The sequence below is a fragment of the Adiantum capillus-veneris genome, chromosome 30, assembly GCF_014529385.1.
Source record: "Adiantum capillus-veneris isolate H3 chromosome 30, ASM1452938v2, whole genome shotgun sequence".
NCBI classification, from domain to species: domain Eukaryota; kingdom Viridiplantae; phylum Streptophyta; class Polypodiopsida; order Polypodiales; family Pteridaceae; genus Adiantum; species Adiantum capillus-veneris.
This window is the reverse complement of record NC_140960.1, coordinates 62338055-62482233: the sequence shown is the minus strand read 5'-3', so window position 1 is coordinate 62482233 and position 144179 is coordinate 62338055. Positions and strand designations below refer to the sequence as shown.

Genomic DNA, 144179 nt, shown 5'->3' with positions numbered 1-144179 from the left:
TGGGAGCATCCTCCACGGCGTACACGTCCAGAGTAGCCAAGATGTGTTCCCATCCAAAAGGCTCTAACTCTTCTTCAGGAAATGGTTCTGGGATATAGTCCTTATCCTCCATAACCTGCTCTAGGATACATTCCTCACGTTTCAAGCTACCACATTGTGAAGCTCCACACATCCACAGTTCTTTAGGCTTACCTAACCAAGCTAGAAGTTCTGATCCTGCTACTGTGGCAGAATCAAACTCCTCAACCGGTGTTCTCGTCACATCCCTATAGCTATGGTCCCTCAAGTTTATCTTTGTTATGGTTTCCATATGTCTCAGGTATATATGGTCATAACCCCAATCTTGGACCATTTTCAATTGTCGCATGAATGGTCTTCCCAGAATGATGTCATAGTTGTTCTTCTTGCCAAAGTCAACAACAGCAAAAGTGTGTTCATATTCAATGCCACAAGAAGTAACAAGTACTTTTTCTAGCAGTCCTATGGGCTTTTTCTTGTGTCCGTCTGCAAGTTGCAGGGTCATTCGTGTGGATATCAAGGCAGGTTTTCCCCATTTTTTCCAAACCTCTGTGGTTGCAATGGCCACACCAGCTCCACTGTCAAGGATTGCTATGGTTTTTACACCATTGAATTCCATAGGAAGGGTGGTGTTTCCATCTTCTCCCTCGTAATACTCGCCTACCTTGTTTAATGGCACTGGCCTAGTATTTAGTTGAGGCATTTCAAGCTCTTTGATGCCTTCCTCGATTTGAGTCATTGGGGTTTTTACACCAAATTTCTCTAGACATTTACCCACATTAGCCCACATATTTGGTCTTATTCTTAGCAACTCGGCTAACATTATTGTACAGGTGACTGGGGTGGATAGAATATCTACCAGCCCCTTTGAATCGATGGCCTTGTTGGGAGACAGTCTCTTTGATGGGACTGCGGCCACATCTGACTTGGTCTCGTACTCTCCCATATAGGATGGTAGTGTTCTTAGCGAATGGGGTTGACTATCCATAGATTGTACAGATCCTTTGTCTCCCCAATACGATCGCACGTCTAGATTCATTTGAGATCCAGTCTCAAATTCCTCTATTGGTGGTAGAAACACTCCTCGTTCATCACCAGTCTTGTCTACTCGTCTTCTTATGTCATCGGCTTCATTGGTCTCTCTGACTTGTTTCTACAATACGTCAAAACCATCTATCTCTTTACAATCCTCAGGTATAGCTTGGTAAAATCCCTCGGAAGAGTTATCCGTGGTATTCAGTATTATCCTTGGTTCTAATGCTGGGTCTTTGAGGTTTGGTCTGTGCTCATGACTAGAATTTGGCTCTTTTAGTTCCTGGTTTGGTGGGATTACTTGTGTAGGCATGACACGGATCACATCCTCAGGTTTTGCAACTGGTGGTTCTAGTAAAGATTGGGCTGTTTGAATCATTTTCCTGCACATTTCCAACCTTTGCTTTTCTAATTCCGCATAGGGATATGTCATCCACCTCTGTTCTTGGGTTTGGTTGTTTTTGAGCCTCGCATCATAGGCTTTCAAGAGGGCATCTAATGTCTCATTAACCTTCTCTACCAACATCGATCCTCCTGAACTAGCACTTCTCGGTTTCTCATCTGTGGATGGTTCTTCTAGAGGTTTAACCATCTGTGTAAGAGAAGGTGCATCCTTTTCCTCATGTTGTTTTATCTTCTCCTCAGCTTCGGTAAGCTTCTCAACTAGGGATTTTTGCTCTCGTTCCCTACGTGCTTTCATCCTAGTCTTTCTAGCTTTCCAACTATTTCGTTTGCTCTTGGTTTTCTCACTAGGTGCGTCTGTCTTTGGTCCATCGTTTGTCTTTGGACTCGTGTCACTTTCCATGTTCTTTGTCTCTGGATTTTCATTGGCTTTCTTTTGAGCTTGCGCTCTCGTAACCACTTGAACTGGTACGACATTTTCATTTTCTGAGCTACTAGGTAGCTGAACAATCCCTGATACATTTGTCGTGATTTTCCTGAGTTGGTTTGGTTTTTTTGGGCAATTGTTAACCCTCACGGCACACGGACACCCCATCACCTACGATGGACGCGTATTATGTATTTGGTAGAGTCAGGTACCGGGCTTGTCGGACCAATAGGGAAAGGTAGAGTGATCGCCGATGAGAGGCGCACTTTAACTTGGACATTCAAGGGATTAGTTGGTTAAGCATGGGCGCCCAAGTGTGAATGGGGTGAGCTCCTATAAAAGCCAACTAAACCTAATTTTTACTCATTCTCTCATTTGTGCAATTGAAGAGTGCTCTTGCTCCATCTCCATCTTCTTCTTCTTCACCTCCTTGTGTGTGTGTGTGTGAGAGAGAGAGAGAGAGAGGGAGAGTGTGTGTGCGATCGAGCATTACGAAGGCACGACGGCGGCGAAGCGGTTGAGCGCGGCACGACTGCAGCTTCTTCTTCATCGCGGCGAGGAATCCACCACGAAGGCGAGCGTAGAGCGGTGAGTGACACACCCTTTGTTTTCTTGAGCTTGCTAGTTTAGGCTTGTTGTGTGCTTGGAGCCGTCTGTGGCTCGCACACGGTGTATTGGCAAGTCCCTTGCTTCGACAGTGCGGCAAGGAGCGCACATTTTTGGCGCCGTTGCCGGGGATATGCCCTACACTAAGCTCGGTTAGCACTTTACGCTTCCTTGTGGTGCAATTTCTATCATAGGAAAGGCAGGGAAGGAGTGTGTGGAAGATTTCTGTTTTTTGCGTTTTCTGCAATTGCTGTCAAGTTTCAATTTCTGCTATTGTCTGCGTTTTTTCAATTTCTGCAATTTCTGCATTTTCAAGTTCGGCGTTTTCAATTTCTGCAATTTTCTGCATTTCTATCAATTTGCTGCAATTTCTGCGTTTTTTTCTGCAATTTCTGCAATTTCTGCGTTGTTTCTGCATTTTCTGCAATTTCTGCATTTTCTGCGTTTTTCTGCATTTTTTTGAAAAAAAAAAGTTTTTTGAGAAAAAAAAATAATTTTGAAAAAAAAATAAATTTTAAAAGGAAAAAAAATCGGAAATTAAAAACGCGAGCAAGTGGACGGCGATATTTTTCGAAAATAAAAAACGTGACTCTTAAAACGGACGGGTTGGATAAAAAACGTGACTCTTAAAACGGACGGGTTGGTTTGTATAAAATATAGATCGGGATCGGGATCATTTTCCCAAGCCCAAGCCCAAGCCCAAGCCCAGGCCCAGGCCTCAGTCCTCAGTTTTATGATATATACTAGACTCACTCTTATATATATACCCTACTCCCTCAAGAGAGAATGAGAGCATGTGGGACAAGTCCTCCACTCTCCTCCTTTCTCTTCCCACTTGCACCCTTAGACTTTCTAGTTTGGGCCTAGTTCCCTACTGGAAATTGACAGTTTTAGGGATTCCGAGGGCATAGAGTGACCAAACGGAGGGCTGTAAAGCACGGCACGACCCTCTGACCGATACGCTCGTTTTGAGCTATCACACAGCCCATTCCACGACACGCTCTAAAAAATCTAGCAAAAAAACAAACAAAAAACACACTAAAAACTAGTCACAAGGCCTCCTAGAGCAGCTTTTTGACACCTTAGGGTATCAAAAGCACATGCACTTACGCTCTGGGCGGGTGCTAGAACACGAGCATATTGAGAGTGCCTCTGTTCATACGGACACCCATTACCCATCCACGATAAGCTCTAGACCCTCAGCGGGGACACAAGGTAGCACCACCCAAGACCCTAAAATAGCCGCTAGTGATTCCTCCTCCGACTCAGAAATCATGGAAGCATACCCTACCCAAAACACTGAGAGAGAAGGCCATGCACCTCCCGAAGCTCCACAGCCTAGTACTAGTATGTTTAGCCGTTTCATGGAAACATTAGGTAGAGCTACTCGCTCGGAACCTGATGCAGATGAAGCACGCGAAGGGGGTGGGGAAGTGGAATCTCCTTTCACATCGCACGTGGACCCCACACCCCCAAAGAGTGTCCATGTGGATATCCTACCAACTTCTTACCAAGAAGGCCCTGTTGAGCTGCCTCCTTCAGAAGTTCCCTCTAGAGTACCGTTGGTGACAAGTAAAACCACGGGGAGCAACATTGCTTCTACCTCACAAGAAACCATTAACACGTCGACTCTAGAAGGATTGTTCATTAATGATCATTGGACATACGACCTCCACACTGAGGTGTTGACGGATCTACATTCTGGCCACGCCTACCATGTAGGATGGATAGAGATTGTACAATCCACCTCTAGTGCCACGAGCATCGAAGATCAACAGAAAATGATCTGTAATGTTATCCATGGCATTATTCAATCAGAAAGGCAAAACCGAGGGGTAAATATACTCTCAACTGGCCCCATGAGATTTCTGGATACGAGCAAGGCTCAACAGCCTACTCTATCACAAATGGAGACTCCTCTAATGAGTCCCATGGACCCATCTTACGTCATTTCACCTGGGGTCTCTATGCAATCTGAGCCTCCGAGCGAAAACTTTAGCTTCCCTAACTTGGCTCAACCCTCTATTAAGGAAAACCCAGTGCTCACTCCAGGGATAAGCCTGACAGAGAATGTACCGATGACATCTACGGTTAGCGCAGTGCCACTACCTAGTGTCGTAGTACCTAATATGGGGCCTCGACCATATGTGCCTCTAGCCCCTTATGCACACATGGCCCCCACACCTCCAATTGTACCACTTGCTTATGCTCCTCGAGTGCCGCTCCCTAGCTCTTATCCGAGTGGACCTATGCCCGGTTATGTTCCATATCCTGCATCATCCACACATATGCCAAGACCGGTACCCGTTCCTCTCCCACATATGATTCCAAGAGTACCTCCACCGGCCCTGCCTCCTCACATAGGTGACTTGGCAGCGTTTGCTCAAACCATAGGTCGATCTATCGCGGAAAATATGCGTCATGCATCTGATAGAGAGCCTAGAAGTAAGGCAGTACAAATTGCCAAACTCACGCAAAAATTCAATGGGGACGAAGATGCTAGAAAACACATTGAAGTGTTTGAACAAGTATGTGATTCCTTAGGGGAACGCAACGAACTACATAAGTGCAATGCCTTAAGCTTGACATTAAGTGGGAAGGCTGGAGATTGGTATAGGACCCTAAGGGTGGACGAGAAAACAATCTACCCTACCCTTCGAAGGTTGTTTCTAAAGGAGTACATACGAGAAGGTGTGCTTTGGGGTGTAGCATCTCAGCTACAGAAGGCCGAACGTAAGGAAGGAGAGTCAGTAAGGGACTTCATTAGTCGTCTAAAGCACTTAAACTCTCGCTGCCCTGTAAATGAGCGCTTCAACAATAACCAACTGCTTGATCGATTCATTCGAGGGTTGAGGAATGAAGGAATCTATAATGGACTAGTGATTAGAGGTATCACAACCTGGGAAGATGTCACTGCCAATGCAATCCAATTAGAGGACAACTTGATGATAGCAGGCATGAGGGTGTCTACTGACACGAGATCCACTAGCTCACAAGCCATTGAGTATGAACCCATGACTGCAAAGCCCATTGCCAATGAGCCAAAGGTATTTGAGACATTCTTGACAGACCTCACCAAGGCAATCCAAGAGTCTCTTAAGGATAATCGACCCCCTCATAATAGTCACATGTATCCAAGAAGGGAGCAACAATGGTGTTCCATTTGCTTAGGTCCACATAGCACTAGTGAGTGCCCTACGTTTAGAGTAAAATTTAATGGAACTTGCAACGCATGTGGTAGGTATGGTCACCAAGCTAAGGATTGTTTAATGATCAAACGTATGATGGCAAATAGACCACCTGTAGCCTGGACGGATGCGCCTCGAGCTCCTGTATTGATGCCTACTCCACCTGTTGAGCAACTACCGCAACACATGGTCCCTAGATCTCAAAATGTTGTACAAGCTACACCGTTACCACCTCCTGTGCTAGGACCGCAGCCCCCGCATCCAAGAGTCGCCCCTATGAACCAAGTGGGTTGCGAGCCATCTAATGCTTATGCAGATGGGTGTGAGGAGGAAATAGACACTAGTATTGCCTACGGACTTGATACATTGGAAGAGTGTCCTATATACTACATGGAAGATTGTTGGGGGCAAGTCAAGCCGGTTTATCAAGCTGCTGCCCTCGCATCCAGAGGTCAAAATATCAACACCCAGGCTAGGAGGCCACCTCTTCAATGCTACGAGTGTGGTGGACCACATCGAGTAGCGGAGTGCCCTATTAGGCTGCAAAAGAATGCTGCACAGATGCAAGTGAATCAAGGGAGCACGTCTGCAATGCCAATACTCACATGTAATCGTTGTGGCATAGATCACTTGATTGCCCAATACCCCTATAACCCAAATGCGCCTAAAATCACACCCCTGAATTTGGTCGAAATTGCTAGTGTGACATCGCCAATACCACCCGTCGCACCCGCTTATGCGATTACACGGTCCATGCTTCAAGGGCCAGGACATATCCTCGAAGAGAGAGATACCGCGTCAGTTATCCAAGCAAAGAAAAAGAAGACACGAAGGAAGAAGTCGCAGAATACGGAAAATTCAAAGCCAAGTTCCAAAACAAACATAGGAACAGGAGATGACCCCGTGTATATGAATGACCTCGAGGATGATTCAGATTCAGTCGAGACAATGGAGACTAGAACCAATACCACAAAGGGAAAGACCGACAAAGAAAACCGTAACATGGAACCAAATGAAAACCGAATAAGAGAAAATCATAAAGAGCCTCTGAAAACACCACAAGTTTTTCCAAATCCAATCCAAGACCCCCAAGATAAACCGCAGGGGCAAAAAGGGAAGAATCGTAAAAAGAAGATTGGGACGTACCCAAACCCTGTAGACGAGATTAAGCAGGTGAAACATCTAAGAGGTTTAGTGGAGGAGACTCAAAGGAAACTAGAACCAGAACCCATGCATATCAAAATTCATGACACAGTGTTTCCCACGCAAGTTCATCCACCCCACATGAACCATAGACCGTTAGCCATATCTAGTATCATCCAAGAAGGGAGTGAGGACAGGACATCAGAAAGTGAGCATACACCCTTCTTGTTGGAAAGGATGTTTAACGAAGGAATACCTGATCCCATTGAGGAATCTGAGATTCCATCCTCACCAGTTCCTAGTCAAGGACCTACACCCTGCAAAACGCCAATGAATGTTGCCAAACTAGTGGACTTCATGTCTTCTGAGGTCCGAACCACGATCATAGCAAAGCTGTATGGAGATCCTGAGTTATTCCTTGCACTTCGAGCATTCCTTAACGGAGAGCTACGAACGGGATTACCGCAGTTTGCGCAACCAAATAGGCCTGACTCGATTATGATTGATGAGGAAAATCATGTGCAATCACTTGACTTAGATGGACACGAGTCTGTGATCGAGGTACCCATTAACGAATTAGGGCAGTATTTTGAAGGCGACGAGTCTAATGCGACCCTACCCATCACTACCAAGGGATTAACTATAAAGGGAATTCTTGATGGTGGTGCGGGAGTTAGCATCGTTACAAAAGATTGTTGGGAATCCATGGGAAAACCCCGCCTCAGTGTTACTAACATTGTGGTAAAGATGGCAAATGGTACCATAGCCAAACCTATGGGGATGCTCAAGGATCTTAAGATCAAAGTTCTAGGACACAAGGTACGACATACGTTCATTGTAATGGATTTCTCTAAACACCTTATGTCATATGAAATGATTTTAGGACGACCATTCATGAGGGAAGCACAAATGGTTCACGATTGGTCTAAAAATCATGTCTATTTGCAATTCCAAGACTCTGTCCTTAGAGTGGATTTGGTGACTGGTAAGGTACACCCCTTAGGGAGTAAAACCATTATTGATCATCGCTCTGACACCACAGTTCACTCGGCCCCACTACAATATTGTTACACTTGTAAGAAGGATACAGACATTGGCCAAGATTCTCCTTACATGGATGTGTTACCGGGTATGACGGAATCAGACAATGTGGATTGGGTACACCTAGCATCAACCATAGACACTTGGGGAAACAGGGGGACGACCTGGGTAACACCTGAGGGGGATGAAATGCCTATACCCTTAAATATGCTACAAGCAATGCATATCGCTTCTGACAAGACTCATCCTAATGTAACGAAGAAAACATACAAGTGGGTCCCTAAAGCTTCTTTAGTGACCATAGCTAGTGCAAAAAAACAGAAGCCTTGTAAGAAACGTACCACTCGCTCCAAGAAAAGTAAGAAAATGTTGCGATGGATCCCTAAACGACTATTGGAAGCCCAAGGATACTATGAAGGAAATGATCAAATCTGGGTGCCAAAACGTAGATTGTACTCTTACCTATCACCTGACCCAAGTGAGCCCAATCCCGTATCTCCAAAACGAATCAATGATCGTGGAAAGAAAAAAATCACAGAATGCTACACACCCGCTCCCGAGTTAGTTTGGGTACCAAAGAAAGAACGATTTGTTCCACCTAGCTCAGGAAGGGGGGAGTCCCATGAAGCTTTTAGCTCCTCATGTAATACATCCATAGAGGTAAAAGCTTCTACACAGTCTCCATCTATAGTAGTGGACCTCCATGAAGCTACAAAAGAATCCACACCTCCCAGTGTTCAAGAATCACCTGATGAACCACTTCAAGTTCAATCCTGGGAGAGTACCTTACCACCCTTGCAACTTGACGAGGCACCTAGGGTAATAGAAAACTACTGGCAAAAATCCTCACCTATTACCAACTGGAACAATTGGTTTCAAAGGGTGACAAGCTCATTTCAAACGGTATGATCTACCCAAGGAAGGGGGGAGTGTTTGTGGACATCCATCATTCACTTGTTTCCCTCTCAACCTTTTCCCTGACCTCTCAATTCCGATCTTAGGGAATGTATATATATAGCCTTATACTCACAAAAAAATAAATAAAAATAAAGAGCAAGAGCAATTAGCAAACGAGTATGCACATTAAAAGTCAAAACATTGACTTAGACCTACACATGTCACATCTGGTACAGTGAAACAGAAACCTATGCCATAAAACACCTTTGATCCTCATCACTTGAGTGATGGAGGGTAGGTAAGATTAGTACGATAGGAGTGTTTTTGTTTTAGAGTTGAGTGATTAGCAAAGTTCTCTTTTCCCACTGATGTGCCTCCTGGAGGTATTCCTTTTGTTTCCTAGTGTGTACAGGAACGTGTTGCTATTGATAGGATTTGGACCTTCATGGAACCTTCAAATCAAGCGCGACCATCAACACAAACAAGTGTTTCTTGTCCATTAGCATTGCCCTTATCTTTTGTGCATCCATGTTTGTCTGCTTTGATTGTGATTGGTAGCATACTATTCAGCGCATTGGCTTAGTATCCAACATTTAATTCAATGCAATCTTTTGTCATAATCACTTGTTTAGGGGTAAAAATCAAGCAGTCCGACTAAGCTAGTTTGACCAAGCTAGGTATTAGAAATCTTCTCTTAATACCATGGGGAATGCCTTCCTAATAATCAATGGTTACTTAGGTTCTTAATCCGATTTAGGCAGCATTGTATGAAATGTACTAGGGCTTTCTAGTGGGCTTAACCCTATTGACCTTTAGCTTAAGTATTATAAAGGGAGTTTACTAATGTGATGAGCCTGGGGAATGTAACAGTGTTATATGACCTCCCAAAGTTACAAAATTAAAATGATGAAAATGAACAAGCAAAAATCAAAGTGCCACAATGTAAAATTTTAAGCTGGAAGAGAAATCTCAGCTTGATTTGGTACTTCACTCACATGTATTGCCTATGGTACTAGAGCCCTAGAGGTTCCCAGTGTGGGCTCTTTTCCTTGAAAAGCAAAAAACCCAAGGCATACAAAATAAGCACACACATCATAATTGAATCACTGTGAAAAGACCTTGGGGGGTCAAAGAAAAAGTAATCAGTCAGGCGATGATTTCATGAGAAATTCCTTTTATGGTAGCTTAACTACAAAGTTTTCTAGATATAGCCTCTAGTCAGCCCTCGAACATGAATACTTGGCTCTCGCGATTAAACAACTTAATTGACCACAGAAAGTTAAGAAGCTTACCCATGGTATTAATACTTGATCTCTAGTGCCTTTCGACCGTCAAATTAGCGACCCCAGACTTGTTTAATTTTCTACCTTTACATCTGTTTATGCATTTGATTACATTGCAATTTAATGTTCATTGCTAACAAATTGTTTGAAATTCTTTTACCAATCAATTTTTCTATCTAAAACTGCATATGCTTTTTAAGAGAATGCAATTACTGTGCCAATGTTGTTTGATTTTGCAGTGACTGAAGAAGGCTAAGGACATTCATCTCAAATGCTCTTCCACCTCGATGAACCAGCTTCAACTCAATAGCTTCCGAGGACGGAATCTACATCAGGAAGGGGGGCATGTTAACCCTCACGGCACACGGACACCCCATCACCTACGATGGACGCGTATTATGTATTTGGTAGAGTCAGGTACCGGGCTTGTCGGACCAATAGGGAAAGGTAGAGTGATCGCCGATGAGAGGCGCACTTTAACTTGGACATTCAAGGGATTAGTTGGTTAAGCATGGGCGCCCAAGTGTGAATGGGGTGAGCTCCTATAAAAGCCAACTAAACCTAATTTTTACTCATTCTCTCATTTGTGCAATTGAAGAGTGCTCTTGCTCCATCTCCATCTTCTTCTTCTTCACCTCCTTGTGTGTGTGTGTGTGTGTGAGAGAGAGAGAGAGAGGGAGAGTGTGTGTGCGATCGAGCATTACGAAGGCACGACGGCGGCGAAGTGGTTGAGCGCGGCACGACTGTAGCTTCTTCTTCATCGCGGCGAGGAATCCACCACGAAGGCGAGCGTAGAGCGGTGAGTGACACACCCTTTGTTTTCTTGAGCTTGCTAGTTTAGGCTTGTTGTGTGCTTGGAGCCGTCTGTGGCTCGCACACGGTGTATTGGCAAGTCCCTTGCTTCAACAGTGCGGCAAGGAGCGCACACCAATCGGGGATCAAGTGAGTGATGCCACACTCAAGACAATAGGCATTTACTTCAGTGATCTCCGTATGAGGACATTGTTTGACCAAGTGGTTGTCACGACTTTTGTGACAATCTGTCTCTAGTTGAGGAGATTCTTTCAGCATTTCCTCTTACCTATAAGCAAGCTTTGACCTAGATAAGCCGCTATTTGAAATGAATCGCAATGTCCTTTCATCCATTTCATACCTTCTTTCTTTCGACTGAAACCCAGGAGGTGGAGGTTGTACCGGCTTCACTACTCCATGTGTTTCTCTCACATTTTGTTGCTCCGAAGGGTAGTACTCACTTTGGTTGCTATACCACATTGTAGCTAGTACTGGCGTTGGTTTATTTGATGCTTCCATCATTGGCATGTATCTCATGTCTACCGTCATTCTAGCACTTGGAAGCGGAGGTTGTTGTCCTAAGACAAGTTGTGGCCTTAAAACTCCTACCAGTCTTGGCGCAATCCCCGTAATGTATCTAGGTGGAGTAGGTGCTTCTGGAACAGGTTGTACATACCTCTCCCTAGCATTTTCCATGCTATAATAGCACTCGCCCCCCGTATGGTTCGTCCATTTTCTCTCAATTTCACACCACTTCGGCTCTCCCGAATCAGACCTTACAAGAGGAATCAACATCTTGACCAAGTCGTCGATAAGCTTTTCTTGATCAATAGGTGCCGTTGGCTTGGCAATGGACTCACTTATCTGTGAAACACTGTGCTGAGAGGATGTGTCATCTCCTTGACTCTTTAAGTCCTTTTCTTTGTATGCCTCACAGTTATCCACTAGATAAAGAGCTTCTTTGATCAACTCGTTTAGCGTCATCCTCCTTATCATATGCAGATCCTATTGAAGGCCCGCATGTCTCATTCCCTGGATAAAGATCAGCATCAATCGTGCTTGCGTAGGTAATTCCGCTCTCGGACAGAGCTTAACATATCTCTTGAGCCGAAATGATGCTTTGCGTACTGGTTCATCCTCTTTCTGTTTGAATCTATGGATTTGTGAGACCGTGTTGTGAGCAACGTCTTTTGGCGAGAATTCTTCAATAAACTCCTCAAACAGCTCATCTAGGGTCTCAAAATCCCATTTTTCCACCGAATCGAACCATGTAGCTGCATCATCTTCTAGAGTCAATCCAAATCCCGCAAACTGTGTCGCAAAATCTGAAACTCCCTCTGCTCTAATCACTCTTCTAAAAGCCGCTACGTGATCTCTAGGATCTTTATCTCCGGAGTATTTTCTGTTTACCCATTTCTGGACTTGGGATGGTCTGACTCGTCGATTGTCTACAAGTCTAACCAGAGATTCTCCCAATCCTTCTCTCATTATCGCTCTTCAAGGGAATCCTGGTGGCTCTCTTCTTGGAATTCCTATAGGAATTCTCGTGTTTGGTGGAGTCATTTGTGGTCCTTCATTGACCAAATATCCACCTCTTTCTAGTACAGTCTGTGGATTTGTGCTTTCTACAACTCTGTATTCTCGTCCATACTTGTCGACAACTATAGATCTCCATTGACAGTCGACTCCATATGTGTAGACATATAAGAGCTTGTAATCCGTTATCTCTTCTAGGTATGGATCTGAGCACCTATAAAGATTGACCTCATTGTCGTCAATGTATCTATATAGTCCTTCACTCTCATGAACAATCATCCAAACTCTCTCAACAAGATGGGTCTTTATCAATTGCAAGTTTGGAAGATCCATTGTGGGAGGATATTCCTCTATCGTCGGGATCTCCAAGCTTGTGTAAGCTGCGTTTGAATCTAGGGTAGACATGATTTCTGGGCTTAAGAGCTTTTGCTTGGTTCAAGTAGACTTAGTCCACTGTGTTCAAGTGCTTTGGTTAGGGAAAAGTCGAAACTATGTCCAAAACCGCAACCGTTTCGTCACAATTCTCGCAAATTGTCGCTTTTAGACACCCCTAACTTGAGGATGAATTTTGAGGCCTTAAACGATGTTTTTTTCAAAGTTGAACTAAATAGTTGCTATGACATACATTTAGTTCAAGTTTTGCTCTAAGATTTGTAGAGCCGCTCTCAGGCTACGTTTTGATATAAAAACTTTTCCGATCCGATACCGTTTGTGAAAGTTATGGCCAAAATAGTGAAATGCAGTTTAGATTTGTCAAAATGAGTCCAAATTCAATTTTGAAAAAAGATTTGGGATCTCTGTGACATTGTGAACACTTCTGTATGGTCAAAAGTACAGTTGGACCCTAAAACTGGCCTAGAGACATCCTACGCATAGGATGTCTATATGCTCAGAATTTAACAAAATTTGGTCCAGAGACTCCCCTTGAGTCTAGCAACACAATGGTATGCTCAGATTTTCATTTGGATTTAAAAATTGCCTTGAGACATCCTACGCGTAGGATGTCTTTTTGCTCAGAATGACTTGAAATTTTCACCCCAGCTTCTCCTTGATGTGCTGATTACAGTGGTGTGCTCATAGGTTGGTTTGGAGTCCTAAATCAAGCTTGAGACATCCTACGCGTAGGATGTCTTTTTGCTCTGTTTCAGCTCAAACTTGCACTGTAGCTTCCCCTTGATGTGTTAAACTCACAGCTATTTTTACTTTTTGATTCTGACACCTATAGGTTGGTCAAATGATCAAGAACTTGTTCCAAAATCCTGATGTCTGTTCTGATGAATTCCCAAGTCAACTCAACTCCAAATTAGACCAAAATTGACTAGGAGGCTTGCCTAAGGCTATATGACAGCATGGTATGGTCAAAGTAGAATTTTGGTCTCAAAATCATGCAGGAGACATACTACGCGTAGGATGTCTTTTTGCTCAGAATGAACCCAAATTTGAACTACAGACTCTCCTTAAGGTGTTGATCACTCTGGTATGCTCAAAATTAAGTTTAGAGTGCAAAATCACACATATGACATCCTGTGCTTTTTGGCCTATTTGACCCCAGACTTGACCCAAAGCTTCCCCTTGATGTTAGCAACCTAGTGGTATGCTCAGATTTGAATTTGGATGTCAAAAGACCCCAAAACTAGCTATCCTTGCTTTTTCAGTCAAAAGTGCTAGAGTCTGTTCAATCTTCCTTTCACTAACCCAAATGAGATGAAATTTATCACATGCACTCAATACAACATTTAGATCATGCTCCTGCAGCCATCCTATGGTTTTGGTCTTGGAATAATGCCTTGGCACAATTTGGGTAGCATGTCTGGCAATTTCAGTCTATCTGGCCTTATCCTGTCAAGATATGGTCAAGTTCCCCTTTCCAGGTGAAAATAGGGTAAAACCTACCTTCTGAACACACTGGTCAACTCAGAATTTCAAAAAAATGCCCAGATCACCCTGTAGACATCCTACGCGTAGGATGTTTACTGCTAATTTTTTCAGACTGAAGTGTCCTTGATGCTTCCTTATGCTCACAGCAAGTGCAAGTATGCTTCACAATTGCAGAAACATGCAACAGTCACTCAATTTAAGCCCTTTTCTGAAATTTTACGTTTTCTGACTCCGCCTTTTGGCTTTTGGTCAACAAAAATAGGGAAAAACACTCAAGTCAATATAATACTAGGGTAAAACCTACCCTCTGAACACACTAGTGCAGTCAAAATTTTCAAATTTGGTCTCCAGAACCCCCTTGAGACATCCTACGCGTAGGATGTCTATGTTTACAGAATTACAGGTTTTCTTCACAGAACCCTTGCATATGCTCTTTTATATACACAGCATCAGTCAGTCATACAAAAATATCCACAATAGCTTGTTTAATGCATTTTTACCCTCAAAAGCACACTTTTCCATGATTTCAAATGCAATCAAGCACTTTAGCAAATAATTCAGTGATGAATAGCTCTAGATCAGAATCGGATCACTTACCTAAAGCTACTCCTACAAATCATATGGGGTTTTGCATCTATGAGTAGAAAAACGCTTCACTGTCACACACGGACTAGTAAACGCTTTTATCACCTCACAAATCACTCAACCACCAACAACTACTCTAATCCACAGATCCTAACTAAACATATCTAGTCGCAGACCCTCGGCAAGACACACGCTTCCTGGCTATCCACTTGATCACGGAATATCCTCTTCCGGATCCACTTAAGAAAAATGCTTTCTTTAGCCGAAACTAAATCAAGCAACCATCACACAAGTGTTAGTAGGAAACCTACTTAGGTCCTTGTGTCCCCGGCAGCGGCGCCAATGTTGGACGGGAAGCAACTCACACACCCATGAAGTGCATGCAAACACTACCTAGATCAACATAATGTCAATCGAGGACACAGATGACACGATGGGCACACAGAGGAAATCTCTTAAGCTTGTCAGGCTGAGACCATCCTACACATACAACACTCAGGAAGGCCAACTAAACCACAATCCAGATCCTCACTGCTCTCAACTACACCACCTAGCCACATACACACATGCGGAAGGTAACTCAACTAATCATGCCAGATTCATACGAAACTTAAGGAACACCATCCCCTCACTAGGATACACCTGTCCCTAAGCTTCTACACTCAAAACCCTCACTCTAAACCCGTCTGCGGAAAACGCGTAGGATGACAGAGCCGAATTTTGAAAGTGCCCGAAACTGAAATTTATGAGTACCTATGCATAGCTTATGTCGCCACGATTCTATAGACTACTAGCACACAGAAAACAGACATCGTTTGATACACTTACGGCCACAAATAGCTCGTAGATGCGTCGACGTGTGCGCTTCGTCTCGCGTGGAATGCTTGGCGTTGTCGCGTAGCTCTCCTCGAGCCTACCGCAATGCTGCAGTCGGATCTCCAATGTGTTGAGCGAGCGGGGCGTAGCGAGAGGATGAAGCTCACACTCACTCTCTTTCTCTCTCACACACAGTAGACGGCAGCGCTCAAGTTTGATTATGATCAAAGTCTTCTTTACAAAATGACCTAGGTACCTTATATACTAAGGCTACCTTAGGTTTAACCAAAAATGGGGTTGAAAGGGTCAAATGGCTTTGTATTTACAATCTGGAAGTGCAATTGCACCCCGGCTTCTGAAACTAGAATAACTACTCATTACAAATGACATTTATAGCCATAATCCGTAGCATTTCATAACTCGCAAAAGATACGACTTTGGTACGAAACTTGAGTTATGTTGTGTTGTTGACCTAGCGGTCAACAATGATTTTGTTGTTGATTTTTTCCCAAAATCTACAACGGAAAAAGTGTGTTGGTAGTCAATTCCACAAGAGTTGACTGTCGTATTTTCCAATAGACCCATTGGTTTTTCAATATGTTTCTCTGCCAGTTGTAATTTCATTCGTGTTTGTCTTATTGTTGTTTTTTCGTAGGCTTCCCATATAGTTTTTGTTGCTATGGCAATGCATGCTCCACTATCCAAAATAGCCATGGTTGTTACATAATTGTACTATACTAGAAGGGTCGTGTTTCCTTTGTTCCCCTCGCAATAATCCCCAACTTTGTTCATGGGCATGGATTTGACAAGTTTCGCCCGCATCTCCTCGTTTTGCAATTCCTCTAGGTTTTCTTGGGCTACCCCCTTCAAGCCCATATTTCCCATGATGACTTGCAAATATTTCCATCGATATGGTCGTACCTTGAGCAGCTTACCCAATGTGATTGTGCATTGGATCGCAGTTGACATAATTGACTACAAATTCACCACGTCCAAAGTCTACTTTGATCTATTCAATTTTGTCATTTTACATACCAATTATTTTTCTTCACCTTCGCCTAGGTATGAAGGCAGTGTTCGAGATTTTGACAAGCCTGACTGCTTGATTCCCCAATCTCCATACAAGGATTGTTCATCTAGTTCCATGAGTGGTTGATCTAGCCACACTTCTTTGATAGGAGCTGATTTCAAGGTTGGGCTCCCATCCTTCACTTCCCTAACTCATTCCTAGAGGTCGTTTGGCCAGTCTTTGTTAACTAAAGGAATTCCATCTAGTCCCTTCTCTCTATCTAGAACTATTAGTTCAGGCACTCCAGTGTCTGCTAGAGATTTTTTCAACTCCTCATCATTTTGCCTTGTCTTTATTTATCTAGTTTCAATTTATGTTGATTTTCTTATGATCTCCAACTGAGGTTTTTGTTTCTCTAGCATAGATTGTGTGATTTGCACCAAATTCTTTTGTAAGCTTCAAGTTTAGCAGCTTCTATGGAGATCGGGGATCCGTGAGTGCAAGAGAGAAAGGAGAGAAAGGGGGAAGGGGATGAAGCAGACACATCAGAGTTTGGGTTAGTGGAGTAGGAAGTGAGAGTTGTAGTCAACTCTCACTTTCTCTCCCTATATTCATTAGAGAGAAAATATTGTTAGGGGTGGTTCTCATGGCCACCTAGCCTACACCCCAACAACCTCCACTTGAAGCTTAGGATGGCCAATAGTGGCATCAATATAGTTAGTATATACAATGTCAATGCAACATCACCTAGGCTTCATCCTACACCCATAAGCTCTATGCAGTGTGTAAACCATTCTAAGGCTAGGCTCTTCGTGAAAGCATCTGCAAGGTTGTCGTCAGTGTGAACCTTGACAAGCTCAAAGCATTTGCCAGCCAATACATCTCATATGACATGGTATCTACCCTCTATGTGTTTTGACTTTGAGTGAAACACCGGATACTTTGCCAAATCAGTGGCACTCTGACTATCACAATGTAGTACTAGAACCTTGTGAATGCCCAAATCTCCCACTAGACAAGCTAATCGTATGGCTTCCTTCTTGGCGTCAAATGTAGCAACATACTCTGCCTCAGTGGTAGAAGAAGATGTGCAGTCTTGGAGACACGATCTCCAAGAGATAGCTGCTCCAACAAACATGAACACATAGCCAGATGTGAATCTTCTATTATCCACACAACCTGCATAATCTGCATCCGTGTAACCATAATAGATGCATTGTTGTTCCCAAAGCGTAAACACTTGTTAGTTGTACCCTTCAGGTGTTTGAGGATTTTCTTCATTGCTTCCCAATGCTTCTTGCCAGGGTTTGACATGTACCTATCAACCACTCCCACCGCATGTGCAATGTTTGGTCTTGTGGCTACCATAGCGTACATCATACTGCCAACTACTAAAGAATATGGAACTTTCACCATTTCCTCTTTCTCAATATCTATTTTGGGAGAATCTTCCTTGCTAAGTTTTAAGTATGCTTACATTGGGTAACTCAATGACTTCCTCCCTTGCATACTAAAATGTTGCAAGACCTTATGGATGTACTTTTCTTAAGACAATTCAAGAATTCCATGTTGCCTATACACACACACACACGCATCACATTGAAAGGAAAAATTTATTTGGTAAAAGGGGGTAATATAATTTCCCAGATCACTGAGCATTTTACCTGTATATCTATTATCATATGTATAGAGACTCATGGAAAAGGTTGGCATCATAAACATGTGGGTGTGTGGAAGATATGTGGAATGAAGTGATAGTAAAAACACAGTACAAAGTGTTATACACAAAGCCTTTTTAGAATTTGAAGGGCAGCAATGTCATGTGAGTACTCATGTAATATTTCCTTTTGTTTGTGCTTTTTATGTAAATCAAACCTATATTGGGTCCTTTTCTATCATTGCTCTTATTATTTGATTTGTCGGTGTAGACTTCTATAGAGTAGAATTTTTAAAGGAATGGGACTTTTTGACACCTTTTATGGCCAAGTTTGACTTGGGTTTTTTCTTTCTTAAAACTAAACCACATGTGTTAAACATAGATGAACACCTAAGTATAGCATCTTTGTGGTTTTGTATTATTCTTAACATATGCTCTACTATTTATTATTTCAAATATAATAATTAAAAATTGACAATGCTTTTCAAAGCCCGGATTTGTATAAATTTCCTTTATCTAAGGACCTTATTCATTTGAAATCTGTTAAATTAGCCGAGCCACCACCAAAGATTGTAGATTTGAGCAATAGAACTAATACTAGATTTGATTAAAATTAGCAAGGACGTGGCAACATATTCTTAGTATCTCTTGAATCAATTAGTTTTAATCCTTTCTCTTTTTATAGCAAGGTGTGTAGGGTACATAACTATCATTGGACTTGACAGGTAGAGGGCTTCCTTGGGTCATAAGTCTCCAAGTGCTAGCAAAAGTTAGCTAAGAGTCTGGCAACGCATTGAGAATAGTCAACACAAGTGAATTGTCAGAAATAACTTCACCTGCAGAAATGAGTTGCTCACTGAGATCCTTCATACCACCAAGAAAAGTGTCCATGTCATCTTCCTCTTGCATAATCTTTAACTTCAACTCTTTACACGACATGCAATTTTAGTATCATTGTTGATATATGGTGGATATACCAATGAGGCATTCATGGTTGCACCATAGCCTATAGATAATTAGGAGTAGATTAGAAAGTGAGCCCAATACACAGTATAGAATGAAAATAATTTTCTTGATTGATTAGAATTGGAGAGTGTTTACAAGCTTTGGATATTATTCATTTATAGACTCAATGTGAAGAAATGCAATCAATTATTGGATGGACATGCACCACAAGTGGGGAAATGGAAAGGGTCATGTGAGCTACCACAAGTGGCATGTGGCCATCAAGTGTGTAGCATGTGTTTACGGAATGAGTAGAATGTGTGAGTCTTTGTAGGTTACATAGGAAAAATGTGACTATGAACTTATATGGTGCATGCTTGGCTTTTAGGGAGTATTCTCGCCAGGAGTGTAAGCTAGGGCTCACCCCAATAGATGCCCTTGTAAGCTGAAGCTTACATGATAAGGCATGGATTATGATCAAGGAGTCTAGCATGGGCCACATTGAGTAACTACATGGGCTCATAAAAATCAAGTCTAATGCAAGAAATAGTGTAGGTCTTACCTCCAGACTATATGGTTTGGGGTAGTGTCTAAACACTTACAATGCAGGTCATCATCTTTTTTAAAACTTTGATAGGCCCTCATATTCGATGCATTATTATCCTTGCTATGGGAATATGGAGGATTCTAATTGTGGTGCACAAGTGGCTACACATGGTTTGATCCATGTTAGGTGCATAATTATTATAGAAGCACATTTTGTATATGTGCATCATGGTTTTGGTGCTTCGGCCATGCTTACTAATAGATATTGGCAGTGTCTATAACCCCTTACAATCTTGAGATTAAGTATGACATGCATAGCATAAACGGTTTCACTTCTTTGTGGGAGCTTTGCTGACTCAAAGTTTGCATATATTACAATTCTACCCAAAAGCTTGAATGAGTGAATGCCTTGAATTCTCATGCTTGAATGCTTTGAAATGCTCTTGCTTGAATTCCTTGAAGATGACTTGTTAGCTTCCTTTGTTGCTTTAGGTGTTGGGCCTTAGTGCCTAAAATAGCATCAATGAAAGTTAGCCTTGGGAGCTACAATCGAGCCTTTTTGGTTTGGGTGCCAAAACAGTACCAACAATCAAGCTTGCCCACCTAAAGAATGGTGAGGAGCCAAAGGGGGAAAATACTTTGATAGTCAAAATTTGCAAGGCCAAGGAAGCACGGGAACCCAAATTTTCAAGTGACACATGGAGCAAAACAGAGGCCACACACATACACACAATTAAAACTCAAGAGCACATACACACATTGTATCAAAGCATTTGATAAGAAAAAAAACACGGTTTGATCTTAGTGTAAATGAAACAATCAAGGGGCCAATGGAAAATCTTCAAAAATGGCTACATGCACACATGTATTATAATTCTCAACTAGTGCTCTCAAGCAAGCTGGTTTGGCTCGAAGCTTGCTTGGCTCGGAGAAAGCGGGAAGAGTAAGCTATGAAGCATGCACAATCGATCAAGAAAATCTAATAAAGCAAAAAAAACTAATACTCGTTTACCAATTTTCTATAATCATTTGGCTGGGGAAGTGGACATGTAGACATACTCAAGTTCAAGGAAAGAGATAATTAGGCTTAAGCTTTATTATCCTAATTCTAAAGAGTTATGAATCGATTTAGTGCTTAAAGAAAGAGCACTAAATCTAGCATAGGGATCTTAATTGATGCAATTAAGAAATGCTAATTAAGCATTAGCTCTGATACCAAGCTATGGTGGATATACCAACGAGGCATTCATGGTTGCACCATAGCCAATAGATAATTATGAGTAGATTAGAAAGTGAGCCCAATACACAATATAGAATGATAATAACTTACTTGCTTGATTGATTAGAATTGGAGAGAGTTTACAAGCTTTGGATATTGGTCATTTATAGGCTCAATGTGGAGAAATACGATTAACTCTTGGATGGATATGCACCACAAGTGGAAATGGCAAGGGTCATGTGAGCTACCACAAGTGGCATGAGGCCATCAAGTGTGTCGCATGTGTTTAGGGAATGAGTCGCATGTGTGAGACTTTGTAAGTTCCATAGAAAAGCTGTGACCATGCACTTAAATGGTGCATGCTTGGCTTTTAAGGAGTGTTCTCACCATGAGTGTAAGCTAAGGCTTATCACAACAATCATTGCAACTTGCATAAAGACCACCCAGAGTATCCCAAGCCTATTTTGTTGATTTTGCTAAGAAAATGTGAGGATTAATAGTGCACTTCATAGATAATGCAATCAATGCATGAGCCTATGCATCTCTAACATCTCAATAAAATTACGCAACTATAGGCAAAACAACTATAGCAGTAACCGACCTGCTATAACCTACAACATTTTCAATAGAGCATGTATCCATAGAGGCGGACATACATCAATGACATGCATAACATTCTTCATGCCCTTTGAGACAAGAACTTGTGTCATCATGTAAGCCCACATTGGGGAGTTATCCCCATCCTGTTTGTCCTTAGCAGCAAACATTTTGAAAACATCTGTGTTGTTATTAGCCATGGGAAGTGACCGAATGTGAAAACTACTCTGAAAGAGGAAAAACAAAGTAGGACTAGCATGTGCTATGTAGCACAATCTAAAAAGGGTTGTAAGGGACCTATTTATAGAAAATTACACTGATAGAAATTTTGTACTAGCTATGGCAAGTGACCCAATGTGAAAATTGCTCCGAAAGAGGGAAAAAAAAGTAGGACTAGCATGTGCTATGTAGCACAATCTGAAGAGGACTATAAGGGACCTATTTTGTAGAAAATTACACCGATAAAATTTATGTACAAAAGGACAAAATTGCTTGCACAAATCTACTTTGTAGTGGAAACGGAGGCTGAAATGAGCGTGAATCAAAATTTTGAGCGCACCAAGCTCAATGAGCTATCTTAAATTATTACTTGACATGCTGACTCTCACAAAAGCTCATCCAATTCAAAGAAAGTGAGCAGGGGGTGTTGGCAATGCTAGCGACTAAAATCGAGAGGATGTAACCTGCTCTGAAACCAATTATTGGAATTCAAGTTGCAGGGGATGCACACACAACTTGGAGAAGATAAAGAAGCTTGAGAGACACAACAGAGAGTGTATTTCTTAGTGTGAAAATGGAAAGATAAGTTAACCCTAGAGTGATGGGTGTATATACACCGCATGGGGGAAAAGCCTCATAGGGAGGGAAAACCTCCTAGTGAGGCAAAAGTGCCCCAATGGTCCTAAGTGTGTTCATGCACATCACTACCATATATATGGTAACAATGAAGACATCATCTCCTATTTTTGGAGATGGTATTTGAATGATGTAGAGAAAAGAGCACATGTCAAAATCAATTTAAGTCAGTATTCATGGTTTGGAAGGGACAACTATTAAGGCATATCATGTGCATAAATGACATTGAGATGGTTGAAGATAAGATCTAAAGCGTATAGCAGGCCACAACACCAATGAATGTATCTGAACTGAGTTCATTTCTGGGGTACATTAACTTATATTAAAGGTTTATTCATATGTTTAAAATGAAGGCCATTTCATTATATGAATTAACCCAGAAAGGAGTTATGTTTATCTGGACTCCTAAATGTGAAGCCAATTTCCAATCCACGAAGGAAGCCATCAGCATGAAATCGATTCTTTCCCATCCAAAATGGGATATTATTTTTCATGTTTATGTAGATGCTTCTTGGCAATGGGAGCTATTTTGGTTCAACCCGATCGAAAAATTGGTTGTCTAGTGTACTGCACTAGTCACAAGTTTAGTAAGGTAGAGTAAGGTCATTCATACAATGCTTGCTCTCTAAAATCGTCAAATTCTCTTTTTGCACAAGATTTGTCAATGAGAGCTTTCATGGCTCTCCATTTAACATTTTTTGCTCATCGTAGAAAGCTACCAACTTGTCAACCATGTCATACCCAAAGTGTTTGTATGAAATCCTGGAAGGAAAACAACATGGTGACAAAGCTTTAAATCTTTCAAGAAGACCTGTGTTGAAACTGCTCAATGCTCATGCAAATTGCGACTCAAAAACTCTAAAAATTGCTTTTTGGAAAGCTATTGCATTATCCATATCCTTTTTAGATTATAACCTTTTGATCTCAACAAATCTATACATGTTGCTTTGCATCATTTCACATAGTGCTACACACTATCCGTTGTGCGGTTCACAATTTAGAATTATTGGATATAATGACAATCAAGAATGCAAGCATTCACATCCACGGTAGGCACTTCTACAAACTGTGCAATGATATACGCATTTTTTATTCAACAAGACCAACCACAAACGTTACATCAAAAAATGCACTTTGAAATATCTTTGACAAAGTGGTTAGCTATTGCAAAACGTCAACCACAAAGTGCAAACTATACATAAATTGAAATTTGCTAACCTTCTCAAAGAGAGACAAGTTATTCTCTTTTAAAAAGGTTAGCAATGGCTCAAGAGACTCATACACTTTATGAACACATAATGAAATTCTCAACCATCGGACCTTATGAACACAATTCATCTTTTGTAAGGTTGCACATCCAAACTCGGACTCTACCTCTGCCATTTTAGCACTTTTAGTAGAACTCTTACTAAAAGTTGTTGCAATTTCATTTACAACTTGATCAATAATTGTGCATATTCATACTCTAACTCAATGAATTCAGCACTTTTGGTATAACTCTTACTAAAAGGCTCTTCCATTTCGTTTACAATCTGATGAATAAATTGTGCATATTCACTCACTTTCACAACATCAAATAGACATAGACTAGTGGAATGAGCAATGCAATGAATGGGAGGTCATGAATGGATTCTCTCATTTAAAACAAGATGTGAATCCATTATGCCAACCAACTATGGTTGAGGCACCATCACTGCTATACATGCCATTTTGGATAGATCTAACTGCATTTGTGACAAAAAGAAACTTGCACATTCATGTAAATGGTGAGAACTTCCTTCCTCGATCTCTAACAAACGTACACAAAAAATGCATACATAATCATATGTTGATCCAAACATACATTACTTGAGTCATCAAGTATGATGTTGTAGAAATTTTGAAGCCTTAACATGTTGCAAGATTTTTCATAGCAAATCGTCAGTAATATACCCCACAAAAGAGATACATGCTTTATCATTTTGATAAAGGTCTCTCACTAAATGAGGACACTTGCCAAGTCTTCTTTCAAACAATTTTCTAGTGCTTATTACCATTGCAATGTCTTGACGCCGTTGGATCTCATAATTGGACTTCAACTTGTTCTTTCCAAACATGTAGCATGCAATTTGGTACCTTCATGCTATGTTAATGCACTATGTTTTATATTGATGGACCCATTCTTTCCAAACTCACTTCGTGAATTTGTCACATGCTCACAATACTTACAAAAAATTCTAGCACTTATTGACTCAAACTCTACCCATTCAAAAGCATTGCTACTTCTAGCCCATGCAAGCCTACATGGCGCCTTTTGAGATTCAAAATCTCTTTCGTAAACATTAGGTGTAGTCTTTGAAGGGATGCGTGAATGTGATGCGTGTACAGAGGGGGAGAGAGAGAGAGAGAGAGAGAGAGAGAGAGAGAGAGAGAGTTGGAAAATTCCAACAGCATTCTTAGTTTAATCCTATCTCCCATGTAAACAAGTGTAATCTCAAGTACTATCAATTTCTTCCACAATCTGCATCTATACCCAAATGTGATGTGAAGCAGAGAATGTAATTTTGATGAGATTATAACAAATCTTGCTTTTATACCATAAAACCTCAAGCCATGGTATAGAAGGCAACCTTGTAATGTTTTTGGGACTATTATTATAAAGAAGGAGATAAGGTTTTGTAATGTACATTGTGTGTTCTCTCTTCCACTGTGTATTTGAATCGCTCACACCACACCTCACGATTGTTGCATCAAATGCAGGCATGTGCTGGAGTTGCTGACGACTAAGCCCAAAGGATGCAACCTGCTCTAATACCAATTTTTGGAATTAAGGTTGCAAGAAAACACACATAGCTTGGAGAAGATGAAGGAAGCTCAAGGCACACAACAAAGAGTGTATTACTAGTGTGCAATGGAAAGATAAGATCGCTCTAGAGTGATGGGCTTATATACAATGCATGGGGAGAAAACGTCCTAGAGAGGGAAAAATGCCCCGGTGGTCCTAAGTGTGTTCAGACACATCACTACCACATGTATATGGTAACAAGCCTTTGCCTTCACATGCAAGAGAAAATCATGATTTTCTCTCAAAGATGCCGGTTTAAAGTTTTTTGAGAATTTTGATGATGGTTGTGCCTTCAGACACTATTTTTCACACGCTTAAGCCCAGAAACTTTCCTTTCCTTGGATGCACTATCATTCTTCCAGCTTTCCCTACCCTTGGCAGCAGGATCTCGTTAGTGATATGCAAGTCCAGTGAGATGCAGAGATTACTTGTCAGTCTTGCTTACTTATTCTACTCCTAAAACAATAGAAACAAACCAAAAACGGATTCAAAGTGCCTAATATACACTCCCTAAATGATTTTCCCGTTTTCTTGCATTTTTCTCGCCTAGTGCAAGCTTTATCACTCTACCCACTGAAAAGCCTTGCACTAAGCTCCATCCATATCTAAAACACTGATTCTAACTTGTCTAACACTTTTGTAGCAAGAAACTCACCACATTCAACTACAAAACAAAGACCATGTAAATCATGGTCTCCTTTTCTAACCGATCTGACCTAAGAGTTTACCTAAGGCCTCTCTGTGGGACCGATTGTGTTCACTCTAGTCTAGGTACCCATTCCCCGGCAATGGTGCCAATGTCTGGGGGTCCACACATGTCAACACCTATCACATCTCTGAAAGAGAAGAAACCAAGATGAAATGTCAATCCTGGGAAGCAAGTGACTTGGCTAGGGCATGGAGGCACGTCAAGAGGTTCCCAGGGTCTTGTCTGAACACAACACATTACTCAATCCACCAAAATCTTTGATCCTCTTCTCTGGTTCTCTCACCTAACTGCATCCAGATCCTTGAACAAATCATCTCCAACTGACTCCAAACTTCATAGGCAACATACTAGGACTATGTGGAACAAGACTAGGTTATCAGACTTGCAATACGACTCATGAAAAAATCGCAACTTTCTTCTGACAACCTCATGTAGGCTAGCATTTCAAAATTTAGGTATGCCTACAAGGTTCTCCTAAGTACCGGGAATCACATGCAATTGACGGATTCTCAATGCAACAATCAGATAGAGAGAAAAGTCCCATGGAAGGTCGTAGACGATGCTGGTTGGTTTTAGCATGACGCTCGCAATGTAGTTATTTGCACAGAGAGCTTGACGAGACAAACACAATGGTGCGATTTCTGTGAGCTTTGGCAAGCATCAGTAGGTCGACATATATTTTTGATTCGGGATCATTTTGACCTCCATTTTCACTACAAGTAGTACTGCATAGGCTATTTTGTCATTTTGTGCAATTTTTGTGTGAGTGTCGTTTTTTGCATAATAGGTCCCGTACAGTCTTCTACGATTTGTGTTGTATAGCACGTGTTGTTCCCACTCTGTTTCTCCTCTTTTTGGGTAGTTTTCACATCAAGTGCATGCATTCACCATGGTCGACAACAACACATATGTGTTCAAGATGTTTGTTGTTGAGGATAGATTGGATGGGGACAATTACCCTATGTGGGCTTACATGATGCAACATGTCCTTGTGTCAAAGGGTGTTTGGAACATTGTGCAGGCATTGATGTACGTCCTTGTTCTGAGGATGTAGGCAATGTTGAGGATGTTGCAGATTTTGGTGGCAGGATTGTTGTTGCCAGAGCTGTTTTGCCTACGGCTCAGCAAGCTCATTGGAATGTAAAATATGCGCAAGCTCATGCATTGATTGTGTTGTCTATGAAGCGCACTATTAATCCCCACATTTGTTTAGTGAAATCTGCAAAACAGGCTTGGGATATTCTGGCTGGTCTTTATGCAAGTCGCAATGAGACAAAATTTGCATTGTTGCGTAAAGAGCTGGAGTCGAAGATTATGCATGAGGAAGATGACATGGACACTTTCCTTGCTGGTGTCAAGGATATCAACGAGCAACTTATTTTTGCACGGGAAGTCATTTCAGAGAGTTCCCTTATGCAAACTGTTCTTGATGCTTTGCCAGATTCTTACCAGACTTTTGCTAGTACTTGGAGACTCGTGACCCAAGGAAATCCAAAAGTTGTCAAATTTGTTGCATTATGAACATTGTTGTTGCAAGAGTCACTTTCCAGAAAAAACAGGACTAGACACAGTGCAATTGAATAGGCCTTTATTGATGCTCGAAGAAAAGGTAGTGACAACAATGTGGCCACTTCTCATGTTTCTTCTGCGAGAGGTAAATCACCTATTCCTAAAGCTTCTAATGGCAACAATTCGTCTAGGAATTCTAGTGATAAGGGCAGAAAGAAGATGCATTGCCATTATTGTAAAGCTAATGATCACTTGATCAAGCAGTGTCCTAACTTGAAGGCCAAAGAGACTAAGAAGAAATAGGTTGGTTCCACTACAAATGCAGCTATTGTTGAGTCTTCTGTGTAAGGAGAATGTGATGTTGATGTTGATGCAGAATGGGATTTTAGTGCAGAGTGCACTTATGATCCTATTGTCCATGATGCATGATTGTCAGTTGTTGTAGATGCTCATGTGTGGTACTTTGACAATGGTGCTACAAAGCACATTACCTCTCATCATGACTTGTTTACCTCTCTCAAGGTTGTCCCTCATGGGAATTCTGTCACTTGTGCCAACAATGCCTCTTATCCTATTATGGGAGTTGGAAAGATTGTGCTAACTATTGCAAATGGCAGTTCTTTCACACTTGTTGATGCACTTTATGTGCCTGGGATCAAGAAGAATCTTTTGTCTAAATATGCACTTGCTAGACTTGGTCTTGTTGTGAAATTTGTCGATGACAGATGTACAGTTCATGATCTCATTTTTGGTGATGAGATTGTTGCATCAGGCATTTAATGTCGTGGGTTGTATAAGCTCACTTTGTATGACAAGGTTGAGCAATTTTCTACAAATGCAGTTGTGGATTCTAAGGCTATTTTAGATGCAAAACTTTGGCATGCATATTTTGGGCATTTGAATTTTGTCAGTTTGCTATGTTTTTTAAAATTTGATTTGTTTCTGCTTCTTTGCCACCTCTTGAAGCACCTATCAAACATGTTTGTGAAGGTTGTATTTTGGGTAAGATGCAGCGTTCAAAGTTTCCAAAGGATGGTTCAGTTAGGGCCACATGCAGGTTGCAGCTTGTTCATAGTGATGTTTATGGGCCCATGCAAACTCCGTCCTTGGGCAATTACCTTTGTTTCATGACTTTCATTGATGATTACTCCAGGCATGCATGGGTATATCCACTTAAAGAAAAGTCCGAAGTATTTTTGTGCTTTAAACAATTTGTGACTATGGCTGAATATGTCTCAAAATGTACTATGGGCACCCTCCATTCAGATCGAGGGGGGGAGTATATGTCTCATGAATTTAATGCATTTCTAGCTAGTCATGGGATAAAATACCAATGTATAGTGCCTTATACGCCTCAACAAAATGATGTTGCTGAGAGGAAAAACGGGTCACTTACAAAAATGGCACGATGCATGGTCAAAAGTCAAGCTTTGCCGCATTCGTTTTGGCTTGAGGTCATCATGTGTCCCACTTATGTACTTAATAGTTGTCCTATGAAAGCTTTGCAGTCTATAGCTCCATATGAAGCATGGCATGATAGAAAACCTTCTATTGAGCACATGCGTGTTTTTGGCTATTTGGGACTTGCTTTGGCGCCACAAACACATTGCAAAAAATTGGATGATAAGGCTGTCAAATGTATTTTTGTCGGTTATAGTGCTGAAAGCAAAGGTTACAGGTTGTATCATCCGCAACGTATCTTGGTCTCAAGGGATGTTGTGTTTGTGGAAGATTTTGTTCAGCCCTCGCTGTCATGGACTAGAGACAATAATGTAAGCTCACAAGACATTTATGACACTTTGTTGCCTCTTTTCAGTGGCAGAAGTTCGAATATACATTTTAATGAGGAAAATGTATAGCCTATGGGGTTTTTTGAAAATGTTACAGATCAACCTATTATTGATGCAGATGTACATGATGTACTTGATGATGAAAGGGTTGAGAATGAGCAGGCTAGAGGTATGCCTAAATTGTTGGCTTTGCGTGAGAGTAAATTGGATACACCTTTGTTAGTCAAACTCGTTCAGGTTCTTGCCATGCATCTCATGCATTAGATTGTTATGCTTTGGTTGTGTCTAGCTTATGTGATGTTGAGAAACCTTTGTCTTTTGATGAAGCACATAATTCAAAAATTGGATGACTAACATGCAATCTGAATATGATGCACTTATAGAAAATGATACATGGACTTTATGTGACTTGCCTCCTGGCAAAAAGGCCATTGGTATGAAGTGGATTTACAAGATGAAACACAAGCCGGATGGTGAGATTGATCGCTATAAGGCTCAACTTGTTGCAAAGGGTTATGCATAGCAAACATGCATAGATTATGAAGAGACCTTTGCTCCCACTTGTCGTATGACTATTGTGTGTTTTCTATGTGCATTGGCAACTCATTTTGGTTGGGATGTACATCAGTCAAACATTGTTACTGCTTTCTTGAATGGTGACATATTTGAGGAAGTTTATGTAACGCAACCTCACGGTTTTGTCAAAAAAGGACAAGAGGATAAAGCATGCAAATGTAAGAAAGCTTTGTGTGGGTTGAAGCAATCTCCTCGTGCTTGGTATGAGAAATTTGATACTCATTTGGTCAAACGAGGCTTTCGTAATAGTCCAACAAAAAGCACATTGTATGCAAAGCATGAGGGTGATGTATTTCTCATTGTTGTTCTCTATGTGGATGATTTGCTTGTCAATAGACCAAATGAGAGACATATTGCTGAATTTAAGTTTGATTTGAATGCTACTTTCAAGATGAAATATTTGGAACTATTGCATCTTTAGTTGGGTATACAGTTTAAGCAATGTGATGGTGGTATTGCCTTGTGTCATAAAAATTACATAGAGACATTGTTATGTAAGTTTGGGCTTGAGGAGTGCAAACCTTTTGCCACTCCCATGGAAACATGTTTGAAATTGAGTCTTCATGATGCTAGTGATCCTCCCGATGTCACTCTTTACCAAACTGTTGTTGGCTGCCTCATTTATGTATGCAAAATGAGGCCGCATATTCAATTTATAGTCTCATAGGTCAGCAAATTTATACATAGCCTAGGGTCTAAGCATTGGCAGGTTGTCAACTGGATTTTTTGCTACTTCAATGGAACTTTACATCTTGGCTTGTTTGTATGCCAAGGGGAGATCATTGCCGCCAGACTTACATGCTTCTTCGGACTCAGATTGGGCTGGTTGTTCTGACATGCGAGTGTCCACAAGTGGTTTTTGTTTCATGCTGGGCAGTTCATGTATCGCATGGTTGAGCAAGAAGCAACCTACTATGGCTACTTCTAGTTGTGATGCTAAGTACAGGGCAGTCTTCACAACTATGGTTGAGTGTGTATGTCTCACATGCCTTATGTGAAGGAATGAATCGAAGGCGTGTGTGTGTGCAGCGAAGATGGAGAGAGAAGAGAGGGAGAGAGAGAGAGAGAGAGCACGACACAGGGATGTGGGGTGGAGCTCTCAAATCTCACTGTATGAGCACATTGTGAGAATGAGTAAGAGCTCCTTATTCTTTGTATGTATAAAGAATAAAGAGATAAATGTGGGCGACTGAACACGGGCAAAGCACAGTGAGGCACACCCTCTTTACCTAACATTCTCCCACTAAAGGTTGTGTGTCGATAAGTGGCAAGAAAACTAGCCTACAACTAGTATATACAAGAGGTGAGAGAAGACGGCTCTCAACCTATGCCCACTGGCTCACTCCAAACACATGAGTGCATCTATTAACCGCTCTAGTGGAGATGCAACAAGCATACCACTAGGGCTAGTGCCACGATGACATTCCTGATGCAGGTATTGAGTGACTACATGCATGGCTCCACAATGCACAATGCATGTGTCAGTCATCGCACAACTGACAACTCCCACTACAAATGCACCAAGTGCATAAGCAAGATCAGGTCTCAAGACCAAAAGGTCAGACATGAGAGACCCGACAGCCGACGAAACATGCACTATGTGTGCCAACCTGAAGGGGATCGGGGAGCACCACAGACGGAGGGTGAGAGAGAGAGAGAGAAGGAGACACACGACACGATGTGGGTGGGGAGACTCAAAGAGTGAGCAGCCCCCTATACACTTATGCTATGTATAAGGTATACAAGTCAGTGGGCGCCCAGACTCTGGGCGACCGGGCAAGGCACAGACGCCTATACCCCAACAACCTCCCACTTAAAGGCGATTGTGCCTTTAAGCAAGGGAACCTAGTCTAAAGACTACAAAAGGTGAGAGAAAACCGCTCTCAACCGATGCCCACTGGCTAGCTGTGATCGTGTGCATCCGGCTGTCCTGCTCCCGTGTAAGTCCATACACCACTAGACGTACCGCACACGTACTGCAAGTATGTACGCAATACCTGCATATCTCCCTCGTGCACTATGCCATCATCAGTCAACAAACGACTGACAACCCCAACTGCAAATGCTCCCACTGCAGCTGCGATATCCGGTCTCAAGATCAACATCTCATACATGAGACCACCGAATGCCGATGCAATGCTAGCGGGCCCTGCTAGCTCTACGGAGCATGCATCAACATATATATCCCTGGCAATAGGCATCTCTGACTGACAAGGCGTGTCAGCCACATGCATCTCTTGGCTGTCCACAAAAGACGCATCAACCTGTCGTGCAACCTCAGAGCAAACCAGCTGCTCTAGGTGTCTGCTGGAAGACATATCCTGCACAACTATATCCCCATGCTCACTGTCGAGCATAGAAAGGAATGACTGCATAATCGCTGACATCTCAGCCTCCTCTGCAATCATCCACTTCAAACATGACCACTCAATCTGCTGTGACTCACTAGAGCTCTCAGGCTCTAACTCCGTATGCATAGACTCTTGCACAACGTCCTCCTGTCGTGACTCACTAGAGCAAGACTGCTCTACCTGTCTATCCTGCATAGAAGTATCTCGCACAACTGACTCTCTGCTTTGCTCAGTCACTAGCAAAGCATGCATGTCTGACTCTATCACCTCTCTGTGTGACTGCTCAAGTTGTGCCCTAACTGTGTGCACAACGAGCTCACTACTCTGCATTCCATGCAAAGCACCCTGCAACCCATGAGCAAAAGAGACTCGCCTGCTCTCTCGCTCTCTACCTGGCTGCATGATCACAGAGACAGCACCGTCTCTCCCGTGATCCACATGCAATGGGTAACCTGTACCACTCCTCGCACCTCTCGCAATCACTAGCGAACCCAAATGCATCACAAAATCTCGCTCTCGTAGCAAAATCTGACATCCACTATCCCGTAACTGTCTGACTGAGATCAAATCCCGTCTCAGATCTGGCACATAACGCACATGACGCAGGGTAAATCTCATACCACTGGGCAAGGACAAACATACGTCTCTTGTACCCTCGATGGCATACACAGCACCATCAGCCATGTGCACACAACCAAGTCTCCCACTAGAAAACGTGCTAAACCACTCACTGTGCGACGTGACATGGAAAGTAGCATCTGAATCTAGTAACCAATGTGAAGACAATGTGCAATGTGATATGCAATCCGTAGACATAAGATCGTCTGAAGACAAGCTAGATGTAAATGTGACATCGCCATCACAAGCACACTCAGTAACCACCGTACTGACTCACTAGCATCTGTCATGCCCAAATTTGCATCACGCATCTGTCGCCTCCGTTGTCTCAAACGCCTGAAACATCGACGCCGAATGTGCCCTCTATGTCCACAATGCCAACATGTCAAGTCTCTATGCCGTCGAGATTTGCGTGTGGGATCAATCTCTCCCATGGACATAGAAGTGGGACTAGACTTCCTTGTAGACATGGATGTCGCGTACATAGCATGTAAACTCTGCCATAAAGCATGAGTTGTAGTCTCCCTCGAGACCTGCCAGTAAACAGACTCAACCAGATGCAAACAAATCGTAGACATTGCTAACTCATCAAGATCCTGCCAATCATCATCACGCATAGACTCGGGCTTCGCCGATAAACCACGCAAGGGTTTATCCTGCCCCAAATCCGCCAATGCAACAAGCATATGCTCCTTCCAAGCAACAAAATCTGCACCATCAAACTGTGTCAGACCATAATGTTGGAAGTCAAATGAAAAATCAGCCATAATGCTCTCAAAAGAGCAACCAACAATGAGTAGCAAATGTCAACCAAATCATCCCTAAACTGGCTCGAATCGCATCAACAAAAGTCTGCAAATATGGCTCAAAACCTGATGCAAAGTTGCACCAATAACCGTGCAAAACCTTGCACAAAATCACAAGTCAATATGACTTAATCGCGCATAAATATCCGACAAAATTTTGGCAGAGTCTCCTTTGTAACTGGAGCAAAATCTCAACAGTAAACCTCAAAGAGACAATAATATATGCCACAATGGCCAATCCGGGAATAAACTCGACCGGAATCACCTCACAAAGTCATACATATGAGCATACCCGCTCTTGCCGGAGTACCACTCAACGGCACCTCAAATGACATACATGTGAGTGATGATTGCTGCCAAAATACCTTTCAATCGATGACCAAATGTCTGCCAGATAACTATAACAACATTTCGCAAAACCTTGCAAGATTTGTCGCTATGCACAATGCGAAATACGGCACACAAGGGCATACACAAGTGACTCCAAACTCCAACCAAATGATGACTGAAAATCACCTGTCAAAGTGGGAGTAAACTCAACCACTAAACTGTCAAAGAGCAACCTACGGATACGTAGAAGCTATGGCGAGAACCTGGATAAAATCCAACAGAGTTTCTTCTATAAATTGAGACAAATCTCAAATAATCTTAGCCATAAACAAATACACAAATCCATATATGGCATACATAAACCGCCAAGACCATGGCAACATAGCTCACTCTCGCATGAGTGGCTCTCTGGACAAATGCATATCCAAAAACCTGTGTACACCTATGAATTTGCTGGTTGCTGCTGTAATTCAAAGCATAATTTCAACAAATAGACATCACCATCGCGTCCGGAGCGTGCCAAAACCCTGGCCTAGACTCCTGGATCATGTAGATCTGACTCTGTATGACGGAGCTACGCAAAAAACTGCGTTTTAGAGCCCGAAAATGGCAAAAACGAGTTGCACACAGTCTTGAACCTGCTCCTGCTCCACTCTGTGTGATGCAATGTCCTCTCAATGCAAGCTCCAACACAAGAGCTCTGCCACAACAGCATCCAAGCACTCGAATGTCAAGCTCTCCTTCGCCGAGCACTTCTCTAACGAGCTCCACTGAGCTCAAAAGCTCCTCTCACCAAGGAAGCCGCAACCGCCTCCTCGACCAAGCTTGACCACACCAAGCTCCTAAGCTCCAAAGACAATGCTCCTCAAGCTAAAATCGCTCTCCGTGAAACTCCACGATCGAACTCCACCGTCGAGAGCGAGCGAGCTATCGCGCGAGCTATCGTCTCGAAGCTCTCAAAGCCGTCGTGCTCTTTGCGGTCACCATAGCTCTGATACCAATTGAAGGGGATCGGGGAGCACCATAGACGGAGAGTGAGAGAGAGAGAAGGAGACACACGACACGATGTGGGTGGGGATACTCAAAGAGTGAGCAGCCCCCTATACACTTATGCTATGTATAAGGTATACAAGTCAGTGGGCGCCCAGACTCTGGGCGGCCGGGCAAGGCACAGACGCCTATACCCCAACACAACCTATCCCTGTCAACAATCTCGGTGCCATATGCATCCTCATCAGGAACCACCTGACTATGCGTCACCATGTCGGCACCGTCTAGCAAAGGAATATCTGTTGAGAATGACTGCAAAACCAAAAAATTAGCACCACTGCAATCACACATAGCTGTATAAAGGACACTCCCTCAAACATATCAAACACATCATAGAACAATGCATTGGTCTCTAGATCTCTAGATCAATTGATGTCACCTCAACTCATGATTGACCGAGCTGTGCATCCCAGAGATACCACTGTCTGCATGAATGTCACCACAAGACAAATGGGCAACCTGCTCTCCATGCAGCACATCCGCAAAAGATACATGCCTTGTCTCTCGCTCCAAACATGGCTGCAAATACACAGAGACTACACTGCCTCGTGTGTCAGAAATATGCAAAGGGTATACCAGACCACTCCTAGCACCTCTGGCTATCACCAGTGATCCCCTATGCATCTAAAATGACCACTCTCCAAGCAGTACACAATGTCGATGCATTGAAATGAGACTCTGGCTGGTACATAACGTACATCTCCTAGTGTAAGCAATGCATCGCTAGGTAAAGACATGCATACATCTGTAGTACCCTCTATGTCATATGTTGAACCATCAACAAACTGCACATAGCCAAGTCTCCCACTAGAGAAAGAGCAAAACAAATCACGACGTGGCGTCACATGAAAAACTACATGCTCGTCTAGTAGAAAACGCGTAGACAATGTGCTATCCCAAGACACAAAGTAGTCTGAAGGCAAGCTAGACTCAAAAGTGACATGCCTGTCACATGCATACTCTCTAGCATCTGTCCTCATAGTAGCACCATGCATCTGCCTCATACGCCCATCGTGGCCACAGTGCCAACATGTTAGTCGCAATCATGAGCGAGAACCGCCTCTAACATGAAGTATTTCCATATCCATGCCAAAACTATGGCAAACAATGCTCGAGATCACAAGACTCTCCCACCCAAGAGCAAACCACTATCTCAAGCAAAGAAGGTGAGCAAACGGTCAAGCTCACTAGCCTCTGCCAATAGGCATACATATATGGCAAAATTTTGACAGAGTCTCCTCTATAACTGGAGAAAAAGCTCAATAGTAAATTGCAATGGAGACAACAACAAATGCCCAAATGACCAATCTGGGAACGCACTCGTCCGAAATCACCTCACAAAGTCATACACAGAGCCAAACCGCTCTAGCCAGAGTATCACTCAACGGCGCCATAAATGACATACATATGTGAGTGAAAACCTGCAGCCAAAAACCGTAGCATACACAACCTATGTAAAAGTGGGAGTCAAAACTCAACCACTATCAAGAGTAACAAGAACTGTACTTGTAGAGTAACACAAGCTCGTGTATGGCTAAAAAATATGGCTGCAAAACAATCCTAAATTCAGCTCTCAAATAGCTGAAGAAACATGTCAATTGTGCCGCAAATTAGCTTACAATTGAGCTATACATAGGCAACTGCAAAGAGGGAACGATGGCTGAAAATTTCAGCTCACAAATGACCCTCAAACATGCATGTAAACCTGTCAATGTGAGAGCTAATTTTGATCACAAACTATGGCGAGTAAACTCCAGCCACTATCCACAGAAGTATACATAAAGCAAAAGCTCAAGACACCTGTTGTGTCATAAGTGGTATGCAAAAGATGTCCTCAACTGCAAATGGCAACACCTATGGGAGTACTAGACTCAACCTGTATTAGCTGGGAGTCAAAACTAGAAACTCCAAATGGTCGAGCACTCACAGCTCAAGACCAAAAATGCAGATCAAAACACGCTCGCAATGCACCACCCAAAATGGAAAATTCTGCACGCAAATCCTGAGTGCTACAAGCAATCGCAATCTCAATCGCACTAATGATGCGCATAAAACTGATGGGAAAATGTTGCCAAAGTTTTGTCAGCAAAACAACTACAAAACTAGTAACCAAAGTGATTGCACGCTCAAAACCATGAGCAACCAAAGCGCATCAAACCGCACTCCAAATGCATACACCAATCTCCACACTTTGCATACATCATTGCAAACACCTGCAAATATAGTACACAAATACCTACTCTACTTGTGATTGCCAAAAAATATGCTCAAGACATACACTACCAAGCTCAAACTGCAATCACATGAGTCTCCTGAGCATCTGACCACACAAATCATACATTGTATTCTCCCACCTGTGAGCAAACTTGCAGCCAATACCACTATCACATCCGAGAGCAAATCAAGTGTGGAACGAGATACAATAAACAGTTGCTGATGTAGAAATTTCACAAGTCAAAACCAGTCCAAACGAACATACACCATTGCGTCCGAAGCGTGCCAAAACCCCAAGTTACACCCTAATCTTGCATAAATCGCATTCCGTATGCAAAAGTTACGCAAAAAGCATTGTTTTGGAGCCGAAAAAATGACTTGCAGAAATGAAAATCTGCATTCTTCCTGCAAGTATGGCTGCAAAAAATCATACACACTTGTAATACACCCTCCTCTCAAGCTTGGGAATGTCCCTCAAGCTTCCATGAGTATAGATCTAGTGGCTGCTCACCGATCTCAAGCTTCCACAAAAAACGAGCTCACCATAGCCGAAAGGTCACTTCTCTGTAGCACTCCATCTGTCGCGAAGCCAAAGCTCTAATACCAATTGTGAAGGAATGGATCGAAGGCGTGCATGTGTGCAGCAAAGATGGAGAGAGAAGAGAGGGGGAGAGAGAGACCATGACACAAGGATGTGGGGTGGAGCTCCCAAATCTCACTATATGAGCACACTGTGAGAATGAGTGAGAGCTCCTTATTCTTTGTATGTATAAAGAATAAGGAGATAAATGTGGGCGTTCGGACACTAGCTGGCGGACACGAGCAAAGCACTGTGAGGCATATCGCCTTTACCTAACACCTTATGGCTGATTTGGGTGTTGGACAAGACACTGCCAACACTATCTACACTGACAGTCAGAGCGCATTGGCGGTTGCAAGGAACCCAGTTTTTCATGCTCTCACAAAGAACATTGAGGTGCATTACCGCCATGTCACGGAGAGGCTCTCAATAGGAGAGATCATCTTGGCTTATGTACCAACATAGAACAACCTTGCATATCTTTTCACAAAGGCATTGTCTCGTGAGAAGTTCGAAGCTTTCTGCAAAGCTCTGGGCTTACTCCCCTTTCTGGACTGATCATGTCCTCAGGGTATGGCACTTCCCTTTATTCTATGTGCCAGCTCTCATTCACCGCAGCACTCCCAGGGGGGATTTGTTACCATATACATGTGGTGTGTGTGAACACACTTAGGACCATCGGGGCATTTTTTCCCTCACTAGGAGGTTTTTTCCCGCGTGCATTGTTTATACGCCCATCACTCTAGGAGTGTCTTATCTTTCCATTGCACACTAGTAATACACTCTCTGTTGTGTGCCTTGAGCTTCCTTCATCTTCTCCAAGTTGTGTGTGTTTTCCTGCAACCCTAATTCCAACAAGGCCAGAAAAGTGCATGATACCTCATCTGTATCTTTGACTAATGTGTTTAAGCTATTGTGTGTAGTTTGGTACAAACTGAAGATCAAAAGGTGAGTCTAGAGCCAAAACTTGGTCTTTTTGCCGTAAAAGTGTTAAAATAGGGTTTGGGACCAATTCAAATGCCCAATTGTGCTGAAAATTGACACTCTTGAAAAAGGGTAGAACACTTGAGACTAGTTGAAATTTGACAAAAAATGGCCAAAAGCAAGAGTTAGTGCTAAAGTCGTGATTTTTGGGGGAGAATCTGCAGAGGAACACCTTTCCTAATCATTCTTCTTCTTTATGCGCGCATGTAGTGTCCTCCTTGGCAGCTCTCAAAATAACGCTACAACTCCATACATGGTAGTTGCGAAACAACTCATTATCATCTTGATGCCTATAGGAGCACCTCTCCATAGGTACACAACATGAGCTAAACTCGGGGGGGGATGGGGGGGTTTTACCTACCTTCCTCTCATATTCACCCGATGCTCCCTAGCTCATGGCTTGGTTAGCACTCAGCTTGACCATGCCTCGTATTCATTCAGTGGTGGCTGCATGATATTGCACAGTGCATCAACGTTATGATCGGCCAAGGGGGAATCACAAAGTTTGGAGTTAAAAACTCTAGAGTTGACCTTCAAAATGATTACTCATCGTTGCTTCTTGTGACTTGTCACATTCCGAATTAAATTGCATGTCAAAAACTTCAAAAATTGCTAGCATTGAGCATCCAAATTTCTCCAAAATGAGATTTTTTAACAAAGGTTTAGGCTACACCCTAAAAGTCTTAAAAGTTACTTTGTTACCTGCACCTCTAAATGGAGACTCCTACCTATAGGTTAACATTACCTGCCCCTTGAAGAACTAACTTCGAAAATAAGGGCATGCTTATAAAACAGCCTTTTAGATAAAGCTTTTAGACCTTTTGAACTTGGACATAAAGGTTCCTTGCATTTTTGGGCCGGTTGTGTCCAAGGGCATTTTCTTTCGGGAACAAGTTTTGGAAAATTATAGCTGGTTATTTTGGGGATAAGGGAGACGTGTCGGCTAATTTTTTTGGAAAACTTTCTATTTTAAAAATTAGAAAGTTTTTCTCGCTTTCAATTTCAATTTGCTCTCCATTGAGCACTGTCTTTGATTCTTCACAAGAAAATAATCCATGATGTGGCTGCCCTATTTTACATGTGACCTAGGTTTTTTTAGAACAATGATTAGTATGATTGAGGCTCGGTTCAGACAAGTCACATGAAGAGTGCAGGGAAGGGGTGTGCAGAGCTTGTTGCATTCAATCATTGGAAGTGGAGAAGCTTCGACAATGATGGAGATGATGAAGTAGATGCTCAAGAATTACACGTTCGGCAACCAAATCCTCTTGATTTTACATCCTCCATGTACTTCTCTTTTGATATGGAAACTTACAATGTAATGGTTTTGGCTCTATAAGACACGATGCCTACAACCCTTGAGGATTTGGAAGATTGCAAAAGAAGCAATGTGCATGATCTCAAGAAGTGGAGACGAGTCAAAGACCTGCTTTGCTTGGTGGTAGAGGGTGAGAAATTAGGTCTTTGCTTGAAACATGAACCCAAGTTAAAGATTGCTTGTATGAGGATTGGGAGGGCCTGGTATTAGCTGCTCATTGCAAGGATGGAAGGGGAGGTCATAAACGCCTTGAAGCTACAATGGTGTATTGATTTGCAACACTTTGGAATACCATGGTCTTATATCAAGGCACTCGTTGCATCATGTGAATGCCAATGTGTCAAGAAAAGGGTCGAATCTTCTTCCCATCAAGGGTTGGATCTCAATAGAGTACCATTGCTTGAAATTTTCACAAACAGAAATGATGTGGACAAGGTTTTAGCAGATATGATGGTAAAGTACAAGGTTAGGTTAAGATTGGCACGCTCTTCAAAGAAGCGCGCATCTTCAAAAGTCAAGGTGGACTACATATGTCATCGTGGAGGCTTTAGTATGCAAAAGGGAAAGATGAAGAGGTTGCGTACAACAAGAAGGTGTGGGTGTCCATTCAAAGTGCAAGTTGAGCTACATGAAGGATTAGAGAATACCCACCTCTGCTAGGTTTAAGACTATCCCCGAGGACTAGGTTGGTTGAAATTATGGTGTGATTAAGGTGTTATGTGGGACATTGTTTATGGTATGGTTGCTCTTATTGATTTATTGGAATTGATGTAAACACATGTTAGAGCTCCTACATCTGAAAAGGGCAGGACTCTCTGTTTTGCAAGATGTTTTGAATTTTTTGGTTATGTGTACATGTGTACATGTGTACTAGAGTGCCTACACCTAGTGAGGTAGGACTCTCCGTGATAGTTAATATGTGGAACTGGCCCACCACATCTATTGCCAATTGTTATGAAATGAGGGAGTAATGGCATGGTACAGTTTGGACAAATTCTGTGACCAATATTGCCTATTTTGGCATGACATATATGAGGGTACTCGCGCTGTATGGGACACAATAATATGTCGTATTTGTTGGCTCTGAGCATCAGTGTGCATGCCCATGCATTTATATCACAATGCACTTTTATAATTAATAATTTGTTGGTACTACTAATTCCTTTTCCAAGCAATTTTATAGATTCATGTCCCTCTCGATAGAATGATGATGACTATTGATTGGGACTGCTTTTCTAACCCCGGAGTATGTTATAGGGAATTGATGATTTGTACCTCTATTGTATCTTGCAGGCCATAGCTAAGTGTGGCAATAACCTAGCGCCGTTAGATCATAGATCTAGATCCAAGGGCTCTCATTGAGTGTACGTCTTGGAAACCCTGTGTAAAAAGAAGGGGGACTCCCTTTCACTTGCTCATTATGTAATGCAATACTCACAAATATGCATAGGAGGAGACGAGCACCTCCTATGCAAGGGGATATTCAACCCCATGCTATGTCGCTCTCTCTCTCTCTCTCTCTCTCTCTCTCTCTCTGTGTGTGTGTGTGTGTGTGTGTGTGTGTGTGTGTGTGTGTGTGTGTGTGTGTGTGTGTGTGTGTGTGCATAGCATCCTGCTCTAGAGGAATGTGTAGATGCAAGTACAAGAGGCTCTTCTCGACAGAACTGGCCACCTGCTTTGCAATAGGCTCTTCTCAATGGAACGGCCACCCGCTTTGCAACAATGGTATCATCTTGAAACAAGAATGATGCTCTACTTACTAATCGAATTCTATCTTCTTTATGCTCAAGAATGGTTGCACACGACTTGTTTGACTAGTCGATACTCTCAAATGTTATCGTGATTTAGCTTCTAGATAAAGTCCCCTTCTCTACATTCCATAATCATGGTCAATTTGTTTAAATAAACCACATAGTGATCAAACTAACATAATGTAATTTCAAAGATAAATGCACTTAGCTCTAGGATATGTTTCGTCATGAATTTTATCAGGAGTGTTTATTTTGTGTAGGCTCTGATACCACTGCTACAAATGGATGCGTGGCGTCCCTGCAAAATACCAAAAACAACATAATGCAAGGCATAAAACTGACAAACCTCCATACCTACCAAATCCACAAGCACATAATCGACGATATACGCGAATAGAGAGAGACAAAGAGCCAGACAAAGCGAGAGAGCACGTGCAAGTGCACCTCCTAGAGCGGAGTGCTACGCTGGCACGACGAGAGAAAAGAGGTAAGAGGAGAGAAGAAACACACAAGCACTGGGTACAATCTCCCCCCGTGCAAGAGTGACCATTTTCCTCTTGCAGGTATTTACTTTATAGATTTCTTGAATGGTCAAAGTGAGTACAAATTGGTCGACCGGTCATAAATGGCCAAAGCTCATAAAAGAGCACTTGAATAATAGAATTTACATAAAAAATATATATCCATTCGTATAGGCTTAGATCGGTCAAGCCTTTTCCATCTGTCAACTACAATAAATAGTAAATATCAATTCGATAACACACACAACAAAGTTAAAGAGAAGGAGAACTGCTTATGAAGAGGTTTCAAGATGACCCAACAAGCCTACAAGTAGTATGAATTGACGTTGCAATTCAGAATAAAGAGCTCAAATAGTACCAACTAGTGGTATTATGTTAATTTGAAAGGCAATTATTGTGATTGTCCGGACTAGAGCTAGGAATGTAAGCATCTATATGGCACCCGCTTTATAGTTATGCATCACTTTCCACATTTGACTGGCATAATCCCAGTAGTAGAAAATGCCCATGACATGACGAGGGATATCCATGAAGATACAACATGCGACACTCCACAATTGTTGGAAGAGATGTTAACCATGATGTAAGAAATAAGAACTTCTATGGTGTCCATCCAAGAAGACCTCCCCAAGAAAAGCAACAAAGAGATGGTTATTCTTTTGTACCATCACGGACACTCTTGGATCATTGGCATGCCCAAAGAAAATCAAAATGCCAGAATGAGGCCACATTCATCAAATTCAAGCGCATGTGATGCATCCTCGACATGGCCATGGCACAAAAGTTGCTCATGACCATGATCAAGTCATGATACCCCTAGATCCTCAACAACCCACATGCATTTTACAAAGAAAACATCAACGTGGTCATCACTATGTACGCTTCAATGGAAGCCCAAGAATTTGGTGTCCCCATTGTTGTTCAAAAACTTTGCTAGTTAGCCCCTCCATGATTACTTGTCACACATGCCATGCATGATTGCCATTGGCAAAAAGGTATTGTCACAACCTCCATGAATCATGTATTTGTGATGGACCCTCTAGTTTCTTTTGTACTATAGTTTCATGTATTTATCCAGATGAAGAAGACGATGAGTGCACCTTAGCTCTATCCAAGAGAGAAACAAAGGAGACAATTAGAGTATGTGCCTCTAACACAAGGATCTTGCTTGTATTCATGTATCATATACGTTCACAAAGGTCGTTCATTTAGCTCTACAAATGCTACATCGAATCTTAACTTGAATTTTGGTGTGTCTTACTTGAATTTAGCACTCTTTAAGTTAAAGCCTTCTCGTGTTACTTTGTGTGTGAGCTACTATAAGTTTGAGGTGTCCATAGATAATGTAAGGTACCCTAGTCTACTTCACCGATAAGAGAGCAAGCCCTTTTTATGTGTGGGAAGTGCCCACAAGTAATCTTGGGTATGAAAATTATCCACAGCTAATCTAGGGTACCCTATATTACTTCCCACAAGTAATCTAGGGTACCCTATATCACTTCCCATAGGTAATCTAGGGTACCCTATATTACTTCACTAACCAGAGAGCAACCTTTTTATGTGTGAGAAGTGCTTACAGGTAATCTAGGGTACCCTAGATTATTTCACTAAGTAGTGAAAAGTGCCCACATGTAATCTAGGGTATCCTATACTATTTCACTAACTAGAGAGCAATTGTGTGTGAGGTACCCACAAGTAATCTAGGGTTCCTAGATTACTTCCCACAGGTAATCTAGGGTACCCTAGATTACTTCACTAACCAGAGAGAAACCTTTTTATTTGTAAGAGGTGCCCACAAATAAATCTAGGGTACCCTAGATTACTTGACTAACTAGAGAGCAAGCCCTTTTTGTGTGGGGAGTACCCACAGATAATATGGGATACCCTTGATGATTACTTCACTAACCCTTTTGGGTGCAAGATAATTTGGGACACCCTAGATTGCTTCACTGACCAAAGAGCAGCCTTTTTATATGTGAGAGGTGCTCACAGGTAATCTAGGGTAACTTGACTGTCTAGAGAGCAAGCCCTTTTTGTGTGGGGAGTACCCACAGGTAATCTGGGATACCCTTGAGGATTACTTCACTAACCCTTTTGGGTGCCTTAGATAATGTTAGATTACCTGTAAAAAGAAATCCTTGGCACCTTAGATTACTTTTCATAAGTAAGGTTACCCTAGATTACTTCTCGAATTAGAAAGAAACCTCTTTTTGTGATTTGGTGCCTACAAGTAATCTAGGGTACCCTAGATTTCTTATGGAAGTATCTAGGGTACCCTAGATTACTTCACAAACCAGAAAGCAAGCCCCTTTGTGTGATTTTGGTATCTAGGTAACCTACAGGACCCTAGATCACTTCACAAACCAGAAAGCAAGTTTTTTGTGATTTTAGTACCTACATATAATCTAGATTACTTCGCTAACAAGATGACAAATTATATGTCAAGTAGATTTGGGCGAAGAAGATTGTGATCATGTAATGTGAGACATCTTGCATTACTATTTGTCGCGTGCAATTTTAGTTAGTGTTATTCACTTCAATCTTGGTGTATAGAAGCTCCAATAATTTGTGAGATGGTGAGCTAATTTACATGAGAGGTAATTTGCGGTGGGAGCTTTGCTACATTTAGAGCTACTTGGAGTGTGAGCCACTCAAACATACTTTTGCTATGTACACATGACAAAGAGATTAACCGTTATATCTATTAATGTTTTTTGCGCTCACAAAGCATCATTAACACCAAGGTTAGCCGTATCATTAACACCAAAGTAATTGCATTTGACACTAATGCACCATTAACATTGAAACAAGCAAAATTTGCCTCCAATGCTTGGGCATTCAACATGTATTCACATACCTTAACAACAAAGCATTTCTAACACCAAAGTAAGCCGCATTTAACTCCAATGCTTCTTCAAATAGCAACATCTAATTAAAATTAAACCCATATGTCCTTACATATACCAAATCAAAACTAGGCAAAACTACCACCATCATAAGTGGCAAGAAGTTCTCTTGTTGTACACATGACAAACTTGCACCAAAAATAGATATCTTGGATCAAAGCAAAGTCAATCTCCCTTCGCTACTCCATTCAAGAGACACTTTATCCATTCACCAAGACGTTCCTTTAGACGTTCCACATCACCATGAGAGAACCAATCTTTGGATAGCTATTCAATTGCAACATGCCAAAAGAGGAAAACACGTTACGACTCGAGACACACCAACGTAGCACTTTTGAGTATCTGGAAATAGAACATACCCATTTTCGTGGTTTCTTTCGCATAAGTGCGCCTTCAATAAACTTTGACACAACAGGCATTGTGTAATACCCACAATCAGTACCATTAAGTTGTTTTGGCATCTAACACCAACATTATACTTCAATATTTAAGCCAAATCCGAATCATCGTCAAAATCTTTGATAATTTAACTCAAACTAGCATTTTGCATACATCGATGGAATCGTAGTAGCAAAGATACTCCGGATCTTCTAGCTCTGCCTTCACATTGGTTGGGAACAAAATTGAGAGAAATGTTGCAAAATCTTAACAATCAATATAGAAACATGCTTCACTAAAAATTATTAAAAAAGTTATATAACATATCGTTACAAAAGCACACTACCTCAAAAACTCCTCGAAGAATTTTGTCATTAGGCCCATATTCATGGAATAAAAAAAGAGAATCGATGACTAGTTTGGACTTAACCCACTCAGACTCCGGATATGTGCATTGTAAAACACGAAGAGAGTCCAATGGGATCTACAAAATATCCAAGTAGCACTTGGCAACCAAAACTTTTTTATGATATGAATATGGTACTCTTGAGTTGCTGAAATAAGATACATACTCATGAACTATGGGAAAGAAGGTGAGCATAGTACGACCGAGATCCTTTCTTCCAAAACAATTAGTGAATCTCTTCACATTGGCCTTTGAATTTTTCAATGCAAAGGCATACCACAAACTATCAACAAAGTGAATCTGCTCCAGGATTTCAGGTGCAAGAGTATTCTCCTTCCACCTTTACATTCACTGATTGCGAACCTCATTATAGAACTACATGCACTTGCATAATACACACTTGCACAATGAATTTATACTCACATTAAATACACATTCATTAAATTGCTAACCTCATTATAGAACTACATGCACTTGCATATACACACTTGCACAATGAATTTATACTCACATTAAATACATGTTCATTAAATTGATAGAAGCTTCACTCTGCAGGAGATCATATATAATCTCCACGGGGTAGTTCACATTAGGACCAAATCTTTTTGAATGAATGTGACATAGTAACCCCTCTTGTAAGCTACACAAAAAATAAAACACTGACTCGTGACCTTTTCTTTTGAAGAAGAACACATAATCTAAGCATGGAATATGTACCTCTCAACGGCCGCATCCACACGTAACTTATAGTTAATATTTTGGGTACCCACATCGATGAAGATTGATCTTGAGCTGCTACTATCCAGAGACGTGATGTTTATGGGAGAGTGTATCACATTTGATACCAACAGAGTCAGCAGATCCTGACTCTCTGATACAAGTCGACTTCAACTAGGGCAAAAAAAATAAACTAACCTGATGCATTTGATCAAATCCTTTAGGAGGAGAGGGCTCCCTCCTAGTTCTTGACTTACGAGGAGTGTTTGGGTCTTTAAACTCTCCACTCTCATGATATTGATCCTGAAAAGGAATGCTTTATTACACACATGGTCACAACCTAGGGAACCACATATGCAATCCTGCATAAAGCGAAAGACTTACAGGAGTTTCATTCTCATGTAAATCTTTTTTTTTTCCGACATTCTCCTTGGCACATTGCCCTTCTCTCGGTGCTCTCATCTACTTACATAAATGGAAATATCAATTGCCCAACCATAGAAACATTAGCATAAAAAACAATGTAAGGGTACATACTGAAGCCATGCTTCATCTTTTCTTCCATCAAAGAAACGCGATGTGGCATGCCATCTTCCCATAGCTTCATCTCGATTTCCATGTAGGCTCGGAACCATGTGTTATATGAGAGATCCTCCTTGTCCTGCACTTTGTCCCAACAAAGGGAAGCTCTCTCCTCAAGATCTTTTCTATGTTTCTTGCGAGCATTCTTTACTCTAACTTCAATATTGCTGAAATGTGTCTCACATTCTCGTGCGCCCCATTGAGGGGCATTGCTTGGCCTACATGAATCCTTAGGTTGCCCTGACAAACCTTTTGGAACGTCCACATGAATACCTTGAAGGTGTCGCACCATGTCCATTCGCTTTTCAAAGGCCCGTTTCTTGTTTGGACATGTCTCTGAAGCACGAAAATAATGTATAACCTTGTTATCTCAATCACGCTTCACCTCAATGTATTCCTCATTCACCTGCAGTAGCGATGAGAAAGAACTTAGGTTAGGATTTTTGAGTGTGGCACGGACGCCTCATATGGCCGCTCTCTCTCTATTGGTTGTAGCTGCTGTTGAAGGTGTGCTTCAATCGGGCCGTCGGTTGACGCTCTCGAGCCTCATCTGGCTCCTCTTGATCGGCCTCAATCGCCTCATCCGACTCCTTTGGCTCGGCTTCATGATGCTGCTCCCCTGGCCCAGCCTCTCTAGCTCCACTCTCCAACGCCACCTCCATTCGCATCTAGATGCAGCAGGTCGACCACCAACGGGCTCCCTCTCCCTCTCTCGCGACCCCATTCCTCTCCTCGCGCGGACGAACATCCGAAAAAAGGCTACCAAAAATCCACCTCAGGTTAATTTTTCACTTGCAAGCATCTGATGGCCCTAATTGCTCGAAGGATTCTCACCTTTTGATCCCACCCCATAGCGCCCATGCCCCCCCCCCCCCCCCCCCCCCCCCACAACACACACACACACACACACACACACAAAAAAAAAGCTGAAGGCCCAGCAATGAGCATCCACAACATGGGGTTTGGCTATGAACCTTTCTGCCTTCCCTCGTGGACAGCAAGAGCGGAGGCAATGGAAAGCTAGCATGCTGCCGCCGCCCTCGTCTGAACCCAGCCTGAGCTCCAAGGCCTCTTATTGTTTTTTGCATGGTTTCGTACTAAGGTATAGCATAATAGCAAGCGCGCGATTCTTTGTAAACAAGTTGGCCACATTACTACTTCTGGACACAGTCACAACAAACCCTAACCCAAACCCTAATTCTCTCCTCGACTTCCTGCAGAAAGAAAAAGCCATCTTAAGATTTGCGAGAGCCCAGTGGATTCTTTCTGCTTCAAATTGCATCCGTGCAAAGCGAAAAGCTGCTTCTTCTCCTAAATGGTGAAGCTGCATCTTTTGAGTTCTGTTTTTTTCGTTTCCTTCTATCTTAGTTGGCTTATCTCTCTTTTCTGTGTATTCTTGGCAGCTTGTTTCGGTATGCTTCACAAGATCTGCTTGTGATTGGGTGTCTCCATGGCCAATCTCACTTCAACGGAGCTCAACTTTCTAGTATTTCGCTACTTGCAAGAGTCCGGTTAGTTGTCATCTCTCTGCTTCCTATGTGCCATACACAGTAGTGCATATTGTACACGCTATGTTTGAAATGACACTTACACGTTGAAGACTTTGACAATAATTAGCATAGTTCTCAATCTGTTACTTGATTTTAATGCCGGGTTTATCATGTAATACGATAAGGTTGTTTTTTCTACTGAGGCTAGGCAGTGGGTATGGTTAGTGTGGAGGCTGAGGTTTTTCTTGCAAATATGCAGACTTCAACTTTTCTGATTCATTCTTCATGAAGGTTTTTGAATGTGAAAATTGGAGTTTCAGCTAGTGTTCTCCAGGATTGGCTACTTCAGTTATGGTTAGACAATGGGGGAAACATTCACGACCTTCTAGAGCCAGAGCAAGTGGCTTTTTGTAAGGCTTGGTTACTGAGTTCTATGTGCTTCTATTTGACAAGACTCACTTTCTTTTCCTTCTTTTTTGGGGAGGGGGGACTCTCTCTTTTCTTTAGCATGAGCTTCTCTGGCACCCTTGTTTTTATTTGAGCAGTGTTTTTTTGAGGAGGAGGCCTGCTTTTTCTATGCAGAATTATATTTTTTAGCATGGGCTTCTTTTCTCTGCGCTGCCCTTGTTTTTTTGAGCAAGCGTCTTTGCATGTGCACTCTATGACAAAAATTAATGTCTCCGAGTCTATATAAGAGTCGTCACACGTAGGCATTGATACATAGATTTTTCCTTGGTGCACAAGATTGTTTCTTTGTGCATGGAGGGCCTATTCTCTAGGGCTCTTTCAATTTCTTGCTGTCTGTCCCGTTGTACTTAAACTCAATTAATAAACAAGGGTTGCTAACAATGGAGTTTGGGGCACACGATTGTCTTGTGCAAGTGCCTCTCCCTGCACCATCTTTCCCATCTCCTTTTCTTCTGGGATCTAATTCAATTGTTTGAAAGTTGTAACGTTGAACTAAGCCATGTAGATTCAGATAGTTCAAAGTCATGTACCCCGACTACTATTCCAAAGTGGTTACACGAGGTCCTTCCTTTGACCATCAAGTTGTGATGCTAAATGTAATGTGCAACGGAAGTGATTTTGTGGTGAATGCTCAGGATGAGTGCTTAGTGCATACTCAAGGTTCCTTTTACTGCATGAGAGTTCCTTCTACTTCATGAGAGAGATGTGCAATAGTCCAGAGAGAGAAGAGTTAAATGATACTGTAAGTGAAGGTTCTGTGAGTAAGAGAGAAAAGAAAACTAACACCGGATGGGGTCCCAAACCCCCCTCCAAGGGCCTCCTTTCTATTGCTAGAGAGTTGTTTGCCTGATACAATGGTCTTAGATGTTGATGGGATCTTGCCATAGGTGCTTGGATCTGCGAGGCTAAGGGCTGAAAACCGAAAATGCTAGATGTGAAATTTGCAATCAATGGTGCTAGATCTTGAATGTTGGTTGATCAGGAATTGTGGAGTAGATTTGCAAGCCTTAGCGGTGCTGGTGTGAAAATGCGAAGGTCTTGAAGGTAGAAAGGCCAGAATGCTTGTGTTGCGGGTACTTGTATTGTAGGGATTGCTTCTTTGCTTGGAGAGGAGACCCCAAGGGTCTCTTGGTAGGCCCAGGGCCTATACATAAAGTGCGAGGACCTCAGTCTCAGGCAAATACGCTTGGGAGCACTATTGAGATGAGGACCCTCGGACATTGTTCTTTGTGAAGCATTAATAATAAAGAAAACCGAGGGGCGCTAGTCTTTGGGGCCAATCTCTCTGTGCGCGGAACTATGCCGTGCCGTGTCGTCTCGTCTTTCTCTCAATTTTGTTCAATTCTTTTAGTTTGCACTCGAGTGTTGTGGTAAATGTCACGGGGACGGGCACCACATGCCAATGGAAAAGAACAGACTGAACAACTTTAAGCACTTCAAATAACAACTGAATTGAAAGAATAGAGAGTGCACGACACACGAGACAAGGAGTGATGGAATTCCACCGCTAGAGAGCATTGGCCTCAAATGCTAGCGTCCCTTTTCGTGTTTCTTTATATTGCAAACTCAATACATTGCCAGTACTCCATCCTGTGCACCTCCACGCAGAAGCATGCTAGAGAATGAGCCCTTGGCTTATATTTAAAGGCCCTTGGCCTCTCAAAAGCAGTTACAATGAAAAGCGTCAAGTTCTAAAAGCATCTAGCTCAAAAGCTGGCGTTGAAAATCAGCCAACGCAAATTACGAAAATTCGTATAGGTGTCACATCAGCAGCGCAAAACATGAGCGTCCGTTTAATCTACCACGTCATCATGTCGGCGAAAAATTTGAAAGCATTATACAATTTGCCATGTCATCAAAAGAAGGTGTGTCCCGCTTTATTTAGGTTACTTGGTCCTTGTCGGACGGGGTCCCAGAAGTTGGTAAAAACTTCTTTTGTTGCTTCTTCTTAGGGTTTCTGCCCCTCAACTAGGATTTGCAGGTTGGCTCCGTTCTTCAGTGGTTTGACACGTTAATAGTTTGTGACAGTGTATTCTTGACTTGGGGTGTCCAAGTCTGTTACACTTGCATCCTACCAAAATCTTATCTTGACACCTTGCTTGTAATCTGCAAGCCAATAACTTGTTCTTCATGTGTTTTGCATTTGTCCATTCATGGCTTGCAACCATCTTCCTCAAGCCCATGTAGACTCTCTCATTTAGCAACTCTGAGAGTGTAGTAAATGTGTAAGCGAACCGTGTCTGCTCGCTTAAAAGCTCCTTGCTGTACATTCGAGACATGGCCAAGAGAGTTGTCTTCCTGTAATAAATCTTACAATTTTCTTTGCCCGCTCAAGAATGGGGGAAACCTGTGTCAAGCTGCCAATGTCTTCAAATAGCCCTTACTTTGATGAGTGAAAGTATTCAACTCTCTCTCTCTCTCTCTCTCTCTCTCTCTCCCAAATCCAAGCAATGGCATGTGCAATGCGTAAAAAAGATACGAGGCCTATGAGTCTCAACAAGCTCTCCCGCAACCCCACAATTTGATGCATTGTCCATGCATACCTACACAACATTTGCATAGCAGATATCAAGAATAGTAGATTTGAAAATACCAAAGATGAACTCTTCGGATTTCACTTTTAAGAACACACCCCCATAAATACACGATGCAAGCACGTTAATGATTGGCCTTTTCTGTTAGGGAATAAAGGCCTAAGTGCCTTGTACTTATAACTTATAAGTTAAAAGGGCTTATAAGTGAGGGGGCCCAAGTGTGAATGGCCCCCTAGTCACTTACTCATATACTCAAATGTGAAGCCCAAAAGAACAATAGCGTGGTTTTTTCCCAAAAAATCCAACGAGCTCTCTCTCTCTCTAACGTTTTCTCTGCGTGTGCTCTTTCTGCGCCAATCTCCCCTTCTCCTTCACTCTCATTGCATAGGACAGCAAGTGGGCTCTCTCTCCTGCTCCCCCACACATGGTATCAGAGCTTTAGGGTTTCCAAGAGAGCCATCTTCGCAACACAGATCAGAATTCTGTTCTTGCTCGCTGCGGGAAGGATATTCAACCGTTTTCGATCAACTCTGTCGCGAAGGGATCCTCTCACCGTGTAGAATCGACCTCCGGTGACAGTTTTCGCAAAATTAGGGTTTCAAAAACTGGCGAACAGCAGCCTATTTCTGCTGAAATTGACCAATTTCGGGGTCAATTTGATGCAATTTCATTAGGGCAAGTCTCACAGGTCAATCTTACAGGTGTTTCCACCAACGAGGTTCTGAAAATTCAGCAAAACAGGTGTTTACAGGTCTGATTTTTGCCCTAAAACAGGGAATTTCAGCAAGCAAATGATGTATACACCTTGTGGAAACCTTTGGTAAGTGTTTGGCAGTGAATGTACGCCGTTTTGGGGTGATTTCGCGTGAAATTTGCTCGCTGTTTTTCTGTAACAGCAAGCTGTTTTTTGCCCGATTGCGCACATTTGGGCGTGTTTAGGTCGGCAAAACAGGGTTTCAGTGTTTGCAATCACTCAGAATGGCTTCTAGCAGTGAAAGTGGCAATTTGTTGCACATTCGCAAGCTTGAAGGGGCCCATAACTTTGCTATATGGAAGAAGCAATGTTATAATGTGATGTTGCAGAAGAAACAGGCGAAACCTATTAAGTTACAGGGTGTGAAACCGGATGATATGGAGGTTGAAGAATGGGAAGAAGTGGACGAGTTGGCTCACTCCACGATCATGCTTTCGGTGTCTGACAATTTACTCTTCAATGTAGAGAATGAGCAGACAGCATGGGGCATGTGGAAGCGTTTAGACGAGTTGTATGCACAGCAGAGTGCTGCCAGTAAAGTGTATTGGCTCAAGAAGCTTATGGATCTCCGCATGAAGGAGGGCACGCACATGTCAGTGCACCTCAATGAATTCAATTCTATTTTCAGCCAACTAACAGAGCTGAAATTCACGATTGATGAGGAGTTCAAAGCTACTTTTCTGCTATGCACATTGCCCGAGAGTTGGGATGTATTCCGGACAGCTCTTAGTAACTCAAGTGCGTCACTTAAGTATGCAGATGTAGAGAGTTCTCTCTTGATGGAAGAGATGAACAAGAAGAACACCACAGGTGGGTCTTCTAATGCATTGCACTTGAGAGGCAGGTCTCAACAGAGGGAGAAATCTGATAGTAAGGACAGGGCACGCAGCAAATCTCGTAGGAAAGATGTTGTGTGTCATCATTGTGGAAAGAAAGGGCATTATAAACGGGAATGCTATGAGTGGAAGAAAGAGAAGAACAAGGGTGCTGAAACTGATGCAAAGGACAAGGGAAATGCCAAGAAGAGCACTGTGTTGATTGAGGAAATCAATGTTGCTAGTAGTTGTGACAGTGACAGCAGCATTGATGTACTCAATGCCTCTTCTGTGGATGCACATACCCTTGCTATAGGTTCTGATGTGGACATGCATACTTGGATTCTTGATTCAGGTGCCTCCTTTCATGTAACACCTCATAGGGATTGGTTTACACAGTACTCAGGTGAGATGCAGGGCACTGTTTATTTGGGAGACAACTATGCATGTGACATTGCAGGTATTGGCAGTGTCCAGTTTTCTTTTGTTAATGGTATGACTTTTGTTTTGCACAAAGTGCGTCATGTGCCACAACTCAAGAAGAGTTTGATTAGTACAGGGCAGCTAGATGATGCAGGCTATCACACCACTTTTGGTGATAGCAAGTGGGTGATAGCAAGTGGAAAATTTGTAAAGGGGCCCGGATTGTAGCCAAGGGTTGTAAATCGGACACTTTGTATCCTTTGCATGTATCTAGTGTGCGTGACCATGTTGTCACCGTAACCGAGCAGCCAAGTGTTTCTTTGTGGCATGGCCGGTTGGGACACATGAGTAAAAGAGGAATGGAAACTCTGTCTCGTTGTGGTTATTTGCCGTGTTTGAGGTATGCTGATTTTTCTCATTGTGAGCACTGTATTTATGGTAAGCACAGTCAAACACCGCACAAAAGGTCTCTCTCTTTGAAGTCTGACAGGTTAAACTTAGTGCATTCCGATGTATGTGAAATGCCACAGTTGTCCTTAGGGGGAAAGAAATATTTTGTCTCGTTTATCGATGATGCTACACGTAAGGTGTGGGTGTATCCAATACGTGCTAAAAGTGATGTTTTGGATACTTTCAAGAAGTTTCTTGCGTTTGTTGAGAATCAAACTGACAAGAAGCTTAGGTCTTTGCGCTCAGACAATGGGGGGGAGTATGTATCAAAAGCATTTATTGACTTTTGTGCTACTAAAGGTATTAAAAGAGAGCTCACGGCTCCTTTTAATCCCTCTCAGAATGGAGTTGCAGAGAGGTTGAACCGGACTATCCAAGAGAAAGTTCGGAGTATGCTGTCACATGCTGCATTACCTCATGGTTTTTGGGCAGAAGCTGTGCAAACAGCTATTCACTTGATTAATCGCTCACCTAGCAAGGCTTTGGGTGGAAAGGTGCCTGAGGAGGTGTGGTCTGGCAAGCCACCCTCATATGCACATTTAAGAGTGTTTGGTTGTGAGGCCTATGTTCACATCCGGAGTGAACTGCGCACCAAACTAGAACCAAAGTCTCATAAATGCATTTTCCTAGGATATGGTGAGGATGGTGAAATGGGGTATAGATTATGGGATCCCGCATTACGGAAAATCATACGCAGCAATGATGTCATCTTCAATGAGGATTGCATGCACAAACAGCCCACAAAGGTCGAGGAAGTGCGCCGGGTTGTTTTTCGTGAAGATGTTACATATGGACAACCAAGAAGGCCCAATGTTCAGCAGCCTTTACATGCTGAAAATGGTGCTGAAAATCAGTCATTAGCTGCTGAAAATCAGCCCCAACAAGTTGCCATTGATGCACCACAGGTAGAGGAACAGGTTGATGCTCCTAGACCGCCCGTTGTTGCGATGCAACCGGCTGAACAGCCTGCTGTTTTTGATGGTTTACAGGCTGAAAATCCACCTGTTATGGATCATTGGGTGCGTAGGTCTACTCGGGTGACAAGGCCCCCCGATAGATATGAACCGTCTTTGGACTATGTCATGCTTACTGATTGTGGTGAGCCGTCTTGCTATAAAGAGGCTATGCAACGGGAAGACAGTAAGAAATGGTTCAAAGCAATGGTTTCGGAAATGCAGTCTTTGGAGAAAAACCATACATGGGACTTGGTTGATTTGCCTAAAGGGCATAAGGCTCTGCCATGTAAATGGGTTTACAAGACCAAGGTCACATCTGATGCTTCTTCTAAGTACAAGGCACGTTTGGTTGCTAAAGGGTACAAGCAAAAGCATGGTGTGGATTTTGATGAGATTTTTTCTCCTGTTGTAAAGCTTGCCACATTACGTCTTGTTTTAGGCCTGGTTGCTTCTGAAGATATGGAGTTAAAGCAAATGGATGTCAAAACAGCGTTTTTGCATGGCGATTTGCTTGAGATTATCTATATGATGCAGCCAGAAGGTTTTGTGTCAAAGGGGCAAGAGAAGAAAGTATGTAAACTCTTGAAGAGCTTGTATGGTTTGAAACAGTCTCCCCGTGCATGGTATCACAAGTTTGATACATTCATGAGGTCTCAAGGATACAAAAGAAGTAATTCTGATCACTGTTTGTATATCAAAATGGCAAGTGATGGATCTCTTCTATTACTGATTTTGTATGTTGATGACATGCTTATTGCGGGTAACAATGTCACGGAGTTGGATGCACTACAGCAAAGCTTAAAGAATCGCTTTGACATGAAGGATCTTGGTAATGCTAATCATATTTTGGGCATGCGTATCTCTCGAGATAGACCTAACAGGCGTCTGTATCTATCTCAACGAGATTATGTTGATAAGGTGCTACATCGTTTTCATATGGATGGGGGAAAGACACTTGGTACTCCGCTGCCTCCATATGTAAAACTGACTGCACATGACTGCCCAAACACAGATGATATGCGGGCTGAAATGGCCAAGGTTCCTTATGCATCAGCTGTTGGCAGTTTGATGTATGCTATGGTTGCTACACGTCCGGACATTGCATTTGCGGTGGGAGTGGTAAGCAGGTACATGAGCAATCCTGGCAAAAAGCATTGGGAAGCAGTGAAGTGTATCTTGAGATACTTGAAAGGCACTAAAGACTTGTGCATTTGTTTTGGGAAGAGTGAGACATCTGTGCATGGCTTTACAGATGCAGATTTTGCTGGACATCCAGATTGCAGGAAGTCTACCTCTGGATATGTGTTTACATTCACAGGAGGTGCAGTTTCTTGGATTTCTAGACTGCAAAAATGTGTTGCTTTGTCTACCACTGAGGCTGAGTATGTGGCTGCCACTGAGGCATGCAAAGAAGCTTTGTGGCTCATGCGTTTGGTAGAAGAGCTTGGCATTAAGTCACCGGTTCCTGTGCTACATTGTGATAGTCAGAGTGCTATTATGCTTGCAAGGAATCCTGTTTTTCATGCCAAGACAAAGCACATAGAGGTGAAGTATCATTTTATCAGGAGTGTGCTTGATGACAAGAGCATTACACTTGTCAAGGTGCACACAGATGACAATCCTGCAGATCTTTTGACCAAGAGTCTTCCAGCAGAGCGGTTTGCATATTGCCGTCAGATGATGGGTGTTGGATGAGTAAGTGCATGATCAGCTGTTGTATCATAGTTAGCTGATTCTTTGATCTCCCAAGGTACATTGCCTTTAGGTGGGAGGTTGTTAGGGAATAAAGGCCTAAGTGCCTTGTACTTATAACTTATAAGTTAAAAGGACTTATAAGTGAGGGGGCCCAAGTGTGAATGGCCCCCTAGTCACTTACTCATATACTCAAATGTGAAGCCCAAAAGAACAATAGCGTGGTTTTTTCCCAAAAAATCCAACGAGCTCTCTCTCTCTCTCACGTTTTCTCTGCGTGTGCTCTTTCTGCACCAATCTCCCCTTCTCCTTCACTCTCATTGCATAGGACAGCAAGTGGGCTCTCTCTCCTGCTCCCCCACATTTTCTTGGTGTTGGATCAGCCATCACAAGGAATCGTACATCCATATTTCTTTCACTTGTCTCTTTTACCAAACAAATTTCTATTTATGCATTTGATTTCATCTCTCAACTCCTCAACATGCAATGTCTCACATGTAGGTGGCTTGTATGAAGCTCCCACTTCACCAATGGCTTTGACCATCTCCAAAGAATATGGACTTCTCACTTTGCAATGAGCAATGTCCTTTGCATAGAAAAATCGCCACACCACAATGGTTGCATTCTTTCTTGCTTGCAATTGCCAACTTTCAGGACTCTCTTTCTCTTGTTTGTAGGAATCCCATCATTACATGTACTAGAAGAACCACATACATTTGACCTTGGAGGAATCAGATCTACCGTATTTGATACATCTTTAGCATCTTTTAAGTCTCCTACTGCATCATCAATTGCCTTCTTTCCGTTCTAAGCTGTAGAACTAGTATTCAATCTTTTGCATACATATTTCACATCTTTTGGGGCATGGTCACATTTGTGTGCATTGTGCTCTACAATGGCTAGGATGTGAGCATGTATGCGCTCAGGCCTGCCCATCCTTTCATAAGGACAGTTTACGCGTGCAATGCCACTTCCCTCTTCCACACTTTGCAATACGGGTGACATACTCCCACTCCGGATTTGTGGGCTTTCCCATTCTCAGAAATTCTGAATTTCAGCCTTCTAAGATCATTCGTAACACACTCAAATTTGGATTGAGAAGGTGGGCATTGACGCTAGCACTTTGAGGAGGTGACCTAGGTGAGGCCCAAGGTTTGAGGCTTGATTTTGGAGCAACCGAGGGCTTGGAGCTTGCAAAGTTGCGAGGCAAGGCTTGGAGCTTACAAAGTTGCCAAACAAAGCGGCATATGCGCAGAGAAGGAGAGCTTGTAACAGACTTGGACACTCCAAGTCAAGAATCTACCGCGACACGACAGGAATTCACTTCAAAACAGTTCACAATTAGATTCGACATCGGCCCGACGGAGTTCCGTGCCAAGAGGTATTGGCCTCAAAGACTGCCGCCCCTTTCGGTATTTCTTTTTGTATTAAATCTATTGCACAAAGTACAAGGGAGTGGTTGGGTCTCACTCTTAGACTCGCGTCCATATGCTCTGAGAAGTGGGAGCCCAAACCACACTTATAAAGAGTTACAAGGGATGCCAAAAGCAGAGTCCCAAAGGCTGTCCATTAAAAGCATCTAAAAATAAAGCAATTTTTTAACTCTCATAAGTTTCATAAAGCTATTTTTCCCAAAAGCTCTCTGAGCAATTGCGTACGCTTTTCTGCCACATCAGTAATTCGTACATCTGTCCGCGTTTTCCGGGGGATCCGTACGCTGTTGCCACGTCAACCCTAATCAGGGACTTTTCCAAGAACATCTGCTAGGGAGAGGGGGTGTGTGTATCTGGCTGCCACGTAACCAGTTTGTGAAATACCCTCCTCTTGAAAGCATTGTAATCGCCCTTGATTACGCATGCAGAACAGAGAGAGGCCATAAACTGTCTTAGCAGACATTGACTGTTAGAACCGACGCACTAGGAACACACATCTAGCACATGTACCAATCAACAGTCACATCACATGACGTCACAGGACATCACATGACAAATCGCATTCAACATTCATTCGGATCTCAGACCATGATTTATCGGCAACGTATTTAGCAATCGCATCTAGATCCACTCGGGACCTCATAGATGCCCGATTGACTAATCCTTATTGCAACCATGTCTATAGAGATCGTTTAGACCAAAATGCTGCAATCATTTCGTCTATCAGTTCCTGCACTTAAGCAAGTCAAGAACAAGTCAGTATCATGTTCGGGAATTTGTAACCGGCCTGTTCAATCCAAAAAGGGCGGTAGACTTTACTTCAAACCTTGATTTAGCTTTCACCCATTATTAGTCGTCTATTTTACCTGTACTTTCAAGACACAACACGGGGGAAAGGGATACAGGTTGCTAGATTGCACCTGTATGAGTAGACCGACACCAGATTGGCCCCTAACTTAGGCGCCCCTTTCGGTATTTCTTTATTCTTCAAAAGAGGGAATAAACGTTGTGAATCCCTACAAGCTGCCCCGCACAAACTCGGCTGAATTTCCACTGTTCCAGCCCGATTTCGGCAACATAATTGTACTAGGACACTTCACAGTCAGTATTCCCACGCATTGACTGACTTTCCCGACGCATACGGGCACTTCGCAAAACCTGGCGAGAATCTGCAGCACGCTGAATTCTCTGTTTTCAGCCCTGAAAATGCGCCAGATCACTTGTACAGCGGTCCCCTTGCGTCCCCGAACCTCCTGGGGGTATTAGGGTCCGTTTAGGGCCAAAACCCTAAACCTGCAAAAATACACAGCAGGCTGTAATTTACTGCTTTGGGCTCCGTTTCGCGTGCCGGTCGCATCCGTAGCAAGTCCTCGAGCTCCCGCACCTGTAGGGCTACTTGCCCTTTGAATCGGACGAGATTTCTGGCGTGAAACCTCTCCGAATTCACCTGTACCTACGGGGGGATTAGCCGCTAGCTAATCCAGTACCTGTGCAAGAGGCTCTTGCCTCGGCAATCGCGCATGAACCCACACAACTGTACATTGGTCAAATGAAGAGCCCACTAGAGGGGCATAACATACTGCCAAAGGGGAGAGAGAGGGCAGTGCGTAGCGTGCAAGGCATCACTCTTGGCACCGCACTGTGCATAAGAGGGAAAGCAAGCACTCCATAGCTCTTAACCTGTGACAAATTCTGAAAATCAGCCTCCTCTCACATTTTAGGCGCCCCCTCTTTGGCCAGGAGTAGCAGAATGCTCACAGAGTGCCACATGGCACATTTTCCGACTTTGGGCATTCCCGGCTAAAAATATCTCAACTGGTGCGTGAGTTGACTTTGCAGCAGAGCAAGAAAATGTTCCCTTTGTCATTCCGGAGGTAATGACGTCAACACATTTTCAGGTCCTAAAATAGCAGTTCCCTAAATTTTAGGAGATGTTGCCATTGTATCTTTCTAGGTCATCCGACCCTCTTTGTACACTGCGGCCACGTCCAAAATTGAAATGTAGCCTCTGTAGCAAAGGATTCCACTTTGGCTAGTTAATGACCCCACTTGGCTGACCATAGTCCTTGTCCAACCTTAGTGCTCTCTTGCCCTCAGGCTTGGACTCCCTCTGGACAGTTCCACACTAGCTATGCAATGCAGGGCAGTTAGATTTCCCGAGGGGTGTTTCCAAAAAGTGAAAGTAAATAGATAATAAGAAAGAAATCAACAGAAAGGATAGATAGTAGTCACACGTTGGTGATAGAATTCCAGTTTCTAAAGTCATACAGTAGAATATTGTCAGTGTAACAAACTGCTGACGTGTCAAAGCCTAAAGAATGGAGCCAACTTATAGATGACGTGGCTGTCCGAGAGCAGAAACCTTAACCCTAATTTTTACCAGAAGCCCTAACTATCAAAACCCTAATTTTGAAAACCCTAACCCTAAAACTTGCAAACCCTAATTTTAGAAACCTTAAGAAGAACAGTAACAGAAGAAGAAGTCCTACCAACTTATGGGGACCCTATCCGGTGGGGCCCCAAGTGACGTAAAGGCATTAAAAATAAAACAGAACACTCTCAAAAGACTTTGCATATCAAAATATGATGATGTGGCACCTGTACGGAGGCTCTAGAATTCGCGGGGGATTTTTAGGGAAATCTTGAAATTTTAGGAAAGTGATTTTTTGGGGTCAGCTTTTCATATTTGATGCTTTTAGGCTTTGGGCCTTTAAATATGAGCCTTGGGGGCCCTCTCTGGCACCTTTTAGCGTGCAGATTACTGAGCAGGTGCTCCCCGGCTGTTGTACTTTGCGAATCAGTAGTAATATAAAGAAATACCGAAAGGGGCGCCAAGGTTTGGGGCCAATACTCTCTGGGGTGGAATTCCGCCACTCCGTGTCGCATGTCCTCTCTCTCTCTCTCTCTCTCTCTCAGTTCAGTTGTTATTGAAGTGCTAAAAGTCTGTTCAGTCTGTTCTTTTCTATTGGCACGTGGTGCCCGTCTTGTGACAGTGGTATCAGAGCATCAGGCGTGTGCTTTTCTGAAAGCATACCGGTCCTACAAAAGAGTAGACAGAGCTATTGATGGAATTTTATTTGAGGTATCTTCGCTCTCTAAACCGGACTTATTAGCCACTCCCACCCTTACTCCATCGCGCATCGGGCGCGCTCCCGTCTTTACCGCTCATGTCTTATAGGGCATAAGCCATAAAGATCACTTACAAGAGAAGGATCCATATTTGTTTCGAGTCATTGTTTTTCTTAGAAGCAGTGCCATGCAGATGTTGATGTCTACGGCTACCAAGCCGCACACTTCCAAGTACTTGGCAAGCTTTCAAGAAAATTTTTGCCCGAAGATATATGGTTTCTGACATCTTCCTTCTGAGTGCAACTTCTGGCAGAGTGGGGTATCCTGAAATGCTTGCCATGGAAACCCTAACAATTTATAGCTTGAAATTTCTTGACATCTCTTAGTAGATGTCTCTTCACGTGCTGATGACGTTGGAGGTCCGATGTGACTGATATATCATTGCCACCAATGAAAACACTGTTTGTCCAAGAGCTGATGGACCATGCTGTGCTCGGCCATGACCCTATGGAAGAAACCTAGCCCTAATTTTTGATGCAGGTTTGAGGATGGAAAGTCAGTCGACTTTTCGAGCTCGATTGATGTCGAGATTGCTTTTTAAGTTTGAGTTCTGCTTGATCTTGTTTGGTGATCCTGTTTGGAATTTGTTTGAAATGGATGGTATCTGTTTTGAACCTGTTTTGGTGCCGATTTGAATTGTTTTGACTCTGGTTTGATACTGGTTTCAATGGTTGGTGATTTTACTCCCGGGTGGAGAAGTGAGAAATACTGATTTGGGATTGTTTGAACCTCGGAACGACGCAGATCGATGCCTGGGGAGCATTGCGTTGTATGTTTGAAAACCTCGGAACGACGCAGGCCGATGCCTTGGAAGCGTTTCGTTGTATGCTAGAAAACCTCGGAACGACGCAGGCCGATGCTTGGGGAGCGTTTGGTTGTATGCTTGAACCTCCAAGCGACGCAGACTGCGATCTGGGGAGCGTTTGGTTGTATAGTTCTCTGAGCACATTGCCCGAACCTTTTTAGGTTATTTGCGGGGGGAGTGACGAGGTAGTCGTTGAGTAGCTTCATACCGCAGACCGCTTGTCTCGGAGGAGTGCTCAGCGGCGGCGTTTGTTGTATCTTGTAACATGCATATGTGAGCATTTGTGTTGCATTGTGATGTGTCAATTAGTGAATATTCCTGATTGGATGAGATTGCCTGGGTATATAATTTTAGTGCATCAAGACACCCGTGGAAGATCAATACGGTCTGGGTGTGATGTCTAATTTTACTACACCGGAATATCAAGAGTTCCGATTTGGACAAAAGGAGAAGCTAACTCCTTGATCAAAATAGCCGAAAGGAGAAGCTAACTCCTTGATCAAAAGAGCAGAAAGGAGAAGCTAACTCCTTAATAAAGAGAGCAAATTGATTGTCCCTCGGAATGTCTCTCGGAAATTTTTGAGCTAACTTGAGTTGTTTTGCAGATATGCTGTAATCGTGGACGATTACTCTCTTTCAAGAAGGGGAGATGTAACAAACTGCTGACGTGTCAAAGCCTAAAGAATGGAGCCAACTTACAGATGACGTGGCTGTCCGAGAGCAAAAACCCTAACCCTAATTTTTGCCAAAAACCCTAACTGTTGAAACCCTAACCCTAAAACTTGAAAACCCTAATTTTGGAAACCCTAACCCTAAAACCTGCAAACCCTATTCTAGAAACCCTAAGAAGAACAAGTAACAAAAAAAGTTGTCCTACCAACTTATGGAGACTTCGTCTGAAGGGGCCCCAAGTGGTGTAAAGGCATTAAAAATAAAGCAGAACACGCTCAAAAGACTTTGCACATCAAAATATGATGATGTGGCACCTGGACGGACGTTCCGGAATTCGCGACGGCTTTCTAGGGGAATCCCGAAATTTTAGGAAAGTGATTTTTTGGAGTCAGCTTTTCATATTTGATGCTTTTAGGCTTTGGGCCTTTAAATATGAGCCTTGGGGGCTTCTCTGACACTTTTTAGCGCGCAGATTGCAGAGGAGGTGCTCTCCGGTTGTTGTACTTTGTGAATCAGCAGTAATAGAAAGAAATACCGAAAGGGCGCCAAGGTTTGGGGCCAATACTCTTTGGGGTTGAATTCTGAAACCGGCCCGTAGGGCGGTAGGCGTTGGCTTTCACCCGAAATTCTTTACTTTAGACTCACACACAGAGCACTTTACAAAGAGAACCTGCGACGGGAACTAACACTTGAATACACACGGCTCGGCAGCTAGAATGCTCCGAGCAAACATCGACAACCTATCGGCCCCAAAATTGGCGCCCCTTTCGGTATTTCTTTATTCTTTAGGAGGGTAAATTACAAGGTAAGGTCCTGGGAATCCTTCACGTGTATCCACCGAGATACCATTTGATTTGGCCAAATTTCGGTAGCATAACAGCCCCAAAATTTGCGCGAAACCAATTCCCTTGCTAGAACCCACTTGCACTGGCGTATACCCTCTGTTTCCTGCCCAAAAACAGTAAATTCAGCACGCTGTATTTACTGGTTTTTGCCCTGTTTTCAGCCCCAAACAGTCCCCTAACTGTCCTCTGCCAGTGGGGCACGATTCCCAATGGTCCTGGCGTCCGTATGGCTGAAAAACAGTGAATTTACAGCGCATACACAGCGCTGATTTTGCACCTGTACGGTGAGGTTATGACCCTCACCAGTGCCTGCTTTGGAGCAGCAGTTAGCTATCCTTGTTCTTGCTCAAGGAGGCTCTTGCCTCAGCACAAAAGCATGAACCCACACAACTGTACATCAGTCAAATGAGTAGCCCTCTTGTGGGGCATCACATAACTGCACGTAGGGGAGAGAGAGAGAGCAGTGTGTAGTGTGCAGGGCATCACTCCTAGCACCACACTGTACATGAGAGGGAAAGGAAGCACTCCATAGCTTTTAACCTGTGACAGATTGCATAATGAGGCCTTCCCAGCTTAAAAATTCAGCGCCCATTTTTCTGGAAGAGGCAAGTTCACGAAAATGTGACACTTGGCGCATTTACAAGCATTTTCCCGTTTCGGGTTCGCCGCTTAAAAATATCCCAACCGACGCGTCAGTTGACTTTGCGGTAGAGTTATAAAGTGTTCCCCTAGTCATACCGGAGGTAATGACGCGAACACATTTCACGGCCCAAAATAGCAGTTCCCTAAATTTTAGGAGATGCTTCCGTTGGGCTCCCACTGGTCTTCTGACCATCTATCCTCATTGGGACCGCATCCAAAAGTGCAATGTGGCCCAACTGTCGGATACTTTTTGTTGGTAGTCCCACCTTGACTTTACGCCTTAATTGAGTTCACTTCCTAGTATCCACCAACTTGCTAAGTGCGACGGGGGGACCTATATGATCTTGCTCTGAGCCTAGACATCCTCTTACCATACGAATTCCAGTGCCGACCACTTCCCGTTTGCGGGTGAATCTACCGTTCACATTGGCCATACAATGTCCGACCGTTTGCTACTTCAAAAAGAGGGTCTCAAAACAAATAAAATAAACCCCATTGGAAAGAAACCAACAACCAAGGTTAGCAGTTGCCACATCCTTGTGACATGGTTAATAACTGCCACGTCCTCGTGACATACCCCCCTCTTGAAATCGCAAACGTCCTCGATTGCATACCATAAATACACGCCACTGATGATCTTGTGCTATTAACACTCTTTTATCATCGTATGTATCTGCAAGAAAGGTCGTAACATACATAGATACAAATGACTTAATGAGGCCTTCATACTTTTGCCATTTTCATCTATGGCACTTAATTCATATGTACATTTGATGTACTAGCTCTATCATTACCCCTCCTTTGCACACGTTGGGTTGGGGCATAAGTAGGCTTTAACCCAAAGGCTTCAAGGTAAAGCTGCAATACATTTGGTGACTCTGACAGTTCATGCTCTTCCATCCACTTTGCATCCATAGGCGGATAGTTCTTGAACTTCACCAAATAGCGTCTTGCAACTTGTCCTTATGTGCCAAAACTTGCTCAGGTACCAGGATCTCATCAAGTTCCTCAACTTCTGGCTGATCCTCAACTGGCATATCTTCTGGCACATCACCCACGAAGGGTCTTAGAAGACTCACGTGAAACGCATTATGAATCTTCCATGCATTAGGCAATTTCAGCCTGTAAGCCATATCGCTGATCTTGTCAAGCACTTGAAAAGGCCCATAGTAACGCATGCTGAGCTTAGGAAACAGCCGTTCCTTGCCCTTCATCTTCTTTAACCTTGCCTTTTCGAACCTTAATAGAACCCAATCACCAGGTGATAACAACAATTCACGACGGTGACGATCAGCAACCTTTTTCTTCTTTGCCTGAGTCTTCTCCAAGGCATCTTTAATCTTCTTATACATCTCATCCATGTTCTCAACATATCGATCTGCCTCAAAGATCTTGTCCTTTGTATGCAAAATGGGAGGAACCTTTTTGCCGCCTTCAAGAATCTCAAAAGGTGCCTTGCCAGTAGACGAATGCACCGTATTATTGTACGCATACTCAAGCATAGGCAAATACTGTTCCCACTTGCCCTTATTATCTGACTCATAGCATTTAAACAGATCTAAGACTGTAGAATTAGCCTCTTCTGACTGTCCATCAGTTTGTGGATGAAACGAAGACAAGAACTTGAGCGTAGTACCCATGTTCTCAAACAATCCTCTCCAGAACAAACTGGTCATGCGAGGATCACGATCACTGATAATCGATTGTGGCATACCATGGTACTTAAAACACATTGTACATGAACAAGCGTGCCATCTGATCAGATTTTATCTTCTTCCTGATAGGGATAAAATGGGCCTGCTTGCTGAACCTGCAGATAATGGTGCATATACCATCATTCCCTGTTGGCGTTCTTGGAAGATCAAAGATAAAGTCTATGGCAATGCTTTCCCATGGCTTATCCGGAATTGGCAGTGGTTGTAACAACCCTGGTGCCTTTTGCCTGTCAAACTTGACCTTTTGGCAAACTATGCATGCTCGCACAAAGGCATCCACATCTCTCCTCAAGGTAGGCCAATAGAAGAATGTCTCTACCGCCTTAACTGTTGCATCAATGCCACGATGCCCTGCATACGGTGGGACATGACTCTCTTCCATGACCTTATGTCGCAGTGGCCTAGTGACACAAAGTCTGCCATGCATCATCATAAAACTATCTCTGAGGAGGTAGTGCTCGTGATGTTGCCCCTCTTGTAACTGTTCAAAGATCCTTGCAAAATCTTCATCAGCAATATACTGTTCCTTCATGTCATCTAACTCATGATGATAAGGAATTGACACAGCTGAAATTTGTGGCTTTCTTGATAACGCATCAGCCACAACATTCTTCTTGCCTTCCACATGCATAATCTGGAAGTGGAACATGGAAAGAATGTTTGCCCATCGCATATGCTTTTCGGATAACTTTGACTGTGTCAAGAAGTATCGCAAGGTCTGATGATCTGTTTGGACAACAAAATCAGCACCTAAGAGGTAGTGCTTCCAGCTAGAAAGCGCATGAATCACGGCCAAGAGCTCTTTCTCATAGACTTGCATAGTCCTCTCTGGCCCTTGCAAAATTCGGCTTTCATAAGCTACTACCCGTCCGTCTTGCATTGGCACTGCTCTGATGCTACTGCCACACGCGTCACACTGGACCACAAATGACTTCCTAAGATCTGGCAAAACAATAACTGGATCTGAAGTCAACTTTTCCTTTAAGAGACTAAAAGCTGAAATCTCTTTTTGGGTCCATCTGAAAGTGACCTCTTTCTTTTGCAATGCGTGAAGAGGCGATGCTATCTCTGCAAAATTTCTGATAAACCTTCTATAGTAGGAACACAATCCCAAGAAGCTCCTGACATCGTGCACAGTCTTCAAGTCTGGCCATGTCTTGATAGCTTCGACCTTTGCGGGATCCATTCTAACACCATCCTTTGAGACTATGTGGCCCAGAAAGTGGATCTCTTCAAGGAAGAATTCACTTTTCTTAGGATTGACAAGTAACCTGTGACTGCGCAGCTCTTTGAACACAATGGTCAAGTGACGCTTATGCTCCTCTTCATTCTTCGAATACACTATCATGTCATCGAAGAACGTTCCAACAAACTGTTGATGCGAGCGGAAAATCCGGTCCATCATTCTGTTGAACGTGGCAGGAGCATTTGTTAGCCCAAACAGCATCACTAGAAACTCTTAAAGACCAAATGTCGTTCTAAACGCAGTCTTGTGCACATCCTCTGGCCTTATACGAATCTGATGGTACCCACTCTTAAGGTCTATCATGCTGAAAATTGCAGCACCCTCTAAACGATCAAGAATATCATCAATGCGAGGAATAGGAAACCTATTCTTGATGGTATTCTTATTCAACGCACGATAATCAATACACATGCGCCATGAGCCATCCTTCTTCTGCACTAGGAGCACTGGGGAGCAAAAGGGTGAAGAACTAGGCTGAATCAGCCCCTTCTCTAATAACTCCTCAACCTGGCCCATAATCTCTTTCTGCTGCGCCGCACTAACCCTGTAGGGAGGTGCGCAGCACTAACCCTGTAGGGAGGTCTATTTGGTGGGCTACACCCTGGCACCAAATCTATCCGATGGTCCTCAGGTCTCTCTGGCAGCAATTGCGACGGTAATGAATCAGAAAAACAGTCACTAAACTTTTGCAAAAATGCTGACCTTTCTTTATCTAACATAGATAAATTTGATTGATCACTATCTGAGACATCACGTGCAAAAATCAAGTACACAGAAAGATGATTCTTTATTACAGAAGTGATAGCAGAAGCAGATACAATAGGGACTGACTCTCCTTTAAGCTTTACATCCAAGATGTGAGTTTTGCCCCTATGCTGTACAGTGATCTTTTTGTTGTAGGCATCCAAGACTCCATGCACTCGAAACATCCACTGGATCCCCAACAAGGCGTCACAACCTTCCAGCGACATGATGTAAAACTCTTCAGTGTCCACATACGACTGAATATGCAGACACAGTTTTCCAATGATGGGAGTAACACACTCTGAGTGGCCAGGACATGCCAACCCTGCCTCTGCTGTGTACCCTATCTCTTCAGCTCTAATGCCCAGCTTCATAGCTAACTCTGGTGAGATAAAGTTGGCTTTGGCACCTGGATCAAAAAAGATGAGTGTCGTCTGATCCCTAACTTTACCCCATGCCCTGCATAACTCACTGGCATCAGTGTTGGGCCTGTCACCCACCATGTCTGGCACTAAACCTGCCGTGGGTTTTGGCTTCTTGCCTTTCTGGTCTTCTTTATCCTCTGAGTCAGCTGGCCTTTTCCTTTGTGGACAATTGATAGAAAAGTGACCAGGCTGCTCGCATATAAAGCATTTGTTCTTAGCCATTAGGACCTTCTTTTCCTCGAGTGACTTGCGCACAAAAGGCTTCCTTTTTTGTTTCTTTGTCTACGCTCCAGAAGTCCCGGCTGAATCCTTGTCTTTGGTGGCCTTTTCTGACCCCTGTGACGCATCAGGAGCCGTCTTCACAAAAGGCTTCTTCGCTGAATTTTTCTTTTGCTGCCCTCCTTTGTCACTGCTCGGAAATCCACTGTCCTCTCCTTTCAACAAGGCAAGACCAGTGTTCGCAACTTCCATAAGCTAAGTAAGGGTAGCCACTCTGTTCTTTGTACAGTAATCGCGAAGCCCTTTAGGCAGCCCACAACAGTACTTCTCTATATGCTCTGTCAATGGCACAAATCTGTAGGAGGTCACTGAGAGTAATGCTTTACAAAACCTCCTATTGTACTCCAGCAAGCTCTTGCACGAAGCTGAAGTAAGCTGGTGCCAATCTGTCAGGACATCGGCTTCAAATTCATTTGATAGCCAAGCAGAAGCAAACATTTGCTTGAAGTAAACCCAAGTGGCGGGTGCCTGTCCTTGCATTAACAATGTCGTCCACCATGTAAGCGCATTGTCCTTTAAGAAAGTGGCAGCTTTCCTGACCTTCGAGGCCTCTGTAAAATTCCCCTCCGCTGTATCAAACTGCTGGAGGAAAGTGAGGGCCTTTGTCTTATCCTCGAAACCACTGAAGGTACTGAACTTTACCGCTGCACCACCTTCTTTGTAAGCCTTCGGCTTCTCTAGTGCCCCCAAGTTGTCATACGGGATGGTCTGCAACATGGGCACTGTACTGGGCATGATCGGCACGTGTTGGCCATTCACATTTTGCGTCGGAGGTGCGATATCTGGCTGCTGTCCAGAAAAACCAGCCATGCCAAAATGAGCCTGTGGCACCCCAAATTGGCCCTGGTTGCAGTGGAAACCTTGCTGCATGCCGATACTACCATACATGGGGTTTGGCATGATGCCTTGCATACCCCCGAACACTGTTCCTGGCATGTACGGCTGACTTCCAGACGCATAACCAGCCATACTTTGGAACACTGATCCACCCCCAAAATACCCAGGATGTACCGTGGGTGGTGGAAAAACTGAGTGCATAGCCTGGTATCCAGCTCCCTGTCCATTCAAGACAGCATGCTGGCTCTGAAAGGTGGCGGGCTGAACTCGCATAACCTGTGGAATAGGCGTTCTAGCCACCTGTTCAAGCACGGGAGGAACCTGCTTTGGAGCCCCCGACTCCGCAACATGCGATTGTTCCCTTTCCTCCTGCGCCACATGAAGTACCTGGGCTTGAGCATCAACAAGCTCCGTACGCGGCGTAGGTTGCCTATTTTGTTGTTGCACTGGTGGCGCTTGCAAGAATACCATAAACCTCGGATTCTGCACCACTTGCGAAAAGACATTCACCGCGGCAACTAACCGAGTCTTGAACGCATCATCCTCAAGTTGCCCTGTCATAAAGCCCTGTACTACTGGAGGGACATTCACGTTGACAGGAGGTACAGACTGACGTGGCCGTGAGCTCTCGCCAATCTCAAAAACCGTAGGAATCTCCTGCCTGTCCTTTGAAGAGGAACCCTCTTCCATAATTCCCTTCCCCTTGTCGGCCATAGTGTAATCCCCGTGTTCGTGCACTGTGTGTCTTTACCCTGAACAATCCAGGCTCACTCTGTGAGGAAAAAGTGATTGATATCCTGGCAATGGAACCATGAAACCGGCCCGTAGGGTGGTAGGCGTTGGCTTTTACCCGAAATTCTTTACTTTAGACTCACACACAGAGCACTTTACAAAGAGAACCTGCGACGGGAACTAACACTTGAATACACACACAGCTCGGCAGCTAGAATGCTCCGAGCAGACACCGACAACTTGTAGGCCCCAAAATTGGCGCCCCTTTCGGTATTTCTTTATTCTTTAGGAGGGTAAATTACAAGGTAAGGTCCTGGGAATCCTTCACGTGTATCCACCGAGATACCATTTGATTTGGCCAAATTTCGGCAGCATAACAGCCCCAAAATTTGCGCGAAACCAATTCCCCTGCTAGAACCCACTTGCACTGGCGTATACCCTCTGTTTCCTGCCCAAAAACAGTAAATTCAGCACGCTGTATTTACTGGTTTTTGCCCTGTTTTCAGCCCCAAACAGTCCCCTAACTGTCCTCTGCCAGTGGGGCACGATTCCCAATGGTCCTGGCGTCCGTATGGCTGAAAAACAGTGAATTTACAGCGCATACACAGCGCTGATTTTGCACCTGTACGGTGAGGTTATGACCCTCACCAGTGCCTGCTTTGGAGCAGCAGTTAGCTACCCTTGTTCTTGCTCAAGGAGGCTCTTGCCTCAGCACAAAAGCATGAACCCACACAACTGTACATCAGTCAAATGAGTAGCCCTCTTTTGGGGCATCACATAACTGCACGTAGGGGAGAGAGAGAGAGCAGTGTGTAGTGTGCAGGGCATCACTCCTAGCACCACACTGTACATGAGAGGGAAAGGAAGCACTCCATAGCTTTTAACCTGTGACAGATTGCATAATGAGGCCTTCCCAGCTTAAAAATTCAGCGCCCATTTTTTTGGAAGAGGCAAGTTCACGAAAATGTGACACTTGGCGCATTTACAAGCATTTTCCCGTTTCGGGTTCGCCGCTTAAAAATATCCCAACCGACGCGTCAGTTGACTTTGCGGTAGCGTTATAAAGTGTTCCCCTAGTCATACCGGAGGTAATGACGCGAACACATTTCACGGCCCAAAATAGCAGTTCCCTAAATTTTAGGAGATGCTTCCGTTGGGCTCCCACTGGTCTTCTGACCATCTATCCTCATTGGGAGCGCATCCAAAAGTGCAATGTGGCCCAACTGTCGGATACTTTTTGTTGGTAGTCCCACCTTGACTTTACGCCTTAATTGAGTTCACTTCCTAGTATCCACCAACTTGCTAAGTGCGACGGGGGGATCTATATGATCTTGCTCTGAGCCTAGACATCCTCTTACCATACGAATTCCAGTGCCGACCACTTCCCGTTTGCGGGTGAATCTACCGTTCACATTGGCCATACAATGTCCGATCGTTTGCTACTTCAAAAAGAGGGTCTCAAAACAAATAAAATAAACCCCATTGGAAAGAAACCAACAACCAAGGTTAGCAGTTGCCACATCCTTGCGACATGGTTATTAACTGCCACGTCCTCGTGACAAATTCCGCCACTCCGTGTCGCATGTCCTCTCTCTCTCTCTCTCTCTCTCAGTTCAGTTGTTATTTAAGTGCTAAAAGTCTGTTCAGTCTGTTCTTTTCTATTGGCACGTGGTGCCCGTCTTGTGACAGTCAGCTCACAGTATCCCTGAAACTCAAAAGAGACATCAGTGACTTTAGTATCAAAATCGAGGCAATCTTGTTGACGAAGGAGCGGAGCGACTCCCCTCTTGTACATACCCGCTGCACGAGATTCTGCCCAAGCTAAGTTCAGGGTTCCATTTAGAATAGACTATGCTAATTTAAACGCTTCAAGGTAAAGATTCACAATTTGAGGAGTATCTGCTAGGTCCTCCTCCTCCATTCACTTTGCATCCAATGCGGAGTAGGTCTTGAATTTAACCAAGAACCGTCTTATCGCTTTACCTTCTGTTTTTCTGTGCCAATATCTGTTTTGGAACGTCTATCTGCTCGTTTTCTTCCACTTCGGGTTGCTCATCTGGCTCCCCATCTTCAGGCACATCGCCTTTAAAAGGCTTCAAGAGACTCACATGAAAAACATTGTGAATTCTCCAAGTATCGGGCAACTGCAGTCCAAAGGAGACATCATTTATCTTTCGGAAAATCTGGGAAGGGCCATAGTATAGTGGTATCAAAGTATTAGTTGTTTGCTGTTCTGACAAGCGTTAGTTGTATGCTGTTCTGATAAGCAAATTGGTCGTACACCAACCTACAACGGGAAACTATGGAGTTGGAAGAGGGAGAACGACAACAGAAAGAGGAGATGAAGAAACATTAGTTCGTTTTTGTCCTAAAAAGCTCTAAAAACATGGTTTTGACACTTTTTTTGAGTTGCAAAGACCTCTAAAAATCTATTCAACAGATGAGAATTTGGATATGCATTAGAAGTCAAAGTTGATTCTCTTGACGAGCCCTACATATTGACGCAAATGATTTCGAAAAATTAGGGTTTTTGCAGCATGTGTCAAACTTATGTTTTGGACGTGCTTAATATTTGTAGACATCTGGTAGCAAGATGGATTTGGGAGATGAAGATTCACTCTTATCCAACGAGAAGAAGTTGTTCGAGATTTTGATTTGAATATTGTTTGGGAATTGTTTGAACTAGATTAAATCTTGTTTGATTGTGTTTTGGTGCCATGAACTTGTTTGATTTTTTGATTGTAATACTGGTTTTAATGTCGGCGAAGATTGTAGTTAAGCTCTTATCTATGGATCATTTAGTTGTATTTGGAAGGGTTTGAGTTTAAGTTTACCTTTTTAGGTTCACATCGCGGTTAAGGTTTATGGTTTGTGTTGTAGATTTAGGGTTCGAGTTTATATTTTTATTTTAGGTTTAGAGTTTAGGTTTTAGGTTTAGGGGTATGTGTTTTAGGTTGAGTGTTTGCATTTTAGAAGTTAGCGCAACGAGCTGTAATGTGTAGCGGAAGCGATCGATGGTGAATGCTCAAGACGAGTGCTTAGTGCGTACCTTTTATTGCATGAGAGTTTTCCTTCTACTTCATGAGAGAAATGTGCAATAGACTAGAGAGAGAGAGAGAGAGGATAGAATGGTACTGTGAGTGAAGGTTCTGTGAGTGATCGAGAGACTTCACACCGGATGGGGTCCCAAACCCCCCTCCAAGGGCCCCCCTTCTCTATCACTGAAGAGGTATTTGCTTTAGATTGCATAAATGCTTATACAATGGTCCTAGATGCTGAGATGCTGATGGGATCTTGTTGTAGATGCTTGGTTCTGCGAGGCTAAGGGCTGAAATGCAAAAATGTTGGTGGAACTGATGGGATTCGCAAGTGTCGACGAGGCTATGGGCTGAAAGCTGCAAGGCTGATATGGGATGCAAACACACTGTGACGAAATCTGTGATTCGTCTCTGAGACTGTCTTCCCCTTGATGTCCTCAGCAAGCTCTCCCTAAGTCTGCGCAGCTCTAGTAGGAACAATCCGAGACATCTCTGATCCTTGTATCTCATGTCTCTAGAAAATGGTCCGAAACCTTCTCTGGATAGGCAGTGGAAGCGGCCGCGTATCTCATAGTACGCCGGGCAATGACTTGTAGTGCAGCTCTGTCTCTGGCTCTAAGTTACACATGTGACATATCCTGGCCCCTGTTGGCACCCCTTGGAATCGTCTAGTCTCGATGTGGAGTTGATGTGAGGATATGCGTATCTACCCAATAGCTCATCGTATCCCATGAGATAAGTGCGTATCCATGTATGCAGGCCTAGTCACAAAACCATCCTCCGTGAGTTGGAGAAGATGCTCTCTGTAGAAGGCCATCTTCGTGCCCAACTCTTGTGTCTGTTGTATCCATGTGCTCCTGGTATCTAGCTGAATGAGATCTTGGCGTATGAGTCTGGTGATCTCTGTCCGTGTGAGAGACAAGGAGGGTGCATCCAGGGAGTATTGAAACGGAGGCAATCCATCCATGTTGAAACCATGTGACTGAAACTACGTTGTCATCTGTCCATAACAACGCCTTGTAGCGCTAGTTGTCGAGATGACTCCAGGGCAAGCCGAGCGTATCTGTCCGTGGGGAGATCCCATAAACCATGTATAAAGGATACTAATCTCCCAGCTACACGGACCACCTACAGATACACGTTGGACGAACCACCCGACCATAGCCACCATCCGGCAGCTCCTCCGTGCTGGGGCCAGCGTCCGAGGACGTAGGCATGCACCTGTAAGACTGAGCGTCCCATACCACCCGGCCTCACCTCCTCGAGGTGACCTTGCGCACTCCTAGCCTCGCGGGCTAACCACTGGCACTCTGCCAGTGGGGGTCGATAATTGCAAATGAGGCCTTGGTCCCCCTTTTATAATAATGGCCGGCCACACTGGCCGTGTTCACGCTACGTCCGCCCGGACACTGGACGTCCATCCTGACGGCATCTTGGCTAGATTCCCTCTCTTGTGAGCGGGACATAACATACTTCCCCCCTTAAGAACCATTGATGTCTTCATCAATGAAGTGGGGATACTGACCCTTCAAAGCTCTAACAGGTTCTTCCCTGGAAAACGGAGAAGATTGTGCTTATCAAACACTTTGGTGCTAAAAGTACAATTAGTGCATGAATTGTGCGCTAAATGATGGATTTCAACTTGAATGACATCAGTGTTACCTGAGATCTCGTGAATATGAACCGAAGGACGGCCTTGCGGTTTCTGCGTCTTCTTCTTCTTGGGGCAATCCTTGATTTGGTGACCCGTCTGGCCACATCCGAAGCAAGTCCCCTTCTTCACTGCATCAGCAACTGAAGCATTTCTTGCTTTCTTCTTCTCCTGAGAAGATATCGGCGGTGATTTGGACTTATGCTTGAACCGGGGTCGTTTCCTCGAAGCACCCTCACCGGATTGATGGTCTGCAGTTCTTTTCTTCTCATAATTCGCTCCATTTATCAAGTGGAACGTCCTGGCCTTTGCCACTGCATCGTTGACATCAGTCGGGGCTTTGTCCTTAATTAAGGCCCAACGGTAATCCTCATGCAATCCCAGCAGATACATGTGCACAACGTGCGTAGAATCCACCTTGCAGAAGGTGAGCGCCTCTTTGAAAGCTGTCGTATATTTATCAAAAGACAGAGTTTTCATCGAAAGACTCTACAGTTTGGCATAAGCTTTCAAAGGGTCCATTTTGGTAAAATCCCTCTTGAATTTCACACAAAAGTCAGCCCCCGTCGTAGGCTTCTCTGTCATGTCGCGCCACCAGGTAAGCGCCTTACTGCGCAGATAGAGAGGAATCGTCTGAATCCTCCGTTCATCATGCTCCCCATGGAGATCAAAGTATGTGGTCCATTGGTGCAGCTAGTTATTTACAGCCAGTTCCGTACACTCCTTCTCTTCACCTGAGAAATTTGTAGTTTTGTACGGAATTGTGGCAGTTGGACCACCCTGCGAACGCCCAAAAGCAGCAATCCGCATTCGCAATTGCTGGAGATGGGTTTCCCCCTCGGAAATACGCGCAGTCGTCGACTGAGCCATATTTTCGAGAGTAGAAAGTCAGGAATTGAGCCCCTGTACGACCCCTTCGAGAGAGGCCAAGCGAGGTTCGTCTGAACATTCGCGTTTTCCAGAGCGGTAACACGTTGGTCGAAACTTTGGAAAGTACTTGTAATCCATGTGTAGAGAGCATGCGTGAATGGAATTTGGATGTTACCTTGCGCGTCGTCACGCTGCACATCTCAGCTGGAGGAATCCATGGCGAAGTGCGTGGAAAACTAGAAGTTTCACGCGAAACCGGGCCTTTTTTGCACTTTTTGGTCGCGAAAAAGTGAAGGTTGAGCGTGTCGGCGTGAGCGTCTGAAGGCGAGCAAGTGATGGCGGGAGCGCGAGTTGGTGAGAGAGGGAGAGCTCAGGTGACGAGCAGAGGAGTGAAAAGAGAGATCTCTGCAGACTTTTTTAAGTCTCTGTAAGTGATTTTTTGTAATAACCTGTAGGTTTCATACTAGCTCTTTAAAAAAAATCAAGGGCCATAAAAGGGCACTTGATAAATCAAGTGCTAGCGTAAAACTGCAACGCAGGCTCTTAAAAAAAATTTGAGTGTTGCCCTGCTGTATACGGATGTGGCGTGGAGAGAGAGAAAAGCATCACACGCACGTTCCTGGGAGGGGGCACCCTTGCACACACACGTGCCACACACACGCCCATCCTCCAGGTCAGCGCCCACGTTGGCAAAAAAAAAAAAAGGTATTGAGGGTGGCAAATCCCCTACGCAAGGTTCTCTGTCACACTTCAATCCACCCAGCAGAGCTCACACAGAGAGAGGTCATTCTCTCTCTCTCTCTCTCTCTCTCTCTCTCTCTCTCTCTCTCTCTCTATGCTTCACACAAAGGAGGAGATTACAAAGAGATTGAAAGAGTTACAATATGCTGAATTTTAATATAAAACCAGCAAATTAAGGATAAATACATTGATTTTCATGGAAAACCAGTAAATTCAATATAAAATCTTTTGATTTTCAGCACTTCCCCCTTTTAAATCGCTGAATTTTATAAAAAATCAGCGAGCAGTCTGTTAAACTTCACATGCTCAAGAGAAGAAAATAATCGAGTAAACAATTAATTCATCAAAAATTGCATGAATGGTAATTATCCGACTCTGACCAACCCGTAGGTGTGCACATAGTCCTTCGTGTAGCCAAGCCGGCTCTGATACCATGAAACGAACATGGAGAATGGATCTCCCAGCTACACGGACCACCTACAGATACACGTCGGACGAATCACCCGACAATAGCCACCATCCGGCAGCTCCCTCGTGTTGGGGCCAGTGTCCGAGGACGTAGGTGTGCACCTGTAAGACCGAGCGTCCCATACCACCTGGCCTCACCTCCTCGAGGTGACCTCGTGGACTCCTAGCCTCGCGAGCTAACCACTGGCACTCTGCCAGTGGGGTCGATAATTGCAAATGAGGCCTTGGCCCCCCTTTTATAATAATGGCCGGCCACACTGGCCGTGTTCACACTACGTCCGCCCGGACACTGGATGCCCATCCCAACGGCATCTGGGCTAGATCCCCTCTCTTGTGAGCGGGATATGAGAGAGAGAGAGAGAGAGAGAGAGAGAGAGAGAGAGAGAGAGAGAGAGAGAGAGAGAGAGAGAATTCGTGAAGACGTTGGAAAGGAGAAAGTCTAGGGAAAGCACTTGCTTTTTGACTTGATTTTCACATTGTATGATAGTGCAAAACTATGAGGAGGAGAGACAACAACTTTATTGCAACACATCGAGTCCCACGCACAACCCACTTGCATTGACGTGACACCCTAGCAAGAGATAGGCATCGCGATTGAACAGGCCGACATCATCATTGTTGCTCATAATGCCTATGTACACAAACTTAGGTTTACTCTTTGGGACTAGGGTTACTAATTGGGATAAGGTCAAAGAGCTTGTGTCACATGCACATCTAACCCTATGTGCATGTGCATTGTAGGCAAGTTGTAACTAGGGTTTAGGACAGCCTAGGAAGTATTATGGCACCCTTGTGAGCTTGTGCACAGGACGTGCATGTCCAAGCACTTGCATACCCTTTGATTGCACATGAGCACAGCCGATGTCTGCTAGGTGTAGGCTTCGGGGAGCATTAGTACCAAGCCTAGGTCGTTATCGCATGCGAAGCACCTCTTATAAGTGAGTTTATTAACTTATTTATAAGTGACATTTAGCCCATTATTTAGAATCGTGGGTTTTTTTATTGGCATTGCACGACCCAGCTTTTATTCCATATATAAGTGATCCTAGGGGTCACTCAAGCATAAGTCAGTACCCTTGGAACAAGCACCAAGTAACCGTGGTACCTCTACATTCATGGCGTTTTTGCACCATCAGCCCATGAGCACCCATCCTGGAGTTATGTGACCGTTGGCCGCCTAGTTGAAATTCTGTCCAAAATCATGCTGTTTCATGTTGTATGCTTCGCCAATGTCCCAGATTTATCAAATGCTGTTGTACTTGCAACTAAGTCTTTCGTTTAAGCTTTCTTTGACTAATTCCAGAGTTGGATTCATTCTTGTTGCAGGAAGTCTTTGCTTTTACCTTCATCTTAGTTTGAGGCTTAGGGTTGACTGTTCCTTTTGATGGCAAAAAATTGTAATCATGAGTTGAGCCTTAATGTGTTTCGCATATTGAGGATTTTGGAAATAATGAAGTGCGTTCTCCATGAGAAATCGGGCTTCCTCCTACCTTGCTTTGTCTCAAGCCGCTGCATGATCAGGTTGTGCCTCGCACTCCGCTGTAGGCATAGTCACAAGGGACGCGTCCCGAGGAGTGGGGATGGGGGACGGGGCTCAAATGGATTTTCAGTGTAAAAAATAGGGCGGGACGGCAAGTGGGGAAGAGAAGCCCAAAAACGGGTGTCCCCTGTGACTATGGATGTAGGACCACCCTCCTCATCTTCCTCCTCGTATGCCACCTCGTCATCTTCGAGTTCCTTAGCTTCTTCAACTTCCACTTTCTCTTCCACATACTCAGATTCTTCCTCAGTACCATGAGGTATGGCTGCGTCCATCGTTGGTTGCTACAATAATTGGATTGGACTCTTTATAGACGAAGAATCGATTGGTGCTGTGACACCATTGTAACAGGCAAGTCACTGACAAGGCTGTGAAACTGAATAACAACACGAACTGAGTTGAAAAAGTAGTATACTAGAACTGAATAAGAATTGAATACTTGAGTTAAGTCACAATAGGGCGGAGTTCCCTACTTGGATGCACTAGCCCCTAAGATAGGCGTCCCTTGTGGTATTGCAAACTGCCAGGGAGGGGTCACTCTGCAACTACAAACTAACAATTTCCAGTGGCTCCCCAAAGGCCTCATTTCTTAGGGCACCAAGGCCTTGTTGTTTTTGCAAGGTGCCTAAAAGCATCTGCCATCAATAATTGGCACCCAGAAGCCAAAAATTGAAACAGCAGCATACTAGAACGGAAAGAAAACTGAACACTTTGAGTCAAAGTTGGGTGGAGTTCCCCACTCGGATACACTAGCCCCTAAGGTGGCTCTCCCCGGCAGTTTGCAGTACCACAAGTATCTCCTACTCCTGCATCTGCAAACTCCCAAATCTAGAGCGGCTTCCCCAAAATACTATGATGCCCACCTGTCAAGAAGCATACGGAAAACTCTGTTCCAGGCTTCTCCACCATTATCAAAATACGAGTGGAGCCAAGCTGGAGCTGGACTGGAGGAGCAGACCCGAATCAGAGAGCAGCCACGCATGAGATGCACTGCGAATCACGGTGTTTGCCTGATAATATGGCACCTTACAGCGTGCTGATGTGGCGGCATAGGCACAAGTGACATGGTGGCTGGACGCTAGGCACTTTTCGGTGCAGTTATGGAATCAATTAATTTTTGGTTTCTGGGCGCCAGTTTTTGATAGCAGGTGCTTTTTGGCACATTGTAAAAGCAGCAGGGCCTCAATGCCTTGAAATACGAGACCTATGCTCTTTTGGTGGGGAAAAGTTCAAATATGACTAAGGCTTCCTGATCTGATTAATTCTGTAATTCATTATTGATCTCACGTACTTGGTCCTGGCTGATTCACAGGTTTTCTACATTCAGCTTTTACATTAGGATTTGAGGCAGGCCTTCACAAAGTAACAGTCGATGGCAATCGTGCTCCACCGGGGGCTCTCGTGTCATTTGTGCAGAAGGGTCTTCAATATCTTGAACTAGAGGCAAACATAAATGAGGTAAGACTTCTGTGGTCCATTGATGAAGACATCTTGCTGTTGTACTCCTACTGGTTGTTCGATGCTTACAGCAGGTTGGTTTACAACAGGATGGTATGGATGTTGAAGGAGATTTCTCTCTTTTGCAACCTGTGGACTTAATAACCAAGGATGTTGATGAGCTCCGACAGATAGTAAAGGAGAAAAGGGAGAAGGAGAAGGAGAAAGAAAAGGAGAAGGAGGCAGAGAAGGAGAGGGAGAGAGAAAAGGAAAGAGAGAAAGAAAGGGAAAAAGAGAGAGAGCGAGAGAAAGAGAAGGAAAGGGAGAAGGAGAAAGAGAGAGAGAAAGAAAAAGAGAAGGAGAAGGAAAGAGAGCGAGAACGTGAAAGAGAAAGGCAAGAGAGGGAGAGGCTGGAAAGGGAGAGACAAGAAAGGGATCGAGCAGAAAGAGAGAGACAGGAAAGAGAGAGACAAGAAAGAGAGAGACTAGAGAGGGAGAGGCTAGAAAGAGAGAGGGAGCGGGAGAGACTTCAAAGGGAGAGAGAACGCGAGAGGGAGAAGGAGAAAGAGAGGGAAAAAGAAAGAGAGAGGGAGCGGCTTGAGAAGGAAAAGGAGCGTGAACGGGAAGACAGAGTGAAAGTTAAATTGGAGGACAAGGATGCTCGATCAGCTGTTGCTGGTAAATGTTAAACCTTCTTACCAACTCTTGATAGCTTTCTGAAGTGGCATAATGGTTGAATGTTAGCAGCTTCTGTTTATTGTCCTCAATGTGACATTATTAATGTTAATGTTATATGTTAATGTGTTGATATTATCAACTCTGAGGTGTTTGCTCATATGATGTAGGATCAGGACCGGAGCCAATGGATGCTGATGTGGCCAATTCCTTCCAGGCTCCCGCTTTCCAGGCTCCCGCCTTCCAGGCTCCCACCTTCCAGGCTCCCGAAATTCCAGAAACCGACGTAACAATACTCGAGGGCCATACCTCAGAGGTTTTATGATAGGCATTATTTGATCTTGCTAATTTGATTTATTTGAGAGTGGAAATTTACTTGAAGATTTGTCTTTTGTTGCTCAGAACTAAGAATGTTTTTTCTTTGAAGGTGTTCATATGTGCTTGGAGTCCTACTGGAGCTCTTTTAGCTTCTGGGTTCGTATCCGATGCCCTAATTGATTGCTACTTGTCCTTTGTGCTCTACGTGATAAGAAAAAAATTACTATGTATATAAAAGATATTGTACTCTATTAGCCACATCCTTTTTGAATAAGTCTTCAAATCATCTGCACATGCAATATAATTGTTGAGGGCTAGTTCTTTTGTATAGGAAGCAGAACTGACATGCATGAAATGAAAACCGTTGAACTCTTTTTGTAGACACCAAGTTACTTAACATATTCTGACAAATGAAGTGGTAGGGGTGGAATTCAGTTTTACCTTATTCTTGTGTGACCAACTGGCTCTTTTTGACAAGAAAGTCATAGGTTAGCAATGGCCTAGCGAGAGATTTCTTGTGGCTTTCACTACATCAGTAGAAAGGGCTGTTAAGGTACATTTCTGTAACAGTGTTACCAACTCCTGCACATTATATTGGGGATGACTGGAAAGTTCACACTATTTAGTCAATATAATCCATGATGGAGCTGATGATTGTTTTGTTGATGATACATTTCTTTAATTTGTAAGTTTTTAAATGGATATTGTGTTATAATAGCTATTGATATTAGCTCAAGTTAGGCCTTTCTCATTGCAGAGTCTTATCATCTCATTGCAAAGCTTACCATTTGTTTGCATCTTGTGTTTGAATAACTGCCAACACCTCAACACTTTTCTAATGTTCTGCTTGCGTATCTTGACACAGTTCAGGGGACTCTACAGCAAGAATTTGGAGCATTCCTGAGGGACCTTCAGGATGTGGAGCACAAAGTGCTACTTCCAGATCTCTCGTGCTGAAGCATTTCAAGGGGAAAACAAATGAAAAAAGCAAGGATGTGACAACATTGGATTGGAATGTGAGAACATCACCTGTTTGTTCATGTTTATAATTTCTTTTAAATTTATTAATTGGTTGCGAAACAGGGTGAGGGGACCCTACTTGCTACAGGATCCTACGACGGACAAGCAAGGATTTGGAGCAAGGATGGTAAGACAATTCAAAAAATCATGTTGAGTACTGTTGTTTCTGATCATTTTAGATTTCCTGGAGTGCAGGACGTGAATGAAGGTCACTTAAGGAAGGATCTATGGGCTCTAGGGCCTTCAAAATTGAGGGTGATAAAGTTTGAATGCTTCATTCTAACCACGTCTATGTAACGTGCAAATGGTCAGGCGATTTGAAGAACACATTGAACAGACACAAGGGGCCAATTTTCTCCTTAAAGTGGAACAAAAAAGGTGACTGCTTGCTGAGCGGAAGTGTTGATAAAACAGCCATAATTTGGGATGCTAAAACTGGTGACGTAAAGCAACAATTCGAGTTCCATGCAGGTATAAGTACTGTTTTACCTCTAATGTTGAAGCTGTTAGTAAGGACCTTCTTGTAGGTCCGTTATGATTCAAAACATCCGCCTGAATAAAGTCATTGGCAGCCTTCACCAAGATGATGATGATACAGTTGAGAGGAGTAGACTTGGCAGTAGAGGCTGTATTTGAGCTTATAAGATTGGTGCAATTTGCTAACATAAACATGGACTTTCGTAGCAATTCTCGTACTTGTTAGATGTATTAGTGAAGGTTACGAGCAGACGGCATTCTTGATCTGATTTTTAGCTGGAGTTAGGTTAGATTAATGATACCAGTATCTTTGTCTTGGATTGATGAAGCTTTTAATATACTGTTTCCATTGCAGCTCCAACACTTGATGTGGACTGGCGGAACAATTTGTCATTCGCGACATGCTCGACGGATAAGATGATTTATCTTTGTAAACTTGGAGAGTCACGGCCTATCAAGACCTTTGCAGGGCATCAGGTATTGTTTATGGGTAGTCAGTAGTGTCCAATTTCCACTGATGTTAAGCATGTGCGTTTGTTTTGGATAGAAGCGAAGCATCTTTGCTATAATTTTTTTTTGATTCTGCTGCTTGTAAAACCACCAGGATGAGGTGAATGCTATCAAGTGGGACCCATCGGGTTTGCTACTAGCTTCTTGCTCAGATGACTGCACGGCCAAAGTAAGCTAATAATCTCTTTGATCAGATGTGCTCTAGAGAATCACTATAATGTGGAGCTAATTTAGCTCATGGTGCTAAATGCAGATTTGGAGCCCTAAACAAGACAAGTACTTGCATGACTTGAAGGACCATACGAAGGTAGGCATGTGGTCGATCTGAGTTAACTGTGCGTTTACATGGTTGTAAATCGAGACTGATGCAAACAGGTGTTCGTGTAGGAAATATATACTATCAAGTGGAGTCCGTCAGGTCCAGGAACAAGTAACCCCAATTCACCCTTGGTCCTTGCAAGGTTGGTGAGATTATGAGTTTTTCTTTCGCATGCATACTTTGGTTTCTCTGAAGGGCAACAATAGAAGAAACACTTGTATCAGGACACCTCATACATGACGACGTTAACTATGCATTTTCTAGTCTACATGGGTTTCATCTCCTGAGAAACTTGCGTGCGCGCACGCACACTCTTTTTTTTTTGTCAATCGATTTGATTAATTTACTAGTGGGAAATCTCAAAGCGAGGAAAACCCACCGAAAGGATCATATACAAGGGGAAAAACACATAACTTCTCAGCTGTACAGAGTAGCTAGAAACATTCATAGGAAAGTTGATGTATCTCTGCGGTGATATCACTAACTTTCAAAGCAAACCGTAAGGACTGCCTAAGAGAAAGCTTGAAGAGTGCGAATGGGTCAGCATGAGTACGATGGAACATGTAAGCATTACGCTGATGCCAGAGGGTCCAATAAGCCCAATATCTGACCCACATGAAGAAAACCGCGGAACGCTGCAGTGTCGGTGAGAAAATGCCAACCCCTGGAAAAATGGAGCCGCATACAGGTCGATACACGGCGAAGGAAATCTCTAGCAATAGAGCAATCCCACAACAAATGGCAGACATTCTCTTCTGCAGTTGAGCAACGGACACAAGAAGAGGAGCGAACGTGACCCACACACACACACACACACACACACACACACGTGCGCGCGAGGTTACCGGCAAGGGATGACGTTTACTCAGTCCTGAAAAGGATAAAGTGAAAGGTGGGTGAGAAGCTTAGGTCCCTAAGAGTTAGAAATGACTATCCAGTGCTTTGTGGACACCTTGAAGCTTTATATTTTCAATGTGACCACTCGGTTTGTCCATGATGGACATGGCCTAACATTATTTGTCCCCTTATGTGTTTGTGGGGTGGATGCTAGTTGGCCTCTGTAGGGGTGGGATGACTAACTGGTATAAGAGAAGATGAGGTCATTGAAATTCCTCCCTGTCTGTGCAGTGCATCTTTTGATTCCTCGATAAAGTTGTGGGACATTGAACGAGGATTACCGATGTTCAGGCTAATGTTACACAGGTTCCAATATTTGCTCTTCATTGCCTGTATCTGTTTAAAATTAAATATTGATTTATTCCTAAAGGTTCTTTTGATATTCAGTGAACCAGTTTATTCAGTTGCTTTTAGTCCAAATGGAGAGTTCCTGGCAAGCGGCTCCTTTGACAAGTGCTTACATATATGGTCGGCTAAGGATGGAAGTCTAGTGCGTACATACAGGGGAAGCGGAGGCATATTTGAGGTCTGTTGGAACCGAGAAGGCGACAAAGTGGCTGCTTGTTTCTCTAATAATACTGTTTGTGTACTAAACTTCCGGATGTAGAATTCTAACTGCTCAAGTATGACGTCATTTAAGCCTTCACATGGGTTATGATGCATTGATTTTGGCGTCACAGACGTTGGAAACGCATAAATATGCGAACACTAAAACCTGCCTTGTGTACATTAAGCTGTTTCCAGTGTCACACACCACGAAGAACATCTGAATATTTTTATGGCTGCAGCCACCTAGAAGCCCTGCCATTTTGTAAAATCCGAAAGAATTTCTTGTCCATTTAGACGACTCTTAGCTTCTCGCATACACGAGTCGTATCCAATAGGCGGACCTCATTGCAACTAGTTAATGGAACAAGCCAGTGGGCTAAGCTAGCATGGCAAATGGATACATCAATCAACAGTAGTGGCTCAAACATGACACAATTTTTAAATACACTCTCCCCTTTTAGTTGGGAGTTGTGGAAGCTCAATTTTTTTTTGGCACTGCCAAGGATGGCTTTTGTAGCATTTTGTAACTGAGTTATTTGAGGAAGACAACAAATGTTGTCCTTGAAAACTGGACTCACCCTTTCGATTGTCCTTTTCTTTCTGCCTCAAACGCCAGTTAAACCACCCCCCCCCCTTCCCCTTTTCTCCCCACGCCGCCGGGGAAAACCCCTAACATGTGCTGAAGTATGCTAGCTCTTGTCTTGTGAATGACTACCGTGAGTCTATCCGTCGCATTGTAAAGGTGAATCTGGGCCTATTTGTTCAACAAGCCCTCCCGTCGAACCCAATGCAAGAGATTAACATGGTCTCGTTACCTCTGTCTTCTCTCACCCAAGTAGCCTCTTTAACATCGAAGGCGCTATACCTTTGAGAGCATTTCATGATTATCTGGGAGGACGGATTTATACATTTTGTGATGCATGGATGGGTTTATATCACATGGTGTGAATGGTGAATTGCAAGAGTTCGGAGTATCCTCACACTGCATTAAGATTAGGTATAGAGAGACCCGAGTACCCAGTGCACATTGGATATAAGGACAATTTTGGATGGAGGTGGAGATCGAGGATATGTATGTATGCACGTGTCAAGCCTATTTGATGATATACACCAGCTTTCTTTGTAGATTGAGGCTACATGTGGAGGACACCAAGTACAAATCTCTCTCTCTCTCTCTCTCTCTCTCTCTCTCTCTCTCTCTCTCTCTCTCTGTCATATTCTCCTCTTTTTTCCACACCTTACTAGACTGCAGTCCTTATCTGAGATGTATATGAAAATCCCTAACCTTTGTAATGTTTTATCTTCGGTCCCATAGGCCATATCTGACCTCTGTGGATGATAACTCTCTCTCTCTCTCTCTCTCTCTCTCTCTCTCTCTCTCTACATTGTATGTGTACATGCACATGTATGCATAGATAGAAGATGTCCCTATCATGGGACCAAATTAATCTCTCTCTCTCTCTCTCTCTCTCACACACACACACACACACACACACACACACACACACACGCAGGTGTTGATGCGCTCTCTTCTTAGAGCTCTTTGACTTCTAGAATCATTGCTCTATCATTAGCATCTCATTACAAGAAATAAGTCTTTGCAGGACAAGAGCAGCATCATCGTGGACCAACCCATGAGATATCCTAGGGAATCGAAAAGATCTTATGAAGGACAAGAACATGCCAAGAAGAAGATTCATCTAGTAGAACTCGGGAAGGAACCAAAACTTGCATACATAGTCATTGACCTATCTTTGGAAGAAGAGGCTCTTCTTATTTGAATCTTAAAAGAATATAGGGATGTTTTTGGTCTTATAAAGGTCTCAAAATAGTAGATTGTGACATCTATCAGCATACCATACCCATGCGAGAGACCCTATAATTATATTGAGACCTTTGCGAAAAAGATCAAGGAACAATTTGAAAAACTCAAAGAAGCAAAATTCATCCATGAAATTGAACACATTGATTGGGTGTTTTTAATTGTGGTGGTACTAAAGTAAAACGGGAAGGTAATAGTACGTGTTATTCTGAAAAAGGTGAATGCAGCAACTATAAAGGACAATTACCTTCTTATCACTAATCATGTCATAGAAAGAGTGGTTGGAAAAAAGCTACTGCTTTTTAAACAGATTCTCTGGTTAGCCAACATAAAATGGCTTTTGCCACGAAATGGAGAATATTTACATATAGAGTTATATCCCTTTTGGGTTGACAAATGCTCCAACATTCCAAAGATTGGTAGGCTATGCTTTCAAGTAATACTTGCGAAATTTCTTAGAGGTTTATATGGATGACTTGTGCGTGCACTCATATGAAGGAGCAACTATTTTGAGCACCTTTGCAGTAGCATCAATTTTCTCTTACTGGCACCATTAGGATTGTCTCATGGAAAATCTAGGGGGATTGTTTTTGAAAAATATCGTTTAGATAAGGTTTTTTTGAAAATGTATATTCATGGTTAGGCAAAGCAAAATTCTTTGACACATCGTCTCCAAGAAAGAGATTGCTATTGATCTAAAGAAACTGGTAGTGATCGTTGGAATGCCTAGACCGACCAATGTTAGGGAAGGTCAAGCTTTCATTGAGCATTGTGGATATTACCAGAGATTTATCTACATGCATGTTGTAATTGCTAAGCGTATGCATGGCATGATCTCTCAATTTGTCTAGATTGAAGAGTGTAAAAAGTCATTTCAAAAACTCAAGCAAGCTTTGTCATCTTGAAAACTCTAGATTGGAATGAATTTTGTCACATGCACGTTGATGCTTCAAATTTTACTATTGGTAGCATATTGGCACAACTAGGAGAGGGAACCATGGATTTTTCCATCTCATATGCTAGTAGGCAATCGAACAAAGTAGAAAAGAATTATATTACTATAGAAAGAGAAGGACTTGGAATGGTTATGCCATCAAAAAGTTCAAGCATTACGTATAAGAAAATAACTTTGTCTTCTTTGAAATTACCAAGCACTACTCTATCTTGTTAATAAACCATGTAATACTGGAAGAATTGTGAGATGGCTCATCATCTTACTGGAATTTGATTTACGGTAGTTAAGAAGGGGCACCACACATCGGAGGGTTCATCACTTATCAAGGATTATCTCAGAGAAACCTCCCAAGGGAGTCGATGAAGACTTGCTAGATCTATATCTGTTCTCCATGGAGATGATGGTCAGAGGATTTGGTCACTCTAATGATCATAGCACATGTACATTCACAAATTCCACTTCCTATAACACCAAGATTTATTGAGCAATCGGCTATGCATTAGTTGTTAGCAGGAAGATTCTACCGAAAAAACACAGATTTAATTCTACTTTTGTACATAAGCCTAGATGAACATAATAACTACCTGAATCAAGCTTATACAACAATAATGAGAATCCATTTTGTGGTAAATCAGACCTTGAAAAGAATTACGTTGTTAGATGTGTACTGACCAATCATAAAACGGGATGTTCATGCCTATATAGAGACTGTTCCCAATGCAAAAAGAGAGAAGCCATACCATATGCTTCCTTATCCCCAGACATTTGTCGCACCTAAGTGGAGCGTGTATTTGGTTCAATACTTGACAAACTGAAAATTTCCTAAGATATGAGTAAGCGCTGCAAAAGAGCAATCAAAACAGAGGCTACAAATTACACCATGATTGGACCACAACTATACCGAGATGAGGAAAGGATCAACATTTGAGACTATGTGTAAGTGAAGACGAATATGTCCTTATCTTAAAACAAGCACGCATGCGGGTCTAGTGGGGGTCACTTCCTTCATAAAATCATAGCTAGAGCAATTTTGACGGTTGGCATACGGTGGCCAACTTTGTTTTCCGATGTTAAAGAGTTTGTTAGAGGATGCGATTCTTGCCATAGGGCTAAAATGCCAACCAATATGGATAGCATGCCATTGCGACCAGCGATGGGAGCAAGAGCATTCGCTAAGTGGGTAATTGACTTTGTTGGTTCTATACAACCACATGCTTACAAGACTCAAGCACAATATATTATTGTAGCCATAGATTATCTGACCAAGTGGGCTAAAGTGAGAATGAATAAGAAGAACGATGCACAAAGTTTGGTTGTACTCTCGTAGGAATGTATATTCATGAGATATGGACTTCCTATTGAGATTGTGAGTGATCAAAGAATGCATTTCCTCCACTGAGTTGATAGAAAATTTGCTAAACAAGTTTATGATAACTTATAACAAATCAACACTGTATCAACCTCAAGTGAATGGCCAAGTACATGAACAAAAGCCTTAGCTCGATGCTCACAAGAAATGTGAGATCTAGACGTATTGATTGGGAGATGAATCTCCATTCAGCTCTTTGGGCTTATAGGCGTTTTCCTAAAAAAAGCTCTGAATGCTACGTCCTTCAATCTGATCTGTGTACTCGATGCAATCCTGGCAATGGAGTTTTTACTTCCAACGCTTGGAGTATAACATGACCTAGAATGGACGGGTCATGAATTGTCTCAATGATTATAAAATCTTGAACAATATAATGAGCAAAGGTTGACAGCCATTGTGCACATCTATGCTCAAAAAAGAAAATAGAAACAGTTCTTTGACTCTCACTGTCCGACTAAAATTTTCAAACAAGGAGATCTCGTATCGGTCTACTCCCTGAAACAACACATCCTAAAATTCAAGAGAAAGAGGCACGATCTATTTTTGATTGAGAACGTCTCACCAAGCAGGGCTATTAAGTTAGCCATCTTAAACGAAGAAATTATGAAAAAGTTGATAAGTGGATGCCGTTTGCATAAATATAATTTTCTACTAACCAATGATCTTTTACACGGAGCAAAAGAATACAAGATTAGATGCCAATAGGCTATAGAAGAGGCTCAGGAGGAGGCTCGCATTCGAGTATTGAAGAGAAAAGCAGCAATGCGACTAATTCAAGAACTCACATGCTACAAGTTCAAGCTCTCCATTTCACTCGAGCTTTAGCAACGGATGAGGTCAAAACATATGATGAATGGGTGGATGGCCTTAATTACAATGACCTTGAAGGATGGAGCTAAAGTAAAGGCTTTAGCAAATACATGTGTCAGAATTGATGTAGTGAGTTACTCCACTTATAAGAAAGCAACTACATAACCCTTGGAGTATTGTAGAGCTAAAGTGAAGACGCATAACAAGGAATCTACTCCAACTTTGAAAATGATTACCCTTAATATTTTTGTGCATGGATTTCTCTGTTCATACACATTTATCTGCATTCCAAATGAGTACATGAACAAAGACATGGTACTAGGAGTTCCATGGATGAGAACATATAAAGTTGTTTAGGATGGGATACCAAGGTCTTGGAGTTTACACTTAAAAATAGATAGCTAAAAGTACCGTTTGCCTACATCAAATGGGAATGGAAGGCTGACCTACGAGCTTCAAAGTTGGTAAAGCTAGGTCACAACTCCACCTCTATATCAGCTGCTCGACACAAGATTTATCCTCATCAAACATGCATGCAAGGAACCATGAAATATTGGGTACTAAAAGCTCAACTTTAGTCAAATCCTAAGCAAATTTGGGTGTCCAAGAACTAATTTTAAAAAAATGGAATATCAGCAAATCTCAACTTAATCAACCATGGAATCCAGGAACAGGAAGAAGGTGCAACCACCTACTAAGACTAGATGGCTTTGGAAGCCATAGAACCAGCCATAAGCAAAGACACCAATCAAATCGACTTATAAGTGGGTGTTGAAGCTTCAACAACCATCACTTCCACCATCAAAGCAACAACAATCACACAAAAGCTTGATCGACAAGAAAAGGATAATTGTTCACAATTGACTATCAAAGAATACGCTCAATTGCTTCAAGATCTTCTATTCAATACAAAAAGCCTCATATGAAGTTGTTTCGGATTGGGATACCAAGGTCTTGGAACTTACACTTAAAGGTAGATACCTAAAAGTACAGTTTGCCTACATCAAAGAGGGATGGAAGGCTGACCTACGAGCTTCAAAGTTGGCAAAGCCAAGTCACAACTCCACCTCTATATCAATTGCTCGACACAAGATCTGTCCTCATCAAATATTCATGCAAGGAACCAAGAAATATTGGGTACTAAAAGCTCAACTTCAATCAAATCCTAAGAAAATTTGGGTGTCCAAGAACCAATAAGAAAAAAAATAGATTATTAGCAAATCTCAGGAATCAACCAATGAATCCAGGAACAAGAAGAAGGTGCAACCACCTATAAAGACTAGATGGGTTTGGAAGCCAAAGAACCAGCCATAAGCAAAAGACACCAATCAAATCGACTTATAAGTGGGTGCTGAAGCTTCAACAACCATTACTTCCACCATGAAAGCAACAACAATCACACAAAAGCTTGATCGACAAGAAAAGGATAGTTGTTCACAATTGACTATCAAAGAATACGTTCAATTGCTTCAAGATCTTTTATTTAAAAGAAAAAAGCAACAAAAAGCCTCAATATGAGAAATCCTTGAGCAATCCGCGTTAGACTCTCCTCTTGCATCGCATATTGTTTTACGATGGATTGACATCACAAGCATGGCATAGCCAATTCGGGCTATGCATAGACACGAATTTTCAACCCATGCACAACACTAAATAGGCTACACACTGTCGTCCTAGAGGACTCCAACTAGCAGGGAGGGAGGAATTTTGAATGAGAACCCAGCTACATGAAAACCGTTATAAATAGGGCAATGTTCAAAGTGTTTATATGTTAATGCGTGATTTTTTCTGTGAAATCCACTGAAAATTTACTTCAATTCCAAAGTATGGGGAACATGTAATACAATAACCCCTAAGTGTGTATATATATTATATATATTATCAAGAATGGCAAAAGTTTTACAATTTTCACTCTTTTTGTGTTTTTTTTTTTGGCAAAGAAGTGACCAAAATGGAGCAATCCACAAAAATATGGCCAAGTATGGTATTTATGTGTGTGTTGATAGTTTTTGATTTGGATTTCTATTTTTTAGATGTGATTTGTAATTTTCTTTTGATTTTTTCAATAAAAGGATAAAAAATAAGAAATAAATAGCAAACAAGCTCATATTGACAAATGGAAGATACAATGGGGATTATGAAGCTACGATGAACCAACATGTCAAATTTGATTCGATTTTGATTGTGGTGATGGGAAGCTTAAATTAGGTCCACGATACCTGATTCTGCAAAATCTTCAGAAACTGGACAATTGGAGTTCAAACGTGGAAATCTTTGAAAGGAAAGTGTACTTCACAATTTACTGGGACTAATTAGGGGTATGTGAGAAAGTGAGTAGGGAAGCTTATGTATGTATATACTGGGTATGCAAAATAGAGTCTCATTTTCACTTGTGACTTTTGGAGAGAGCTCCTGGAGACCTACTTTTGACGTGCGATTTCGAGCTTTTAGTGGGTTCTACACTACACAATCTCGCACAATACATGAGGGGTGAGTTTCTAACTTACTAATGAGCATGCTTGTTTGCAGGTTTGACAAATGGGTAGCTTAGAAAAACCCTAGGTCAACAGGGCCTTCCTGAGAAAAGACAAATGTAGAAACGACCATAGAGACCGGCCCGATACACCAATGTAAAGAAAACTTGAAGGGGGCTATAATGCATACCTATAGAACACTTCTACAAGCTTAGATGACCATTTGATGGGGGTCTATAAATAATAGCCTCTATTTTTGTCAAGTGCCAAAATTGAGTTCTGACTTCATGGATAACCTTCTATATATAGATTATAGACAGTATACATCAATCATTGCGATCATGGAAAATTTGATGCAATGCCTACGGCATTAGAAAACGACACGGAGGGGCACAAAGCATCATTTTTGGCTCGCAGCCGCAAGTCAACTCCGAAGTGGTCCAAAATTGGTAGAGCAAATCCATAAAACTTATGGAACAAGCTCATAAACCTCAAAGTGGGCAAAAATGCAAAGATTAGAGAGAAAAGTGGGAAGAACACCTCAAGGCAATAAAATAAATTCAAAATGGGATTAAGTTTACTCACAAGGCCTATAAAACATGCGTGTAGTATCAAAAATCAATTTTTTCAATATTAGCAAGTATAGATAATAACCATGCTTATTATCTATATGCCTTAAATTGACCCGTCTTTGCACAACTTCATTGCAACTTGCTTATACATGTTTTATTTAACCCATATATCCTGAAACAGTACAAAAAATCATTTTTCCTTTATTCCCACATCAAAAAATATAGTAGACCTTCAAATTTCCAAAATTTAGCCAAAGGGACCATTTCAAAAATCCAAATTCCTCCAAAATCACATTCAAGGCTTTATTACATCATGGTTAAGCACTATATCAAGTCAAAGTGCAAAAAAGTGACCTTGGCTAATAAGCGTGCTTATCTATTTTGTCAGATTGACCCCGTTTTCACCATTTTTTTTGTCACCCACAACTCTATTTTGTTATCAAAAACTCATGCATCAAGTTTGAAAGAATTTGGGCACCCAAGGCACTCCCACCCAATTAGTCGTCTTTCATGCAAAAGATTTCCCTAACCTGGTATTTATCCAACTAAACTCTTCAAAAAATTGAATCTTGTCTATTTACAATGCATATAATCCATGTGCACTGCCAAGATCTACTTTTCTTACCAAAACCTAACCCAAGATAATAATCACACTTATTTATAAATTTTTACTCAAAAATGATTTTGGACTATTGCGTTCTGTTTTTATGGCTTTTAGTAGTTATCTTTTATCATCGAACTTGAATGACATTTCCAATCTCAAATGGGCCTTGAAAAGGTTTCAACTCTGAAGTGTACTTGACTTGCCAAATCATGCGTGTTGCCTATAGGCTCCATGCAAAGCTCATGAACTACAACAAAGAAGATCATGAAGCGAAATCTACAAGAAATTCCTCCATACCAGCTAGAGGAAGATTCGATTCGAGTAGCCAAAGACATATGTAGGGAGACTCAACCAGATGCACCATGTCGTAATCTTCCATACAAGATTTAGAAGTGTCGACAACCAAAGGAGATCTATGATGCAACTAAAGCTCTAGAGATTAGGAAAGCAAACCGGCTGCTAGGGCTACTTCCCTTTTATGAGATGGAACCATGCAAAGTGGATCTCCAAAGGGCATACGAGTTTTTAAGCTCTATTCAAGAAGATGGCAGTGATTGCATCATTGCTTCAATCGAGCAAACCACCAAAGAGAATGTTACCAAAGACATAGTGGCAGAAGCAGTAAAGCTACCCATAGAAGGAGAATCAATGCAGTCTAAAGAGAAGAAGAGGACATGAGTATTCACCAAAAACTACACCGCAGCTACATTCATCAATATGATCCATAAGCCGACCGAAGATCCTACGTGGCTGTACCACCAGCACTTCCACATTTATGCTAAAAGGACACCTAGATACACCACTCTTAATCATGTTATTGCTTCAACATTTACTACAACTATGAAGACGAGGCTACCAATGCCTATTGATCACACCTCTTACGTGCTCAACACATTGAAGAACACCAAGAAAAGCAATGGTATTTCATATTTGGGAGCTCTTAAGGTCCTCACATGAATAGCTTACCATGTTGTAGGTATGAATGATAACCTATCACCTTCCCCAGATCAAAATGCATGGGTAATAGCGAGGGTGAAGAATGAGGAGGAGGAGGAAACAATATTGGACTCTACTACATATACTGTCATATCCAAAAGGAAGTTAATGCAACCATCCAAGGATAATGAAGAAGAGAGTGATGAAGGTCCAATGGATGAACTAGATTTTGAAGATCCACCACCTAGAGACACAGCAAAAAGTGCTTAAGAACCCTCCAATACAAAGGAAGAAAGAAAGAGAGCTACCAAGGGCAAGCAAATGGTGGGTGAGAAAATATCTAAGCGCATCTAAGTGCCACCACTAGTCATCATAGAAAAAACCACCCAAAGAGACACCATATTAGAAAGGGAAATGAAAGCTTTTGAGAGAGAAAGGGACCTACAAGGATACTTTGAAGAGTATTGACAAACGAACCCACTCAAGCTTCACACCAAAAACCCCATGTATTGTCAATGTGAGGATCCCCTTGTGTATCTAGAATTTCTCTATGGACAAGAAGAAAATGCTGACTAATCTTGATGATCCAGTTGATGAGGAAGGGCTTGATGATGCTGGGATTGAGTGCATTGTAGGGTGTGAAGGAGAGCATGGAGCAAAGGATGGAAGAGTGTCTAGTGCAACAAGTATGTTCCATGGTGTATTAAAGGGAATCCCAGGTTGTAGCTTTGCTTTCAAGGGAGGTATGTGAGTCATGGTTGAGAGGTATGTTGGTGAGTGTGATTGTGCAGTGGGTGATCCATAGGATACAAGGTTCACTTGACGAGGACTCTATTTTACGAGGGAGGGTCAGCCATGTGTATGGTGAAGGATGGTGTGCACGGTGGTGCTCTATTTGAAGCAGGAATAAAGGCTTCTTATGGTTGAACATAAATGTTCAACAAGGGGTTTGGGCAATATGGCAGGGCTATAATTGGTCGATGCTATGAGGAGTGCAATGTAGGGCTATGTGTGCTCACAGGGGTATGCCAAAGTGGTTAGGCAAGTATGAAGATCAAGGGCATGCAAAGGGCAGCAAATATGTATGCTTTATATGGTTTTTGGGCCAGAGTGCTCTGCTATTATGCTTGTAAAATATGTCTGGCCGAGATGTGAAAATTGCAGGAATGGAAGTACCAGAGGCGGTCTTCATTGTGGTCTATAGGCTGGTCTAGATGGCTCCTCAATCGGAGCTATGGTGTACAAGTTATGGAGTTTTAGAGTTTAAAGTGGTTTGCAAATCCTTGCCAGATTGGGCAGTAGCAGATGGTCAATCAGGATGGAAGTGAACGCATAAGCTTGAAGTGCTCGAGTTGTGGTGTATGCAGGTCTTTCTGGATTGTCGATCGGAGTTCAAACGGGCAAGTTGTGGCTAGTTGAAGATTTTTCAGGGTCAGCTATGTAGTAGTGTGGTCACCTTTGTAGGTGTGCTTACAAGGATTTTTCCAGCCTTGCCAGAGCTTGGAGCGGCGAGATATTGAAGGTGGAAGTCGGTGTCAATTATTGGTAGGATGGTGGTAGATGAATTTTGACATTTTTTGGACATGCTATTTGTGGTCTCAATGATGTCGCAATATAGTGAAGATGACGGGGATTTGAGTCAGCAATGAGGACTTTTGGTCGGGTTTTGTGGCTTGAGCACCGGTTCATTGGAAAAGAAGTTGTAGTACAAGGAAGTTGGGAATAAAAATGTTAAAAGCTCAATGGTTTTTGAGGGTTATTCAACCCATGGGGGGCAAGACCTTTATGGAGATGCCACATGGTTCAAGAATGAGCCCACATGCAAAGGCCGAAGGGTAAAGGCCGTGGTGGTATAAGGCCTGTAGCGTGCCCCCTCTATGGGCATGAGAAGTGGGAGAAAGAACTCTCAAGGCAAGCTTGGCTATGGATTCCCACCATGGGTGCTGTGCGCAGGTGGCCAGGTAGCGATGGGCGGCGATCGTTGGCATAGTGGTGCACGTGTTGGACTGACGGTGGCGTGCATATGTGATTGGCAATTGGCGTCTGTCAGTGATGATATGGGAGTTGGCCACGAGTAGGAGTTCACACGGGGGGCCTTTGGGGCCTCCCCTTTTTTATTGAGGAGTGCCACACTCCCACCCCCCCATTGTCACGGCACCTTGACAACCTAAGGGAGAGGTCGGTCATGCGTGGAGCATGGTCCAAGCAAAGCCAAGGGCAAAGTGGTGGCTCACATGGGAGGAAACTAAAAAAAGATAAGAGCTTGGCAAAATTAGGAGAGGCAAAAAAAAAAGCCTACAAGCTCTATAAGAGGCCATTCTTTTGCAGTTTTCAAGAAGTTCTTGGCAGTGAGAGCTTCATAAGGGTGGATATTTTCTACTACGTGTGCCGACAGAGCCAAGTCAAGGGAGGTGTGTGCCCATCTATGCAAAGAAGCGGAGTATATGAAGGTTGTATAGGGTGTGTTTTGAAGAGAATTCAAGCTATCATTGCCAATTGTGACGCCGTCTCTCCCCCCTCTACCCCTTTCTTCTTTGATCATCTGCAGCGGTTGTGGTGCCAGTGTGTGAGAGTGGTGTGCACCTCGTGGGCCATCTATGTGTGTGCGAGAGAAAGAGAGAGAGGTGTTGAGTTGTGGAAGTGTTGGAAGTGGGAAAAATCCGAGTGATTGCTGTCTGATAGTTGTGTGGAGCATGTGTATGTTAGTATGTGTGCAAGTAGTGGTTTGCTAGTGCAAGTGTGAAGTTTTGAAGGTGTTCTGAGAGGAGTGGGGTGTTGTGAGTACCCTGGGCTATAGAGAGGCAATCTGCTGTGTTTCCCCCATTCCACCGTCATTGTGAGACTTCCTGCTGTCTTGAGACATTTTCTTGTCTCTTTGTCATGCACAACAATATTTCTTTCAATGTTCTTTCTTGTGGCAATGGGAACACTCGACATTGCTCATCGAACCTCTAGATTTGCCATGAGTATTTCCATGATCCTTAATTTTGGCATGATTATGAGTGCGACCTCTTTGACCTTTGCCATTGGCATTATATGCATCAAAACGCTTTGCAAGCTCCATGGACTTCTTGTATATCTCTTCATTGAGTAGAGGGAAACTACAAAATCATAGGCCAACGTGCCCTGACGTGCAGAGTTGCTAATTCCTGTGCAAATATGTCCCATGAAGAGGGTAAAGAGCACAAAAGAAGATGGACCGTACATTGTCAAAATTGAGTCCTTGTGACGTTAATTGATCGAAAAGTACATTGAATGCATTCAAGTCGTCATGTCACCTCCTTTCATGCAAAGCTCAAAGATCTTCTCCATCAAATACGCCTTGCTACTTGCACCTTTTCTCTCATATGTATTGCAAAGCTTCTCTTGTAAGGCTTTAGCAATAGCTTCACCCACTATGGCAAAATACACATACTCTACAAGGTGTAGGTGTATAGTGGCAGTAGCTTCACCCGCGATATTGAAATATGTAGACTCTGCGAGGTGTAGGTGTATAGTGGACCAAACTTTGGTATCATGCATTTTCCACACTATAGTCATGTAGCCATTGCCCTGTTGGTGCTCAAATATTGGCTCCAGTTGGATCTTTTGGATTAACACATCCTGGAACTTCTCTTTCCATATAGAAAAAATCCTGCCATTGAACTTTCTAATATTGTAAATGTCCTTGTCAAAAGATGATTCCATATTTATAAGAAATGAGCATTATGGCAAGAATGACAAAAAACTATGGAGAAAAAACATGGCAAAGTTTTGATAGAACCCCCTCTATAACAAGAGCAAAATCTCAAGCCAAAACGGTGCTAAAAGTGTCAAAAATGCATAGGTAGACTCATGGAAAAAATTAGACAGAGTCTCCTTTGTACATGGAGTGAAAAATCAAACCCAAATAGGCTTAAAAAAGGACCATAAACTATCAATAAGGTAGATTGTGCATGTACCAAGCCAAAAGCTAACCCAAAGACCACCAAAACAAAAATATCCCATAAGATACATGACCTATGGCGAGGATACAATAATGGAGAAATCTAGCAACCTGTATCACCAAAGGTATCTCAACATTTGATAATACCCTATTCAAAAAAACCTCACGCAAAGCCCTCTAAAGGATTAGTAAACACAAAACATATAGTCTCAAAAAGAGCCCTTGCAGTCAGAGTCTCAAAAATGGTCAAGAAACTGCCAAAATTATGGCTCCACATGGTATACGATAGGCAGTGTCTGCAACTCAATGTGCATGAATGAAAATGCACACAAACACGTGTCAAAAGTAATGCAAGCAGTGTGTCCGATCCCGATGGGGATATCGCTCTCAAAAGAGCTCAATGAGCTTAATGGCACTCTAGGTGCTCAAAGGAAAACACATTTGTCAATGCATAAAACCTCACACTAAAACTGATTTTTTTGGCAAAACCTATATCCGACAACCTGTAATCCATGTGTTTGTAGATGTTGACAATTTGTGTGCAAGCAACGCATAAACATTATCCATGCAAGTGTAAAACTCCACCTGTGATGGCAATGTAGAAAAACTACTCCTCAGCCAAAATAAAGTCCTCGGCCAAAAGTCCAACGAATTCCACCTGTGATGTTGATGCCAATACTCTGCCTCTGAGCAGTATTTCTCAAGAAACCAATCTATTGAGAGACCTCGAGGGGAGCCAAAAATTATGTTGTCACTGAAAAAGGTCACTCACTCTGAGTGTAAGTCAGAATGTCCTCGATTTATAGGTGTGTGTTGATGGTAGCTCGGGACGGGCCATTAATGTTGAGGGTGCTGCCAAGTCGATGCGATCCGAAGAAAATGTGAGTCGATACCATCTTTTACGACCGCATGGAAGTGTTGAGAGCCTTGATGTTGATGTTGGGCTCATCGATGCTCAAAATTTTCTAGATGTGCAACTGGGACTCGTTGATGCTCAATGAAAACAAAGTTACAATATCTAAAGTCAAAACGGAGTTCCTGTCAAACTCTGGGGTCCGATCCTCCAAGGGAGAGTGTGATGGTGCTTGTCGATTTTTGGGCTATTGCGAACTCCTTTGTGTGTGTGTTTGAATTGATTATCTATTGAAGAGTACAAACTATTGAACCAAATAATGGCCCAGACTAAACAAAGACTTTATATCAATGAAACTAAATTTCCAATACATTAATGAGAAAAAAAAACGTGTGTAAATGCCATTGAATTATGTTTATCAGATAACAACAATTTTTACACATACATTGAGTTTTAGCGACCTAATAAAATAGAATAGATATAGTTTCTTGTATGTCGATCAAATGCTACAGTTGCTGCTACAGTTTCTTGTATGTCGATCAAATGCTACAGTTGAGTTTTAGCGACCTAATAAAATAGAATAGATATAGTTTCTTGTATGTCGATAAAATGCTACAGTTGCTGCTAGTATTGTAATTCCAAGGAAGAAACATGTTACTTGCCACCATCCAAGAGACACAAGCCCATCAGAACTGGCATTACTTGGGAAGATAGGTGTCAACGGTCCCTTCCCCTCATTACTGATGTCAAAAATTACAAAGAAACTAACAACTAAGCAAAGATCAAGTTAATATTATTTAAAAACATAACCATATGCATCAAAGTATTGGAATTACATAGGAGAATAGGTGTCGACCCCTTTCTCTTGTCCATATTAGAATTTACAAAGAAACTCATCGCTTTGTAGAGGTCAAGTAAATCTACTAGTAATTGCATAAGACTTCCATTTGAAAAAAATTGGACCAACATTTCATCTGTATTTCGAACAATATTTCAAAAAATTCAATAACGACCATCTCAAAAGAGACGCTCACTTGAGGATTAAGACGCTCATTATAAAGAGAGAACTAGCTTAATGTGTTTAAAGCAAAAGAAAACTCACAACGAATTATCCCATCCCTTGTCTATCTTAAGCCATAACCTCTTGCTAGAAAGTACACTCTCACAATATAATCAATATATATATTATCAAGATAACATAAAAAAGCATGAAGCAATTGTAAGATACCCCAAATAGGGTAGCATTCATAATACTCAAGATCTTTCATTTACAAAATTATTACCGTAGTTAGAGATATCTTTGCTAATGGATCCCAAATTTGGTCTTCCAAATCTTTGCTAAGAGGTGGATGTTGAATTCCATATTTTGTGGGGACTTGCTCTTACCGTCTATTCCTTAGAGTAGTATAGAGGGTAGCCATCGCTTGTCAATGTGTGTGTGTGTGTGTGTGTGTGTGTGAGAGAGAGAGAGAGAGAGAGAGAGAGAGAGAGAGCATGAAAGTGATGTGGGAGCATAAATGAATAGGGTTCTGATGTGCCTGTGTGAGTTGTTGTGAGAGCATAACTTTTTGGGCTATTGAAAAAGGTAAGATAGGTGTATGAAATTGTGGCCATGCTTTCCTTCAAGCAAGGTTCCCCTTCCTATTTGGAGCGAGGTTGAGCTGACCACATGGTGAACTTTCAAGTTGGGATAATCCTTATCTTGGGATTTATTATCACTTTAGACTTTTGTCTTTTCCAAGGCATTTTAGAATTTAGAATTTTGTGCCTCACCACACTTTTTTTTGCTTAGTAAGTGGCACACAAAAGCTATTCACTGCAGGACTTTGTGTTTCACCAAACATTTGTTTGCTTTAGTTATCAACCATTAATTTCACAAGTGCACAAAAAATATTAACATAGAAGAACTTTTTAGAGTACTAACAAAAGGATGTAAATTACTCTCGTATGGGTGCTTACCATATGCACAATTGATCAAATGCTAAAAACATCATATATACGATTTCTTTTCTTGAGCAAAAAGGCAGGGCATAATTGAGAGAGGGATAGACAAACAATTTAAAAGTGTGTGTGTGTGTGCACTCTCCCCAAAAAAAAGCTTCAAAGGTATGATTTCTGTTTCTACACAGATTCAAGAAGCTTCACCTTTTGCTTTTGAATTTGCTAAGGTTAAGCCTTTTGCTTTTGCTTGTGTAGGGTTACGATGCAAGACCAAGGTCTATGGATACATGTCCTATAGATTGTGGTGGAGGTTCTAGTAGTATTGCTATCATTGTTTTGCCTAATATTGAGCAAGCACATTGGGATGCTAGGTATGCACAAGATCCTAAATTGACTTAAGCAATGTGGTGAGGGTATTACATTATGGCAGGCAAAGTATGTGCAAACTTCGATAAGTATATTTGGACTTCATGATTGCAAGCCAATTGCCAATTCTATGGAGCTGGAGATCTTGTAGATGTTATCCTCTACTAGATAGCTATTGGTTGCCTACTTTATGTATGCATTGCAAGACCAAAAATTTAGTTTGTAGTCTCACATGTGAGCTTATTTATGCGTAGCACTAGGTCTAAGGATTGGCGTGCAATTAAGAGGGTCTTTTGCTACTTGATTGGCACTATAAATCTTGAGTGGAACTATACTTGAGTGGCACTATACATCTTGGGTTGTTTTATCCCAGTGGGGATAATTGCCGTGAGATTTATATGATTTTTAAGATACAGATTGGGATGGTTGCTATGACACAAGAGTGTGCACGAGTGGTTTTTGTTTCATGCTCGACAGCCTATGCCTATCTTGGTTTTGAGGCTAAGTACATGGCACCTTCACGACTGCAATTGAGTGTGTGTGGCTCAGACGTCTTACTATGATTGATTTGGGAGTCGGTCTCTCATCTACATTGACAGTCAGAGTGCATTTGCACCTGCAAGGAACCCTATCTTTCATGCTTTTACAAAGCACATTGATGTGTAAAATCACTATCTTAGGAAGAGACTCTTAGCTGGAGAGATCAACTTGGTTTATGTGCCGACCTAGGACAACCTTGCAGATGTGTTCACAAAGGCATTTCCTTGTGAGAACTTCAAATCTTTTTGCAAAGCTGTTGGCTTGCTTCTCATTGTAGGCTTATCATGTCCATAGATCATGGAACTTCCCTATACTCTATGTGCCAGATCTCATTCATGCATCACTCCTAGGGAGGATTTGTTGCCATGTATATGGTGGTGATGTGTGTGAACACACTTAGGACTGCTAGGACATTTTTTTCCCTCACTAGGAGGTTTTTTACCCTATGTTTTGTATATATGCCATCACTCTAGGGCTACCTTATTTTGTATTCACACACTTAGTAATACAATCTTGATTTTGTGTGCCTTGAGCTTCTTCACCTAACTCCAACAAAAAAGTTGTTACAAATGCTTATTGTCAAAGTTGAGAGTGTGTGTAAAGTTCACATGTCACTACCACTCATAATGCCATGAAAAGTATACAGCTTGAGTGGACATGTTTTGGGAATTAGTATAGTATATTTGTTTAGGTATGTATTTTGGTATACACAATCCTTCATTGTTATTTGCTTAGGTATGTGTTTTAGCATACATACTCTTACATGCTTACATATTTTAGCTAAATATACATTGCTATCTTACTATACACTCGCTATCTTATTTGCTTAGGTATGTGTTTTAGCATACATAATCTTTCATGGTTACATATTTTAGCTAAAACATACACTGCTATCTTACTATATACTTGCAATTAGTTGAATTTCTTCTAAGAGTGCATAACATTATCACAATTGACAAATTTTATTAAACCTCATCTCATATGCATGGGATCTTGCTATACAAGACTCTTGCTTGCAAACTTGTTTGTAGATAGCGCCAATTGAAACTAGATTTGCATTTAAAGGGTCTTCTCAATGACTAGGGCATGTAATTGTTGACATGTATCCAATTGCGAAAGGGAATTGTGAAAGGGACAAATTGCTTTGACTTCTTTGAATTGTAGTAGCATCTAGAACATAGGGAGTTGTACAAGACATATTTTAGACTTAGAAATGAAATGTTTGAATTAAATTCATATCAAACAATAGAAGTCATGCTAATCAAAGCACGAGTGAAGTTTTCAAGCATCAATTGCACATTTGATGTCCGTGATTGTGTACCAATATTTATGGTGTACTAGTGAATGATGGTTCATTGAACCATTTAATGAGCATATGAATTGTACGTCACCTTTTTGCAAAAGTTGTCCCCTCAAGGCACCATGTAGTGCTTGAGGTTCATTGTACATTCTTTGCTGAGTTAATATAACATCTTGACTCACAATTGTTTGGAAAAGGAAAACCCTATTTAATGAGCCATCACTCATTGAAATGTTTAAAGTTAAGGATATTTTATGTAAATTAAAAAATCTTAGACGACAACATCTCCACATATGCACTTTTGGTAAATGCATGGCCCTGTGGAAAAACCACCTTAAACCACCTTTCTAGGGTATATGTCATATCCTAAGAGTGCTTAAAGAAAAAGAAATACTTATGGATGATTTCTTATATCAAGACAAATTTGAGATGTAAACAAAGGGTTGGAGTTGTTTTGCATCATTTTTATGGTGATGAAATGTTATCATATGATGTATGTAGCCTTTTGTATTGATGTGGATACCTCCTCATTGCATGGGTATGATTGATTTCCACCTTTCTAGGTCAACACTAGCTCTATGTGCTAGTGAGACTTCTCCAAATTGCTTAAATCAATACACATTATACATACAATGTGTGATGCACACATTGCATGCACGCACAACCACCTCTTTGTATAGACTTGCAAAGGCCTTTGACTTTTCACTTTCATGCGGCCTTTTAGTCCTTGACTCGCCCTTCACATATGTATTTGTGATGTTTTGAAACGATTTTTATTTTCCAAAATTGTGGAAATCTATTCCATAATTTTAAAATGTGATGGTTAATTATGTTACCAAAATTTTTCAAAAAAGTCACTCTCTCAACCAATCAGCTTTTAGGATTTTTAACTTATGATGGATTAATTGGTGTATATGGACCAGAGGCTACCCCTTGAAAACAACCCAATAAGTGAACTCCAAGAGAGTTGATCTTGGATACAAATCTCGTCAAGCACAATTTTTGCTTTTGTGAATATACATATTACACTTGGCATACATGTCTATAATAATAACACAAAAAATTATCTTTCCAAGGAACTCATAATTAGAAATAACATCTTGAATTTTTTTTCATCTATCTTAGCTTCATGTGCATAAGGCCCCATGGAGTGAACATATATCTTGGATGATACAAAGCTGGTCAAGCACATTTTATGCTTTTGCAAATGTACGTATCACACTTGGGCATATATCTTAGCTTTGTTCATATGGCATTGTTCCTTTAAGATGCATGTAATGATGGTTGGCGTTGGAGGAAAACCTTTGATGCACATACTCTAAAACTTGCCTAAATTTGTGTGGCCTTGCTCCTCTTGAAGAGGCCATGGTGTAGAGTACAGAGAGGGAAGAGGAAAGACAAAGGCATGGTGGAACAAAAACGTGTGTGTGCGTGCGCGTGAACTTGTTCCTTATTGAATGAGAAGATGAAGTAATAAGTATAGGGGGTTAGTCACAAAGGGACAACCATTGTGTCTCTTTACCCCAAGAATCTCTCACATAAAGGCCAATGTGACCATAAGTGGATATGACTAAAGTTAGTATATACAATCTTGAAGCACGAAAATAGCTTCACCCTTGTACAACTATGTTTACCATACACCATTAACTCGATGCAATTTGCAAATCACTCCATAGCCAGGATCTTTGTAAGAGCATCCACTAGATTTTCATCAGTGTGAATCTTGATAAGTGCCATGCATTTATCCATCAACACATCCTAAATGAAATGATACCTCACGTTAATGTGCTTTGAATTGGAGTGAAACACAATATTTCTTGCCAAAGCAATGGCACTTTGACTATCGCAATGCAAAACTTGAACTAGCTGAATGTGTAAGTATTCCACTAGACGTGCCAACCATACTGCTTCTTTGCTTGCATCTGACACTACAACATACTTAGCCTTTGAAGTGGAAGAAGATGTACAATCCTAAAGAGATGACCAAGAAATGGCTCCTCCTATGAATATGAATATATAGCTAGATGTAGACCTCTTGCTGTCTTTGCAACCCGCATAAACCGCATCTATGTAGCAAACAATAGATGCATCGCTATTACTGAAGCGTAAGCACTTGCTCAAATTTCCAGGATCAGCCATATATCAACTGACCACTCCCTTTGCAAATGCAATGTATAGCCTTGCAGCTACCATGCCATACATGATACTAAAGAATATGATACATTTGCCATTTTTTCTCTCTCAACATTTGACTTGGGAGAATCCTCCTTGCTTAGTTTCAAATATGACATTAGTGGGGTATTCACTGCCTTCCCCTCTTGCACATTGAAATGTAGCAAAAACTTGTGGATAAAAGAATTTTGAGACAACTCAAGGATACCCTTTTTTTTGTCTCTCTTGATACTGATACCAAGAAAATGATTCGCTTCTCTCCCAAGTCCTTCATAGCAAAGTTTTTGCTCAACATTGGCTTCAATTTTGGCAATAGCCTCAATGGGATTTCTTGCAATTAGCATGTCGTCTACATATAAAATGAAATGATCCGTAAACTATCACTGAATTTTTGCGTATGTAAATAGTGATCCTTTTAACTCCTTCTAAACCCTTGGGACCTTATAAAAGCATCAAAATTTTGATACCATTGCCTTGAATCCTTCTTTAAGCCATAAACGCTTTAATGAAACGTCCTTCTCAAGATCCTGGTGCAAAAAGACATCTTTAGATCCATTTGGACAAGGTGAATGTTCTGTATGGATCCTAGTCCAAGCACTGTATGTAGTGTAGTCATTTTGGCCATGGGTGAGAATATTTCATCAAAATCAACTCTCTTCTATCGCTTTAAATCCATCACCAACCAATTTAGCCTTGTACTTAGACTTAGGATCCTCAAATATAAACTTATTCTTGTAAACCCATTTGCAAGGTAAGGCGGCATGTTTTCCTTCTGGAAACTCAACTAAGTCCCTTGTTTCATTATTAACAATTGAGTCATAATCTAATTGTATGGCCTACTCCTAATTAACCTTGTAATCCATTTGCATGCCTTTTTTGTAATAAGATGGCAAATCATAGTTATTCAACATGACATAGTCTAACCTTGGCTCAAATCGGTCAGGTAGATGCGAGGATCTACTTAATCATCTCAATAGTTGACTCTCCTCATCATTTTGGCATTCTTGGCATACTAAGTTGGGTACATCCCTTAACAAAGCTAGTGTGTCCTTGAGTGTATTGAGCATACAAGATTTAGAGGGTATAGTATTTGGTGGAGGGCTTTCCAAAACTTGGTAAATGAGTACCAAGTTTCTTCTAACCTTTCATGTGGCAAAGGAAACCCAAGTTCTTCTTGGTATGGGATAGTAGGTTGGATCCATCTGAATGTTTTGTGGGGAGGTTTTGTATTTGGTTTCATCACATGGTCTCTTTGCCAACCATTTCATCCTCCATAGAGATTAATTATCTAATATTGTTTGGGCTTCCCCTTGATTGACTGCGACTCCTACTAGGTACCTTGAGGGTTCAACTCTAGATTTGACATCATCTTCTTTTTCTAGAAATATAATTTGTGCTTGAGTTGCAGTAGTGGTAGTAGCTCATGCCCAATATTTAACCTTTTCCTCGGGTTTGATGTATTGTAGGGCCACGAACAAGAGCATATTTAGCTCCCACTTCATCTATTCTTTGCGAACCCCTCACACATATCTTCTATCCACTGTGCCATCTCTTTGTTTGACTCTACCAAAGTGCCTTCAAACTTGAATTCAAGAGGTATTTCAGCCCGTGATGTTTTTTGTAGGTTTTGAGAAGTTTCAACTTGAGTTGCGGGTAGCTCAAGTGGCTCAAGTGGTACATAATTCATTGCAGATGTGCTTGGCACATTCTCTTTCAATTGATTGTAGGTCTCTTATCTACAGATCCTTGGCATAAATCTAATCATCCTTCTCTTGTAAATCCTTCTTATAATATGTTGTTTGGAATTCCTTCTCCACTTTTTGCTTTGCAACTTGATCCACCATCTCTTGGATCTTTGCTTCATTTGGAGAGGACGTTTCCATGATGCCACTGACTAGCATCTACCACTATATTCTTTCCTTTTCTAGCTCTTTCTTTAGTTTGGCAGCTTCTTCACCTCCTCTATTATGAACTTGAGGTGATCACCTTTGAAAATTGCTACTAGATTCATGAGTAGAGTGGTGAGAGTAGCTTTCATAAAATCATATGATGCCATTAGCTTCTCATAAGCTTTGCGTCTCCCATCATTGATCTCTTTGAGCCTCTAAATATCTATCTGACTTTCAATATCTCTCTATTGAGCTTCTTGATATCTGCATGTGCCTCCTAGAGGTCCTTCTCCAAGTTCTGCTTCTCCTCTTGCGACTCTCTCTTTGTAAGCTATTCAATAATTTGTTAGCTTTTTTCCCTTGTGTTGATCACATTGCAATGGCACATGAGTTAAAATTTCATTTTCTTCAACGTCTTATTCATGTCAAAATCTTTGAACATCTTTAGTTCCTTCTTAAATAATTTTTTGTCCTAATCATCCATCTCTTTTTGAGTAAAGTTGGTGGAGGGTTGTGTATCCTTAGATGTATCTGCATGTTTAATTTATGTAGGCACTTGAGCACCTTCCTTTGGTACAACAATTTCTCTTAAGGTGTGGAGCTTTTGATTAAGTACCTTGGTTGGCATGTGGTGATTGGAGAGGCTAACACCAATTCAATTAGTGTGTGCTTGTCAAGAGAGTTCTTTGAGATTCAATTCATTGGCAAGTTGGACTTTGGTGGGCTTGATGTGTGTAGGTGATGTTGCATTGATGATTATGGTGTGAGTAGAGCTAGTTGATTTATGGATAATCTCTATTTGTATTGGAGAAACATGCCCTTGAATCCTCTATTTTGATGCACTACTGATGACGCTCATGCCTCCAAGCACTAGCCGGCTCGCTGATCCACGGATTGATAATTTTTGTTGGTTGTGGGTTGCGATTAGGCCAATGCTACGACAATGACCCCCAACATTTGGTGTTGTTTCCGAGGATCAATGGCCTACGTTAATGTAATTATGGCATAATTGGATAGGTTTCCTTACTACTTTATTCATTATTTTCATCTGTGTGTGTTGTTTTATGGATTTTGAATGTGTGTGCATATAGCAAGTTTGTGCTAATCACTTCATGTTTTGTTGATTTTGGAATGCAAGATTAGGCCTTGGAGCATCAAAAAAATTGGCCGACACATTGTGCAATTGGATTCAAGTCTTGTGCGGTATGCATAGTCGTTATTAATTTGGTGATTTTGAGGCTTTGATTAGTGTGTTTGCATGCCGTCGTAATGCTAAATTTTTCCTAGAATTGAATGTGGATAAATTGTTGGTTTTATGTGGTAATGTGCATTGTTGATTTGCTAACTGCATGCTTGATGGTCAATTGCGACTGTGTGCACTAAAATTAAGTGTGTGTGCACTAATTTTCCTAGCGTGTGCCCCAAAAAATTAGTGTGTGCTTATTGATTTTGCATATGTGATAATTGATTTGTGATAAGTTCATTGCCAACATAATAAGCGTGCTTATTTCCTTTTGATCACTCTCTGTCTTCTCTCACACACTCTCTCTTCTCGTCCCTTGGAAAAAGGCCGTTAATTATCTCTCTCTCTACCTACCTTCTTTCTCTCTCTTCAAAGCTAACTTGTGCTTATTATCTGTAGCCCACTTACATCCAGCCTTTAAGCCTTTCAGTGCTTTCTTTGACTCCAACACATTCACACACACACACACACACACACACACACATTATTTTCTCTCTCTCCCCTTCATTCTCTCTCTCTCTCTCTCTCTCTCTCTCTCTCTAGGTAGCACCCCTTTTCTCTTTGCTCGTTAGTCAACGTCCTTCTCTCTCTCCTCTCCTTGATGGCACAACACCGACACACACACACACACAATATTCTCTCTCTATAGCGATTCTCCATCTCTTCTCTCTCTCTCTCTCTCTCTCTCTCTCTAGGTAGCACCCCTTTTCTCTTTGCTCATTAGTCAACGTCCTTCTCTCTCTCCTCTCCTCGATGGCACAACACCGACACACACACACACACAATCTTCTCTCTCTATAGCAATTCTCCATCTCTTCTCTCTCTCTCTCTCTCTCTCTCTCTCTCTATCTCTCTCTCTCTCTACTGCGAAAGCGTTGAGGTCCGACTCCCTAGGACTCGCCCTTATTCCTCTCTCTCTCTCTCTCTATCTCTCTCTCTCTCTCTCTCTGTGTGACACACACACACACACACACACACACACACACACACACTCCAATTCTCTCATTCTCTCTCCCTCTTTGACTATAGCTAAGTGATCTCTCTCTCTCTCTCTCTCTCTCTCTCTCTCTCTCTCTCTCTCTCTCTCTCTCTCTCTCTCTCTCTCTCTCTCTCTCTCTCTCTCCCCCCTGCACCGGACCGTGGCCTCCTCTCATCTTCTGTGCTTCGTTCCTTATGCGCGTGCTCCCCATATCCGCTATCACCCACTGCCAAGTAAACAGAGCAGGTAAGCTTTATTTTTATTTAGTTGTTTTTTAATGGTTTTATTTGTTTGCTTTGCTTAGGTTTTATTTTGATTCTATTTATTTATTTATTAAATTATTAAAAAAAATTCAAATTAAAAAAACCCACCAATTTTTAAAAATCAAACATAAAAAGATAAAAAAGATTATTAAAAAAGCAAAAATAGAAAATAATAAAAATAAAATTAAAAAAGAGAATAAATAAAAAAATTCAATAAAAAACAAAAGCAAAATATCAAAAATTTTAAAAAAAGAAAAGGAAAATTTTCAAAATTAAAAAAACCATTAAAATGAAAAATAAATAAATAAGTAGATAAATACCCAATAAAAGTAAATCATTATAAAATTTAAAAAAGAGAAAAATCACTCAAAAGCAAAAAAGGGAGAAAATTTAGAAAAGTCATAAAAATAATTCACAAAAATCTTTTTAAAAAAAGTCATAAAAAACACAAAAATCACAAAAATCTTTGTTCACGAGCCGAGTTTGCGAATTTCGGCAAATTTTAGGCAAAAAACTGGCAAAATAAGAGTTGTAAACTCGTGAGAGTCTAGAATTTGACCTAGAGTTATGAAAAACCTTTAAAAACTCGGACTTGATTGTTTCGGCCAAGAACACCATTTTTCTAGCCAGTTTTGAGAAGGTTGCCACAATTCAATCAAAGGATGCTAGAATAGCTAGAAGTGATTGTGCGGACCACAAACTGGCAAGTGGAAGCAATTGCATTGCATATTGGGCCTATGATTAGAAGACCATGGACACACTTCACATTTGATTATAGATTGAGCTATTAAGAGCCCAAGTGTTTATCATTTCAAAAGATTGCAATCAATTTTGACCCATTCGAGCTAGAGTTGATAAACTCTTGTGAGTCTAGAAAGCATCCAACTACCAAAATTGCTTTGGCACAGTAGGAGAAATTTGATCATACAACAACACAATCTACTAAGAGATATTTTTTACAGACCAAGCCAGCATGGCTCAAGCCAAGCCGAGATTTCAAGTGAACCAAAACCAGTCAATAGCAAAAACACTGACACAAGTGCAACATAACATATTTTACAACTCTATGGCTACAGTGGAGATAAGGTTTTGTATGCACATTCAGAAGGCCATAGGTACCTTATGAGCAATAAAAGCGACACAAGAGCTAATATTCTAATGATTAGAGTGAAGCCAGGTCTAGAGAACTCCCATAGATGTTTATAGATTTTAGTGGAGCCAGGTATTGCAAGCTCAAAGATGAGGTGCATATAGAAGTCTAGAAAATTGATCCAATTGGCTATCTAAACATATGCACAAGCTAGCAAACCATATAGTTGGTGCATATGCAACCAAGATCATTGTACATGGATCATAGTGGTCATATCTACAGTCGAGAGTCAAAATGGAAGATCCAATTGATCAGCCAATACAAGCAAGTCTTATCGGCGAACCAAGTCAAAGGCAGTATAAAGGTCAAGATGGAGCAATCTATAGTCTAATTCTAAGTGTTCTAAAAGAAAATGCTAACAAGTTGGCAAGCACAAAGGCAGAAGCTTCTCAACAAGATCTTGAAATTGACAAACCATTCAAAATACCACCCGTAATGGTGTACTGCTCAGATTGTGGAAGAAAAGGTAGACATTTCCTAGAGGATTTTCCAAGGAACCCAGACAACAAGGCCAAGCACAACACATAGCAAATTGGAAATGAAAATTGCGATGTAAGTGCATCTTACTTGTCATTTTTGATGCAATCAAATGCTCTTGCATCACCCGCTATAATCACCTGTAAAAGCACTGCAAGTTTAGAAGCTGCATGAAGGTGCACAGGCACTTGAAAAGCTTAAATTGCAACCTTGAAAAAAAAATTTCATGTGTGAGTTTAGTCAAAGTCTCCAATTATCACCAAAGGTCAAAAAGAGTGTTAGGTTTGAAAATGATTTTGCATCCACAACCAGTAGTGTGCAATCATTTATGAGTATAAGGGAGTCTCAAAAATGGCCAAGAAACTGCCAAAAATATGGCTCCACATGGTATACAATAGGTAGTGACTGCAACTCAATGTACATGAATGAAAATGCACACAAACACGTGTCAAAAGTAATGCAAGCAGTGTGTCCGATCTCGATGGGGGCATTGCTCTCAAAAGAGCTCAATGAGCTCAATGGCACTCTAGGTGCTCAAAGGAAAACGCATTTGTCAATGCATAAAACCTCACACTAAAACTGTTTTTTTTTTGCAAAACCTATATCCAGCAACCTGTAATCCATGTGTTTGTAGATGTTGACAATTTGTGTGCAAGCAACGCATAAACATTACCCATGCAAGTGTAAAACTCCACCTGTGATGGCAATGTAGAAAAACTACTCCACAGCCAAAATAAAGTCCTTGGCCAAAAGTCCACGGCCAAAAGTCCAATGAATTCCAACTGTGATGTTGATGCCGATACTCTACCTCTGAGCAATATTCTCAAGAACCAATTCTCGAGAGACCTTGAGGGCAGCCAAAAAGTATGTTGTCTCTTTTGAGATGGCCGTTATTGGTTTCTTGAGAATATTGGACGAACAATATTTCAAAAACTCCAATAACGGCCATCTCAAAAGAGATGCTCACTTGAGGATTAAGGCGCTCATTATAAAGAGAGAACTAGCTTAATGTGTTCAAAGAAAAAGAAAACTCCCAATCAATTATCCCATTCCTTGTCTATCTCAAGCAATAACCTCTTGCTAAAAAGTACACTCTCATAATATAATAAATCTTTATTATCAAGATAACATAAAAAAGCATGAAGCAATTGTAAGAAACCCCGAATAGGGTAGCAACCATATTACTCACTCGACCCCGAATTGGGTCTCCCAAAACCTTGCTAAGAGGTGGATGTTGAATTCCATATTTTGTGGGGACTCGCTCTTACCCGTCTTGTGGGAAATTGTGTACATTAGGCCCAAAGGGATGAACATAACTCCGCTTAAAAGAGTTCCTTGTGCATGTATGAATACCTGTGTGTGTGTGTGTGTGTGTGCACTCTCCCCAAAAGAAGCTTCAAATGTATGATTTCTGTTTCTACATAGATTCAAGAAGCTTCACCTTTTTCTTTTGAATTTGCTAAGGTTGAAGCCTTTTGCTTGTGTAGGGTTATGAAGCAATACCAAGGTCTATGGATACATGTCCTATAGATGGTGGTGGAGGTTCAATTGGTATAGTTGTTTTGCCTAATATTGAGCAATCACAGTGGGATGCTACAGATGCACAAGATCCTACATTGACTAAGCAATGTGCTGAGGGTATTACATTATGCCAAGCAAAGTATGTGCAAACTTTGATAAGTATATTTGGACTTCATATTTGCAAGCCAATTGCCAATTCTATGGAGCTGGAAATCATGTAGATGTTATCCTCTACTAGATAGCTATTGGTTGCCTACTTTATATATGCATTTCAAGGCCAAATATTTAGTTTGTAGTCTCACAAGTGAGCTTATTTATGCGTAGCACTAGGTCCAAGGATTGGCATGTAGTTAAGAGGATCTTTTTCTACTTGAGTGGCACTATACATCTTGAATGGCATTATACTTGAGTGGCACTATACATCTTGGGTTGTTTTATCCTAGTGGGGGATAATTGCCGTGAGATTTACATGATTTTTTATATATAGATTGGGATGGTTGCTATGACACACGAGTGTGCACGAGGGGTTTCTGTTTCATGCTTGATAGCCTATGCATATCTTGGTTTTGAGGCTGCGTACATGGAAAATTCACGAATGCAATTGAATGTGTGTGGCTCAAACACCTTACTATGAATGATTTGGGAGTCACTCTCTCATCTACATTGACAGTCAGAGTGCATTTGCACTTGCAAGGAACCCAATATTTCATGCTTGTACAAAGCACATTGATGTGTAAAATCACTATCTTAGGAAGAGACTCTCACCTGGAGAGATCAACTTGGTTTATGTGCCGACACAGGACAATCTTGCAGATGTGTTCACAAAGGAATTTCCTTGTGAGAACTTCAAATCTTTTTGCAAGACTTTCGGATTGCTTCTCATTGTAGGCTTAGCATGTCCATAGATCATGAAACTTCCCTATACTCTATGTGCTAGATCTCATTCACGCATCACTCCCAGGGAAGATTTGTTGCCATCTATATGGTAGTGATGTGTGGGAACACACTTAGGACCACTAGGGCATTTTTTCCCCTCAAGAGGAAGTTTTTTTCCATATGTTTTGTATATATGCCCATCACTCTAGGGCTATCTTATTTTGTATTCACACACTTAGTAATACAATATTGGTTTTGTGTGCCTTGAGCTTCTTCTCCATTTTTAACATGTGTGTGCATGCTTGCAACACTAACTCCAACAAAAAGGTTGTTACAAAGGCTTATTGTTGAAGTCGAGTGCGTGTGTACCTAGAGCCAAAAATCTACCCAGAGCCAAACTCTTGCCCATCTAAAGTCAAGCTTCAATGTTGTGATCAGACAAGCATATACTTTGTCCAAAATGGACGTAGATATAGAAAAGAGTCTAAAATCTATGATGCCTTGGGTCCTAAAACCATAGAAGCTCATGTCATAGGAGACCCATGGGATAGACAATATCAAGGTGAAGATAATGCCATTTATAGCTTGACTTGGGGAAACATTTTTCATGTTTCACGGAGGTACATATGAAACTATGCAGAAGGTTGAAGATGACAAACACATACAATATTGCTACACACATGCCTTCACAATCCCAAAAGGTGACATCAAACCAGAGCCAAACAATTTTGAGCTCTCATCATGGAGAAAGATTTAGTGATAACCCTAGGAAGAGGGAGCTACAAATCCAGTAAGCTTAGCTCTTGTAGCAAGAACCACAATGTCAGTTAGAGTTCCTAGAACCTCTAGCTAGACCCCTTCAAAGTAGAATCCATTAAAATACCATATGGTTGTTGGACATTCCCTAGTTGACCTAGATTCCATCAAAATCTACTGACAAATGTCTCTACGAAGATCATCAAGGACAATAGTTTCAGCTGATCTCCATATGTCAAAGTCAAAAGGTGAAAAATCCAATAATGTTCAAGCAATTTCATGTATGCATAGAAAGTATCTCAAGATGGTGCAAAATCTCAAGATGCCAGAACGGGTGAAGGATATTTGCAAACAATGGATGCTAAAGCTCAAAAAGCTACACAAAGGTCACCACCAAAATCTCCTCCAAAGAGACAGACTTTACCAAAAAGTACAGTGGATCTTCTAAATCAAGAGTTACTCAAATGCAAGGAGATAATGCACAACAATCGCAAGCAAAATGTGCAACAACACAACCAAACAAGCCAATATTGATTGAAGCAGGTGGTCCAAGCAAAGAAGATGCAAAAAAAGTTCAACCCAAGGACACAACCACGGTTGCCCTATGGTGATGATGACTAAACTATGCCTACAGTGTCTGATTGAGCAACACCTAGCCATATTACATCAAAAGGTCGTACCAATGAGAAGTCCCCTTTTTTGACATCAATCAATGGTGCAAATGATTCCTTGGGCCTTTGGTTTTGTGGACCACAATAATGGTCAATGTACTCCTCATATCCCTCAAACTCAAAATCTCTTCCATCTCCAAAGGCACCACATAATGAGTTCCTTTTGATAGCACCTAGAATCTTTCACGCACACATGCATTTGGCAAAGAGGGTTTCTGCAATTCAATGACCATTTTATTCCCATACTCAATCACAGGACTGGTATGTTTTTCATAACTTGACTTAGAACCCTTGATGCCCATCCATTTCCCCCAATATCTTATGTGGTCATTTATTCCTTGAACCACTTGGATATTGTCCTTGACAAAATTTTCTAATTGCAAGACCATCGGTGACCCTTGAGGAAGCATGACCTTCCCTATATCATCCCTCTTCCATAGCTCTATCTCTCCCTCTGTCAATTTCCAATCAGGCATCTTTGGTTGCAGCTTGTATTGCATGATAGGCACATCATCTTTACATAAGAAATTTAAATTGCAATGGTTTTGAGTGCCCCACTAGAGCATATGGACCATCACATAGATATCTATCCACAAAGATCTTGAAGCCGGGAACTTGCCTAAGCAAAAATGGGGCCGATGATGACTTCTCACATTGATGAAAAATCTCCATCAAATGAGGGAACGTGAAGGCGTTGTTATTACTCAAGCTTTTTGAGAACTTGCTAAACATGGAATCTATGCATTCATGTGTGTATCCCACCATTAAAAAACCCAATTTCATAATCTTGAGGACACCACGAGGTACAAGTAAAGAGATATGTGCAAACATATATCTATTCTTCTTTTTAGATGCACTATTATCTAACTGCAATAATTAGCTCTCAATTGAAAGATCTTTGGGTTTGTACATGACCTTCATACTGGGTTGGTTATATACCTTGATTAGGGTTTTTTGACATCTCTACATGGGGCATTGTGTGGATGTTTTCATTGACTAAATCTCTCAAAAAATTAAGACCATTCCTTTGAAGCAAAGCATCAACAAGCTATTGTCACTAGCTTGTCCAAAATTATGTTCTCCCAAGTCAGCCAAGTCATGTTTACCTCTCCTTTCTAGGTTGTGCAAGCAAAGACAAAGAGATCCAATAGTTGCATTTGGATGAGAGGGATACAAACCTATCAATGCAAAGTGCCATATCTGCCATGCCCATGCCCATGAGTTATCATGCAAGTCAAGAACATTTATAGAGCTGCAATGACTTGTCCAGTCCTTTGGCTTAGTCTTCAATTGAGGAATTGTTGTATTTTATATCCATTTTGTCATTGATGATTGATGCATACATACTGATTGGGAGACATCTCTGAGTACTTGCACCACCTGTAGTACAAGTTTTTGCAGCTCTGCTATTGTTTCATGTGTTTCCTCCACTCTTCCATGATCTTGTTGCACTCTTCCCAAGACTTTGTAGCACCAACCATGATTTAATTCCACTACACAAGCTAGAATTCACTTGACTTCAACAATGACACATGATTGAGTTTATTGCTCCATATCATATTGAATGTAGATGATGATAAGCTCTTATATCATGTGGCTATAAGCTTGGCATTGACCTCTCCAAGGATGTCAAGCTATCTGTACATCTTTGGTATTACAAGTAAGGTCTCCCTAGTACCATTTGCTATTGTTACTACTCTTGTGAGGCATCTGTTCTAAGTTGTTTTTGAAAGAATCTTGCATAATCTTCCAGCATGATCCCTTGACCTTCCCACATGGCCAGTGCTCCCATGAAAGAATACATGTGCTCCTATTTCAATTTTTTTCTTGTAACTATAAAATGATGTCTTTGAAATCCCATGCATCTCATACCATTCCTTGTGATAGATTTTATTTCCATTCAAAGAGAAAGTGTATTGCATCTTCCCAAGGGTATCATACACATAGTTAGTGCGAGCTTGTTGACATTGGTCCCAAAATTCCCTTCTTAGAGATATTAACATCCCATTGTCTGCTAATTGACAAAATTTCTTTCCATAATATAAATAAATAGTTGACATTTGTTGTACAAACTCAATAGACATATATCTGGATGTTGTTGGTTCTCTAATCACATTTTTTGGTTTTCCCTTGCTCATACTATGTTATTGCTTGTTGGATAAAGGTGTCACAAGTTTTGGGTCATCATCCAGCACCCCAACTAACCCCATCCGACTCATGCTACATAGCATCGTCATTACACAATGGTGTGCCATCCAAAAAAGTGACGTGTAATTGGCCATGCAACAAGGCTTATACTATATACGTTAAATGAGGTACTTGTTGTAGAATCACACATCCTCTATACCATGACACCAACATTTTTGTCCCCAAGCAATCAAAGTCAACTGCATCAAATGGCTTGACATAAAAGACAATCTCTTCACCCATACACTTGGTCCTACCTTCATTCCATAGTTGAACCCTCTTATTTTTCCATGACTCTCTGACATACATGTTATCTTGCATAGATTGGTTCGCTTTTGTGTTCAACATCAACAATGAGACTTATGGGGTTGCTAATTGGCTCAATATCCATGTCAATGATATGTACTGACTCTCAACTCCACTTTATTACACTATCAATTGCATTACCTATGGTAGATTCGTCCATGGTTGGAAAGGGAAATGGAATTTCATGACAAACACTGTAGAAAGCGAGGACAATCCCAACAAGCGGGAGCTACTCCTTAGAAGGCCGTAGCGAGAACATCTACACTGGTAATAATTACAACAGTTACTGTAGTAACTCTATAAGCTTATAAATAGGAGCCACTACACTGTATCCAGGGCTTTTTGGACTTTTGACTTATGGGCTTCTGCTTCTAGACTTTTAGCTTCATAAGCTTTTGGCTTTCAACTTTGTAATCACTTACACCTGTAATCAATCCTCAAATTTCATTTGAGCTTAAGACTATTGTACATTGTACTGATTATCTTTGTACTACTGATCTGAATCTATAATACCATTCCCAGTCTTTTAGTTTGTGTCTTCCATTTCAATACATTATTCTAGTTCTGTTCTCTGTTTCAATCCAATACTTAATTCTAGTCCTCACTAACTGAACTGCCTAGATAATCAGTAGCTTTGAACTTTAACACTGGAACAAGTGTTTGAAAACACCACCTCTCATTCCATTTTGGCAATCACGGTGGCTAGATATAATTTCTCTTAGACCAGCAAGCTCTATCTCCCACTTACAATTCTTAGCTACAAACATGCCACCCAGAGTCAGTTGTGGTAAAAAATCATCAACCCAGTTTCCCACTAATTCCACATGAGTGGACCCTATTCCAGAAGTGTCAGAAAGAGAGTTTGATATTGAGAGAGACCCCAAGAGTGAGACTGAGGCTCAAGAGAAGCAGAGTAATGTTGAAGAGGCCAGAGACTCTCAGCATTCCAGTCACTCAAGGAGGGGGAGGGTTGAGCATGAGGAACACAGAACCAAGACTCAAGGTTCGATTGAAATTGAAAAGGAAGGTCACTGGGATGCCGACACTGATCAATATAGGAAGCCATCCAGACGTAATCAGGCTACCAAGACCAGAGGAACAAGAGATGATACAAATAGGCATGATTACACTACTTTTTAAAAATCTCTTTTCCAGTTTTCAAAGGCGGGAGAAAAGACAATCCTGATGTCCACATTCAAGCCTTTGAGAAATATGCTGAGTTAAAGCATATTGATTAAGATGAATGGGGAGAGTATTTTCCTCAACACTGAAGGATGTGGCAAGAAAATGGTATTACCACTATCCAGCTTGCCAGCTCAAGTCTTACAATAAACTGATCAAGGCTTTGAGGCTTGAGTACTTAGACAACAAAGGCATTAAGACATTCTCTGTGAGCTGGACAAGATCAAGCAAGGAAAATTGTTTGTAAGAAGCTATGTGAAAAAGATCAAAGAGTTGACCAGGCAGCTGCAAAAACCACCTTCAGAAAAAGACTGCGTGCATGGTTTTTGATTGGATTTCATAGCAAGAAGCTGAGAGAGCAAGAGGTACCTGCACCCACGAAAAAGTTTAATGACTTGGTGCAAAGAGCTCTGAAGCTCGAGCAGCAAGCCAAGAAGGAGCGTAGCCATAAGAAGAAAAGGTCTAGTAGTAGCAGCTCTTCTACGGAGAATTTCAACTCCAATGAGACTTCCAATAGTTCTCATAGTAGTTTAGAAAAAAAAAGCAAGGACAAGGCTAAGAAAGGGTCTTGGTCCCGAAAAATTGACAAAATGGCCAGGCTGACTACTGAAATTAGCCAGACCAGACCACCAGTCAGGAAGATGGAAACCTGGTGCTCCAAATGCAAATCCAGAGATCATGTTTCCAACGAATACCCACAGTGCACGTACTGCAAAGCGTATGGCCATATGTGGAATAAATGTGGCATTTGAATCCATCATTTCAAGAAAGGTAAGGATCTGTCTCTAATTGCATTTACAAATTTCGAATCAGCTAAGGTCATTGGACCTAAAGAGGAAAATTCAAGTACCAATGGGACTGGTACTGGGCGCGACAGATAACAAGGGGGTACTGGGACGAGGCCAAGGTTGTGGAAATTTCCAAAAGACAAGTCTTAATTGCTATAATTGTGGGAAATATGGGCACTTTGTAGTTGAGTGTCCATATGCACCCAGTACTGAGGCTACTGATGCAAAAGCACCAGAACTAGTTCCAGTACGGATAGCCACTCGTAGTAAAGGGGTGATTATTGAAGAACTTCTAGATGAGCCTGCGAAACTAGTCATTTCTAAAACCAGTAAATGGACTTAACAAAGAGAAGTTTGGAAGGCTAAGGGCAAGGAGAAGGTAGTTGATGAATGGCAAGAGCAGCGAGAACTGGCAGCTAAGATCACAGAGGATCTAGCTAAGAAGCTACCAAAATAGCCAGAGAGTTCTAAAGCTCGTGTTATTCAAAAAATACCAGCCCCGCCTTGTGAGAAAAGATAGCCAGATCAGTCAGGATCTGGAATCTTTGATACCATGCTTGTTGCAGTGCAAGGACTGGTGGATGATCTAGGGCAGGTCAAATCAGATTTGACTGCAATAGAAAACACTAAACTGGGAAAAGCACAATGTCTTTCTCGATCTCAGTCAAGGCTTAGTATAGACACTAGAAAATAGGATTGGCAATGCGAAGATAGTCCTGATTCCTTGAGTTCTGACAATAATTTTGACCACAAGAGAGAAGAGATCTATGTCAAAATCTGTGAACGAATTCAAAAATTGACGATCGAATTAGATGCTATCAGGAAGACTTTTCTTGAAGCAACAAAGTTTATTAGACAACGGAGAAAAGATGAAGCTGATGCTAGATTAGTTGGTTTGTTGGCTGTCAGAGATGATGAGGTGCCAGTAATCCAGGTGGATTACAAGGTCAAGAAACAATGGGAGCCGCTATCCCGGTGTTATACTAGATGGAGGGACATGTGTGAATATTCTGGGGGTACATCTTCAGCAAAGGCTTGGTATCACAGATTTAAAGCCAACATCCTTTAAGGTTAGAATGGCTGATCATAGAGTTGTTCAGGCAGCTTGTATGATAAAAAATATGCAGATTAGGGTGGTAAAGAGAAATTCAAAACCAGCTTTTTGGTTTTGGATGTCCAAGGAGCATATGGTATGCTACTGGGACGACCGTGGCTTTGAATGGTGCAGGTTGTTCATGATTATGTGAATTAGACCATAACCATTCAGGGAACTAGTAGGAGAATCCAGCTCCAAACAAATAACACCAAAAGCTGGAAGAAATCACTTCCACCTGAGGAACTTTGCCATAAATATGGGGTTAAGAAGATTGAACGAATGCTTGCAGCCATGAACATTTTTCTGTTAGCTGAAATCAACTTGAATGTAGTGTTATTTGATGAGGCTCAAGCCAAGAAACAAAGAAAGAAGTTTCCAAATCGGTTCACTAAACTCAATCCTGGAGAGGGACTAGCTCAGTTGACTGGTCGGCCAGACGAACCATCTGACTCAAAAGAGGGATATTCAAATTCAAGTACACCAGTGCACACTGAAGAGGTCACTAGAGTTCAGAATGAGAATCCAGAACTAAAAGATCCGTTTAGGGATTATGTTGTGGAGTCATTGGCCAAAAGCAAGGGAGGTGGCCCAAATTGGTTGCTCCCAGATGATCAAGAGATTGAAGAGTGGAATTTGGGTTATGAAGAAAGTCCTCGATTAATCAAGGTGAATAAGCATCTGAACCCAGAAATGAAGGAAAAAGCCAAACTTATGTTCCTGAAATACAAAGATGTATTTGCATGGGAACATACTGATTTGAAAGGTTTAGATCCAAAGTTTTGCTAGCACAAAATACCTTTGAAGCCATATGCTAGACCAATATTTCTACAAAGGTACAGAATGAATCCAAACTATATTACAAAATGAATCCAAACTATGATAAGAAGGTCAAAGAGGCAATTGACAACCTTCTGAAAGCCGAATTCATCACAGAAGTTGCTAGCAGTGATTGGCTATTCCCTATAGTGGTCGTACCGAAGAAGAATGGGAAACTCAGAGTCTGTGTGGACTATCAAAACTTGATTGCTCAAACTATCAAAGATCCCTTTCCATTACCCTTCATCGATATGCTTCTTGATGAGATTGCAGGCCATGATATGTATAGTTTTATGGATGTCTACAGTGGTTACAACCATTTAAAGATTGCTCTTGAAGATAGGAGAAAATCCACTTTTATTACTAAATGGGGTGCATTCATGTATTTAGTCATGCCATTTGTTTTCTGCAATGCTCCAACAACATTCCAACGTTGCATGATGGAGATATTCAATGAATTCTTGCACAAATTTCTAGCTATATTTATGGATGACTTCACTGTATTCTCAATTGAGGAGAAGCATCTACTGTTTTTGGAAATGGTTTTTAGCGATGTAAGAAGAAGAGGATCTGCTTGAATCCATTCAAGTCTGTCTCTGGTCTAGAAGGGACAATTACTGGGGTATATAGTGTCTAGAAATGGCATAGAGATGGCCAATGATAAAGTCCAGTGTGTCCAGCAGGCCAAGGCACCCCACACAGTTTTGAATTAAGTTCATTCTTGGGGTATATAAATTTTTACAGAAGATTTGTTCTCATGTTTGCTACAAAGGAATTACCTCTATATGAGCTTACCAAGAAAACCAGTAAGTTCATATGGACTTCTAAATGTGAAGAAAGCTTTCAATGTCTTAAAAATGCCATTATCAGTAAGCCGGTACTCCGACAACCAGACTAGAATGTTATATTTCATGTGCATGTTGATGCTTTGGGGCTGTCAATGGGGGTAGTGCTGGCTCAACCAGATGGAAGGATGGATTATCCAGTTTATTTTGCCAGTCGAAGATTCAATCTAGCTGAACAGGGATATACTACAATGGAGGGAGAAGCATTGGGAATGGTTTTCAGCGCCACCAAGTTTCGGCATTACTTACTGGGAAAATTATTTCCTTTCTATGTGGATCATCAAGAACTACTATTTTTTATCTGACAAAGTTATTATCCAATGAAGATTAGTCAGATGGATGATGTTCCTGATGGAGTTTGAGTTTCGCATATCCCACAAACCTAGTAAATCTTATTGTGGTGCTGATTTTCTTTCTAGAAGTACTAAAGGCTACTTTGAAATATCCTTGAGGGATGAGCCAGTAGATGCAGAGCTGTTTCAGGTTACATCTGAGGAGAATTCAGACTGATATGATGTATATCAGTTCCTTTCAAGAGGAGGTTTCCCAGACACTTGGACTCAAAATTTGAAGAAAGCTCTGATCATTAAGAGCCTGAAGTTCACCATAATAGGAGTATTTATCTATAGATTGGGAATAGATGGTGTTCTTTGAAGGTGTGTGCCAATGGAAGGGAGAATGCAATTCATCTCTGAAGCACATGATGGGGATTCTGGAGGACACTTCTCCACTGATATCGCTTATAAGAAGATTTTGCAAGTCGGATAATGGTGGAAAATCTTGATAGTGGATGTCCAAAGTTTCTACAAGACTTGCAATATATATCAGAGAATGGACAAACCAACAATAGCTGATATGACTCCAGTCACTCCAATACAGCCCCACTGGGAGTATTCATGAAATGGGGTATGGACTTCATGGGACCATTCAAGAAGGTCACTCGAAGGAAGAACAGATACATCTTGATGGTTACCTGTTGTGTCACTAAATGGGTAGAGGCCAAGGCTCTTCCAGATAATACTACCAAGTCCACTACTATTTTTTTGTTTGAAAACATTATCTACCGCTATGGATGCCCCATTGAAATTGTGTTTGATCAAGGGACACATTTCATTGATGACACAATGGAAATTCTGATGGAGATGCTCTCAGTTAAGCACAGGAAATCGACTCCATATTATCCCACGTGCAATGGTCAAGTAGAGAGTAGTAATAAAACGATCAAGATGGTTCAGAAGGAGCCACACCAGTGGGATATCAAGCTCCAGACTGCTCTATGGGCCTATAGAACAGCTTATAAAGTCACCATTGGAATGACACCTTTCAGAATGGTGTATGGTATTGAAGTTGTAGTGCCTATTGAATTTGTAATTCCTGCTCTCAGAATGGCAGTTGAATATGGATTAGATTTTAATCACAATCTCAAACAAAGGCTGGAGGAATTATTGCAGCTGGATGAGTTATGACAAACAGCCATGCTGGAACAGGTGATTGTTTAGCAACGTAGAAAGCACTGGCATGATAGAAGCATAAAGGTTAGGGAGTTTCAGAAGGGTGACTTAGTTTTGCTATATCAATCCAAACTGGGCCCTAAGAAACTGAATTTGAAGATAGCTTGGTTTGGTCCATTTGAAGTTGATTGGGTATTTTCAAATGGCACACTGAGGCTAAAAGACTTATCTCGATTACTGCTGCCGGGTGTTTATAATGGGGCCAATATCAAGTTATATTATTCTAATGACAAGGAGACCTCTAGAGGTGACGATACTCGTATTCCAGGTACTAAGGACCAGGGATTGTCAAACCCGGCTGTTCTAAATCTTTTCCATGTCAACCCAGTATCAGAACCAGTAAAATCTTAGTATGACAAACCAGTGCCAGTGACAATGACAGAGAAAGTGGAGTTTCAAAATCAGTACCGATTTCTATAGGGAAAAGGGCCAACTATTGGAATGAATGTGTTAATCATTAAGGAGATTATTGAACAAAATGACCAATGCATGTCAACACCAGTGCACATAGAGTCTAGGAATGGTAAGTAGTGGAGGTTTTATGGTACATACACATATAACAGTGAGGCGTGTGGGCACTCTTCCTCACAAGTTTCATGCACGACGACTACTTGTTGTCATGCACTTGCCATCGCCAAGCTCCAAGAACTCTTTGCTCCAACCCAAAACCTCCTTGTTGATAGATTTTGATTGTCCCTATTTGACACTACCTGATACATCTTGGTGCGGGTTAGGATACACAAGTAATTCTTCTTCCTCTACAAATTCGCAGTCATCATAGTGTATGGGTCGCAAGAAAATGTCAGAGAAGATGCAGGACACAGTGGCCCCACAGTGGCTGAGATTGCAACAATCATTACTTTTATTTAGGCCTCCCTACCACTCATTCCATATAGCAAGATACAAAGATATGTTTTTAATGAGTAGGCAAAATTGCTGCTGTAATTATGGGATCTGCAAGTGGTAGTATAGGCTACGAAGTTTGATTTTGATGCAAACATTGTTAAACAGGTCCTTGATTTTTTTGATGACGATGAAGGCAGTGCCACTGTTAATAAAATTAAAATAACAATGACACCCGAAGATATTGCTTATGCCTTTAGATTGCCCAACGAGAAAAAGCCCAACACAACATCTGCAGACGAGATTAGTCTGGCTTTTAAGGAAGATGAAGCAGCTAGAAAGAAAAGGAAGGCTGGTGGGAAGGGGATTCCAGTAGTTGGACTGGATGTTCCCTCAGCCTACAGGTTTATTACAAAAGCTGTCAGTTTGAAAAACAATCCAACATATTGTCTGAGAAACTATTTGCAATGTTGCTAGCAAAAAGGCTGGATGATAAAGCCAAAATCAATCTATGCCAAATTTTATCTCACAACGTCTTACATCAGATTGCTAAGCTGAAGTCACAGAGTCTATTCAAAGCTTGGTATGTCTGGCTGTTTTTGTATTGGGCAACTACTCTAGAGGCCTTTCCCCAGGTAAAGCTGGCTTGGAGTCCTAAGCCTAGCCCATTAACTAATAATGTGGAGTTATCTTCAGATGAAGAGGACCTAGGGTAATCAATTGGCCATCACTGGACAGAAGAGAAAGGCCACACAGGCTGAGGCCAGTAGCCCAAAGAAAGACATGATTCTATTAGAAAAGAGTAATGCTCTACTGAAGAAACTTGAGAGTCAGGTCCAGTCCCCCATTGAAAAATATTTTGAAGGCCAGACTTCAGCAATGCCCAAAGAGCAGACTCAAACAGTAGTCAACAATGAAAAAGGCCAGCAAGAAGCAACAATTGAATGGTTAACAAGCATTGAATAGGTGGCAGTTGATATTGACAAAGAAAAGGGCAAAGCACTTGCCAGCCCAGTCACCAACTCTCCTTTTAGTGACCTGGCTTTATCAGTGGTCAAGAAGGATCGATTGCAACAATTGCAGAATAATCCTCTCAAAGGCAGATTAGTACTTCAAAAACCATATTTTGCAACATTACCATTTAGAGCTCTAGTCATGGTTTATGAGCCAGCTGAATCTGATTCAGCTACAGTAGTTGATGGCTGCTCGATGATCATCCAAGCATCATGGAACACTGGAGAACCTCCGATACACCACTCATAGCACATTCTTGACATCAAAGAAAAAGCAAAAGCTGTGATTGAATATTTTGAAGCTGATGAACAACACTCTTTACATCTCATCACACTGAATAAGAGATATGCATCAACAAGCTCATATTACTAGACAGTATTTTGAGAATGACACTCTTATCTCTGATTTGGAACGCTTCCAAAGGCTATATGTAGGATCCAGAGAGATGGTTCAACACTGGAAGTTGACTGCTTTTCATGATTAAGAGTTGTGTCACCTACCTATTCATCCCAACAGTATTCAGCCTACTACAAAGGGTACCTGAGTGGACGTTGAATTTTGATGATATGACAGTCAATTCACATTGGCAAAGACAATCTACTGTAGATCACCACTCCATAGCTATTGAACTGGATTTGCTGCTAGGAAACATACCTACATATAGATGTATGAAGGAGGTCAAGATTCAATTAAAAGAACTCTTGCTTCAGATGCACATTGTCAGAGGTGTCTTGGATTAGAGGGTGCATGCCATCATTGAAGATCAACCTACCAATAGTAAAGGACCCCGAAGCCAAATGTCAGTAGGAGAACAAGCAAGTGCTCTTTGAAAAATCTTTTAGTTGGTCCGAATTACTAGGAAGATGATGCAGAGGAGAACCAAACTGTTCTCAATTTTTTGGAGTTTGTACCTGATTCTTTATATGCTTTACCTGCCAAGGAGGCAGAAATACCAAGATTCTTCCCAGCCTTGTATCCTCAACATCCGGAACCAGTAGATTGGCTCGCTTATTTTAGCATCACTGGTGAACTCCGTGACTGGTATGAGCGAGCCACTATGGAATGGAAAGCTTGGCAATCACTTGTCAATGATGCCCTAAAAAAGGACACTGTCATGGATCTACAGAGAGGAATGCAAAGGTTCAACCTCTATATGGGTCAGTGGAAGGACCCACTCCGTGGATTAATGAAGATCACAAATCAGTTACTTCAATTGACTATGGACTCTTCCAAGATTCCTGAAAAGGATATCACTGCCAAACCAAGAGTGGGACCACAATACAGAGAAATGGTGGAGATTCTCTTTGAAGCCAGGTTGAAGACAAATCAGCCACTCTTGCAGGGATGGATTCACACAGCCTCGCATTGTCATAAACTAGCCGAAACCCGTCTCTGACTAAGGGAAAATGCAGTTTATATGATCCTGACACCAAAACTTACAATGCCCTCATGCCTTATGAATTTGAGATAACCACAAAAAGGTGGTATCAGCTTAAGCAAAAGGCCAACAGGTAGTAATTACATCAGTTATTGCAGTAACTCTGTAAGCCTATAAATAGGAGCCGCTACACTGTATCCGGGGCTTTTTGGACTTTTGGCTTACGGGCTTTTGCTTCTAGACTTTTAGCTTCATAAGCTTTTGGCTTTCAACTCCGTAATCACTCACTCCTGTAATCAATCCTGAGACTTCATCTGAGCTTAAGCCTACTATACATTGTACTGATTATCTTTGTACTACTGATCTGAATCTATAATACCATTCCCAATTTTTGAGTTTGTGTCTTCCATTTCAGTACATTGTTCTAGTTCAATTCTCTATTTCACTCTAGTACTTAATTCCCAGTCCTCTTACTAAAACTAAACTTCTCAAATAATCAGTAGCTTTGAACTCTAATAGTGGAACAAGTGCTTGAAGAGGCCACCTCTCATTCCAAACCCAATCCTCTATAGCAATGATGACATTTCCATGACCAATGGTAACTCCATTGCACAATCCATTGGGATCAATTGCAACCACAAACCCTCATCCAACCACTTTCTTAGAAACAATGAGTTCCACCCTTGCACCTATAGAAAGGGCAATTTTTGGACCATGCAATACAAAAGAATAGAGAAATTTCATGAGTATAAATTAAAGAGGAACTAGTCCTATGAGATTTGGCTAGCTGTTCAAACCTTGTACATATAATTTACTCCCTAATAATAACCCTCATATTGTTTGAGTGCGTCCATGCACCTGAACTATTAAATAGCGACATACACGTTGGGTGTAATAAGCTAAATGTATAATAAATTTCTTAAACACTAAGATTGTTGAGATTTGGATGGCTAGTCAAATCTTGTGTAATCACTTTTTGATAGAAGAATCACACTGTAATAGACCCTAGGCAACATTGGTCCAAACAAGTCCTTCACTCCAAGTGTGCCATTGGAGAAAACCCAATCAACCTCATAAGGTCTTGACCATGCTATATTTAGATTGGGCTTATTTGAGCCTAACTTTGATTATATAGTGAAACTAGATCTCCTTTTTTGAATTCCTGTACTTTTAGTTTGCTATCATGCTAGTGTTTTCTTCTTTTGTTGAACCACTTCATGTTCTAACATTGCTCTCTATATGATTTCATTTAGCTTTAGTAACTCATCCAATCTCTTTTTTAGAGTTGAGTAATAAGCAATATTGTGTTATGATTGCTAATTGGAGATTGAGAACAACAAATTCCATTGGTACCACATCTTCCGTACCATACACCATTTTTCAAAGATGTAATTTAGGTTCTATTCTAACTGATGTTCTATATGCCCAAAGTCCTTGCTTGCATAGATATGCATCTTCTCAACTCCATCAATGCCCATTATGTATAGGGATCCAGCTGTGATTGTAAATTTTAGACTTCTAATAATGAGAGCCTTTTTACTAGAATGAGACCAATCTTTTGGCAATCCACCATAATTCAAGAAATCATACACGTCCTACCACTTTGGATTTGGTTTCATTGTCACTGTCTGAAATAATTAAACATCTATTGGTTCATATCTTAAGGACGTCAGTGAGATACCTTTCGTACTTGTGGATAGGAAATCTACACCACAATAGGTCTTACCAAGACTATGGAATACCTTGAAATCAAAATTTGAAAGGAACACATCCATCTAATTAATCTTCCTTGGATGATAACCTTATTATCAAATAAAGTAAAGCTCAATGATGAACATAGAAATGATATAGCTTTTTCAACAAAGAAATTTTGAACTTTGTGGCACTGAATACTATTCTCAACATTGAATATTTGTGGCAGTGAATACTATTTTGATGCGTCTCTCTCTATTGTTGAATGCCCCTACTTTGCCTTATTGAACTTGCAAAACAACTAGCAAATTACACAAGATAACCGGTTTTTCCATTGGGTTGGGTCAAAATAGTTTCCATTGGCTTGCCAGAAGCATGTACATACACATGAAAAATAACATCCCATTTTGGATAGCAAAGAATAAATTGCATGCTGATGGCTTCGTTCAAGGACTAGAAATTGGCTTCACATTCAGAAGTTGGGATAAACTCAACTTCTTTCTAGGTTAATTTATGTGATGGCATGGCCTTCATTCTAAACATATGAATAGACCTTCAATAGAAATTACTGTTCCCTAGAAATGAACTCAGGGTTCAGATAAATTCATTGGTGCTTTGGCCTACCGCTATACACTTTGAATCTTAGCTTCAGCCATCTCAATGTCATTTTTGCACACTATATGCCTGAATAGGTGTCCCGTCCAAACCATGAACACTGACTTAAAGGGATTTAGACATGTCCACTTTTCTCTATATCATTCCAATACTATCTCCAAAAATAGGAGATGCATGTCTTCATTGCTACCATATATATGGTAGTGATGTGTGTGAACACACTTAGGACTGTTGGGCCTTTTTTTTCACTTGGAGGTTTCACTCTACGGATAACTTATCTTTCCCTTTTCACACTAAGGAATACACTCTGTATTGTGTGTCTCAAGCTTTTTTATCTTCTCCTAGTTGTGTGTGCATCCCTGCAATGTGAATTCCAATAATTGGTTTCAAACTAGGTTGCGTCCTCCCAATTTTAGTCGCTAGATTCACTAACACCCCCTTGTGCACTTTCTCCAAATTAGATGAGCTTTGGTGAGAATCAACAGATTGTGTAATACTTCAAGAAGTCTTGTTGAGCTTGGTGTGCTCAAAATTTTGATTTAGGCTTCTGTCAATCTTTGTTTCTGTAAGGTCTCTACTTTCAAATTGCACACAAGTTCTATTATGCATTTGTATTTTTTTGAACCATCACTCCTTATTTAAGATATTCGAGTTCAAATTATGAATCGTAGGTTGAGAAAACCTAGAAATTAAAATTTACGCTACAAAATTCTGACATGTTTAGCTATATGAATCACTAACTAACTTATTGCAAGACTTATTTACTGATTGTAGAATTTTCTTTTACTTCTGTAAAGTATAAGACTGTAAAGTTGAACTTAAAAATGTAAAGTAAATTATCATTAAGGAAATAAATAAAATAATTATAAAGACAAAAGAATACACAGGGATGATAAATGAAGGCACATGGACTCACATAGGAGGGGACAAAGTGGGACACACTGTCACATGAAAAAGGAGAGGCTACTCTTGACTAATCTTAATGAGGGGGGGCCTGTGTGGCCTTATCTTTTGATGATAATGACAAAGTGGTCAAGCTCATAGGTACCACAAGGGTACCAAAAACGCGAGTATGATTTTTGGAAAAAAAAATAAAATTATTTTTTTAAAAAATAAAATAAAAAAAAGTTTATTTTTTTTGGGAAAAAAAAGTTGGACGTTTTCTTTTTTGCTATAAATAGAGCATCCATGCTCACACTTTAGACATAGACATTGCCTCTATAGCGCTCACGAAGTGCTGCCACTTCTCTTAGAGAGAAGGCGTCCACAAACCACTAAGAGAGCAAAAACTCTAGTGGACTAATAAGGTGTGTATTAATTGAGCATTCAATTAGTTTTCTGAAGGATATGTGTGTATGTGTGCTATTTCTTACTCTAATCTCTCTAATAGATTAATAAGATTCAATTAGTTTTAAGAAGGATATGTGTGTATGTGTGCTATCTCTTACTCTAATCTCTCTAATAGATTAGTAAGATTCAATTAGTTATGTGTGTGTGTGTGCTATCTATTACTCTAATCTTCTAATAGATTAGTAAGATTCAATTAGCTTTAAGAAGGTTATGTGTGTGTGTGTGCTATCTCTTACTCTAATCTCTCTAATAGATTAATAAGATTCAATTAACTTTAGAAAAGATGTGTGTGTATGTTTTCTCTTACTCTAATGTCTCTAAGTATACCTACTCTCTTTAGTTAGTACATCTTCACTATTAACTTATGTATTGTTAATTGAAAGTTAATACATAAGAGAACTCATCATATTCTTATTATACATGATGAAATTCTCATTCACCAATGTTATTGTCAATTAGGTTAAATAGAATTTTGAATAATACTAAAAATTGATTTAGTTGATGTATAGAATTGAAGTTAGAATTAGATTAGAAATCTCATGCATAAAAGTAATGCATTCCTAAACTTTCACTCGTAATTTACACACTTAATTTTTGATTAATTAAGATTAGCAAATATTTGATGTATAGAAATTAGATGTAGAACAACAACACTAAGTGTGAATCCGACTTGGCGAGGGTTCAAATTATAGACTCTCTTTGAAAACAAAGAGATTACTAGGGAAACTGACCAATTTAAAGTTCTAAGTAACATAAGTGTAGTACAAAAAAATGGCTCCAAAGCGTGCTCAAACCCAAGGCGCTAATGATCATAAAGCTGGTACAAGTAACGGTGGAATCCCTGCGACAAATGCTATGTCTCCACCAATCGGAGCTATGGTACAGGTTAGTATTGCAGTTTCAAGTTATGCATCATTGCATATGCGAGACCATAGGAATATATTATTTACCTTATGAAAAGAAAACACGGACCGAAACCACGGGGCTTAACCCCAAGAAACTCGTCATATGTTTGACAAGTAGGAAAGATTGTCTGGTTAAACTGGTTGCTATAGGAAAGAATGTTTGTCCAAAACCTTCGGTATGGTTTCTCTCAAGTCTCTCTACTTATTAGCGCTGGTATTATGTGGCAGTTGCCGAGGCGTGAGATGACGCCCAGGATGGCACCAGTGATGCTGTGGTGGGAGTACATCCAGATTAGCCAGCTGGATACTGTAGTTTTGTTTTGCCGTGGCGTGAGGATGATGCCCAGATTGGCACCGTTGTTGCTGTGACGGGAGTACGTCCAGATTAGCACAACGAGTACTTGTCGAGCGGTATGGGACGCTCATGAGGACAAGGGTTTTTATAAATAATGTATATACCGATTGGACATAATAGCGCCAGTAGAGATTCTTGAGTGAACCTAATCCAAGGGTTGTTGGTTTAAAATTGGACGACTTCTTGTTTGATTATTTCTTGTAATACTGTTTGAAGGGTTGTTTTAACGAACTAGTATCATAAATAAAGTAAAGGAACATGTATGTTTAAACAGTGTGGTAGTAATTAGATAACAAAAGAAGAGTGAGTGTGGTGTGGAAAGTGGGAGAATGATACCCCGACGGTATCATTCTATGGACGGGTGGACCCGATGAGTCGAGTAACTTTCCAACGCTAGACTTTTTTTTTTGGTCATAAATCTTAAAAGAGACAAACCTTGGCGGCTGTGTGCTTCTGAAACATGGAGAAAAAAGCGCACAGGTTGGTCACTCTAAGATTTATACTTTTAGGTATAATTGATTATAGATAGTTTTTAGATAGGGTTATGGTGGTCACGCTCTGCCATAGCGAGATAGGACCAATCCTTCACTAACGGTTCATGCCCGTGGCTACGTAGTAGCTAAGGCAATGTCCGTTGGTTTTTCTTTCTCAGGATTGGAGACCTATCAAAGGTACTCCCCTCCTCTCGACAAAGGGCAGGGACCTCACAGTTTCCACTACAAATAGTATTGTGCAAGCAATTTTGTCCTTTTGTGCAAAATTTCTTCTAATGTAATGTTCTACAGAATAGGTCCCTTACATTCCTCTTCAGGGTGTGCTACATACCACATGTTACTCCTATTTTGTTTTTCCTCTTTTGGTGCAATTTTTAGATGGGATGCAGTCATTGCCATGACTAATAACAACACATATTATTATTGAGGACAAATTGGATGGAATGACTCCCCAATGTGGGCTTACATGATGACGCATGTTCTTGTCTCAAAGGGCTTCAAGAATGTTGTGCATGGCATTGATGTACATCTGCCTTCTATGAACACATGTTAGTATACTTGCAATGCCCACCTATTAGTTTTTCCACCACAATATATGTTGCACAGTTTGTAAGGCCCCCATATGAGGAGAAGCCATTAGTGCACATATATTTGGTGGATTCCAGCTTTGCATGATAATGAGATCTTTATTTGTGTTCGTGGATTGTACGGAGAAAATTCAAGGCCAACTTTGGGGGCCTTGAGGGCGGAGCCCTCGAGACTTTTCATCTGCCAAAATATTCGTTTTTGTCGGAATATCTTGGCCGGACGACGACCGAAAAGACATAAAAAAATGGCCATCCGGTGTCGGTGGGCCGATGGTCTTGGTCTTTGGCCGGTGGTTGGCCACCAGTGGTCTTTGGCTAGTGGCCAAATTTCAATAGCCGATGGCTGAGTTCTAGGCATACTTGTCTACCCAAGGGCAACTACACATGGGCCCATGGGAGAGTCCTACTTGGACTACCCAAGAGCAACTACACATGGGCCCATGGGAGAGTCCTACTTGGACTTGGTTACACAAGGCCACACACATGGATGCATGGTCAAGTTCTACTTGGACTTGGTTATCTAAGGGTGGCTACACATGGGCATATAGAGGCTCCTTCACATCTGTATAAAGCGACCTTCTCTATGAGCCATTGCAGTGCACAGTCACACTAGAAGTACATACATGCACATCCTTATTGAATGATTTCTAGCCCCTTGTATTCCTACATGGTCTATTTGTCTAAATTTCCATCTAAGATCTACCTTGAGAGCATATGGGTGGATGACACCGAGGGCCGATTTTCAAATTTTGCTTCACCTCTCTCTTGGTATGCACTTGGTGGCAAGGCTTCAAGGACCCTAAGAGGAGAAAGGACCTGATGCATGAAAATCACAAAAAAATCTATGTATATTTTGTACATAGCTATGGTTTTGACACATTTGGATCTCAAAATAAGGGGATGTAAGAACAAAATCTATGAAAAAAATTAAAATCACTGGATGCTGATTCTACCTGCCGACGGTCACTACCTGACGGTCACTATAGGTGAAGAGTAAAAGTCAATAGTGAAAGGGAAGAGAATCTTATGCATTATGGAGTTGGAGTCAACAAAATATTATCAAATTCAAGCCTAATTTACTTGTGGACACAAGGCTTGCACATGAAGTCAAGAGGGGACCACCTGGAAGACTTTTTGAAGGGAAAAGACGGACACATATTTTTGTGGGATCTTTCTTTATTTTTTCCATTCCAAATTGTAAAAAGTTTTCAACAGCAAAGTTGTAGGTGTTGAGCTGCTCTTTCGGCCCTTATTTTTTCATAATTTTTGAAGCTATGGTTTGGGAGATATAACTAAAATGGTGGAGCCTATCTGTCCACTTGGAAAGAAGTCATGGTTATCCAACTACACACACCAATTTCTTATAGGTTTCTCTCCATTATTGCTGTATTTTCTCTTTCTTTGTCAAGATTATCTCAAATATTATAAGGAAGCTTTTGGACTCAAGCTATTGAAGGTGGCATGGAGACGAAGCTCGCCATGATGAAGGCGATTAGGAGGAAATTGGTCAATAAGCAGGGCACACGGAGCTCTCTCATTGGGGGAATGCCTCGAACTGAGGTTACTCTGTATAACTCCTCTTGCTCATAATCTCTTTCCTAATCGCTCCCTTGGCCTATAAAGGGAGGCCTTCTCTTTTGTAAATAGGGATAACACTACATACCCACACACCTACACATACACACCCTTGTGCTACATGCTAGTAGAATGAACCCTAATCACATAATCACAACACCATCACCATCATCATGCACAAAATGAGGACCATATCTCTACTCACTTGTAATGAAGGATTGATGGCACAATTTCAAGAAGAAGAATGATGGCTAACTCATGATATTTCTTGCCACCAACTCCCATCCCTCCATTATGCATCATACGATTTTGTCCCCTTCTCATCTTCTTTCTCTATGCTACCTATTTTATTCATCTTTTGCAAGCAATCAACGCACTCCACCTTGGTGCCATACCTTGTGTCATTTGGGATACACTTCAATGTGAGTATGGTTTATGCTTGTTCTTTCCACTTTGCTTATGTTAAGGTGTGAGGATTTGCCACCATACACACACTCTCTCTCTCCCTCTCATATTACTATCATCTTGCTACTTGCATCTTAAGGTGTGCGGATTTGCCACCTCTGGTATGAGAAGTTAGCATACTTGCATGTATCCATTACCTTGTTATCTTCTTTACTACATGCACAAGTAGCAAACCCATTCTCACTCACCCACCATTCCTCTCATCTTGTTTTCCGACCACCCCATCCCACACTTGGGCATGGATCTTGAAATTGTTTTCCATGGCATGTTTGATTGTGTATATGTATGCGTCCTAGCCGCATATCTTTCTAGGTAGTGTCCCTAATGTGTACCTCCCATGATGAGGCCATCGTGCATAGTCTTGGTGTAGAGGCCACCGGGTTTGTTTTGCACTTCTATCTCTCATTTGGTGCCCCCACTGTGAGGAGGGATTTGCAAAGACCTTCATTTTACAAAGAGTAGCCATGCATGCCATCAATAATGGACGGGTGGCTACAAGATTTTTCAAATTGGAGGACTGAACAAGATGAGCTAGTAGAAGCACTCAAGGCCTTCATTGAAGTGTTGTTGGTAGGTTGTAACGTCGTCAATATCCAAGAGGTAAGCTCCCCATCTCGCATTGCTCGTGCTAATCGCAAATCAAGAGCATCAAGTGGGAGGGCTACAAAATGTCATCACTATTGTCAACCAAAGTATTCTGTCAATGAGTGCCGATAGAGAAGGTGGAGAAAGAATGGTGAGTTTGGCTTTTGAGAACCACATCAGCACTCTGACATCAGTCAGATTTTGTGTAGCACCAAGTGTTTTCTCTCCAACTTTCAGAGAAGAGTCATTAACTACATCAACTACCAAGTCCAAGCCACAAAGCCTAAAGCATTTGGTGGAAGCAAGTGGGCCTATGCTCTCTCTAGGCTTAGAGAGTTCAAGTCAAGTACGGCGACCCAAGCATCATCGCCGCATGCAAAATGGAAAGCCGATTGAGGTAGACTCTTCTCACCCAGTTTGTTTTGAACCCAATATGGAGGATTATGTGGACTTCAAAAAGAGGTAGAGGCCTGTGGTGAAGGTGTCACCTTGTTAACACTTAAGGTATGCAACTCTATGGTCAAATCCTTTTCCTACACCCAACATGGATAACAACAATAGGCCAGAAGTCTTTCTTTTTTGTTTCTTGTAACACATGCATGTAAACATGTACATTGTTAGGAAGATATTCTACCAGCAAAAGATTGTTTTACTATTTGGAGCAGAGATGCTTGATGAAATCCTTAGATCCTATGTCCCATCATGTTGCCCATTCTTCATTAGTACCACTCTTTTGATGTAAGCATCTTTATTCTATTCTAGCATTGTGCTCTTCTTAGTTCTTGCTCAAGTTTTCCACCCATGTATAAACCTTTATGAATCATTAAGTCATTCCAAATAATTAAAATAAAAATAGAAATTTGTAATTGTCTTTCCATTAATTTACTACCATGGCAAGTGTCTCTTTTCCCACATTCAATGGCAAGAAGGGAGAAGACATCACGAACTGATTTTTTGGATAACTTTGACATCACTTGTGTGGTTTCCAACAAGGATGACGATGCCTCACGGCTACGGATATTTCCTCTACTGATGACAGTAGAGGCCAAGTTTTGGTACAATGCTTTGCCCCAAGCTACTAAGAATGCATGGGACCTACTACGTGCTGCCTTTTTGAAGAGGTTTGGTGAGGCACAACCTCAGAAAAGTTATGGCAGCTACTGATAGAGTTAAAGTAGGGAAGTCTGCTAGAGTATGCCACTTACAAATCCAAGTTTGTGGATTTGTGGAAGCTATGGGTTTCCTCACTAGAGGAAGGTGAAGAAGCACCTAATTTCTTGAAGAAGGACCATTTCATTGCTGGCATGTGGTTGCCGCTTAAAGAGAAGGTGAAGGGGAGATTCCTTGCAACATATGACTTGGCAATGGAAGTAGCCAGCCTAAAAGATAAGAAGCCGTGTATGCAAGGAAGAGTCAATGAGTTAGAGAAATCAAGATCAATCCAACTAACTTGAGTAACTGCAACAGCCGCTCAGAGAACCCAACCACAAGAGGCATCAGAAGAGCAGCAAGACTTATTGAGTCACATCACTACTCAGCTTGAGAATCTATCTGTACATTTGGTGCAACAAGGGCATGCACACAACCACAATCAAGAACAAGGGAGAGGGCAATGAAGGCAAAACCAAGAATACCACTACTACAATTGTGGGAGGATGGCCATGGCATGTATTACTGCCCACCCCAAGGAGGTAGAATTTCAAGAGAGGAGCCAGAAAACTAGGCTTCATCACCGAGAGCAAGACCATCACCACCAAGGGCACCACAACAAGCACCATCTATGAAAATCTTACAACCACCCGTTCAACCACATCCACCACCACCACAACCTCTTATTCCTCCCTTACCCCCACCACCAGTCAGTAATCAGGCAGTAAGCGTCATTAGTCTTGAAGGTAAGGGAAAGGAGAAAGTGGAGAAGGATATCAAGGGAGTGGCAAAGGTAAAACCAAGGTTAAAGGAGTAGATACCATGGGGGTAAAGCACACTAGGCATGGTGAATCTTCCCAAAAGGAAGAAAAGATGAAAACTAAAGGGGAATCTAGCAAAAAACCATCCAAGTCACGACGTCAAATTGACATCGTAGATTTCTCTTTGGGTGAATTTTCTAAACCATATAATTTGGTTCAAGATGTTTCCGTATAGGGCCCAATTATCACATGGACTCAGTTAATCCACCTAGCATGTAGGGTGAGGAGACAATGGACAAAGATGGCTAGCACGAGATGACCAAAGTCAAAGATAGCTGGGGCTATCTCCGAGAGGAATCTAGATGACATACTACCAGTGATGGATGCTCACATCAAAAGGAAACACATCTCCAATATCTACATTGATGGTGGCACACAAATATGCGTCATGAGTGAAAAAATGATGCACCATTTGGTTTTAGAGGTGAGTAGGCTGGTAGCATGTCAAGCCAAAATGGAAAATAATGTAAAAGTTCAATGTGTTGGTGTTATAAATGCAGTTAGGATGAAGGCGTTCAACATTGAGGTAGATGTGGACATCTTTGTCATGCCACACAAAGGGGAGGGCTATCCTCTCATTCTAGGGAGGCCTTGGCTTATGGCTATGAGAGTTAAGCAGGATTAGGACACCGGCATAATCCAAATGAAGAATGCCAAAGGGAAGCTAATACTTTATGACATGAAGACAGGTCGGCAAAGCGACATGGATCTAGAAACCTCTGGGGATGAGTGTTCTAGTCAGTAGTAACTGAAGAAAGAGATAGAGGCATTGAGGTGATGGGGGTCATTCTCAAGGACCCTAAGAGGATGGAGCAACCTTATGCATCATCATCAAACCAAGGGGAGACATGAGGTATACAACCTCTGGTAGAAGCAAGTAAGCTACATTGAATGCTCTCTAGTGAGTTGTGTGGGAAGGAGCGTGAAGATTATATTTTGATGCTAAGTAATTTTACCCCATTGCTCATTGATGAATATGATAAAATCACTGGCATCATAGTCGTTTAGCATCACATTAAGCTTAGGGAGGGAAGTAAACTTGTAGTGTAGAAGCTCAGGCAACTATGAGTAATTCAACACGATGCCTTGCTCAAAGAGGTAAGGAAACTGCTAGAAGTAGGTTTCATCTATCTTGTTGAAGACTCAGAGTGGGTTTCTCCAGTGGTAATCACACCAAAGAAGAACGGTAAGTGGAGGGTTTGTGTTGATTAAAGGCCCCTTAATGCAGCCACAAAGAGGGACTATTTTCCTCTTCCTTTCCAAGATGAAATTCTCAATGAGGTAGCAAGACATGAGCGCTACACGGTATGTGATGGCTACTCAGGCTACTTCCAAATTAGCATCATTGAAGAAGATCAAAAGAAGACAACCATTATCACACCATGGGGATGTTTTGCTTATAGAGTTATGCCTTTTGGTCTCACTAAAGCTCCGCTCACTTTTCAACACTATGTGACATTTGTTTTTTAGCCATTCTTTGGAAAATCAATTCGTGTTTTTATTGATGAATTTTGTATCTATAGCTCCCACTCTCTTCATTTGGAGAAAGTTTATGAAGGTCTAGCTAGGCTGCAAGCTTTTGGTGGCCAACTCAACGTGGAGAAATGCCACATTGGTGAAAGCAAGGTTACTCTTCTTGGCCATGTGATGCCAAGGGCATTGAAGCTGTCCCCGTCAAGGTTCAAGCCTTGCTGGCTTTGACCTCTCCCACCACAACAAATCAGTTTGTCTCTTTTCTTCAAAAGTTGAGGTATTTGAGTAGGTTCATTCACCTGCTCTTTCAAGTGGTTCTCCCTTTACAACAAGTTACCCATCAAGAGATATTTACTTGGAGTGAAGAAAATGAACAACAGTTCAATGAGGTAAAACAAATTCTAGCCTCACTTCCCACCATTGCACCTCCAAAGTGAGATGAGCCGTTTTATGTAAATCCTAATGTGGGCAATGACACACTTGGGGTAGTATTGATGCAAAAGGATCCTCAAACTTCTTTCATGCATCCTATCTACTTCTCTAGTCGCATGATGACTCCATCAGAAAAGGGATACACGACAGTGTAGCACATGGTGCTTGCATTAATGTTTGCTACCACTAGATTTGGCTCTTATTTATTGTACAGACCATTCATAATCTTAACAATGGAAGAAGTATTTCCTTATGTAATGCACAGTATGGATGTTTCTCTTAGGATTTCCAAATGGCTCACAAGGGTGCAAGAGTTTGACTACACAATGCAAGTGGAGAGCTCCACAAGAGCTAGTCTAAGAGGCATTCTCGCTCATCGCCACTATGAAAAGAAGCTACCCTAATGCTAATCTTCACAACCACATTCTTGATTTAGAGAGGCTTCAACTAAACAAAGAAGATGCTATCAACTATTATGCAGCACATGTAAAGCAACGTCGACTTACTTTCAACAAGGGACTTAGGGCAAAGGGTCTCAAGTAAGGTATGGTGGTCCTAAGGTATGATCATAGATTTGACACTAGGAAGGATAAAAAATTTTCACCCAGATGGGAGGGGTCATTTTTCATTAGAAATCACTACTACAATGGCAGCTGCCAATTGATGGATGCAGATGGTAGGCTCCACAAAACACGTGTCAATGGATGGAGGCTGAAGCGATACAGGTTTGATCAAGCACCTATGATGGAAATCCCTGAGGAGGGAAACTCCTCCACCTCAACTTAAGAAGAATCTAGTATGGAGCTAGAGATATAAATGCCTCTAGCTTCAGGGGGAGGGCTGATGAGGGTCGCTTTTCAAATTTTGCTCCACCTCTCTCTTGGTATGCACTTGGTGGCGAGGCTTCAAGGACCCTAAGAGGAGGAAGGACCTGATGCATGAAAATCACAAAAAAATCTATGTATATCTTGTATATAGCTATGGTTTTGACACATTTGGATCTTGAAAATAAGGGGAGGTAGGAACAAACCCTATGAAAAAAATTAAAATCACTGGATGCTGATTCTACCCGGACGGTCACTATAGGTGAAGAGTAAAAGTCAATAGTGAAAGGGAAGAGAATCTTATGCATTATGGAGTTGGAGTCAACAAAATATTATCAAATTCAAGCCTAATGCACTTGTGGACACAAGGCTTGAACATGAAGTCAACAGGGGACCACCTAGAAGACTTTTGGAAGGGAAAAGACGGACACATAATTTTGTGGGATCTTTCTCTGATTTTTCCATTCCAAATTGGAAAAACTTTTCAACAGCAAAGTTGTAGGCGTTGAGCTTATCTTTTGGCCCCTATCATTTTATAAATTTTAAAGCTACGATTGGGAGATATGGCTGAAATGGTGGAGCCTATCTGTCCACTTGGGAAGAAGTCATGGTTATCCAACTACACACACCAATTTCTTATAGGTTTCTCTCCATTATTGTTGTATTTTCTCTTATTTTGTCAAGATTATCTTAAATATTATAAGGAAGATCTTGGACTGAAGCGATGGAAGGTGGCATGGAGACAAAGCTCGCCATGATGAAGGCGATTAGGAGGAAATTGGTCAATAAGTAGGGCACACGAAGCTCTCTCATTGGGGAATGCCTCTAACTGAGGTTACTGTGTAATAACTCCTCTTGCTCATAATCTCTTTCCTAATCACTCTTTTGGCCTATAAAAGGAGGCCTTGTCTTTTGTAAACAAGGACTACACTACATACCCACACACCTACACATACACACCCTTGTGCTACATGCTAGTAGCATGAACCCTAATCACATAATCACAACACCATCACCATCACCATGCACAAAATGAGGACCATATCTCTACTCACTTGTAATGAAGGATTGAGGGCATGATTTCGAGAAGAAGAATGATGGCTACACCCATGATATTCCTCGCCATCAACTCCCATCCCTCCATTATGCTTCATCTCCCTCTCATATTCCTATTCCTATAATCTTGCTACTTGCATCTTAAGGTGTGCAGATTCGCCACCTCTGGTATGAGAAGTGAGCATACTTGAATGTCTCCCTTACCTCATTATCTTCCTTACTACATGCACGAGTAGCAAACCCATTCTCTCCTCTCATCTTGTTTTCCGACCACCCCATCCCACACTTGGGCGTGGATCTTGAAATTGTTTTCCATGGCATGTTTGATTGTGTATATGTATGCGTCCTAGCCGCATATCTTGCTAGGTGGTGCCCCTATTGTGTACCTCCCATGATGAGACCATCGTGCATAGTCTTGGTTTAGAGGTCACCGGGTCTGTTTTGCACCTCCACCTCTCAACGCCATCACTTTGTAATAATGTGCTAATATAAATTTTTGATTTTCCACTAATTTACTTTGCATTGTATCTCTACCTACTCTCCTTGCTACTAGATCCCTATTGTATTCCACATTTCTTATATATATAATACATGCTCTGCTGAGGATGTTGCAGGTTCCTAGAAGGTCTGTTGCTACTAGAGTTGCTTTGCCTGTAGTTGAGGAATTTTGTTGGAAGGTTAGATATGCATAGGATTATGCATCGATTGCATTATTTGCAAAGTGCACTATTACTCCTCACATTTTCTTAGCAAAATTAGCAGAATAGGCTTGGGATAACCTGTTTGGTCTTTATGCAAGCTACAATGATGCTAAAATTGCACTGTTGCGCGTAAAGAGTTGGGAGTCAAATATTATGCAAGAGGAAGATGACATGGACACTTTTCTTGCTGTTATCAAGGATAACAATAAGAAACTCATTTTTGTAGGTGAAATTACTTCTAACAGCTCACTTGTGTAGACTGTTCTTGATGTGTTGCTAGACTCTTCCTATCTTTTGCTAGTACTTTGAGACTTATGACCCAAGGAAGCCCTCAAGCTGTCAAGTTTGATGCATTATGCACATTGCTATTATAAGAGTCACTTTCAAGAAAGAACAGGGCTAAACAATGTACAAGTTAACAAGTTTTTGTTGCTGCTCAAAGAGGAGGTGATAATAGCAATGTAACCACTTCTTGTGGTTCTTCTGTGAGTAGCAAATCACTTGTGTCTAGTGCTTCTTCTTGCAACACTTGTTTGGGAATTTTGGTGAAAAAGGCAAGAAGAAGATGTGTTGCCAATATTGCAAGGCTAATGATCAATTGATAAAGCAATTTCCTAAGTTGAAGATAAAAGAAGCCAAGAAGAAAGAGGCTTGATCTACTACCAATGCAGGTATTGTAGAATCTTCTATAAATGGATATTGTGATGTTGATGTAGATGTAGAGTGGGCATTTAGTACAGAGTGTACTTATGATTTTCCTATCCATGATGCATGTATGTCAGTTGCTACAGATTCACATGTTTGGTACTTTGATAGTGGTGCTACAAAGCACATTACTTTGCATCGTGATTTGTTTGTCCCTCTCAAGGTTGTCCCTTATTGGAATATGATCAAGTGTGCCAACAATGCCTGTTATCTAGCCAAGAGAGTTGGAAAGATTGTGCTAACTACTACAAATGATAGTTCTTTCACACTTGATGATGCACTTTATGTACTAAGGATAAAAAAGAACCTTTTGTTTGTATTTGCACTTGCAATACTTGGTCTTATTGTCAAATTTGTGGATGATAGATGTATAGTTGATGATGTCGGTTTTGTTGATGAAATTGTTGCAACTAGTATCTTGTGCTATGGGTTATATAAGCTCACTTTGTATAACAAGTGCTGGATAGAATTATGCACATGCAGTTGTGGATTCAAAGGTTGTTTTAGATGCCAACTTTGGCATGCACCTTTTGGGCTCCTAAATGTTGCCATCTTGCTGAAATATGATATCGTTACTTCTTTGGTGCCTCTTGAAGAACCTTCTAGGCATGTTTATGAAGGTTGTATTATGGGTAAAATGCAGCCCAAAGGATGGCCTAGTAAGGGATACATGCATGTTACAAAACTTGTACATAGTGATGTTTGTGGGCCTATGTAAGCTCCATCCTTGGGTAATTACCTATAATTTATGACTTTCATTGATGATTAGTCCATGCATGCATGGGTGTATAGGCTTAAAGCTAAGTCTGCAGTGTTCATGTGTTTCAAGTTCTTTTTGGTTATGGCTGAAAATGTCTCAAGATGTACTATGGACACCCTCTTTTTAGATCAAGGAGGGGTGAATATATCTCATGAATTTAATGCATTTTTGGCTAGACATGGGATGAAAAACCAATGTACAGTGCTATCTACACCTT

The 144179-nt window shown here is 41.7% G+C and overlaps 1 protein-coding gene across 2 annotated transcripts; it reads left to right on the top strand.

Moving 5' to 3' along the window:
- Positions 1-48326: 48326 nt before the first annotated feature.
- HOS15 (WD-40 repeat family protein) lies at positions 48327-85556 on the top strand. 2 transcript variants are annotated; one of them, XM_086506590.1, is made up of 16 exons: positions 48329-48494; positions 48613-48710; positions 48796-48903; positions 80099-80244; positions 80334-80901; positions 81069-81214; positions 81326-81372; positions 82082-82232; positions 82300-82363; positions 82549-82707; positions 83069-83190; positions 83318-83392; positions 83477-83530; positions 83611-83684; positions 84671-84745; positions 84827-85556. In XM_086506590.1, the coding sequence occupies exons 3-16, from the start codon at positions 48843-48845 to the stop codon at positions 85044-85046; spliced, it is 1962 nt and encodes a 653-aa protein (XP_086362716.1). In that variant the 5' UTR covers positions 48329-48494; positions 48613-48710; positions 48796-48842; the 3' UTR covers positions 85047-85556. The 2 variants fall into 2 exon arrangements, 1 of the variants encoding a protein (XP_086362716.1); XR_015187251.1 differs by lacking the exon at positions 84827-85556 and having other exon boundaries at positions 48327-48494; positions 83599-83684; positions 84671-84709.
- The last annotated feature ends 58623 nt before the right edge of the window (positions 85557-144179 follow it).

Bases quoted from the DNA above. Each gene is read 5' to 3' on its own strand.
- HOS15 (XM_086506590.1), top strand. From the start codon at position 48,843: ATGGCCAATCTCACTTCAACGGAGCTCAACTTTCTAGTATTTCGCTAC. The intron at 80,245-80,333 runs GTAAGACTTCTG...GGTTTACAACAG, and splicing joins TAGAGGCAAACATAAATGAG to GATGGTATGGATGTTGAAGG. The intron at 81,373-82,081 runs GTTCGTATCCGA...ATCTTGACACAG, and splicing joins GGAGCTCTTTTAGCTTCTGG to TTCAGGGGACTCTACAGCAA.